The sequence below is a fragment of the Cavia porcellus genome, unplaced genomic scaffold (assembly GCF_034190915.1).
Source record: "Cavia porcellus strain 051 isolate PalLab524CR breed Dunkin Hartley unplaced genomic scaffold, mCavPor4.1 scaffold_3, whole genome shotgun sequence".
NCBI lineage: Eukaryota > Metazoa > Chordata > Mammalia > Rodentia > Caviidae > Cavia > Cavia porcellus.
The window spans coordinates 17,087,055-17,231,233 of NW_026947486.1; the positions used below are offsets into that span (position 1 = coordinate 17,087,055).

A 144,179-nucleotide genomic window follows, 5' to 3' on the forward strand; every position below is an offset into this window, starting at 1 on the left:
CTCACTATATACTGGTTAGGGGAAAACTTCAAGAGGAAGAGATAACAATCTTAAATATATATGTACAAAATTCCAGAGCACCCAGTTATATAAAACTAGTATTAACAGAAATGAAAAACCAAGTTATCATTAACACAATTATAACAGGAGTCCTTAACAAACCACTGACACCAAGAGACAGATCAACCAGACAGAAAATCAGCAAAGAAATAACACAAGTGAATCACACCTGTGAAAAAATGGACTTGATAAATATATACAGAGTGTTCCATCCAACAACATCAGAATACACATTCTTCTCAGGAGCACATGGGTCATTCGCTAAAACAGACCATATTTTAGCTCACAGAACATCTATACATAAATGCAAAAAAGTTGAAATTATCCCTTGCATATTATCAGATCATAGCACTATGAAATTAGAAGTTAATGATAAAAGATACTGCAAAAATCCCACAAACGCATGGAAACTGAGCAACACACTCTTGAGTAATCAGTGGGTCACACGAGATATTAAAGAAGAAATTAAAACAATACCTACAAGCAAATGAAAATACAAATACAGTTAACTGGAATCTGTGGGATGCAATGAAAGCCGTCCTCAGAGGAAAATTTATTGCACTGAGTTCCCACATCAGGAGAAAAGAAAGATAACAAATAAATAACATGATGTTACACCTCAAATATCTAGAAAAAAAGATCAAGTCAAGCCAAAAGCCAAAAGAAGAGAGGAAATTATAAAAATCAGAGCAGAAATCAATGCAATAGAAACTAAGAAAACAATCCAAAGAATCAATAAATCAAAGAGTTGGTTCTTTGAAAAAATAAATAAAATTGATAAGCCCCTAGCCAACCTTATTTTTAAAAGGGAAGAAAAAGCTCAAATTCATGCAATAAGAAATGAAAATGCGAAATTACTACAGACTCTATAGAAATACAGAAGTTCATCAGTACATATTTTGAAAACCTCTACTCTCATAGGCTTGATAACACAGAAGAAACAGACAGATTCTGAGAAACATATGAAGTTCCAAAGCTAGGTCAAGAGGATGTAAAACTGCTGACTAAACCCAATTTCTATTAATGAAATTGAAAATATACCTACGAAGAAGAGCCCAGGCCCAGATTTACTGCAGAATTCTACAAGAAAGACTTAATGTTGACGCTCAAACTCTTCAATGAAATTGAAAGGGAAGCAATACTTACTAAGTCATTTCTGGAAGCAAATATTACTCTAGCACCAAAACCTGAGAAAGACTCAACTAAAAAAACAGACTATAGACCAAACTCCCTAATGAACACATGCAGAAATCCTCAATAAAATGTTGGCAAATAGGATGCAGCAAATCATCAAGAAGATTATACACCATGACCAAGTGGGATTCATCCCAGGCATGCAGGGATGGTTCAACATATGTAAATCAATAAATGTAAACCACCATATCAATAAAGCCAAAAGTAAGAATCACATAATCATTTCTATAGATGCAGAAAAACCTTTTGATAAGTTCCAAAACTAATTCATGATAAGAACCTTACAGAAAATTGGAATTGATGGTCTTTACTTCTATATAATAAAGGCCATCTATGACAAACCAACAGCAAATACCACACTAAATGGTTAAAAATTTAAGACCTCTACTTTAAAATCAGGCACAAGACAAGGATGTCCCTTATCACTGCTCCTATTTAATATAGTACTGGAAATACTATCCAGAGCAATTAGAAAAGAGAGAGAAATAAAAGGGGTAAAGTTAGGAAAAGAAGATTTTAAATTATCATTATTTGCAGACGACTAGATACTCTACATAGAAGACTCCCAAAACTCCGTTGAAAGACTCTTAGATATAATAAATAAATTCAGTAATGTAGCTGGAAACAAAATCAATAATCAAAAATCAATAGTATTCCTATACACTAACAACAAAATCACTGACAGAGAAATAAAAAAAGCCACACCCTTCACACTAGCAACCAAAAAATGAAATATTTAGGAATTACCGTCAAGAAAGAAGTGAAAGACTATACAGGGAAAATTATAATAAATACACTGATAAAAGAAATTGAATACAATCTCAGAAAATGGAAAGACATCCCTTGCTCATTGATAGGAAGAATAAATATTGTGAAAATGGCCATTCTCCCAAAACTGTTTTAAAGATTCAGTGAAATCCCAATAAATATATCGTCAGCATACCTCATAGATCCAGAGAAATCACTCCTAAAATTCATTTGGAGCAAGAAAAGACTTAGAATAGCAAAGGCAATTCTAAGAAGCAAAGGCAAGGCAGGAAGCATTACAATCCCTGACTTGAAGTTATACTACAAAGCTACTGTAGTAAAATCAACATGGTATTGGAATAAAAACAGATCTGAAGATCAATGGAATAGACTAGAATATACAACCACAACTACAAACACACGCAACCACCTTATCTTTGATAAAAGGGCCAAACATGTTCACTGGAAGAACGACAGTCTCTTTAATAAATGGTGTTGGAAAAATTTAGTCTCCATATGCCGAAAACTAAAACTAGACCCATGCCTATCACTATGTACTAAACTAAAATCTAAATGGATCAAAGATCTGAATATTAAAACAGAAACACTAAATCTATTGGAAGACAAATTGGGTGAAAACCTTGAAGACATAGGAGTAGGTAGAGAATTCATGAATAGGACTCAAACCGCACGGGAAATACTTCCCAGAGTCAATAATTGTGATCACCTCTTATTAAAAAGTTTCTGCACATCAAAAGAAATCTCCAGCATAGTGAAAAGAATACCCACAAACTGGGAAAAAGTCTTAGTGAACTCTTGCTCAGACAAAGGACTTCTGTCTAAAACATATAAACAATTTTAAAAATCAGACCCTCAAAATTCAAAGATACATTCCAAAAATGGGCATCTGAGATGAATACACACTTCTCAGATGAAGAAATACAAATGGCAAATAAATACACGAAAAAATGTTCATCATCATTACTCATTAGAGAAACTCAAATTAAAACCACACTGAGATTGCATCTCCCCCCTGAAAGAATTGCTGGGTCTAGAAAACCACCAACAACAAATGCTGGAGAGGCTGTGGGGGAAAAGGAACTCTCCTGAACTGTTGGTGTGTATGTAGACTGGTGCAACCATTGTGGAGGTCAGTCTGGAGATTTCTCAAAAAGCTGCGATTGGAAGTCCCATTTGTTCCAGCTATTCTACTTCTAGGCATATTCCCAGAAGACCAGGAAACATCATATCACAGTGATATATGTGAACCCATGTTTATAGCAGCCGATCACAATTTGTAATCACGTGAACTTGGAAACAACCTAAGTGTCCATCAGCTGAGGAATGGATAAAAAAATCTGTGGTATTTTTATACAATGGAGTACTATTCAGCTATAAAAAGGATCACATTGAGATATTTATAAATAAATGGGTGCAGCTTGAGACCATACTCATAAGTGAAATAAATCAAACTCACATTTATGAATACCGAATAGTTTCCATAGTGTAAGAAATGATACAAATATATAAAAGTATATGATAGTCATGATTCTTCATTATGTGGCTTTGAAATCTTAGAAAGTTTTCACTTATTAATTGGAATGGTTTTATTCTGAGCTGTTTGATATTATTGTCTGTGCTGATATGAACAGCTTTTATGAAGAAAACAAGACATCATAATAGCTAGTGCTGATTTAATATCATCTTGTTTTGAAGTCCCATCAAAGTGTTATTCTTCGTCTCCATTGCTTTTATCATGTTGTATCTTATTGGATTTTATTATATGTGATAGTATAAACAAAATTGTTATAGGCAAAGAAATAATTTAGAAACCATTGTTTATTTTCTGTTAGCTGGTTCTAAATACCCTGCAACACATTCATCCTCTTGAATGGTTTCACAGTGTCTTGATATGTTTCATGGTATAGTATACAAAGTTATACTCAAATAGTTCAAGGAAAGAGACACTATAGTAATTACTATTAAGTCGGGTTATGTTGCGGTGAAACACTATGTTGCTTAAATTGTTTTGTTCTGATCTGTATTGTTACGTTGTTATGTCCTCTTTTCTCAATATCCCCCCTTTTTTAAATTTATTTTTATTATTATTTTAATTAAAGAAAAAATTTTTTAAATTAGTAGGATATATTATAGTAACTTTTTTGATTTCCTATTAACTTGATTTGAAGCCCTGTATTGCTCTCACCATCTTGTTTTGACTGATTTTACTTTATTCTGTTCTGTTTGATAGTATTAATTTTGAGGGTAGAGGCAACTATTTTGAAGCCAATAAGATTCTCTATGATGCCCATTCTCGTTTGACTCTTAAAGTTCAGTAATGTCTCCAAAGTTTCGGTTTTATTGGTTTTGTTCTGTATTATTTTGTTTAATTTTATTATACCTGATGATATAGGCAAATATTTTTAAGGTAGCAAGAGCCATTATAGTAACCATTGTTGATTGCCTTGTATTCTGTTTTTACATCATGTACTATGTCCATCCTTTGTTTTGACTGACTGCTTTGCTTTGTTTTGTCACATTTGGTTTTATTCTCTTCCAAAAAATGTAATAAGAACTGTGGGAGTAATAAGACCCAAAATGTGTAAATGTTATTGTAAAAAAAGTGAGGAAAAGAAAGTGCTCTAAAGGACACACTGCAAGTGTGTTTAGGTGTGTAAGATAGATGACCATGTTACCAAGTTTTTGTTGGATCATTGAACACAACTGTTTTCAGTCTCACTGTTTGAATGTCCACTTTGTATGCTTTGATCCTAAAGATGACAATGTGTAATCTATTAACTGGTGATTTCTTAGTGTTTTTGTAATTCTGTTGTTTTTTGTAATTCTGTTATTACTTGTACCCTTTTACTGTTTTGTTTTTTCTTTAAATAAAATTTTTAAAAAAGAATAGAGTTGATGGGCTTGAATTACCAAATTCAAGTCTATGATGAAGCCTCAGTGAACAAAACTATGTGATATTGATTTGAAAGTGGACTTACTTATCTACAGAATAGCATAGAAACAGACCCATGCACTTATCAATTGATTTTTTAACCAGTCAAGGCCTCATGCTTGCCAGGAAGGGACTTTTGCTAGTGAGCTAAACCTCAGCCTGGTCAATTGATTTTTAAAAAGAGGACAAGGTAATTGAGTTGGGCTTGTATGGTCTTTTCAGATAGCTTCATAAATTTGAAAATTCTACATGGAAATAAAAAGAACCTCAACTTTTACTTCAAAATCTTAATTAGAAATGGATCATAACACAAAAGCTGAAAATTATATGCCATAAGTAATTGCAAGAAAATATTACTTTTATACAACATAAACCACAGCATATTTCAATACTAGGTGGATAAAGAAAATACCACATATATAGGCAAAGAAATAGTACTCATCCTTTAAAGGGGATAAATCCTGTCAATATTCAACAAAAAACTTGGAGGACATTATGTTTAGTGACATAAGCTTGGCACAGGAAAACAAGTACTGCTTGATCTTACTCATACGATGAATCTAAAAAGTTGAACTAAAAGATGTAGAGAGTAGAATGATGGAGAAAGGAGTGATTTGATCAAAGTATACAATTTGTTATAGGAAATAAGCTTTAGTGATCTATTTTTTAGGATAGCTGTATAATAATTCTACATGTAATTCAAAATTATTCAAAGTAGCTTTTAAATGTGTTCACAATAAAAAGAGATAAGAATATGAGATGATGGATTTGATAATTAGTCTGATTTAATCATTCGCCATTATAAACAGAAAGTCATACATTACCTCATAATCTATAAATATGTACAATAACTTTTGTCAAAAACAAAACTTGAAAAATTCAAAGAACAGAAAGTAAGGAATTGGATGTCAAAATTTTAAATTTCCGTACTTTGAACATTACTGTTAACAAAAAGAAAAGGGATGCATAGACACTACTTAGTACAGATGCACTGACTATTTGTAAAACCACTTACCCAATGAAGAATTTGTTCAGAAAATGTGAAGAATATTTAAGACCGAATGATGAGAAGACAATCCAATTAGAAGTGGGCAAAAGACATTTAATCAAAAAAGATATATGAATGACAGTAGTCACATAAAAGAAAGTAAATACTGTTAGTCACTAGGGAAGTATAACTCAAAATCATAGTGAGATAGTGCACTCATTATTGGAGTGAAAATCAAAAAGAACTGCTAATGCTAAGGGTCAGCAAGAATGCAAAGCAAATGAATCGGTCATGAAGTGTAGGTGAGAATATAAAGTGATCTAATCACTTTGGAAAACAGTTTAGCAGTTTCTTATAAAATTAAAAATATACCTCCTTATGACTCATAGGTATTTTCCCCAAAGAAAAGGAAATATATGTCTATATGAAGTTTGAGTGTTCATGAAAGTTTTATTCTTAATAGTCAAAAACAGAAAGTACTTCGAATATCTACCAAAAGAGAAATGGTAACACAAATTGGGACAAACTCGTATAGTACAATATATATAGTAATAAGAATGAACTACTGACACACGCAACATGGACAAATCCAGCAAAACATTATGCTAAATGAAAGAGGCTTGACTCAAAAGGCACAAACTGGATAAGTATATTTTGCATCAAACAGGCAACTCAATCAATACTGATAGATAACAGATGAGGGAGAGCAAGGTAGGAATTAAGCTAAAAGATGCACAAGGAAGATTTCTAGGATATTAGAATACTTTCTATCTTGGTTGTGATGGTTGCTTATCAAAACTGTTCAAATTACATATGTATTTAACATGTAACTTATACTGCAATCAAGTTGATTTTTTAAAAAAATCTATGTAATTCCCACATCAACTAGAGGAAAAACAACAAGATGGTCATCTCAATAAGTGCAAAAAATATTTAGATAAAATTCACTATTCACTCATTATAAAAATTCTTAAACCTCAGAAGAGAGATAAACTGCATTAGAAAGGTAAACAGCATTTGTTTTATGAAGAACCCAAAGTAAACTTTATACTTATTGGTGAAATGTTGGACGCTTTCGCCTCAAGCCTGAGTATATGGCAAAGATTTTCTCAGTTCATTCTTGAACTTAACACTGTATTATACCACCTAGTTGGTACAATTAATAAATAAAAATGAATATGAAGATTAGAAAGGAAAAATGTTTTATGTATATATTAGTGTTCATTTAAAAGGTTCAAAAGAACCCATAATTAATCTTCAAATTAATAAGTGTGTTTAGCAAAGTTACTGGATACAGAGTTTTAAAAAAATGACCCTGAATTTGAATATACTGCAAAATTCATCACAAAGTGCAACTTTTAATTTTTTTTTTATTTTAAAGAGGATAAAACAAAACAAAACAGGTCAAAACAAAACAATACAATCAACACAGAATTTCAAAAAAAAAAAAGGCAACAGTGGCTACCAAAATGTCTGTTTTCTTTGAAATAGTTGTCTATATCTTCATACACAATGAATTCAAACAAAATAAAACAGTATAAAACTAATCGAAACAAAAGAATGAAAGCATTATAGTCCTTCAAAACCAGACAGTAGGAAAGTCAACAATGGCTACTGTAATGTCTCTTGTTCTCTTCAAATAGCTGTCTATATCTTCATATATATTGAAATTAAATAATACAAACAGACTAAAAACACTCTAAACAAAGAATAAAAGCATGACTGGACTTCACAACATGATGATAGGAAATCAGCAATGGCTGCCACAATGGCTCTTTTTCTTCAAAGTAGCTGTTCATATCATCATGCATAATCAATCAATTCTTGTAAACACTTTAGTAAGACTCTACATGTACATCTATCCTTTCTGTATTAGAGGGTAAAAAAATAGAATAAAACAAATTACTAGAAAAACAAAAAACAAATAAATAATAACAAAGTGTAATTTTAAGAAAATATCATTTATAGTAGCATCACAAAAAATCAGATACCTACAAAGTAAGTCTAACGAATGAGAAGCAAGAGCTTCAGGTAGAAAACTATGAAATAGTGAGAAATTGAAGATCTAAACAGATGAAAAGAACCCAACATTCACATATCAGAAGATTCAATAAAGTTCAAATATAAATTCGTCCAAAATCAATCAATTAAAATATCAAAATTTTCATGAAATTAACAATGGATTCTAATTGATCCAGGGCCTCACTGTGTAGTTCAGGCTGGCCTTTAACTTGCTATGTAGCACAGGCTGGCCCAAGGCTCGCAGCAATCCTCCTCCTTTAGCCTCCTGAGTACTGGGATTGCAGGTTCGTGCCACCATCCCTGACTTCTCTTTCTTCTTCTTTTTTTCTTCTTTTCTTCTCTTCTTTTCCCTCTTCTTGTTTTTCTTTTATTTTTGTGAATTCTAAAGATTAGCAGTCAATTCTATAACACAAATCCAAGTCCATATCAAAAATTAGTGACTCTAATGTCAAAACTTACATAATAAGGGTAATATAGTATTGGCATAAGAATTCTCAAATAGAACAACAAAGTAGAATACATATACCAGAAACAGATATAACATCTAAAAATGCTTGATTTAATATAAAAATTGCACTGCCAGAGCACTTAAGAAAGTATTTTCAACCAATGATGAAGTATAAATTATAAATTTCCTATATTAAAAATCAAATTTGATGTCTAAGTCATCCAACTTGAAAATTCAATTCCAATAAAACTGTAGCTTTAAATGTGAAATGCAAAACAAAAGTTCCAAACTAGAGAAAGATTTTAATAGGACACACAAAATGTCATTTGTTATCAAAGAAAATATTTATTGAAATGCATTGAAATTAAGAATATTTGACCACTGAAACCAAGGAAAAAGTGAAAGAGAAATTATAAAAGAAAATATATTTGTAGTAAAATAACAGGCTTACATCTAGAACACATGAAGTCTTCTTACTAGTCAATAAGGACCTTACCTCTACCCAGTATAAAAATGAGCAAGCAAGTTGAACAAGTGTTTTATAAAAGTATCTAAATGACCAATAAACACAGAAAAGCGCAACCACAGTAGCATGAAATTCATTGAACCAGGAGATACCACTATATATAATAGAATGGTTAAAATTAAAATATTTGCAGTAAGTGCTAATGAGGATGCAGAACAACAGGAACTGCTATACATAGTTAGCAGGAGAAGGGACTGGGGGTTTAGCTCAGTGGTGTAAGCATCTGCTTGGTAAGCACGAGGCCATGACTTCGATCACCCCGCACAAAAAGAAAGAAAAGGTATACTTAGCAGGAGAATAAAGTGTAATAGTCATCATGTAAAAGTGTTTGGCATTACCTATAAAAGCTAACTTTTCCATCATTTATGGTATACAATTCTATGTTTTTGGTATACACCCAACAAAAGACTGTACATATGTTATCAGGTTACTAGTAATTATAGTAAGATTACTCAAAAAAGCACACAACTAGGCGATGGGGATTTAGCTCAGTGGCATAAGTGTCTGCCTGGCAAGTGCAAGGTTGTGTGTTCAATCTCTGGTAACAAAAAAAAAAAAAAAAAAAGAAAGAAAGAAAGAAAAGGAAAAGCACACAACTGCAAACATGTTTACTAAAATTGGGCTGAGGATGTTGCTCAGTGATAGACCATTTGCTTAAAAAATGCCAGACCTTGACCTTGGTATCAGTAAAACAAATCTAATCAGTGCATTTGTCTATGTTGCATGCATTTCTCCATATACTTTGAAAAATTACAATGGGAAACAAAAGAGACATGAAAAGGAAAGTTACAGAAAACTCCAAAAACTCGGATCCAAAAGGATGCTAAAGGCTTTTGAGTTCCATTTCCAGTACAGGAGGAAGGAGAGGAAACATTCACTAACATGAATAAACACTTATATACCATATGAATAAATCTCACAAATAAGTTTGAGCAAATAAGTCAAGCATAAAAGATAATATAGCATGTGAAGACTTCATAATTTAGGATTCAAGATGAGAGTTACCTTTTGGGTGGGAGAAGGAATAATGACTAGGAGGATGCATAGGAACCAAATGTGAGAAACTGACAATATTCTATTTCTTGACATTGGTAGAAGTAAAACAAATCTATTCAGTGAGTTTATATATCCTACATGCATTTCTCCATATACTTTGAAAAAATCCAAAGGGAGAATAAAAAGAGACATGAACAGGAAAGTTACAGAAAACCACAAAAGGTCAAATGCAAAACGATGTCCATCATCATTAGTAACCAGATAAATGTAAACCAAAACATTGAGTTATCACTTTACATATTTTTGACTTTCAAAGAGTTCCATTATATCAGTTATTGATAGATGTGTCTACAAGAAAATTCAATTCACTGATGTTGGGAATATAGACTGCACAGGACATTTTGAGTGTGTGTATCTCCCACAACTCAACAATTTAATGCAAAGTTTTATTAAAGGTAAGAAAAAAAAGAGGCCTCTACTGGGCAAGTTAGGGCCAAGTAAAATTAGGTAAAGAAGCACACCCTACAGCATGAGGATGGATCACCATGCTAGAGAGAAAACAATGGCAAAAATTCAACATGGACTGTTCTTGTATCACCCACTCTTCAGGCTGACATCAAGTCTAAGTCGCCCTATTGAAAACTTGCTTGAGTTCTTGCAAGAAGTCTACATGCAAGGCTTTGGGGACTATTCTGGGCATGTGTTCCCAGATCTTGTCATGCCTCCTTTCCCAGCTAATTTTTAACCATGCCCAACATTCCTGTCTCACTTCTACCTCAGAGACATATATTCTCATAAGTCTGTATGGGTTATAGAGTGTTGTATCCAGGGGTTGTGTAGAGAACAATTAGAATCAGGACACAAGTCATATTATTATTTTATGACGGTCATGCATAGTGTAACACAAGAAAATGCAGGAAATCTGTTCATAACACTAAAGAACATTCGGCAAAGGGCCTGGATCCCACAGCAATGTGCTGCATGAGTCCAGATAAAAACCTAGAGCCCATGACAATGCCTCCCACAAGTCCAACTGGAGATCTAGAGCCCACAAGAAGGGCTCATGCCAGTCTGTTTTATGGATCCACACTGAGAAGGCCCAAAGGTCAGCGGTGGAAGCTAGAAAGTCTATGCCAGTGGAGTGAAGGAGCTGTGTTGGTATGTTGAGGGTTCTATACTGGAGTCGAGCAGTCATGCTCATAATAAAGACCAGGGTTGTCCTGAAAAGCACCACAGGCATCCTCAGTGAAACAGAGATCCTGAGCTCCTCTGGTTATATGAACAGACAAGTACATGCCAGAAAACAAGCATGAGATTAAATGGCACATGTCTTCCCCTATCCGCTCTGGAGCCAGGAAAGATGCTTGACCAAAGCTCCCCCAAAGTGAACGACAGCCACTCTCACCAACAAGGTTCTGGGTTCCTCTGTTGACAATGGTCGAACTCACACTGGGGAAGCTAGTCTTGAGCAGCTCCTCCAGTAGAACCCACGGCTGAAAACAGCAACACTTAGAGAAACTCACAATGCCTCACTCGTCTTTTTAACCTCTTTATGCTGGCAACTTTCCTCAGGTGGGCTATCTATGGTCAGCGAGCAGCATGCTGATTTAATTCAGCCTGTATTAAGCTGACCACCAGTTTTTAGTCCATAACTCTGAAGAAGTGAAGATCTTTTTCTTCTGTAGCATCTAGGTTGGAAGTGACTGTAGACCCAACTAGTTGGGATTACTTGCTCTCCAACTACCTTGGGGGTTTTGTGGTTGACTGGCCTGGTTAAAGAGAAAAAGTGTTAGAAGACAAGAGAAAAGAGATAGTGACCATTGAGATGTCTGTCTGATGGAAGAAAGAAAGTACCTATAAGTATGTTTGGGAATGCCAATCCAAATATTAGGAGTAGGTCAGATTTCCACATGTCTTACGGAGGACAAAGTATAGCAAAATGGGAGGCAAATAAGTTGAGAGCCTGAAAGTTAAATCTTAAGATCACCCACATAATGGATCTAATTAAAAATAGGCACCTCAATACAGGTGCCCACTTAAGCTGTGAATTAGTCATTAGTGACTCTACTTATCTGCATCTGGAGAAATACTGGGGTCTTACTTTCTGAAGAGGAGCCTCAGGTCTTCCACTGGTTCTCAGGAGTAGCTTTCTTCTTAGTCCTGTGAAAAGTGTAGTGACCATTTTCCATGTAGAATTTTTATAGCTTGTGACTGCATCCATTGAGGAAGGACCAGAATGGTTCCACAGGAACTGGGAATAAAGCTAGGATCTTGTCCATTTTGGACATTGACAGAATTTGAGAATTAACTCAAATTTTGCTAGTAAATCTCTTCTTTGCAAGAAAGTGGACATTGTGGGACATTTAGAATCTCGTTACTAAACATTTGGCCTTCAAAGTGACGTAACAAGGCAGGAGTAAAGAATCAACTCGGGTATCTCCTCAACTCCAACCATGGCTGTAGATCTAGAGGAAAGTTTTCCAGAGAAATAAGTGAAAATAGAATGAAGTAATTGAATTGGCTCATCAATAATGTACTATGATACTCAGGGTACCTCATAGAAGATGAAAACACCCATGGACAGAGACATTGAAGGCTCCCTTGCACCTCTTCAGATTAGGAATTGAGTATTTTAGCTAGCCTAGCCTATCTCTGAGAGCAGAGACAAACTTCCACTGCCATAAGTCAAGCACATTAGCTGCCTCACACTTGGAGCAGGGTCCAAGCAGTGGCTTGGTGTAAATGGGTGCCCAGTGTCCAGTTTTCTTGCTCTCAATCATTCTTAGACTTTCCCTTATACAATTTGGATGCGTGTAAAGCATTGACAATTGTAACAGCTACATTTTAGCCTTTTTCTTTTAGTCCCTTAATCTCTTTCTGGATCCCAGTTGTCGAATATATGTCAAGCAATTGGGGTCATAGGTGCCATGGGTCTCATCTGAAGTTTCTTCATTAAACAAGTGGGAGAAACCCATATCCCCCTGAGAGACAAGTGGGGGTTCCAAGGACAGGACCCATCAAGGATATCTCTCTCTTCCTCAGGGGCCACTCTAAATATCATAGTTTCTGGGATTTTCCTGAAGTAAAGATTTCATGGCATATTTTATGTTTTAAGCAGAAACAGTTTAACTGAAAAATAGTCTCATAATTTAAACAGCCATCACAGACCCATCACTAATCATTTCCTAGTTCACACTGAACTCAAACCTTATTACAATAGTAGATATGCTGTTTCCTTTTTTAAACTGGCAGGATCAAACCTTTCCCAATGATCAAGGATACAGCCTAGTGGCAAAGTTGGTGGAATCTGTAGGGTGCAGTTCAAGATGTTTCCTGTTGGTCATCCTGGGGCCTACAGAGAGAGAATGGAGGTCTAAGGTCCTTATGATGATATCCCATGCAGAAGTAGGTCACCAAATTTGAGCCTATAAAATGTCTCTTGTGTGACTCAAGCATTTACTAGATGGATGTCTCTGTCTGAAGCTAGGATGATGCCAGCATCTTTCATAGAAGCACAGAAGAAAGTGGGCTACTGAGGACTTTTGAAGGAGGAGAAAGCATTAACTCCTTAGGAAGAGCAGTGTTGTACACTTGATGGCTCTACCTAGCCCTTCAAAAACCCCATGAGATCAGGGTGGAGTCCCTCTCCACTGTGACTCCCTTAACCAAGAACCAAGAATGGCTCTACTCTCACAGAATGGAGCCATTTCAGAAACAACATCTTTTGCATTTACCTTCATAGCAAACACTTTGGTACTTTATTTAAGGTAATAGAGATAGAAACTTCTTTTTTAAAGAAGAAACCTTTCGGGATGAGGATTTAGCTCCGTGGTATAAGCACCTGCATGGCAAGCACGAGTTCATGAGTTCAATCCCTGCTACAAAACAGAAAACAAAACAAAAAAAACCAAAACTTTAAAATCATAAGAATGAGGATGGCTCTATCTTTGACTCAGTCACTTGAATTAAGCTCTACTAACTGTTCTTTTGTTCTTCTCGGGCTCTCAGGTATATTATCTGCATTTTGTTAGAAGAAAGAAGGAAACTACCCTCATTCAAAACAGGGAAAAAGTCCACATGTTCCTTATAATCAGAGGCTTAGCACCTAACTATGAGGTCAGTTGAAATGCATGTGGCTGACTCAAAATGAGCAGCCAGTTATATGACGAGATATGGTGACCCTAAGATAGCACACTAAGAAAGAAACAAACATTTAAGGAAAAGTATGGCTGAGACTTTAAGCTCAAAAATAGTAAACCTGGGTAGGCAGTGACTCAGGCAGACTAAGTTGCTAACAGGTATTTTCCCCCAATGAATAAGAAAGCTGAGCAAAGTATCATGGAGAACAGAAACATAAGGACAAAAACTCCAACTAAATTCTGGGTCACCAACATGGTACCTCAACAGTCTGTTCTCAACTGGGCTAATATTCTTTACAGACTTGTATCTTTAATTAGTGACCAAAAATGGGAAAAAGAAAGGGGGAGACAAGCTTCAAGTGGGCCTGTAGGTCTCCTATGGCTGGAAGAAAAACACGGAGGCCATGTATTTTCCTCTCCCCTGCCACATGACAGGCAAAGCAGAAAACAGTTCCTGGTGCCAGGGGAAAGAGTCCCCATTTCCCCAGCCTAGGAGACAGAGACAGGGAAAGAAAATGGAAAAAGGAAGATGGAAGCGGGAAGGGGGAGAAGAGAAAAAGAAACTTTTGTGGTATTTTAGAAACAACAAAAAGTGCCTAAAGGGCCTTACTTCCTCTCTTGGCTGGCTATGTCACCAGGTTTTAGGGTGCTAAAGTCTCCTTCTTGAGGTGGTTTCTGTTTTTTTCTTTTCTTCCAGAGCAAAGAACTGGTCCAGATAAGCACAAACAGCAGCAAAATATTCTTAAAGATAGGAAAAGAAACAGATTTTTCAGTGAGTTTGGGCCAAGTAAAAGTAGGAAAAGAAGTGCACCTTACAGTGTGAGTGATGGCCACCATACAAGAGAACATAGTGGCCTATGTACTTTAAATACTTTCTTACACAAATCCAGAAGGAGACGTGTTAGAATGTTTCCTTCAATGTTGATTGTGAGAACAAGGAATCTGTTCTTATTCACGGTCACTCACTGTAAATAGCACAGGTGAAATGTAGTTGCACTCTTTTAGAATGTGGTGTAGAATTAAAAGCAACATAGATGGACCTTAAAAGAAGTGCTTAGCAAAATAATAGATCATAGAAAACAGGGAAATCTTTTGCAGAAGATAAGGGATCAAAGACATTGAGGAGGCAGGATAAAAAATAAAACAAGATGTGCTGCGTACATGTACCAACTTCCAACAAGAAATGTAAACATATACTGCAAACACATATCAATAAAAAAGCACTTCTTACTTTTCAAAAGCTATAGAGGCTTGTGGCGTTTGCCTGAAATCCCAGCACTCTGACAGGTGTGGCATGGAAATTTCAAGTTTAAGGCCGCCTACTCAAGTTAGTGAGATTGTCTTGAAGTAAAAAAGAGCTGGAGATATAGTTGAATATGAAGGCTTTGCTATTGGAAAAAAGACTATGATGCATAATGGCACTAATATAAATTAAGCCAATATGTACACCAAAATGAGTTACATTTTTCAAGACCACATAGAAACTGATACATAGTAAAATATAATTGACTATATAGGAAAAGAGGGAAAATGGCGGAACAGAACTGTGATAAAAGGAAATATATATATATATATATATATATATATATATATATACAAGAAATGGAAGTATGAATAACCATGACCAGATGTCTACCTAAGCAAGTTGGCATCACCAGTAGTGGGACATACCAACAAAATGTGCACCCTAATACTATCGATTAAGGATACACGGCTTCTATGCTATTCGTGCCAAACATCTGTAACCCAAATCTTTTAAGCAGGAGAAACCATACTCATCCAAACTGAGGAGCATTCATCAAAATAAGTGTTCCCTTCTGAAGCATCACAGTCAGAATTAGTTGCTTCAGGGTGAAGAAGACTAGAGAAACGACAACTAAAAATGAGGCTTTACATTGGCTCCTAAACCAGAAATGGCCAATAGCAATACTAAGACACTACAAGTAGTGAAATCTCATTTTAAAAATGTGTGTAGGTATGTGTGTGTGTGTATATATATATATAATATAAATTTCTTGATTTTTATAATTAACATCGGGAATTCAGAGTATTGGACACTATGCATATTAACATTTTAAGATACAATTTACATTCCATATTCACCCACTTTAATTATACACTTTAGTATCTTTTTATATATTCACAAATGTGTGTAACCATCACAGAACATTAATTCCATATTTTCACAACCTTAAAGAGAAGTCCTGTATCACATCAATTCCCCCTTGCCAGGGCTGACGACCATTTATCTACTAGTTATATAGAGTTGTCTATTGTGGATATTTCATATAGATGAAACAGTATAACCTGACTTGTGTCTATATGTCCCCCCAAGCCTCATACAATCATAGGTGGGGCTTTTAGGAGTTGGCTAATCTAGGGAAAGTGATACTGAGATGAAGGATGTGAAGCTAGGATTAAGGGTAGAAGTGCTACCCACCCTAAGGTAGATAGCCTGGATAAAATAAAAGGGTGTCATTGCTTGTCATTTGTTGCTTTTTGTTGCTGCTGCTTGTCTTCTGCTCTGTGATGTCCTTCTGCCATATCACCATGCCTAACTGATTATGGACTGAAACCTCTACAAACTGTGAACTAAATAAACCTTTCCTCCTTTAACTGTGGGTGTTGTGTATTTTGACTCAACAATGAGAAAAGTAACTAAAACACAATAATGCGGTCTTTTGTATCTAGCTTCTGTCACTAAGCATATTGTTTTTGAGACCTATCCATACTGTAGCGCAAATCAATTTCATTCTTTATATGGCTGTGTAATATTTCATTGAATGTATAACCCATTTTATCATTCATCAATTAATCAACATTGGCTGTTGTAAATAAGAATAGTGTTGCTGTGAATACACATTGCATGTATGCTAGGTTTACAATACTTTTGGGTGTATACCTAGGAATCAAATTTCTCAGTGGTATGCTGCTTAACATTCTGAAGATTTGTCAAACTTTTCCAAAGCATCTACTCCATTTTAACTTTCCATCAGCAGTTTTTAAATTGTTTAAAAATACAAGTTCTTCCTACTTCCGATTATCTATACCCTATTTTGTGTTTTATTTTTCTCACACAAGGGAAGCAATGTGACATTTAATCTGGGTATCTGATTTATTTTACTTTACATTACGGTTTCTCAGTGTATAAACTTACCTAAAAATGCTCCACTTTTATCCTTGTTTATGGCCAAGAAATATTCCCAAGTTTTTGTAAATAGAAAGGGAAAGAATGTTGGAGGGAAGTGTACAACAAAAAGAATTAAGATGTGTTTTCATACATCCTCCACTAGTGAATGTAATCTTTATGTACTAATAAAATATAAGATAAGATAAAAGATAAGATTATAGGAAACAGAGAGGTAGACTGTGCAGACAGGGAGTGTTTCTGGGGATGGGGGAGATGGTACAGCAGGGAGGGGAAGGAGCAATAAAAATGATTAAGATGCATTGTGTATACATACCAGTTCCCCAAGATGACTAATTATCTTAAATGTATTGATTTTTTTAAAATGTAGAAGAAATTATTTCAAAATAAAAATTAAAACAGAATAGGTTGCTGTGCCTATCTCTTCTAGTAAGAGGACAAATGTCAATCCTTCCCTGGCTTCAGAATGAGATTTTTTAAAAAGCAGAGAAAAAAATGAGAAGTCAGCCCCTCCTCCCTAGTCAATTGCACTTTTCTGTCCTGCTTTCATGTACATCTCTTACATCAAATGTGTAGTGTTTTTATAATGCCAGTTGGGTGCCTACAACTGAACACATTCTGACACCAATTCCTTGGACCTGGTGTCAGATTGTACAAGTTAAAGGTTTATCTTGTAAGACTGCCCTACTTCAGATGCCAATTTCAAATTTGGTTTGTTTCATGTTTAATAAAATGCTAGAACAGCTCAAACAACTGTTAGTGGATTACTAGAAATACACAAGTTGGGAATGAGTAGGTGGGAAGAGGAACTGGGCTCCTAAGCCCTCTCCAACTCATGCCACCTTCCCAGGACATTTGCAAACCCACAGGCTATCTGAACCTCCTAGTGTGTTTGCCTGGAGGGTGGGCTACTGTATATACAACTTGTTAGTCACTGATAGGGTCTCAGTGTATCCCTCCAAATCTTTATGCTGAAACTTAAATCACAAATGTAAGAGTACTGAGATGGGGCCTTTTAGGCAGCGGCTATAAATTTAGATGAGATTCTGACCTTTTAAATTGCTAAACTCTCTGGCACTGTTGCAATGATATCAAAGTTTTTTCACATGTGAGGACATGAACGTGAGAATGTGGTAAAACGACATGGTCTAAGTATGTTCTCTGAGGCCTTACGGTGAAATTGGGTTGCCAACGTGTTAGCACTAAGGTAGAGCCCTTATAAAAGCACTTGAAACAAGGGGTTCTCTTCCATTTTTCAAATATGTGAGGAATACATGTGATCTGGGTTCCCTTTTGCAACTCTACCATGTGGGTTTGTACCCAAAAGGCTGCCATCAAATACTAAATGCTGGCACCTTGGTCTTGGATTTCCCAACCTCTAGAAATCGAAGAAATTAAAAAGTGTTATTTATAAATTACTCAGTGTCACATACTTTGTTAACAGCAACACAAATAGACCAAAATGATTAATGAGCTGCGTGGGCAATGGATGGCACACTGGCTCAGTGGTAGGGCACTTGCCTAGCACTTGAGAGGACCTGTGTTCCATTCTTAGCACTGGGTTTGTTAAAAAGATGTTATAACTCACACACTGTGGGTCATGGAGTGAGATTGAAAATGCCAACCTTCTAACCACATCTTGGTCTTTCTCTCATTCAGTACCCTTTTTGAAGCTAAAGTCACCAGTCATCTCATTATCATACACTAGACTCAGCAGTCTAGAGGTGCAAAGAGTTTAGGTGCTCTCGTGTCAGGAATTGGAGACTGAGACCACATATTAGAACAGAAGATGCTCCTAGAAACCCTATCACTCAGGAAAGTACAAGGATTTAAGTGCTCTGTGCCAGAGACCAATGGCAAAGCCTCTATATGTATTTCCTAGTATATTATAAACTTTGTCCTTGCTTTGGAAATCAGTATGATAAATCAGACTCCAGTAGGAAATTTAAACTTGACCATAGAACTAGGGGAACTCAGGAGTTCTTCTTTAAAACTGGAACTACCATCAACATGTTCTTATTTAATGACAAAGGGATTCGAAGAATTTCATAAGTATGGCAGTATAGATGGCAAAGGAAAACACTGTCATTTTCATGATTATGACTGTATGCTACAAAAACATCCATTTATCACACTTCAAAGATTGTCAAACACCTGAGGTACAGTGACTTCCCAGGATACAAAGACCAGTGGGCTCAGGTATAAAACATGACACAACTGATTAGCAGGCACGAGACCAAAAGACTCATACACAGAATAAAGGCTCATCATTATCTTTTATTTTTATTGAATTCAGAGTGGGGTGACAAAAACATATCATAACTATAATTATTACATGGAGACACTGGTCTTTATAATCATTTTCCACTTCAAATCTGTTACTACATATTAATTTAAAGTATCTGATTTCTTACTAAACATCTCCAGTTCATAAAACCGAAGGCTAATACATTCTCCTTTAAAAGTTTTATTCTTCATTATTAACAATTTCATCATCTAACTTGCTAGTTTCTACAAAATTTACAGGATTAAAATTTACCAAGATCAGGCAAACAAAACATTGTGAAATTTGTGTTGTCTAAAAGTTGTTTCATTTTCTTATTCTTTTTGTCCTGCAAACTTGATATTAGCTTTACATATTCCCTGTCATTTCATAGGAAAACAACTCTTTCAGTTTCATAAGAGCTAGTGAATGTGGTAAATAGTTCACTTTATCTAAATTCCAGACTTTACTTTCAAGAAACACATGATGGAGATGAGAAGACAAGGCAGACTAAAAAAATTCAGATTCTATTAAGACTGAGGCTCCTTCATAAAAGTTTTAAGGACAATGGTAAAGGAACTACAAAATGAACCTGTTTTTTCCAGGGGGGTGAGAAGGCAAAACGCAGGGAATAGTAGGTGACAGGGCAGTGTAATTAGGCCCATGGATACCACACTTTCTGATCCTAAGTACATAAACAGAAATGAAGTGATTCATAACAATCTTAGCCTTCTAGAGTTGAGGAGGGGGAGGGAAGAATAACATTTAGCTTGCTTCTGGTTTGGTTCACTAGGTTGGTGTGAGACCATTTTGAGTCAATTCACAATGAAACCATTATTTGCTGAAGTGATCAGTTTTCTGAGAGTCCCGTCCTTGTACTCTGTCCAACCATAAACCCTCCTGATTTGTGCTTTATGGAAAAGCTATTGAAAGGATGCAGCACTGATGACACAGTCAGTGAAGAACATGTTTCCAGGTAGCCTGAAACCCAGCAGACAATGTAGCTGTTGTTCAACAAACACAGAAATCTACATTGTATGCCAGGTTCATGCCCCAGACCTGGAGGTTCGGCCCCCAAGTCATCCCCCCAATACTATTTCAACATACTTGGCTACTGCATTAAAGATATCAAAATTAGTAGCTCTTCTGCCATGGAAAAAGGACAAGCTAAGGTCAGAATTGCTGAGACCTATGTTCTGCAAATGAAGTTTCCTCAAACCACTATATTATGGTGTTATTATTCAATAAATATGTTATTTTGCAGAGTCCACATATGTGTTGTCTATCTATGTATGGACAGAAGGATGGACTGATGGGTTAGGTGGGTAAATAGATGGATGCAATATCTAGATATAGGTAGATTGACTGGTATATACATATATACATACAGAGTGGCAAATGATTCCTTCCATGGCGGCAGATGAGTCCTTCCACAGGGAAAGGAGAGAATAGAGGGCAAAACAATCCAGATTTTATCTTTTGGTGTAATGAAAGCAAACAGACTTCTCATTATTCATAAAACCAAAGTTTCTAAAACCCAGCTAATAATGGAGTATATCACATCTCATACCTCAAAAACTCTCTCTGTATGACTTAAGGTGAAGCTTTCCTTATTGAAGATGGACCAATATTGTTCTTAGAATATTGTAATAGAAGTTAGAAGATGTAATCAGAGACCCAGTAGCCAGATGTAGCTGCTGATTACAAAAGACAGGATCTACACTGGCTACTGAGCCACTGAGGGCATCTATGCTTTTCAGTAGCTGGACGATCCATGGCCTTCTGGGGAGAGATTCTATGGAAAGAAAAAAAAAAAGATGTCAGTTCTGAAAACTAACATGGAAATAATTTCAAGAGATTTCAACTACATTTTTTCTTTTGCATTATAAATTAGTATTTTTGACAGTAATTCCATGTATGCAGTTTGAAACAACTACATTTACTTATTCAACAAATGCTGATTGAGTGGCATTCAGTGAATTGCTATATAGTGTTCTCAGGTGCTAGAAATCCAAAAACAAACAAAACAAGATGGCCCCATGGTGTACATGATTTCTTGTTTAAAAATCTGCAACTGATTATGTGAAATGTTTTACAGTAAAATATAAATATATACATAAGAAAAACAGAAAAGCAAGTAAACAAACCCAGTCATTTAATTGTGGCTTTGGATCATTGTTTTCCTGAACTTGGCTGGTCTAGCAACAGTTCACATACATAAATTGTAATGAAAATTGTTTCCTGCTGTAAGTGGAAAATAATACAGTTTAAGAATGTAATGTCTAAAATAGCCAAAATGATATCTTACAAAATACTCAAGGCAGTAGCTCATCAGTATGGCAGTTCCAACCTTTCCTCCCATGGTACAATGCAGATTTCAAATAAGTTCCAAGATAAGTGATCTTTCAATTAGTCCACTCTCACACTCATTTACTCAGAAAATACTGTGTCTTTCCCCCATATTTTATTCCAGAAACCAGGAATGCGATAACGTGAACTAAGTCCTCATACTCATGAAACTGAGAATCTAAAGGTTTAAAAAAAAAACAAACAGGAATAAGCACTAGCAGATATGTATAGAATAAAAAAGTTGAGAATGCTGATTTTTTTTAAAGGTAAGCAAAAAATGTCTCATTGAGGGCCTGATATTTGAGAAGCCCTGATGAAGAGGAGCAGACTCATACATATACGTATAAGGGAAAGGACACTTAAGAGAAGAGAACCAAGAGTGAGAACAAGGAACCAAAGCAGCAAAATAATGTCTTGGACTGGACAGTATTATATTAGCATATGACCAATGTGTCCAATTACTGTGTTCTACTTTTATAGTTATTCTTGAATGTAAGTGAATTACACACATCTTTGAATCCTACCTTCTTAGGAATTTAAAAATGCATCAGCAGTTGCTTAGAAAGATGTCAGAGTTATCCTTTGGAAGAAATTTCTCATAAGTTTAGAATGGTAGTTCAATCTGATTGGACATGCAACTGAATCACAGAATTATTCACAAATATCTATGCCAAGAAAGGTTTTTTTAAATGTGTTATTTTAAAAAAGGACATTAAGCATGAACATTACCTAGGAACTGGTTTAGCTATTTAATTCCAGATGTCTAATTTTAAGTGAATACCCATTTGCCAAGTTACAGTAATAGTGATGCTTTACCAGTGCAGTTAGGTCTTTGGGAAAAGATAAAGGTGGAATTTGGAAGGTGAAATAGCATCTTTCTTAATAATTTTTCCCTTTTTAAATAATTTAAAACCAATCTCATCTATGAAGTGTATTTTGGCATTACCTATATACTAGAGAAATACATACTGAAGTAGAGGAAAGGACTATTTGCATAAATTTGATTGAAACTCTCAATATAAAATAAACCATACAAATTTACTTTTCATGAATCATGATACCTAGTCACCATTTGACTTTTATGAGTAAGGTTAACAGTGAGACAAGGGTTTCATTTGGCTAGTTTAAATGGTCAAAATCCAGGACTATGGTATATAAACGTCACTGATGTTTCAATTAGAAAGAATTGCATCTTTAATTCTCAAAGTCTGCCTCCTTTATCCTCCAAATGTTACAACATTTAAAGAACTAAAGTTACAATGATCTTTTCCTTCTCTTACTTTTGTCTGGATCATACAACAGGAAATACTTTAAATAAAATATTACATGTTACTTTATTAGTGTGGACTCTAGTAATGTAGTGTATTGAACAGTTAAAGTGTACATTTGTAAATTTATCAAAACAGGACAGAATATATATATATATATATATATATATATATATATATATGGAATAATATACATTTTCAAAGTTTATAGAAGTCAAAGAAATAGGATTAAACTAGAAATGTATATAATCATAATTCTATTACATAATTGTGTTATCTAGTAACTAAAAAAAAAAATAAGCTTCAGCTACCACAAAAATGTAACTCCTATTCACAATGCAACACAGCAAGAACAATAATAGAAAATTTCAACCAACTAATGACTATTTGAAGGAAAAAATTTAGAGAGGAAAAAACTGATTAAAACTTAAGCCTGCCACCTGCTGTTGGAAAAGCCTGCTTTAAATTTCAATGAATTCCATTTGAAGAGCTTAAATTCCATAGTTAGAACATGGGAGGTGTATTGGCCAAACGAAGGAGCAAAGAAATACAGTGAGATGTTTAAAGGCAAGCTGCCAGAATGAAAATGACATTCGCATCAAAGCTTCTCCAGAAGTAGAACAAATGCTGCTTCATGGGTCATTCAACCAATGGGAGTTTAGATACTCAGTCTTTTTAAAGAAATTATCCAGGCAATTCTACTTCCCCTTCAGAAAACATCCTTAAATATACAAGCACAGCTCTGTGAAGAAATTTTGATTCCAAGGACTATAGTGGAATAAATGAGGATAAATGAACACTTTCATAACACTGCCAGAATGATAATTTTTGTTAAATGAACACTATCCAGGTGACTTTTTAAAATTCAAAAGTGAGGGAGCCAGAGATATTCATTGGCACAAGCACCTGCCTGGCAAGTACAAGGTCCTGAGTTCAATTCCCACCACAAAAAAGGAAAAGGATCTATTTCTCTCTCTCTTTTTTTTTAATAAGAAAACTTTAAAATGCTCTCCAGTTCCATGTCCTAGAATTCCATGAAGCTTAGTCATACATGTCACCCTCGTCCTGATCCATGCTATTTCACATATTTTAGTGCAGTAGCCTTCTGTTAAACTAAAGAGTATGGTCAACTTCTATCCAAAAATATCTTAATTTAGAAAGAGCAGAAGCCAGTCTACTATTCTAACAAAATCAGGGTTACTTTGCAAGTGACCAAAAACTGTTTCCCACTAGATAGGTTCCATGTTTGATGGTCTTATCATCACCAAAAAAACCATGAAAATAAAAACGACCAACTTCTAATAATATTCAGTACATATATAAACTTTATTGCAATAATAATTTTACAGCTGTTTTCATGTGTCAAAACTCAACATGTCCACATCAAACATGTGCCATTCTTTATCACTAATGCTTCAGTAACAATGTTTAAAAAATGTAATTGCCTCCCATGTGGATAAGAATAACAGGACTAATTTACTGCATACTAAGAAAGAAATGGCCCTATATACACACAGTGTGCCCTTAGAAGAAATTATGCTAGGAGAGAAACCAATCTTTTAAATACAGGTGTCTGGTTAAACTGCATTCTTCTTAACTTAGATTCCTTCTGTTAAATGAGAGCATTTCAGGCAGGGTATCACCGTAACTAGGCACGTGGTTGTAGTTCATCCAGCTCTTGCATACCTGAGATCCTGTGACCACACTGACCAGAAACATTTACACCAGCTGATGGTCACTTGATCCTCACATCTCTCTATTTAGTAAATTGCTCTGCAAGTGAACTTGAAGGTTGAGGGGAACATTTTCTGGGATGCTTCTGCTCAAGACATTTTTATAAATGACATTCTTTGCCCAGTAATTCCAGTCTGATCAGGCCTGGGAAAGGAGTTGGGTTGGCACAAGAGTCTAAAATAAGCTTCTGAGGACAAAAGTAAAGACAGACTTAGTGTAGTTTTTAAAAAAATAATATTTAACAATTAGGTATATGCTTTTAATGCTTTCCAATGGAAATTAATGTTTATAACCAATCACTGAATGAAAATATGAATCATCTTACTCATCAAAAATATTTAGGAAAAAAAGGGTAGTATTAACCCAAGTAACAAACAGCTTCTTTGTGGACAAGTTCTGGCAATTACTTTAAATCCATGTGCTTCTCTGTCTCTGTCTATGTCTCCATCTCTCCCTCCCTCCCTCCATCCCCCTGTGGAAGAAATACCTAAGGCATTCTCTTCATGCAGTGTTGGCAGTGTACAACACAGTGAAGTATTCTTGTCTTTTAGTGAAATAATTACATTGTCAATAGTTAATAAAAGTAAGGATATCAAATATCTTTCTTGAACTTGTAAGTAAAAGAGAAAAAACAGCTAGTTCCTTCAAGATTCATGACTTAGACTTCCCTTATATCATAACCCATTATTAGTCTATGCTAGTACTGGGGTCCTGTTATATTTGGTCTCACTTATAAACCTTGTGTTGTTTTTCTAGAATCTTCAACAAATGACTACAATTGCAAGGTACATTTTAAACCAAATCACCAAGCCTCTACTTTTATATCACTGGACAGAATTCCTTTTTTCATCCAGTATTTTCACAGTATGAAAACTCTAGTTTTCCGTGACTCTTATCATCAAATTCCCACCCAGCTCAGATGAATGAAGGAGTACAAATATTTGGCCTTTGCATGCTGCTTAGGTCCAAGACATTCTTCTAGGATGTTAAGGTCCTTCCCAGTCTCTTCTGGAAAGTTAACTGCAAGCTACACAGGTTCCCAGATCTCTCAGTCTGCAGCTTAGAGTGTGGTCTTAGAGTGAATGTTCATATATGACCACAGACTTAACAGGATTGAAGGAATCCTTAAGGCTCAAGAAACCTATCTTTAATGTCACACTGCCTGTAAGTAGGAAACAAGATCTAGATAACTGACAAGATAACTGAACAGGTAACTGGGGAGAAGAGAAAAATGAAATATTCATATATGTAAATTATTTTGCTTATGATGACTATAAAAAAAACTGTAATGTATTGTAGTTATACGAGGTCTTCTTCCATAAACCATGGAAGTCTACCAGAGGCTTACCAACAATGGGTGTCAGTTATTGTAAGTTTAATGGCAGTATGACAGTTTTTTAAATTAGGTGATCTATACAAACAACTCATACCACAGTGACAGTAAGTCAAGATAACAGATGAAATGTGAAGACTTGTAATAAGTAACAAAAATTACTTGAAAATGTCAAAGAGCTAAATGTATATACCTTACTTACAGACACTATCTAGTGACCAACTTGGCTACAACAAAGAGGAATGGAAGGAAAATGTAAATTCTACAAGGAGAAAATGAAATGGTTCACAGAAATTTTAAAGATAGATTATTCTAAAATGTGTTAAATGAAAGAAAAGTGGAGAATTGGATTATTTTTAAAATTCTACAACATGGGGAAAGATACCAGTATAAAAGTCCTAATCTACAAATGAAGTATCTGCTCCAAGAGTGGCAGCCACACAGCAAACGTGTGACTACTTCTTCAATTGCTTATAAGGAAATCCAAGGTATTTTGGTGAAAAGAGTGCAGTACAAACCAAGGGTTGTGCAACATCTTGGTGAGAGTAATCTTCCTCTTCTCTCCTTATTGGTAGCTGCTGTATCTGTGGCTGAGCGTGGAAGGTCTACCAACCCAATCAGAAATCACTCAAAACTGATGCTTTAAAGAATGATAAAGAAGAAAACATCAAAAGATCACATGCTCAGTATACAGGTGGAGTTAGTCTACAAGGGCAGAATCTAACATACGAAGAGAGATATTATAGAGGGAGAGCCACTGCAAATGACAAGGAACAAGGAGGAACCATGACAGTCAATGCAGCCAAAGCAGAAAGGAGTATAAGAAGAGTCCAATACCTACACAGAACGCCCTGTCACTTGTCAATGAAGCAACAATTTCATGTGTCCCCTCTATTACCTATATAGAAGTTTATCAAAGAAACCAAAAGATTGGGAGGGGAAGGATGTATAAGGAGCACAAGGGTTTTTTTTTGTTGTTGTTGTTGTTGTTTTTTTTTTTTTTTTTTTTTTTTAAACTAGAAAAGGTGTCTGTCCAGAGTCTACAAGTAAGGGACAACTATTCATAGGCCTGGAGGAAGGCAAAAGATGAAGGAAGGAAGTCTTTCTTCCTGCTCAAGGAGAAGGGAAGCACCAGTGGCCAAATTCATCACTAGGCTGAAAGGGGAAATAACAGAAACAAGATTGCTGTTCATATTGGTGATAAGCAACACGGGAAATCTGGTTCCTCTTTCTAAGAGTGGAGAAAGAGGTCAGAAGGTCCATCTAGAAAGCCTGGTTCAAAGGAGGAGGGTATGTGTGTGTAGGGATGGAAGATTCACTATAATTTCAAGGTAGAACATTTCTGTTCTCTCGGGTGCAGGGTCCTGGTTCCATACTCAGCAACTCCTTTGCCCCCAAGAATTGTAAAAGCCTCAAGTAGAGAAAATGGCAGGGCATAAAAATCTCCCAAAATAAAGAGTAACCTTCATTTTTAATAAGCACACTAGATGTAACTGGCAATGCTAGAAGAATAAGCCTCTGAGCCAGAAGACAGATTTCCTGGGACACCACTCTAAAAGCTATATACAAATATGACAAGCTAGAAATGGCTACACTCTACCTAGGTCTGCAACCAAGCACCTGATCTTCCTGACTCCAACTTCCAAACCCCATTCTTTTAATTAATTCCCATTCCTATCGGGTAGGTGACAGCATCAAGAGCCTTCAAATTTCTCACGAACTATGTATTCTGACATTGTCTCTCCTACAAATCTTACTATAATTATCAAACTTTTATCTGAGGAACAAACTGGAAAATAATTCCCGATATGACTATTATTTCCATACTTTAAATGCAATGCTCACCTGAGACCTCAAATAGTAAATGCAATTCCAACCTGACAGGAGACAGTAGTATGTATGTCACTACTTCCACAGATGTCCCTATAAAAGCCATGACACACTACAGAATTAGGGGGAGAATACATGGAGATACTTAAACGGGCCCAATTAGAAGATTTCATTAGAAACATAAAAGAGGGCTGGGATATAGCTTGGCATAACAAGTGCCTGCCTGGCAAGTGTGACATCGTGAGTTTGATTCACAGCACAAAAAGAAAAAGAAAGAAAGAAAGAAAGAAAGAAAGAAAGAAAGAAAGAAAGACAAAAGGAAAAATGGGGCTTCAGACCAAACTTTAAATTCTGTGATCTCCTAACATTTAGGGTTAAAATATGTACACCTGAATGAGTCTTTAAATCATTTTAAGTCCTAGAAACTGGGACTCAAGACCCAGTCAAGAAAACATGTACTGTTTAGTTTGAGATTTGCCAGTGGGGGCTATCTAGAAAGTTCTTATAAAAATAGTAATTTTACCAATATATCAAAGAACAAGTTACAAAATGGAATTTCCAAAATGTGTTCTTTGGAGCCTTTAAACAAGAGATGACCCACAGCAAGCTCTTTGGATTTATTAAATCTTACAAATGTGCAAATACCATATGACCCTCTTAAAATTTCATTACAAATATATGAGGTTCTTAGAAATTCTGCAGGACATAAACCAAGCTGATGGTGTTCAATTCAACTCTTGCAAAACAGCCCAGAGAGTACTAGAGAATGTAAACTGATCCTCATGCAGTTTATCACAAAAGCTAGGGACAATCTGGGTGACAGAAGATTCAGAAATTCTCTGTAATCTTAAGGGACACTGACCCCAAACCAAGAACATAAAAAGAAGAAGATCACTGAAACTGGTCTAAGTATGTAGAAGACAGATGTGAAGTCAAATTAACCAAGAAGAGGGGAGGGATGTCAGACATAGTAAACACAATGGCACCTGCTTTTAACTCTGTTTTGTGAGTCCCTGCAAAGAAAAAAATAATTATTTAGTATGTTTTAGATATTGACTTAAAGGGATCCAGTGCTATGAATTTCATTTATTGTGTAATTTTCCAGCTGTTTAATTCAGGCATCTGAGGGTGATCACTCAGTAAACATCAATATCCACTGGTCACACAGGGCTTTCCATGGCTCTTCTTTGACTTTTACAATGACTCTGGGAAGTCAGTAGTTGTTATTACCCATTTACAGATGAAGGAACTAAGGGTTAGAGGGGATTGCTGCTTTGAATACCTTTTGGTGATGGTGAACCTTTTAGAGATGGAGTCTCCAAACTGCAATCCAAAATGAACTTACTTATCACAAAGTGCTAACACTGCAGTTAAACTTGAATGTTAGGCTGCTGGGGTGACTTGGTTTGTGGGCCAACAAGGAGAGCTCTGCCTGCTCACTGCTGCTTGCATGCCACAGGCTCACCACCTTATATACAACTAGAAGGGACCCTATTAACGGCCTGACATCGATGAGCCAACAGCACTGGTCAAATATTTAGTGATGTATGTTTTGGATAGGAGGGAGAATAGTTCTCTTTCTCCCTAAATTAAGGGATGTGGGGCTCTGTGACTTAGGCAAGCAGCTTGTCTTCTTTGGGTCTCAGTTTGCTCCTCAAGCAAATGAGGTTATGTTAACAGGACCGTGGAGAGGATCACACACAATGAGGTTTGTAGTAGCAATTCTGTACTGTATACCTGAAATTTACTGCACTGAAAGTAGATTTTACCAAACTGATAATTATGTAAGTTAATGAATCCATTAATGAGCTGGAATGTGCTACTGACTCTATAATGCATACAAATAAGACATCACACACTACAAATATATAAAATACTTATTCATCAATTATACCTCAAAGCTTAAAAATTTAGTAAAGTTTTATGAGCTCTACAAAAGTAACAAGTTTATCCCCAACAATGGTAGAATTTGAAAGTAGGCATTTCTGTGTCTTCTCTTTACAACCTGAAACCAGCTTCTGCTGCTGCCACCTCATCAAACAATAGGAGCTACAACAGTGGCCTGTTAAGTGCAAATGCTTTAAAATCAGCCTGGCAGCTGGCTGCACCAAGCTAGAAAAGATACTTCCTGAACCACTTGCATAAAAGCCTTGTAAACTAAATAGGAGTTAAAGACATGCATTTATTGTGTTTACTGTTTAACTTTGATGAAAGCTGTATGTATATTTCTACCTCTCAAACTATTAAAACTCCATCAGGTTTTTCCTCTCAAAGATAGTAATTTTTGTTTTACTAAAAAAAGACAATGTTTAACCCCATATACTACTAACAATGATTGTCTTCAGCTTTTGTAAAGGAGTAGCATAAAACAATTGGTATTTAAAATGTATAATGTGATAAGGTTTGATACACATATATACACTTATGCAATCACTATTATCTCAGTAAAATTATTCACTAGCCCAAAGGTTTTTAGTGCCCTTTTATAAATCTCTTCTTCTTGCCACCCCAACCTACACCACCCAGGAAGCCACTGATTTACTTTGCGTCATTTTAGGTTTCTTTACATTTCTAAAATTTTATACAGAAGGATAAAACAGCATTATGCTCATAGGCCAGGGTCATCCACATTATTGGACATGACAACAGTTCATAACTTTTCATTATTGATTAATATTCATATAGTGGATAAACCATAATTTGTTTATCCATTTACCTGTTGATAGGGCATTTTGATTGCTTCTAGTTCCCAGCCAAAACTCATTGAAACCACTATCAATATTTAGGTACACATAATTTATTTTCTCTATGTGAGAAAGCTGAATCATATGGTTTTTAACATTTTTAAAAACTGTCAAATTGTTTTCTGCTTTGTGTCATTTTTCATTTCTACCTAAAGGTATCAAACTTCTAAGTCTTCACATTAGTCATCACTTGATATGGTTAGCCTTTTTACTACTAACCATTCAAAAAGATGTGCTACAGTAATACCTCATTTGCTGGTTTCCATTTCCTTACTAATGTTGAACACCTTTTCATGTGCTTATCTCACCTGTGCTTTCTTTGATGAAGTATATGTTCACATCATTTGCCCATTTTTAAATTTTGTTGCCTGTTTCATTTTTGAAAGTGGCATTAGTTTTACTGAGTGATTTGAGACTGAAAACTAGGAACTCAATCAAATTTTACATAATTCAAAATACTCAGGAGGATAAAAAAATTCACAAAGATTAACCGAGTCAGGCTTGGTGGCACACTCCTATAATCCCAGCATTTGGGAGGGTGAGGGAGGAGGACTGCTGAGAGTTCAAGATCAGCCTGGGCTACAAAGTGAGATTAAGGCCAACCTGGACTGCATAGCAAGAGCCTGTCTCAAAAAGAAAAAAATTCACAAAGATTATTCTCTAAGCCTTGCTGCACTAAAATATTCTCTAAATATTTTGAAAAACTTCAAAATCTTTTAAAGCTTGAAATGGATTTACTTAGATCAATATTGCTGCTAGTCTACCTAAGTTTGGACTTCATAAGCAAAATATTATGTCCATATACTTTAATGGTACCTAAACTACCTTAGATTATTCCAAAGAGCATTCACTAAATAGTTCACACCTCACACTAGTTACACTCTAATTCCACAGATCTCATTTCACAAAAATAATTTATGTCAAAATTTGGCCCATATTCAAAAGTGATGAAGGTCAAAACCTCTATGGCATTGTTTGTGGAAATGGTAGCAGGCAAAAAGAAACAGACATAAAGATGAACTCCCTTTAAGATCTATATAGAGACTAGATTGGAGGATGGTTTCAGGCTTTGAGAAAAAACGTCTATTCTGGAGCACAGAGCCATCTGTTATGCAGAGCCATCAGTTCGAAGCTCAATTGTTACAGTTGATGTGGGTTTCCTTTTAGATGCCTGGAAAATGACTCTACTGACCACATCCACATTCTGAAATACTTTTTGAGAACTTGTAACCAAACTGCAGGAACTGACTCATTTTGCAGTGCCCAGCCACCGCATAATCGTTTCAGAAGACACTCAAAGACAAAGACAGAAATATCAAGAGTTGAGAACATAGGCACAAATCGCATATATGTGGGGGCAAAGAGGGAAATTCCAGGGTGTAGGGGACAAAATAGCCCAAGTCCCAGGAGATCAAGACTGTGGCTTTGGAGGACCAAGACTGAGACCTTAATTGGTAGGACCAAACAGAACACACTACTTCATGTACAACACACACATGTTGCCCACAAGGCAAAGTCAGAAGCTGGTGGGAAAGAAACCTCAATGTCTCTATATTAGGTTTATATTACACCTATTGCTGCTAGGTATACATAGAGTTAAACTTAAGTAAACAAAATAATACATCTTTATACTTTAGCGGTAACTTTAGAGAAGATGTATGTAGGAGGATTTGTAGTAGATGGGATCTTGGAAGTCCAGTCTTGAAATTCCTTTGCTTGTGCTGTCTAGCTCCTCAGTTCACTCACAAATATGTCCCTTGTCTCAAAAGGCAAGACAAGGAATGGTCAGCATGCCAGGACACCAGGAAATACACAAGCTTTACACCTGGGCTTAGGACCAGAGGTTTGCCAGCTCCATTTAGGCTCCACTATATCTTTCCCTTGCCCATTTCTGTGTTTCTACACCTTCTCTCAGCTCCTGAGACAGCTTGTCCCAGGAGATTGATTTCCTCATAATGTTCCAACTCTCCCTCTCTCAACAAAGAGTTCCTACATTAAGGGAGGATGAAAATAAGGAAAATCAGCCCTCTTCCACACCACACTCTGTGTGCCTCAAGTATTTATTTCTCCTCCCCACAAGTGAAACTGATTCAATCAGTCATTTTCAGCTAGAGGCGTAAGGAAATCCGGCCCAGTTGAGCTAAACTGTAAATGACAAAACCAGTAACTCTTTCTTGCAGGTGGGTTCCTTGCTAAAAAGAATATGAAACCTAACGCAAATGTATCACCAGCTAGTAGAAAGCTAGGATAGATAAGAAGTAGATATAAAAACTCAAGCAGTGTGAAATAAGATAAACCTGGACATCATTCGCAACTAGTAGCTATCAGCCTGTGTGAAGCCAGTTAAGATTGTCAGGACTGTGGTGATTCAGTTGTCTATTCTTACCCATGGCATGTCTTTTAACATGTGAACTCCCAGAAGTAGAAAACTATATGTTCCTTGAACAAAAAGTAGGATTTTTAGCATCCTATCATGAAATAAAACAATGAAAAATGGCTAGAATCTCTTCAGCAATCAAATCTACTTTTAAAAAACAGCAAATATGTCTTAAAAACAACTTCAGAAGAGAACAGGTACATGAAATACCACCTTTATTCACTGGTCAAGCTCCCTTTCTGCTTCCAGCTGTAAAGTGTGTGCCGTGTAACACAGCTGCCTCACTTGCACAAACTGCTGAATTTTCATACAGATTAGACAGAACCTATCAATTGAACATAAAACCATAGATCACAAAAAAGAAAACCTTTTAAACAGTTACTTAAAATCTAAGCAGTTCAAAATTCCAAGCAACTGGGCAGGGGATATAGCTCAGGGGCAACAGCCTGGCAAGCACCAGGTGCTGAGTTCGATTCCCAATACTCCTCCACAAAAAAATCCGAGAAGCTTATTATTGAGTGCAAAATTACCAATGAAATAGCCTTTAAAGAGGAGTTTTGGGCCACTATAAGCCCAATCACTTACTATTCTGAGTAGATATATGAAAAATAATTACCACTTTGCATTGTACTATGCTTCAAATAGTTCAAGTTGGTAGTTGGTTTCTCTAAAGTTTTCTTATAATTTAAATTACAAAGCTGGCATTTTACCAAAAAGAAAACCTTACACAGCTTATATATGCTTATGATGCGAGAGGGGATTTAACTCACCAGGATCCTCACATGAATCACCTGCATCCATGGACTATCATTCTCACTCTTGCTAGTTATCATCTCCTACATTCTACAAGTTTCTCCCTATGGTCTATATGGTCTTACATGATCTGCCGTAGTTTCTTTGAGCATGTCAAGCCTGCTCTTAACTGCCATTACAGTTACCTTGTTTTCTCTGCTTAGAATCCCCTTTTTCCAGATACTCCTGTCTCTAGCTCCTCACTTCCTGTCGGCAAAATTCTATGAAAATGTTGACATTAGAAAGGCTTTACCATTGTATCCCTGGATACAGAAATCTGTATCAACCCTTTGGTTATACCTATCTGTTTCACCTGCTTTTATTTTGCTTTATAACAATTTCTAACACCTGGCATATATAGTAATTGTTTGATCACTACCAATCTTCCCCCTCCCATGTGAGCAAGGGCTTTGTTCACTACTGCATTCCCATACCCAGGGCACTATGTGGTTCATCATAGGTGTGCTATAGGTTTTTTATAATAAAAATTTCCCTGTGTGGTATCTTTGTCTACTGTTTTCCTATAAACTTGGAAAGTAAAGTTGGTGCCTGAGAAAATTTTTGCTTGCACCTAACTGAATACTGCATTTCAAAAGCAGGGTGGACAGAAGCCACTGGAAAGTGACCCACTTCCCCAGCATTAAGAAGTTTGTGAAACTGGCTTTTCTATAATCTCCCTGCTGTCCATGGACAGAAATTAAGGTAAGGTCTCTTGGAGTATGGATGTCAAATTGGATGGGGAGAAAAGTATGGATTCACTGACTTTGCCAAGCTAACTCATCCCAAGTAGTCCTATGTCTTCTTGCTCAGAAAATAGAGTCCTGAGATACTGAGAGCTTTTAAGCATAGGCGATTTTGTATGTTTTTCAATCTACATTAATATCTCCTTCCACTGGGCCATAATGCTTTCTAGTGATAGGGACTTAACATTTTGTGCTGTAAAGCATAAACATTTCCCTTGCTTTTATGGCTGTGATCAACCTGTCTCAGAAAACCTAGGTGGAAGTTTGTGGTACTAAAAAGAATTTGAGGCCACGTGTGGTGGTGCACACTTAGAATCCCAGTACTCTGGAGGTTGAGGTAGGAGGACCACTTAAAAGAGTTGAGACTAGCCTGAGCTAAATAGTAATTTCAAGATCAGACTGAACTATATAGCAAGACTCCATATCAAAAAACAAAAATAAACAGAACAAACACTGTAAAAACAATTTGAATGGTTATGTATTTTCCCAAAACTAAGGAAATAACATCAAATTCCCTACTAAATCACAAGCAAAGGTAACAATTATATCTTCAAAAAGAGTATTTCTAACTGCAGGATTGTGACAATGACACTTTTTGAAGTGTTACTAAGATAAATCTTCTTCCCTCTCTGTCTTTGTCTACCTCAAAATAGAAAAGTATTCTTTTTCACAGCTGTATTCACAGATATTTTCAAAAACTCAGTAAAATTTGATTCAGGTCACAATATGATTTACTTTTAAATTGGTTTAAATTCTACTTAAAATTATTTAAGATTTTTGAGGAGGTCCTAGTTTTTAAATATTCTTTAAGCAGGAAATTTCAAAACTCATCAATTCTTAGACCATATTCACTGCACATGATGCCTTCTTTCAGAAAAACAGGGAGGAAAAGAGGAGGAAGAGAGAAAAAAGGAGACAGGCAGACATAGAAAACCACCATTTCTCTTCATAGTTTTCCCCCCTCACAAGCCTTCCTTTCTCATTTTAAGATTGGTTTCCAAAAGGAATATGCTTAAGACTTTTGTGTCTGTGAAATGCATAGTCCCAAAAACAGCAAATGAACAAATAAAAGATAAAGCTATTGAGGGAAAAGGGAAATGATTACTTATAGATGCTCCTCTTCCCTACCCTGACAGACCATCACCCAGTCCTTTCTTTCGCCTGTGTTCAGGTTAACTGTTGAATGAATTATGTGATAATATGGACAAATGCACAAATGAAGACAGGCAATATTAATATATTCTCCAATGAGTAGGCTCAGTCCAAGCCCATAGATTTATTCCTTAGACATTCCCAAGCACTTTGAATGCACGAGGGCTGGGGTAGCCTGCCTTCATAACCTAATTCAACCTACATTTCAAATGCATTTTCAGTATGAATCTCCTATCCTATATTCTGAAAATTAATTTTTACCCAAACACAAGGTTTTATGCTCATTGCTTTCTCCTTACAATTTTTATGTAGTTTTGCCCCTGAAGACATACCCAAAACAAGACCAAAACAAAGAAAAGTTTAGTAAACACAGACTTACTTTTCTTTTCTATGAATTAATTCTATACCAGAGGGAAGAAAGACTCTCCACAAAGGTTAATAAAAATGCACTCCTAGGACCAAATGCTCACATACTTCTCCCTGCCACCCCACCTCCACCTCTACCTCCCACTTTCAAGTGAAAACATTAGAGGAAAAAATAGGGGAAGTTATATGAGTAAATTTGTTAGTGCATGAGATCAACCGAAAACAAGGAATTCCCCTCCTGGACTTCAGTGGCCTAATTAAAACTCATAAAATACAAATGACTAAGATCACTCCCCCATCGATCTGTGAAATAAAAAGCAGAAAGAGTCAATTTCATATTTCAATATGGAAAGGGCCAGGCTTTAAAGACTATGACAGTTTGCAGACTAGAATTGACAAGATCATTACTGAGACTTTCAGGTTCAATCAACTTTTGCTCTGTTTTCTGCCCAAGGTATTTACCACCTAAACTGATAACTGCCTCTTTGGATATAGATTCTCATCCTATAACAGATGAGTAGCCCTTGACCTCTCTGTCCACACCTATGGAATGGGCATTATAATTGCCTGCCCCAAAAGGTTGTCACAAGGATTAAAGGAGTTCTCACAGGTAGAGACAGGTAGAGTACTAACAACAGAAACCTAGACCACAGTGAGTGCACAATAAATGAAAGCCATCATTATTGTTGCTATTTCACTTAGCCTAATATGGAAACGGACATATAACTTAACATGTATCCACAGGCCCTGGAAGTAAACTGAAAAGATTTGAGAAGGGAACATGAATGTTAAGCACCATTGCTCCAGGTTCCTCAACATGTGCTTTACACAGCTGATCTTGCACAACTTCCCAGTGTACTAATTCTGAAGCTCCACATTCTGGGGTCTAGGGAAACAAATAGGGTCACTTATTTAGCTTGAAAAGGGGCAATGTGAGCTTAACACTCATGTCTAATTATTTTTCAAGGCTGGGCCTCTTTAAGGAGTAAACACTTCCATAGATGCAGTAAAATGGGCACTTTCATAGGACCATGGAAAACAAAATCACATAACTGATACTCACTGGAAAATGCCTATAGGTTTGGAGACTTTATCTTGGGTAATTAGAACTATGAGAGCTAGTTGAAAAGATTTATCATTCAAATTCATTCAATACCTCTTAATTTTAAGAACTCTGGTCTCATATATAAATAATATATACCATATATTTTATATATCTATCTCACCTGCATCCTAATTGAAAAAAATGATGGATTTTGATTTTCTAAATATTTTGAAGTCTCTTTTTAGCAAAGCTAGAGAAACTCAAATAGCACCATCAACAACACAATATCACAAGAGCATGTTCTTCTGGGAAAATAAAATTCCATAGCCAAAAGGGGAGATCCTTTAAAATGTAGTGAAACCTTGAAATGGTGTCCAGTCAGTGATTCTATCCTCTACATTAAAATAATTTTAAAAAGCAAGTAATCAATTTATTAACCATTTAAAAGAAAGCAACCAGAAACTAGTCTCGCATTTACTACTGCCGAAGAAAAACTGACTCCATATTATACCTGCTTACAAAGTCATACTAATTCAACTTTTAAATGCGTTTGATCTGTTCCTTAAAGACAGGAAATTAATTATAGTCATGTATTTACATAACTACGTTGTTTACAGTAAATAATGCATTTGTTTTAGATTACCTTAATATTTTGGTATGTGTAAATTAGAATATAGCATTGAAAGATAATAGGTTACAGTTGAGAATTTTATGAAATTGAGTCAGAAAATGTCTAAGACTAAATCACTTACATTCTTTAATACAATATATAGAACAATTGTTTTAATGATGATTTTTTATTTTTCAAAGAACAAACAGATGTAGACAGATTTAAGGTGTTTTGGCTAAAATGTTGTAATACAATTCCTTGGTCCTGTCTAAGTTGAGAGTAGTTCATAAAGTAGTACCTGTAATGTAAATTTTTAGTCTGCATGTTCTCCATCATAATTTAAAATCTTTCCGATGTCACTAAATGAAATACTAATTGTTTAATTTCTAAATTTTTTAAAAGTCCAATAATTATATATTCAAATTTGGCTCAATTTCCCTTCCTGAATGAAGACATCTATTTTCCATACTCTGTACTAATAAAACAATTTGTAAAAACAAGTTCTCATTGAATATAAAATTAATAGCTAAGAGTAAGAAAAGTCCCATGGACAAAAATATCATTATTAGTCTAAAATTTACAAGAAAGTGACTTGAAGGCAGCAAGCAAAGAAATACTTCTATATCCTTTAAATTTGCTCAAAATAACAATTGTGTTGGGCTAATGTGTTAAACAAAGTAAAATGTACAATATATCAGAAAGAGACAAGTACTAAGAAAAATTAAGCAGGAAAGACGTATAGGGAAACTGGGGGAGTAAGAAACAGGGAGGTTGCTATCAGTTTGGAATTAATAGTTTTAATTCTTAGAGATACATAGGGATTAGAAAGACACCTTATAGACTTTTTTTCGGAAGTATTATTAAAAGTATGCTTTCATGGAGTCAGAGGATTGTGTGATTCTGTTTCCACACACTGCCTGATTTCTCTCGAGGGCCCTTGCTGTGTCCAAAGAGTCATCCCCTCCAAGGTGATCCATTCCCACTTTCAATGCTACATCTCTTGCTGGGTAAAGAAAGAGCCCACACATAGTTTACAAAAAGCTTTTCTCCAACAATACAAAGAAAATTTCCTTGGAATTAAAGACAAGTGCTGTTTCTTATGCCTTTTTGAAGTCAGGTTGATTCACTGAGACACATCAAACCCCTAGAACACCTACACTCCCACTCAAGAAGACCTGCTACAAGCACTTTACACAGGACCCTCATAATGACCAGAGTGGTGAGATCATCACCCTCTGATGACAGCAGGGGCAAGGTGATCAGACATAAAGGAACCATCTCTGACTCAGTCAAGAGTTCCAGTGCCACATCTCAAAGCCTTGCTGGTAGATGACTCATTAAGAGTACAGCCAGACTTCAAAACTTGACTCTATTATTTCCTGTCTGTATCACTTTAGGCAATCTGCTTCACCTCTCTCTGCATCAGTTTCTCCAAGTAAAATGGGAGGGGGGTATCATATTTGCCACACACTGCTTTTAAGCTTAAATAGTTAAACATAAAGCTAAAATGTATCTGCTGAGTATCTATTATGTGCCAGAGGCAGTGTACTAGGTGACAATGCCTGGCAAGTAATACATGTATGTTAGTAATTGCAGGGCAAGAGGAAAGTATAAGTAGAGGTAAATCCAGTATTGTACAACAATAAAAAAAATCAATATTTCTATGACAAAACATACAAAAATTCAGTGAGAAAGACTACAGGTAGCCCCACAAGTTCAGGTAACAATCTGTTACTAATTTTTAATTTTAAATTTTTTCAGAACATTTTAGACTTCAGAAGAAATGGCAGACCTACATTTATTAAGAGAGGGACAACACCAATGAAATTTTTTCTTTGCTAAAATCTGAAGAAGCTGATGACAAAATAGTCAATACTATTTACAAGTAAAACTAGGAAACCCTTCAGGCATGGAAAATTCACCACTGCATAATGACTCCATGCTACATATTAGCCTAAACTATCTCTCCCCTTAAGCAGAGTATTCCATATATTCTCAGTCATGCAATTCATTTTCACAAACAGTTTCAAGGAATCTTTAAGATTTTTTAAATAAATTGTGAATATAGGATAAAATACTTAGCTTTTCATAGTACAGATTTGACTTTCCTATAGAAAAAAGACAAAAAAGTTATGAAATGACAAGTGAACAATTGGTTTCAGGTTATGTGTCTTGCAAAGAACACAGCAGTGCCCACTGTAGTCAGCTACAGGACAGGAATAAATGCGGTCCTGCTACCAAAGGAATTTCTCCACAATGCATTTGAAGGGTATTATTTGCAGTTTATAAAGAACTATACAATAACTATTTCAAGATGTTCTCAATGCTGGTCAGTACTGGATAAAGGATCTGCATAAACTCATGGCAGGTGACATCTCCCACCTCTTTATTACCCCCCCCACATGTTGTTATTTATCTTCCTCAACATTTCTGACCCCTTCTCATTGATTTTACATTGAAATTTTTCTTGTTCAAGACCTATGTTTACCACTCCCATGGCAATCCTCTACATAAACAGCAAACCAGGAAGACATGAAAAGAATGGAGATACTTATGTTGCTTCGTGGCTTTTCCCCTTCTCTTTATCCTCCTACTCAATGAGACTGTAGGTAGTGGGAGGTCTGAACGACATTTCCAAACCAAGAACTTAAAGCTACATTTCAACACCCAACTACTCAGTTGTCATGGGAACAACACTGTGAGGCTTATCTGGGTTCTAACAAACAGCCACTTGTTTTGTTAGCGATTAAAGCTCCCTCCCCTTCAAATCAAATACATGCATGCAGAAATATTCATATCTCAAAAGAATAATTTAATTGGGTACAATGGTTTACCACACCAAAAACTTAAGATAACAAGTCTAAAAGAAAGTGCTTCTATTCCTGAATATGCAAATAACAAACACTATTTGAAAGAAATTACTTTGAGGTCTGTTGCTTGACCCAATTCCCTTCAGTTTGTTGCTTAACATATCCATAATGATAAAGACATATGCATGTCATTAATGTCTTTTTGCAAAATATACAAAAATGCTAATATTTTTGGTGAACCCAAGAGAGAATTCAGGGCATTACTATGTCATTCATTTTAGATATATTTTTAAAACTTAATAGGTTGAGTCTAGCAGATAGAATTAATACCACAAAGCTCTCAAATTATTCTTCTGGGATATGCTTTCTAGCATTTCCTGTTTCAACCTACTTCTATCACATTTTTGTCATTCAAGATAATGCTTTCTAAATGGATAAGAAAAACCTAAAATTTATGTAGAGGCATTTTTTTTTCCATCAAGCATGGCAGTATTTAGACACATTATTAAATCATCATGTTTCACCAAGTATTTAACAAAAAATACAAAGCTTAAAATAATTGTGAGTCACCAAATACACACTTGTAATAAGATATAAATTATCTGAAAATACTTTCATGCTTTGTCACCATTTTTCTGTCCCCTAGCCTTTAAAACATGTAAATTCATGTGCTGTGGAAAACATGAAGTCCACATCTAAAGCCAAATGATTTATGATATTCACAAGGCTGCAACACCAGACTCCTTTTTTTTTTTATCTATTTCTTTGAAAATAAACACAAGTCTTGAATGGTATTAGTATGAGAAAAACGACATTTAAAATCCTCAGATGGACTAAAACAGAACAATTAATAGATATTATTACATTCATCTTCCTTTCCACTTTCATCTTATTTGCACTGTCAACAGAGAAACTGTAGGTCTGCAATTGTTTTATATACATTTTCCCTTTCAAGTTTCGAAAGTAACAGAATTGGAACTAAAATTCAAAAACACATATTCTACTTTGAATTTTATTTAAGATGCTTAAAAAGAAGTAAATTTGCCAGGGATTTAGCTCAGCAGCATAAGTGCCTGCCTGGCAAGCACTAGGTCGTGAGTTTGATCCCCAATACAAAAAAAAAAAAAATACATTTAATATCCTATATTATCTGAAGCAGTCTGTTAATTTTATTTGTGTATGTTCACATTCATAAATGGAAATCAATAAGAATTCATATATAACTACTAACAATTAAAGGAAATATTTCTCCATCTAATTCTATGTAAATAGACACCACACAATTTCTACTGACCAATAAGAAACTGGTAAAATCAAGTAGCCACACCACTTTTAACATTCTTTTCTTATTCTATTCATTCTTTTCAGCATAATCATTCTTATACCAAATGGAGAAATCAGACATTCATGCCTAATATAAAATTATGTTGCCTTACAGTTCACAAACAAGAACCTATTATACAAACACAAGTCCTCAAAGCTTTTATTGTATTTGTCTGGAAACCTTAAACACAGGAGCAGGTAAGATTCAAGATTAGAAAACCAAGAGAGATAGACATGCACATCATACCAATAAGGACTTCCAATTGTCTCTCAAAATGTAATGGATCATATAGAAATACCCACTTTTGCTGTACTAATGTATTTGAATAGAACCTTAAAATTCACATCATGAATTTTAAAAAAAATCTGTTGCCATTGTAACCCGCTCTTCACAATCAAGAGATGTTTCTAATGCACTGCTTCAACTTTCATTTTGTCAAGTTCTAACTAAAGAAATACATGACACCTGGAGTAGAGGGAGGTAAAGGAAGGCACGTTGACTAATTTTGAAAGTATCCCTTCAAATTTTGTGTATGCTGTTCAGACGAAGTGGAAATCTATATGTGGAAAATTAATGCCACAGCTCAACCAAACAGCCCATTTTGATTTTATTCCCCCTCCCACTAAAAGGAAAAACAATCATAAAAGCAAAATCTAGTTATATCTGTTTGGCTCAAGTGGTAATGCTCAGCTCAATTTTGTTAATTATCTACCATCTCAGCCTTCATGCTATACTGTTGGGTTACTCATTTTTAAAAGTCACTTTGTTTATGTGTTCTGTGTTCTACACAGTTGTTAGGGGTCTGTGAACAAATTTGCAATTCCCACACACACCATATGATATCTATTAAGGAGCAATGCCACTTTTCACTTACCAATTCTGGATAAAGCAGTGTTTCCTGGGGACAGAATGCTGCTGCTTCCGTTTGCTAAAACTCCCTCTTCGCAGCTTGACAAATCTGATTATAAAATGTCTTTGCTCCAGATCACACGAGGTACTTTTCCTACAAAAGTTTTCTAAAGAGTTATCTGCATTTCATTCCTGTGACGAAACAAATCAGAACAAGGGGAGGGGGAAACAGGGAGTAAGTCCACCCAAGTTCCTGGTGAAGATTTTCAGCTGCATTTTTCCGAGTTTAATCAGTAAGCTCTATTAAAGTGACCAGTTACCAGTTCAGGAAGCCCGAATTTCATCAACCAGCTCAGCCAAAACCAGTCTGAGTGTCTTCAACTGATGTGCGAACCCCTAGCAAGCAGTCACTTGGTCATCTATCACATGTGGCTGAATCACTGGACAGACCCCACCTCCTAGCCTGCCCTTGTTGAGCAGCAGCCCAGGCCAGAGAGCAGCCAGACAAGGACTCAGGGACCTCTTATAGGGACCCGCCAATTAGGTACTGACCAATCGCAGCCAACACCTAGCACCTAAGTCACATGACAGGGCAGTCCCTATGACTGCAGGATTTCTGAATTACTGGGGTTACACAAAGGACACTCATTCAGGAAAAGAGAAAAAAAAGCCATAAGTGAAACAGAAAACGCCCCGGCTGCGACAACTCCGGCTTTAAAACAAGGAACACCCTAGCCTCACACAGACAGAGAAAGAGGCCACAACCAAGCCAGAATGGAAATCAGAAGAATGTCTGGCATGTATTAAAAAATAACTCCTAAGCAAAGCCTTAAGTTCACAAACGCACTTTGGTTACAAATCTAGTCCTCCTTCTCCTTCCTCTATATTCTCCCCAACGATTTTTACATTCTAAACTTCAAAACAGCAGTGACCTTTCATTGGAGCACTGTAGGAAAACGTGCAACATAGTTGAGTCTCTCTGTTCTCATCTCCTCAAAGTACCCTGCCCCCACAAAGGAAACTAAACATTGTCATGAAAAGCTTTCTAAATCAAATAGTTTCTTCTAAAATAATTTTCTAGTTTAGGTAAAATTAAATATCATCTGGACACATTTTTATGACAACAGCCAAATCATACCTACTTACCTATCAGTTGCTCTCATAATCATTTTAGATTGTCTACATCAAAAACATTCTTGGTAAGTAAACAAGCCTACTTTGGGAACTAGCACACTATTATTATTTTAACATCTCCAATTTATCTAACTACCTCTAATGTCCTCGGAAAAAAACACTCAACAGTGAATACCCCTATTATTTCTCCAATATCCAAAAATGATACTTACAAATGCTCCTTGTTTGGATCTGTTGGTTTCTTCCCCTTCCCTGTTATGAGAAGTCAAACTATGAACTCAGCTTCGTACCTCAAATCTAGAGTCCCTATTTTGATCCTGCAAGGCTGTAACAGCTCCTTCTCAGAGGCAAGCAGAGAATACTGCACTGCTTGCCCTTCCCAATTTATGGAAGGAAGCGTATGTCAAACAAACCAGGTGATGACTCAGTCTGCCTCCCCCGGCCTCGTTTTCTCTAGAATGGGAGGATAGTGTAAGTGCAGCCCATTTGAAAGTGACTCAGTTTCATTAGACTGGTGGCTGTAGTTTATCTGACAAGCTCACATTTTTTCTTTTATAACTTGTACATTTAAGGATCAGAATGCACATTCTAATTATTTCAAAAAGTTAAACCATGTAAACAAAAACGTTGCAGAATTTTTTTAAGGTTCAATGAGGCTCTGGTTCCAGGCTCTAATACACAACTTTCAGAACTGTGATTGTAAACTTTACAAGTGGAACAACTAAACATCTGAATTCACACAATAGTGGTACACAACTTTTATACATCTCTGATATCTTTACCATGGTGGGTTCGGACTCTGTCTATCCTGGGAACCCAAGTTTAATTCTTATATCTGAAGACTATGTAGTGGGTTCTTTAGGAAATGATCAGGAACATGAGAACCATGCTTAAGCTTTCACTTTTGCACTTACTGCAATCACTAATGTGAGCAACTCACATGCAAACACACAACACAACCACATCACACATACTTTATCTGCTCAGTCTTTTAATCTCCAACCTGCCTAAAAGATGCAAGATAAACATTTGAGAATCATCAACCAGTGCCTGTGAAAATTCCGATTAAACAAACTGACATGGCCTGATAGTTTTCCTCTTGGGTAAAAATTTTACTACCAAGATGGGAGTGGCATTACTTGGAGTAAATTGTTCCCAGGTATTGCACAGACAGGAAGAATGCGGTAATAAGAAGTGAATTCCCCACACAAAAAAATCTGGAGGGCTCAGGCTGAGCGGTTTAACTACAGTTATCTCTTTTCAGCATACTTCCTTTAACCTTGAGCAAAGTCAGCAACTGCTCTGACCAAGGCTCAGCATTTATTGTTGATTACACCTTGATGAATAATTAGTTTACTTATAATGTGGAACATGCGTTCTATTTTTATGACATAGGAAACTTGTCAAATATCTAATTTTCAAATTCATAAATGAAGGCAAATAAAAGTATACATACTGAAACAGTGTAAAACAGCTAATTCTGGAATTGACTATTCACTTTACAAAAAGATTCCCTGAGGGTTTTACTAGAATAAACACCATATTAAGTTTACATATAGAGTTGGTTTTCTGAAATGAAATTCACACAGAACTATTTAGGAGTACATATCCAAATTACACTTTTCAGTCTTTATTTTAAAAGAACTCAGTACACATATTTTTCACTCAATTATTAAAACTTATTTGTATTTAAACAAGAATGTATTAATCTAGCCACTGTCTTTTTCTGAGTAAAGTTTTATTGGTTATAAGATAGTTACCTTCCTACAATACAGAGAATGTAAAATGTATGATTATGTGGCTTTTAATGGAAAACACAGGCTATGAAAACAGGATATTAATAAAATCAAACAACTCAAATTCTGTCATCTAAAAGGACCTATAATATCTTTTAAAAGTCTGACTTTTGGAGTCACACTTGCTGGAGTTTGTGTCCTGTTTCTATCATTCCCAACTACAGAATAAAAGGATACTTCTGTATATGCAAGTGCTGAGAACAGTGTAACAGTTGACAGGTAACTGTGGAGTTATATACAGCTTAGTCTTCCCTAAGTAACATTTCTGAATAAAATATAAACCACACAATTTTATTACTTTCTAAAAAAGTATCATTTTAAACTACTTATAATGTCAAACACTTGGTTAATCCACATTTCCTCCCAAAATTTCTTCTTTGAAGTTCTCATCCAGTTTTACATCTGCAGTCTGTTGAACCTTTCCTGTCAAACTTTCTAGAGTATCCCAAGACCAGTGAAGACGGAGCCAAGAAGGATATTCAAGAACAAGCCTTCTCTAGTTGGCCCACATAGGTCAATACACTGGAATTGTCATCAGCTAGGAAAGAAGATAAATGGATCAAGGACTGTTCAGAGCCCTGTTGGGGGCTCTTGAAATTTTAGGGGTCTACAATGAGAGGTATGAAAATGGGGAAACAGACCATAAAAAAGTACCCAACTGAGGTCCACTGTTTGTTCTTTCTGTGGAGTCATGACATAAAACTGCACCACACTTAACCTAAGGGAAATTCAGAGAGTTGAGTGGGGAACCTCAGAATATATTCTCTTCTACATTGTCTTATATTAATAAATTTTGCTTCCTAAAGAAACAAACAGCAAGGGTTTCCATCTGAAAGCTGTATGAAGCAGTTCAAGCATTTCACAAACCCTTTGGTCACAAAAGTTAATAGTTTCCAGTCAGCATCTAACATATTTGAAGAATGACAAAAAAGGACAGCAACCAGACATCTCTGCCGCCCAGGCAAGCTTTATAAATATGCAGTTCCTCAAATATGGTGTTCAGCACTGTTCTGGAGGAGAAGAGAAGTACTTCTGTGTTTCATTTGAGGGCGAGAAACTGCTCCAACTTGTCTTTATCTAGGCAGTGTTTCACAGACAGATGGTAGGTAACCATAATAGGGGGAAAGCCAACAAAATGGAGAAAGGGTGGCTGGGATTACAAATGAGTGTTGAGGGAAGAATCAATGTTTTTCCCTCTGTGTAGGGGCTTGATTCAAAGCCAAACACAGACCTAATTTAATAGTTCTGTTAAAGGCTGGTTTGAACCTCTAATTCGCTTCCTCCCTGCAAGTGATCTCTAAAACACAACTGTGTCAGGTTCCCAGAAGCCCACACTACCGGTCAACCTAAAGAGAAAGACCCCGGTTTCCAATACTGACTGTGAGATCTAACTGTGCAAACCTGAGAAAGCCACTTTCATTTCTTTTTGCTTCATCTGGAAGTGAGAAAATGCAAAGAAGAAACAGAAATCGCTGCCTCAATAATATCTTCTACAAAATCAGCTCACTAAAGTGAGCAGCCATCTCCACCACTCATCTTCCAACTCTGGTTTGAGGAGGGTGAAGAGTTCATGCCTCAAAGTTACATTGTTCATTTGAAGGCAAATAAAGTGAATGTATCACTTACATTTTATAATGATAAAAAAAAAACTTTAGAGAACTGCTATGTATTTACCTTTGGATTATAGCAAAGGACCTTACTTTGAAAACATATTTAAGATTACCAGTATTCAATTTTTTTCATTAAACTTGCCTTTGTGGTTATGTATAAACCTCTACAGGTGCACACACTAACTCTGTCTAGATTTGTGGAAGACACAGGGAGCATTTCTTTTTGAGAAATGACCTCTGTTCCAGGCTTTCCATGTTATATAAGGAGCCACTTTGCATGTCTTCCTGCAATTATTTCAAATCTAAGCCATACACTTCACTCAAAAAAGTTTTTATTAGTTGTCTTCTTTCCCCACCCATTTTAAAGAACAAACTGACTCAATTTTTTGATGGCGACACCACTGGGTGGGAGTGAATATGGGCGTGGGCAGGGTGGGAGAAAGGGAGGAGGAAAAGAGGAGGGGGTGGTTGTGTTGGGAGCCAAGAGCTGAATCACAGCCATGTGAGTAATCTTAGGCTTTTTTTTCTTCCTAAGAGTATGAATCAAATTAAGCTTGTTTTGCTATGGGCAAAGGAAGGGGAATATAATAATAGCATGAATCAGAGCAATTATCAAATATGCAGCACTCACTAAAAATTAATTGTAATCACTGCTTTTTCAAAAGGCTTCCAGAAGATGCCAGAGAGCTTTTGTTAATCAATATAATCCTTGACAAAAATTCCTAGAGTTTGAACTCAATTAGCACCTTCCTTCCTTTAAAAATTTCCTTTTACACATGAATTTCAGAAACAGGAATTATTTCAGAGCTTCTGTGAGATAATCTTTGGTTGGCCCTGGCACAGAGATATGAAAACAAGGAGGATAATATCATGTAGAAACAAAGTTACACACCATCTAGCCATGAGCAATGCAAGAAAAATACTGAATGTATGAAAACAAGTGCTCAGAAAAATCAGTCTGACCTCTCAAGAGCACTCCAATGGGAATGTTGCACAAAATGAACTCTCTGGAAAAAGTGGACATTCCTGTCCTAATAGTTTGTGTTGATGATAAAATTGTCTTACAAAACTTTTGAAAGGCTTTAAGCTGACAAGAGTGAATCCTCATCAATTTAAGAATTTCCTAAGAGGAAAAAAAGAATATACTAGGAGCAGTGTTATGAACAAAATGGACCAAAACAAAATTCACTTTTTGGAATTTAAATAGAAATATTTTACAAGCAAAGAATACTTGATTACTCCTGGGCACACTGCATTAGAAAGTCAAGAAAGGGAAGTAAGAAAGAAATTAGATGTGTTTGTACATGTACCAACTCCCCACAATGAATGCAATTTTGCATTATGTACTGCAAGAAGTCAATAGCCCAGGCACCAAGCTAGGGATAAAACCCTAGCATACCTCTCTCATGTTAAACTAAGTACTCTAACCACTGAGCTACACCTTGGTCTTTACACATATACTTTTGTCATTTAATCTAAGACACTTTTTATATGCAACCACTGGGACAGGAGGTGCTAGGAATGGCTTCATGGATGTTACTCTAAATAAGCATTCTACATCCTCAAGACTAAGGAAACCTACTTTGAACTCTACTGAGAGGCTAAGATTTTTTACTACAATACATTTTTCTTATGGTTACCTATCAATGATTTTTTTTTGTTTCAGCATAGGTATGGATATTTTGTAGACAAGTATTCTTTATGAATTTAGTGTTTACATACAATGGTCTACACACAGAAGCTCAACGAGAACAATGACATCATGTTGTCAGTTCTTCCAAAGTTCATTTCTACTTATAAGACAATAATTTTTCCAGTATTTTTATTGGGTGGCCAAATCATTATTCCAAGACAATTCTTAAAAGGCTTCTCTATTTCTCTGAATTTGGAAATTTCAATCTGTAATGATAAGATCTTTGGGGACTACAATTTATATGCCCAAGTTTCCATATCTCCAAATCTGCCTATATTACATTTTAACAGTTCAAAATCTTAGTCAACATACATTTATAAAATCCACAAAGATATGTCTACCTCCAGCCCTCAAATTTTCTCTAACGCTATTTTAGCCAAGTTAATATTCTGCAACAAATCAGCATTGCCTTAACTTAGAATCTCCAACTTCCTACATAATAAAAATATTCTGCAGCCCAATTTTTCACATCCCAATCAAATTTCCAGAAATACTCAATTCATATTTTAGTTCTCTTAAAAATGTTCTAAATGGTAACTGCAGGGGGAAGACAGTGGGGGAAAAACATTTCATCAATTCTTGAGCCCCCTGGAATTCCTGGGGCAATCTGAATTTTGTTAAGGATCCTTTAAATACCTAAGGTAAGGGCGATTCTTATGTTTTTAGTGTGGGGGATAGTTTCAAAGGTGAGGCAGAAATGAATTTAAGACTGATTATAACTGATCAGAAGACATCACCTGTCCTCACCTACAAGTAAGAAAAAAGAGTATAACACATAGGAAAGATAATTTGGAGACCAGGCACCTTAGCAAGAACAGAGGAGTGGTCTATCAGGGCCTCCCACATTGCAGATTATGCTCTGCAAGTTAGGCTTCCAGAGATGGAAAACAATACACTGGGTTATCCAAAAGTGCAAATGAAAAGGAAGAAATAACAGAAATGAAAAAGAGGGATAAGGGAAAAAAAGAATTTGATTTTAAACATGAACTTTATTTCCAATCTTGTCCCTACCAAGTCTTCAGTACCAATTTTCTTTTAGTATACCTCTCAACTTACCCCCCTAATTTACCTGATTCTTCATTATCCTCTCTCTAGGATGCAGCCAAGCTATTAATACACTGCAGCTTATTGTGAAGCAGCAAACAGCACTAAGGGATGGGCCCTATGTAGTGACAATTTATGAGTCCCTTTACAGTACCTTTGCTTCTGGACTTGCCTCTTATGATCAGGAACCCTACACTAAAATGCTGTGGCTGGTTGTATTATGATGAAACTACCTTTTCTCTGTATTCTAGATTATCTATTAAAAACTGCAGATGCAATATAGTTGTGTAGATGTCACCATAGAAAGAAACTGGGTGATGGGATGCTTGAGACGTCTGTTACTATTGTTTTAAATTCTTAGGAGTCTAGAACTATTTCAAAAGAAAAAAATTGAAAAAAGAAACTCACAGCTATCTTGAGAAAGTTATCCTCAAATTAATAACAAATAAAATTCGAATCTCACTATTGAATAATTAGCCCCAATGCAGCCAGTTATCTACTTAATATTGGAAAAACATATTCAGTAAGAATGCCAAAAAAGCCTAACACAAATGCTTGGCCAAGTTTCCCCTGTCCCTGTTTGATTCACATAAGAGAGCAGAATTTGTTATCTGAGAAACTAAAAAGCAAACTCATAACCAAATATGATGAAAATAAGATTTATGAAGTATTTTAATCATTTTAATTCTAAGATCTAGAAAAGAGACTCATCATCTTTCATCCATACTGAAATACTATGTGCAAGATACTCACATTATATTATTAAGTACCATTAGGAAAGTAACAAAGTTTAAAGTATGACACATGCCTTAAAGATAGTTTGGCTGACAATCAAACTAGTTTTTCATTATTTTGTTCTGGAGGATTTGGTAGTTTCATCTGCATTCAGCTGGATTCCTTACCATGTGATCAGCAGTGTTCCTGCATGTAATACAGTAACAAAACATGACATGGCTTCAGCTACTATCTCTTAGGTAGTGCTTTGAAGGAAAAAGTAGAATTTACTCCCTGCTGTTGCCATGCCTTTGTGCATTCCCCGTAATATCATTTCAAGTCAAATTAAATTTCAGTAAGAGTCAAGGCATATCAAATGGCAGTTATACTCAATATACGTAGAAGCAACAACACAAGCAACTGTTAGCCATGTGACCACTTATGACCAATTTTGTGAGTACAAGGGCAACAGCAATTGTATCATGACCACTACCCTGATGACCAGATGATGGCCCCATCCATTCCAGTATTTGCCTAATTTTAGAAATAGGACAGGAGCAGAAGAGATGTCTCATAATACATAAAACATCACAGGTGCTAATGTGCTGAAGATTCTCTTCAGTATGGGCAAATCGTCATCCCATTTCTGAATTTACCCAGGAAATTTAGTCAGTCATTCAAAAACTTCCTGAGTACTTACCACCTTCCAGGGACTGTGCTAAGTTCAGGGCTTACAGCAAGAAACAAGAGATAAAGCCCTTGCTCTAATGGAACTTCTAATCCAGAGGACAAAATACAATCAAATAAATTCAAAATCTCCCAGCTAGTGAAGGGTGCTTAGGCAGAATAGAAAAGTAATCCCAGTACCAATATAGGTGGGATGACTGTTATTTTCTTCACAGTAGCTGGTGAGATGACCTGACTGATCAAGTAGGCATGAAAGCAAGTTCCTTAAGTATATGGGCAACAAATGAGCAAGGAAAGACAGAGGGAAGAACTCAGGCAGGCACGACATCAGTTACAGAGACAGTCAATAAACTAGTGTTACCACAGCACAGAATGAATGTGCAAAGGAGAAACAGGAGGGAGATGAGACTGATTTAGGTTGGGAAGGCAGGGGAACCAGATCATGTATGGCTTCCTAATTGTTAACTTCACAGGGCTAGGGGTCTTTACTTTGAGAGACAAAAATCATGAGATTTCGGATCAAGACTCTTATCACAAGGATCCAAGGATCTTTGAAAGGTGTTAGACAGCTTGCCTTATTGTTAACAAAATATCTGACATAGTCACCTTTCAAAAAGAAAAAGTTCATTTTCAGCTCACACTTTTGCAAGTTTCAGTCCATGTCAGCTGGCTCCATCTTTTTGAACCTGTGGTAGCACATCATAATGAAAAAACATGGTAGAAGAAAATTTGCCCACCTCATGGCAAGGAAGTAAAAGAGAGACAAACAAGAAGGGGCCAAAATCCCCTTGGAGAGAAGGCTCTCCAAGACCTAAAAGATGTCCCAGCAGACCTCACTTCTTAAAGCTTCCTAAGACCTCCTGATTGTAGGATGAGCTAGGTACCAAGCCTTTCACATTTGGGGTTTGGGGGAACACTCCAGATATAAACTATAGAACAGAGTGACTCCTAAGGCTAGTGTAGAAGAGGAGCAATTAACCCTGGCAGGAAGTAACAGTGCCTTGTGATCTATGTGATAGAAGTAGAGATAAGTAACTGCTCAGTTTCTGGATGCATTTGAAAGGAAGAATAGATAGGATTTTCAGACTTTCTGGTGGTTGACCAACTTAAAAGAATGGAGCTGCCTTTACCAAGATGGTACATACTGGGAAGTATGTAGAAAGGAATAAAGAATGGGGTTTAGCCATATTAGCTTTGAGCCAATGAGGCATCCACACAGAGATACTGAAAAGGCAGTTGAAATTGGGAGGTGAGTTCCACGACGGAATCATCAGCGTCAGTGTTTAAGTGGCATTTAAAGTTGAGAGACTGGATAAATTAGAGAGTGAGGACAGTTAGAAAAATGGTAGGAGGACTGAGGCACTTGAATATGAAGAGAGTGAAACGATGCCAGGAAGATCAACAAAGACAGCTGGCAAGGAGGAGACAGATCATCAAGTGCAGCATCAGGAGACCAACTGACAAAAATGATTTCGAGAGGATCTGATTAGCTGGGTCAGGCTGGCTGAGTAAGACAAGAACTAGAGACAATACTGAACGTGATGTGGAAGTTCTGGGTGTTTTTGCTAGGTTCATCCTGAGGAGGAGGTACAAAACTAGAGTGGGTTTGCAGAGCATGGGAGGTGGGGAATGCAAGGCAGTCCACAGAAAACATTGTCTGATGCTTTTCAAAGCAAAAGAGCATAGTAGTTGGGGGGAGATTGGGTAAGAACAGATTAAGTCAGGGAGTATCTGGCCAGTTACAAGCGCCTCAATTAGCAAAAAAAACGACAGCACCTAGTGCACTGTGAATAGGATGGCCTTCAAGTGTGGGGCCACAGGAAAGTAACTCATGAGTATCCATGGAGGTATCCCAGTAGGTTCACAGATGGAAACAGGTGGAATTTTTCTTCCAGTTGTGTCTGATTACCATGTCATATGTCTGCTTAAAACCTTCTCTAGATATGTGCTACTTTGTTCTCCTTCATGACTTTTTATTGTTGTTCTTAGCAAATTGAATATGGTAAACTTACGGCCCCAATCCAAATTTTTATGACAAACCAAAGAAACATATCCTTTGCTGTTGTTGATGTTACTCAGAGTGATCTGTAGCTACATATCGAAATTATCTGGCAAACAGTAAACCACAAACATTTGACAAACTGGTGAGTAATAAATGGGGCTTGCTTTTTGTTTACAAAGCTAAGAAACACAATGAACTCTAAAGAAAAGGGCATCAATATTGGATGATACTGTACAAAGCCACCTAGCAACTACAGCAACTGTACCTTTTGTATCTTAGACACATTGTTTGACAACATCCAACTACATTGTTTATGTGGATCCATCTTCAGACTGAATGTGTGAGACAAACTTCAGATCATGACTCCTCTAATGATCCTGATCGCTTCAGTCAAGGTACCTCTCAGAAAGTGGCAAGTAGGCAGCCACTTGGCAGTCTCTCTGTAGCCACACAACAGAGGTTTATCTGAGTTCTTGGGAAGGGAGGACTTCTTGTGCTCTAGATAAAGTGTGTCCCCGCATATGACATTATTTTAAACACACCATCAAAAATCTTTGATTGTTAACAAAGACCAAAAGATGAAAAAAAATGGTGCCTGTAACCTACTTCCACCATTTATCTGCTGTATAGCTTCAGGTGATTTACTGAACCTCTTTGGTGCCTACACTTTCTGTCTCTACAGTGAAAGTAGCAACTAGTACCTATTTCATAGGATTATGAGGAAGGGTGAGTAAAATGTTTCATGCACTAATTATGCAGTCATAATTCTGCATCCATATGGAATTTAAAACTACCCACAAAATTATAATTATCTAGAAAGAGCAGAAAGACCTTATAGGAAATTCATGCAACTAAAGAATAAGAATGCTATATTATCTTAAGAGTATCAATTACATTACAAAACTGGAGGACAATAAATATATAATTTAAAAAACTATTTTTAACACATAATTTTAAAGTTGTTTTACTATGTAAACATAACTGTGGTGAAAATGAGGATACCACATTCACATTTTAGGATAAGTTGAACACTGAAAATTTTAAGCTTTCCTCAAGTTCTTTTGTTCTCATCTCCTGTGGGAGGGTAACGGTCTTGTACATAATTTCTGAGGGACACTGGTATAAAACACCATCTATTGAGTCACAGAGGATATACCAACTTATGAGGCAATTGCAATGGGACTTCTTTCACATGAGGAATCTCTAAAATAGAAGGAATAGTTATGAAAGCTCAGTGCCTTGCCTAAGGTTAAGCATCAAGGAGTCTGGGTTAGCAAGTAAACTCTGAAGACTTACTCCCTTACTCAGCTATCTTTGCCTTGCTGGTGGATTTGAGGTCTCTAAATGGTACTTACCTGACCAAAGAAAGGATGCCATTTGTAAGCATAAGTTTTGTTTTTCTCTCTCTCTTTTGCAGTATTAGGAATAGAACCCAGGGCTTTGCACACGCTAGGAAAAGATTCAACAACTGAGTTTTACCCCCATCCCTGTCTTAGTAGGAAAGTCCAGGAATATCCAGGCTGTTTGTGAGCATTCTGTGTCAAAGTACCCAGTTCTCCCTGTCTTCTTCCTATCAGGTGACTCAGAGTTCCTAGGGATGCTCCAGCCATGCCTGTTCCCACTTTCCCTACACTTTCAACCTCAGACATTAAAAAAAAAAGATGAAAGAAACTTGAACACATGAGCAAAACAAATGCAATATAATATGGATATTTCCCATTTTCAAAACCATACACGTTTTGAGGAGCAAGGAACAGATGCGCCCTCTCAGAAGTAAAGATTTCTGGGTATGAAAATATAAATTTGTATCACATATAAACTCCGTGCTTTGGAAAAAAATCAGTAAATGAAGTTTTAATCTCCTCCACAAAAATATTTATTTTTAGTCTTATAGTACACAGTGTCATGGCCGGACTCTGGGACAGTAGAGAAATACAGGCCAAGGACCTTAGCCTCTAGCATTCATTGTTATTTTATAGAACAAAAATTAGCAAATATTGGGCTGGGGATGTAGCACAGTGATGGAGCAGTCACTTAGCATGTGTGAGGACTTGGGTTCCTTCCCCAGCACTATGCCAAAGTGACGGGGGGGGGGGGGAGGAACTAGGAAAGATGATGCACAGTCTAAGCAAACATGTGGGTTCCAAATTAATGGTGCAGATAATACCTTAATTTTTACAATGATTTCTTTCTTCACATGAAATTTCTTAGAACCCTAACACTTAAAAAATATAAAGGTAAACATCCTGGTAGAAGCTGGAAGAGCTTCTATACTATAGTCAGTTCTGTTCTACACTCCCTGCCCCTGGCCTTGAACCCACATAGCATCCAGCCTTCAGAACATTCAAGAAGGGAGATGAGGTACACTTTCAAAAGTAAGCAACACTTCACTCAAAAGACAAAGGCCCACTCAGCAAGAAGGACCACCAAGATGTAGGAGCAAGGCAGGCACAATGCCACAGGTGGACCCGGCAAATAAGAAAGGAGAAAAACTGTCAGGGATGGAGAAGTCACAGATGGAAAAGTCAGGAATGAAAGGATTACAAGAAGCTAGTGCCATGAATGTCCCTATCTCACTGGAATTCTAAGCCTGAAGAGCACAAACCAGCTACAGTCAATTTGCAGTGCAGTGGTGGCCTGAAAAGAGCAAACTCTAAGCCAGTCTCTTTCACTTCTCCTCCATTACAGAAACTGTAGTTTAAAAGTGGGTGATGAAGTAGCAGGTCCTAACTACAGAGAAACTATGTACGAGTTGCCAAGTCCCTGTCCTTCACATGATAATTCTTCAAGCTCTCTAGCTGTATCATTATATTTATCCTACTCTAATCCTTTCTGTATCCTTTCCTCTTTTTACCTTGTGAAGACATTACCAGGATTTTACAAAAAAAAAAGTCAAAATCACAAGATCAAGACTAGAAATGTAACGCAGACAACATCTGCCTAGTGTGCATGAGGTCGTAGATTCCACCCCCAGCAGTACAAGAAACACAAAGCGGGTGTGAGTTATAAGGTCAATGGGCAGTGTATGTGTGTTTCCATATCAAGGTGACTTACTAAGACCTGGGTTCACTCCTTCCACTATGCTTCAGAATCCTGGTCCCTGCCAGAGAACTGCAAAAGCTGCCCATTCCTGGGATGGCTTGGAGCATATTTGGAGACCTTGTGTCAAAATACATTCTCTGAGGCTTTTTTTGTTTGTTTTTGTTTTGCAATACTGGGAATTAAATTTAGAGCCTAACACATGTTAGGTAACTGCTCTACTAGTCAGCTACATCCTCACTTAATTCCTCACATTTTTGAGAGGTGTCCCAAGTCTCTGCTCTTTGTCTCTCTAACTAAAGAGGTCAACAGTTCTGAGATGAACTAGGTGGCAATGGTATTGGAAGTGGGTCCTTTATATCAGAAAGTCACAAGGCTCCAAAGTTAGTGAGGGGATGACTCCAGGCACACAACCACTAAAGTGAGACACTTAGGGCTTCACCACAAAGACCAAAATACCCCACAAATAAGCATACTCAAGAATTGCCAGCACTAAAGAAATTCTTCACTGCCTTGCTGATAGCATGCTTTCACTGGCTAGAGCTGAGGGACTTCTCCATGCAGCGCTCCTCAAACACTCATTTCTACTCACTTCACCTTTCACTCACACCACACAGCTCCTGAGCTGGTCCTACATCCCACTGGCTACCCTAACTGGGAGCCAAATATATTCAGATCTTCCCTCACATCTTTCAGAGAGCAATCGTGGCAGTCCTAGTCCACTTTATTTATGCTGCCTCTCTTTTATAAATTTTCCCAAGCATGTATGAAAGTAAATCCTATGTGTGGCTTTAATTAACTTCAAAAATTACCCATATTTTGGCAATCATGTTGCATCCATTTTGCCCCTGGCTTTTCTCCCTCATTTTAGAAGTTAATGATATTTAAACAATAGTGCCTCATTCAAAGCTACCCTTTTAAAAGCAGTTATAAGATTATAACATGGGCTGTGGGCTGTGTTTTTGTTTGTTTGTTTGTTGATCAAACTCAAGATCACGGCACTTGCATGGCAGGTGCTTATGCTACTGAGCTAAATCCCCAGCCCTGGGCTAAGTTTTTTAAAAACTATGTTTAACAATGTATATGGCCAAGTGTGGTAACACACATATAACCCCAGTAATCAGGAGGCTGAGCCAGGAGAGTTGCCATGAGTTTGACTGAGGCCAGTCTGGGCTGTGAGTTCAAGGCCAACCTGAATTACATGGTGAGATGCTATATCACACACACACACACACACACACACACACACACACACACACACACACCTATTGTATATGTACTATAATTAACACTTACTATCCTGTAGAATGTGATGCAGCACATGTAGTTTTTTTAAAAATTCAACTAAAAGGAAACTACACCAAAAAAGGTTCAAGATAAAAATTAAAGAAAAAATACAACAGAATGACCTTGAAAATCTATTACTGCCTTCTGAAGTCTATTCTCTTAGCTCAGCAAATTAAAACCATTACATAAGAAACTAGATTAACAATTGAAAATATAAATACTGTTTAAGACAAAATATTTTTAAAACATTATTTAACATGTGTACTCGAGTTTGCTTTTTTCTGTAGAATTTAAATTGCTAATAGATAGATGAAAGGTTAAAGTTCAGTGAAGCATGACAACAAAAATCTGTATGTCTGTGTTCCAATTTTTTTAAAAAAAATAGGCATTATAGAAAAAACTATGTTTTTAAATATATACCCACACTACTGTTCTCATGGAAATAATGGTGGCATTTTGAAAATATGACTTTAAGAGGTCAGGATTTTAAATATAATTTTAAGAGAGCAGAAATCATTTCCTTTCCAGGTAATCAACATGTAAGTCACAGTTAAAACTGGGAAACAGACATCAATCATCCCCCAGGACTACAAAAAATGTTTTCTTTTATAAAACCAGGAGCCGACATTAAAGATTTTATGTTTCGTCCCACCTGCCCTTTGAGTCCCACCTAAATCCCACTCATTTTTTCAATTCAAATATAGTATCACCTTCCTTAAAGTTACTAACACAGCCCACTCCTGGTTTACCCTTCTACATCACAACTGTATCTTTTTCATTCACTTTCCACAATCAGTTATAGTGGCCCCTTAGTATTCAGGATCAGTTCCAGGACCTCCCTGTAGATATCTCTCCAAATATTCAAATGCTCAAGACTCTTGTTCAAAATGACACAGTATTTATTTGGAAACTATACACATTCTCAAAGCACCTTTAAATTATGATAAGTAATACAATATAAGTACCGTTAAAATAGATTCTATTGTATTACTTAGAGATAATGAGAAGGGAAAAGAGTCTAAATATGTTCACTACAGACATTTTTTGCCTTGGGGTGAGGGAATGCTGGGGACTGAGCCCAGGGCCTAGATCAATATGGTAAGTAAGCCTTCTAACACTATCTACAGCTCTACTCCTTTTTAATTCATTTTAAGAACAGGGCCTTGGTAAGTTGTCCAAGCTGTTCATAAAACTGTGATCTTCTAGGTTCATTCCCCTGAGAAAGCAGGATTATAGACATGCACCAAATCACCTGGTTCAGATGCAGTTTTTTCCAGGTACTTTTGATCTTTGGTGAGTTGAATTCTCAGATGTAGAACCCCTGAATTCAGATGGCCAACTGGACTCTGCTGAGATTTGTCATCTTGAACTAAGATCCATGAGTATAAGGCCCTTGTCTTTCCTGCTCTGGGCTGCCTCTTCAGTGCCTAATGTAGATCTACTTTGTAGGTGCTCAAAAGTACTTCTAGCAGAATTAAGTACTGTTGTATGTTGTCTGTTGTCTTTCCTTACTGTGCCATTCTTTACACACCTTACTCTTATTAGAGAAGACATATCTCTTCTGATATTTGAATAATGGTAAGCCATCTGATTATCTATGAATAATGTATTACATCAGATGCCAGTCAGACTACCTTTTACAAATCTCTAGCCACTTGAAATGCAGTAGAAAGGGACCTACTGGCATGACAGATAGGAACACAGAGCCTGTTCTAAGGTATTTGCAGCTCAAACTGAGTCTTGAGCACAAGTTAAACATTTAAATATAGAACAAGTGTTTTATTAACAAGAACCCTATAATGAATGTCATTTGATGTTAACAGAACAGCATCCTTATGGTACATTATATTCTGTCTTTGCCATCCCACTATGTTCTGTGCTTAGCAACAGTCTATATATTGCTGATAGGGTGTAATATTTCTCACTAATTGATATTATTCAAAACTCAGGGTCAACTTAATAGAGGCCTTTATACACCATGAGCAAAGTATCTATCATGTAGAATGACCAACAGGTTTACCGCCTATCATAGGTTACCTATTACCTCTCCTCTATTATAGGTTCACTGGAATAGGAAGAAGCTAAAATGATATTATGAAAAAAAGCCAAAATGATACTATGAAAAATTCAGGCTTGCCAGGGATAGTAGCACACACCTATAATCCCAGCACTGGGGAAACTGAGGATAGAGGATCATCAGTTTAAAACCAGCTTGGGAATTCTACCTCCGGAGCCAAAGATGGGCAACCAGCCAGCAAGACCCCACCCAGCATCCTAACTCACAAGAGGTCAAACAGGAGGTCCCCAGGGACCTAAATGGACCATGCCCCAAAACCTCCATTCTACCCCAGGAAGAACATGCATGAGGTGATTCCCAGCACCCGGGGGGAAGCTTTGGAACCTCCCTTCTAGCTGGTAAGACCCCACCTAGTGCTGCAAATCACCAGAGGACACACGGGAGATCCCTGCTGGCCTAACTGGGCCATGAAGTGATTCTCATTGCATAGGCAAGCTTTGGAGTATCACTCAAAACCCACAAACATATGAAAATGACAAAATGAAACAGCAAAATGTAATCTAAAACTTCCAGCCCATCCCAAGCAAGCCTGTCAGACACACAGATAGAAGAAAATTTAAGCCATACACCTGATATTCCTGAAATAACAACTGAAGGAAACAACCCTGGGAAGCTACAAAACAACTCAGATCAGAAATAATCTCCCAGGTAAAAGAAGAAATGATAAATGCAGTGAAAGAAATGTTGAACACATCTAAAGAATACATAGTAAAATTAGAAGAAAAATGCAGATAGATTGAAACCCTGAATGAACACTATAAGAAACAAACAGAATGCATGAAGCAGATTCAAACAAATATACAGGAAATCAAAAATTCCATTGAAAGCTGGCAAACCCACCTCAAGGAAAGTGAAGATAGACTTTCAGACCTTAAAGATAAGATTGCAGCTAGTGAACAGGAAAGGAAATATCTTTTGAAAACAATAAAGAATCGGGAAAATTCAACAGCTACAAGATGATGCAAAGAAAAAAATGTAAGATTCATAGGGATAAACGAAAAAGAAGGGAACAACACAAATGAGATCAAGAGGCTATTTACAGAAGTAATAGCTGAAAATTTCCCAAACATGAGAATGGACACTGACATACAGATCAGTGAAGCATATAGAACTCCAAATAGCCATAACCAAAATAAAACTACACCCAGACATATAATAATCACCATCCCAGAAATCCAACATAAGAATAGAATATTAAAAGCTGTTAGAGAGAAAAGACAGATCACCTATAAAGGAAAACCTATCAGAGTCACAGCAGACTTCTCATCACAAAGCATGAAGTCAAGAAGAACATGGAGTGAAGTATTTCAAATTCTAAAGAAAAACAGCTCCCAACTCACACTGATGAACCCTGCAAAACTGTCCTTCAAAATTGATAGAGAAATAAGATACTTCCTTGGCAAAGAACAGCTGAAGAGCTTCATGACCACCAAACCAACCCTGCAAAGAATACTGAAAAACATTCTAGAGAGACATAGGAAAAAAAACCACTAAGCAAGGCAGACAATCAAACAGAGTGAAAAAGTAAAGAAGCAACAGCAGAAACATAACATGTCAAAAATAAACCAATATATATCAGTAATAAACATTAATGTAAATGTCCTCAAGTCACCAATTAAAAGAAACAGACTGGCACAATGGTTCAAGAAACAACAACCAACCATATGCTCTACACAAGAAACCCATCTAACACAAAAGGGAACTCATAGACTGAAAGTCAAAGGGTAAAAAACAATACTTCATGCAACAGACCACTCCCCCCCCAAAAAAAGCAGGGGTAGCTATTCTGTTTGTAGACAATCTGAATTTCAAACCAAATATAATCAAGAGAGATAAGGAAGTCATTACTTACTAGTTAGGGGAAAACAGTCTTAAATATATGTGCACAAAATTCGGGAGTATCCGGCTATACAAAACAAATATTAACAGAAATGAAAACTCAAAAAAGCAGTAATATAATTATAACAAGAGACCTTAACATGCCATTGACACACAGGGACAGATCAACTAGACAGAAAATCAGCAAAGAAATAACAGAACAGAATCATAAATGCGAACAAATGTACTTGGTGGACATATATAGAGTGTTCCACCCAACAACATCAGAATATACATTATTCTCAGCAGCACATGGGATAGTCTTTAAAATAGACTATATACTAGCCCACAAAACATGCTTAAGTACATGCAAAAGAATTGAAATTATCCCATGCATGTTATCAGATCATAGCACAAAAAAACTAGAAATTAATGACCGAAGAAACTGCAAAAATCCCATAAACACATAGAAATTGAATAATACACTCCTCAGCAATCAGTGGGTTACAGAGGAAATTAAAGAAATTAAACAATATCGCAAACAAAACTACAAATAAAACTTACCGGAACCTGTGGGATACAAAGAAAGCAGTCTTCAGAGGAAAAATTATTCCAGTGAATTCCCACATCAGGAAAGCAGAACGAACACAAATAAACAACCTGATGCTACACCTCAAACATCTGGAAACAGAAGAGCAAGACAAACCCAAAGCCAAAAGAAGGGAAGGAAATAATAAAGGTGAGAACTGAAATAAATGCAAGAAAGACTAAGGAAACAAAACAAACAATCAGTGAATCAAATGGTTGGTTCTTTGAAAGAATAAATAAAATTGATAAGCCTCTAGCCAACATTATTTGAAAAAGGAAAGAAAAAACTCAAATTCATGCAATAAGGAATGAGTAGGGTGAAATCACTACAGACCCTGTGGAAATACAGAAGATCATCAATACATATTTTGAAAACCTCTACACTCATAGGCTCAATACCACAGAAGAAATGAACAGATTCTTAGAAACATATGAATTAGCAAAGCTGGGTCAAGAAGATGTAAAACAGCTGAATAACTCAATTTCAATTAACAAAATTGAAAAGGTAATTAAATCCTTACCAAAAAGAAAAGCCCAGATCTAGATGGATCCATTGCAGAATTCTACAAGAAATTCAGAGAAGCTTAATGTCCACACTACTCAAACTCTTCAATGAAATCAAAAGGGAAGCAATTCTTCCTAAGTCATCCCTTGAAGCAAATATTACTCTAGTACCAAAATCTGAGAAAGACCCAACCGAAAAGAGAACTACAGGCCAATCTCCCTAATGAACACAGATGCAAAAATTTTCAATATAATATTGGCAAACAGAATGCAGCAAATCATCAAGAAGATTATACAACACAACCAAGAGAGATTCATGCCATGAATGCAGGGATGGTTCAACATATGTAAATCAATAAATGTAATACACCATATCAATACAGCCAAAATATTAGAATCACATGATCATTTCTATAAAAGCAGAAAAAGCTTTTGATAAGGTCCAGCCCCTGTTTATAATAAGACACTTACAGAAAAATGAAATAGATGGTCTTCTCCTCAATATGATAACAGCCATCTATGACAAACCAACAGCCAGCATCATATTAAATGGTCAAAAACTGAAAGCCTTTACCCTAAAATCAGGCACAAGACAAGGATGTCCATTATCACCATTCTTAGTCAATAAACTGCTGGAAATACTAGCCAGAGCAATTAAACAAGAGAGAGAAATAAAAGCAGTAAGGACAAGAAAAGAAGAAGTTAAATTATTATTAATTGCAGATGACATGACACTCTACATAGAAGCCCCTCAAAACTCCATTGAAAGACTCCTATGTATAATAAATAAATTCAAGTAATGTTAGGGAATGGAAATTTAGCTCAGTGGTGGAAGCACCTGTCTGAAAAGCACAAGATCATGAGTTCGATCCCTGGTACCAAAAAAAAAATTTAAATTCATTAATATAGCTGGATACAAAGTCAATACTCAAAAATCAATAGCATTGCTATACATAGACAACAAACTCACTGAGAGAGAAATAACAGAAAACACACCCTTCATAACAGCATCCAAAAAAGTGAAATACTTAGGAATCATTCAAAGAAAGGAAGTAAAAGACCTATTCAAGGAAAATTATAATACCCTGAAAAAGAAATTGAAGAGGATCTCAGAAAATGTAAAGACATCCCTTGTTCGTGGATAGGAAGAACAACCATTGTGAAAATGGCCATTCTCCCAAAATTGTTATACATATTTAATGCAATTCCAATCAAAATACAATTACCATTCCTCATAAATGTAGAGAAATCATTCTTAAAATTCATCTTGAACCAGAAGAGACTTTGTATAGCAAAGACAATTCTGGGCAATAAAGGCAAGGCAGGAGGCATCACACACCGTGACTTGAAGTTATACTACAAAGCTACTGTAATAAAATCAACATGGTACTGGAATAAAAACAGAGCTGAAGATCAATGGAATAGATTAGAAGACACAACCACAACTACAAACACACTCAACCACCTTACCTTTGATAAAGGGACCAAATACATCCACTGGAAGAAAGATAGTGTCTTCCATAAATGGTGGTAGAATATTTGGCTCTCCATATGCTGAAAACTAAAACTAGACCCATGCCTATCACCATGTACTAAACTAAAGTCTAAATGGATCAAAGATCTAAATATTAAAAAGGAACACTAAGTCTGTTGGATGGTAAAGTAGGCAAAAATCTTGAAGACATAGGAGTAAGTAGAAAATTCATGGACAAGAATCAAACAACATGGGAAATACTTCCCAGAATCAATAACTGGGATAACATCTTATTAAAGAGTTTTGCATGTCAAAAGAAATCTCCAGCATAGTGAAAAGAAAACCCACAAATTGGGAAAAAAATCTTAGTGAACTGTCCCTCAGACAAAAAGACTTCTGTCTAGAACATATAAAGAATTAAAAAATCAGACCCCCAAAATTCAAAGACCCAGTCCAAAAATTGGCATCTGAGATGAATACACAGTTCTCAGATGAAGAAATACAAATGGCAAATAAATACATGAAAAAATGTCCATCATCATTAGTCATTAGAGAAATGCAAATTAAAGCCACACTGAGATTCCACCTCACTCAAGAAAGACTGGCCAGGATCAAGAAACTACCAACAACAAATGATGGAGACGCTGTGGGGAAGAGGAACTCTTCTGCACTGTTGGTGGGAGTGAAGACTGTGGAGATCATTCTAGAGGTTTCTCAAAAAGCTGAAATTGGAAGTCTCATTTGGGCCAGCTATTCCACTTCTGGGCATATGTCCAGAAGAACTGGAAACATATACAGTGATATATGTGCACCCATGTTTATAGCACCATAAATTGTAATAGCAAGATCTTGGAAACAACATAAATACCCATCAACTGAGGAACAGACAAAAAAGATGCTGTATTTTTATACAATGAAGTACTACTCAACTATAAAGAATGATCACATTGAGATATTTATAAATAAATGGATGCAACTTGAGAACATACTCATAAGTGAAATAAATTCAACTCACATGTGTGAATACTATATAGTCTCCCTAGTGTAAGAGATGGTAAGAGTACATAAAATACCAAATCCTCAATAAATATAGAAAAGGATAAGAATCTGCTCACAGGGGAAAAATAATGTCTCAGGGAAAAGGAGGAAAAAGAAAAAGAATGGGAAAAGAAAAAAATATCTAAAATTATATAAATATCCTTAGGATGGCTAAGATGATTGTTTTAAAAATTCCCTAAGTTCTTGGAGCAAAATAGCTAACATTCATAGGCTTGGAACAATTGTGCATATTATTGTACGGTGATGTGAGGAACTCTTAAAGATCATTATGTAAAACTACCTCAGTTATGCTCTTACCACCTTGGTTTGAAGGCCTATATCATCAGTGTTTTGGGCTCTTTGCTCTTGTTATTTGGCTTTTTTTTTCATGTTTGTCTAGTAATTTGTTTACTTTAGTTTAGTTTAGTTTTTTCCTGTAATACAGAAAGGATAGGTATACATTTAGAGACTTATACATGTGTAGAATGTCTCCTAAAGATTTTATGAGAATCGATTATATAATGCATGATGAATTGAACAGCTACTTTGAAGGAAAAGAAACACTAAGATACCCAGTGGTGATTCGTAGAGATCATGCGGTGAAATGCAGCAAAGCCATTATTCTTTGTTCAAAGAGATTTTTTATGTTGTTTAATTTCAACACACTTGCTGGTATAGACAGCTATTTTGAAGAGAAGGAGAGAGACGTTATGGCAGCCATTGTTCATTTCCCTGTCATCTGGTTTTGAAGCCCTATAATGCCTTCATAGGTCTGTTCTGATCAGTTTAATACTGTTTTGTATGAATTCATTGTGTGTGAATATAAGGACAACTATTTAGAAGAAAACAGGAGACAGTACAGTAGCCAGTGATGATCTCCTGTTGTTTTGCTTTGAATTGTTTCATTTACATTGTTTTCTTTTGATTAGCTTTGTTCTGTTTTGTTAAGTTTAGTTTACCCTCTTTAAAATAAAATGTTTAAAAAAGACCAGCTTGGGTTACGTACCGAGTGCCAGGCCAGTTTTGACTATAATATGAGTATATTCTAAAAATGAAAGTTTTTTTTTTTTTTTTCTTAAAAAGAAACCCCTGAAACCATGTGTGAAACCACTTTCTGTTAAATGATACAGGGATGGGTAAATCAGACTAAAGTTTCTTCAGTACATTTCAGTGAAGCAAGAAGGCCATTTGGATTTAATTTCTGTGTTTTGTTAACTCTACGTCACTCATTGTTCAATCGTGCCTGTGTTGCCATTTGGAACCAGAACATTTTTTTGTGTAGAAACCAAGTGTCCTGTGCCTTTTAAAATGTTTAGTGGAGTCCCTGGCTTCTACCTACTGATGTCAGAAGTGTATTACTCCTCATCACCCAAAACTTTCCTTTAAAGATGTCATGTGGTGGCAAATGTTTCCCCCAATTGAAAAATGCAGTTTTAAATCCACCAACATCTCTCTGGCACCCTTTACTCCTTTTATTGTCTTCCCCCACCCTACAAAAGCCTAAGTCACAAACTTTTGAACTCTCTTTCAAACCTATAAATTGACTTCAGTGAACAGTTGTTAAAATTACAAAAGAAAAACATTAAGCAGGATATAAGCAGGATAAACAACTTGCTTCTAGGAAGGCACATAAAAGACACTGAAGAAATGCCAGTTCCTGCTCTACTTTGTTAACTTTGTCCTGTCTAAGGACTTCATTTCTAAAGTAAGGTCACATATTTTTAATGTGACATTACCATTCAAAATAATATAACTAAAGATCATGATTCCTTCTTTGGCCTCTCTCCTCAGAAGGAATGCCCTTCTTAAATTTTGTGAAGAACAGCTGAACTAAATGAATACTTAACACACCCAAGGAAATGTTTTTGATATTTCAATGAATCCAGTAGCTACAATGATAGCTTATATACCTTATAGTGAGGCCTTACCACCCACCCCCCAAGTTTCTATGGTGATTCTCATCCTTCTTGTTCCTTAGAACATTTTTTACAATTTCTTGGAGGAAGAGAGGACAATGAGACTTCATAGTTTTTGATAATAAATTTTTCTTTCAACATTACAAAGTTAAAATACTGGCCAGAGACCTTATGAAATCCTAAATGGACAAAAAATAAGAATTCAACACCAAGTTTTGAAGAGCCTTTAAAAAGAAAACAATCAAGAAATAATAGAATTTGTTCAATCAAGTTGAGGCAGAGTTTAAGCACGCCATGTAACTAAAAAACGATCAGCAAAATATTAATCACAGCTGAAACCTGACATACACTCTTCTATTTTCCTTAGGTATAATACATTCCAGTTATTAAAAATACATTCCATTTCCTCAGAGTGCAAATTCAATCTGTCAAACTGTATGACACCACTGCTGAAATTCTGAAATCTAACCTGCTAAACATCCTGAAAGGCCCTTCTCCTAAGAAAGATTGAAAGAAATATAATGTATCCTTTTCAGATGTTGAAACATTTTAAAATTACATAAGAATTTCAAAATAACCCCTTATTTGTTGTACATGGTACCCAAATAAAAATTTCCTAAGAATGCCAAAATGATTAAGATCTACTGCAAGCAGACACTGGCATAAACCCCTGCAAACTGTGGGCTGTATCTTTAAAAGGTGTCAAAGGAAAAGCAGATGAAATGCTGTAATCTCCACCCACTGTCACTTAAGATTTACAGCCCACGCACAGAGCAGATCCAGCCAGCATCCTGCATCCACCCTTTCTTTCAAGCTCACTACATTAGACCATGGAAACTCAGGATGTGTAGCCACAGCGGCTTCTGCTCTGGATCCAGCTGGCCCACCACGTGGCGTGGCCATGACCTTAGTCACACTTCCCCCTGACATCCTGTGAGTGGGCTCAAGCTGGAGCCAGACCTTCCCACTGTGCAGCAGGCCCTGATCCTGGAAATTACAAACCCTCACTCACTGAAACATTCCATTCACAGCTTACACCAAGAGAGCTTCCTGCTCCCACCCCTCTGAACAACAGGTCTTTGAGTATCATTCACTGCCCTGGGAACACCTTTAACCATTTAGCAATTGGCTACTAAGGAAAGCATTTCCAACTTCAATTTCCATAGACATTTGTTCTCCAATTTCCACTAAACTATTTTAAAGATTATCACAATAATCACTTCTACATGAATTACAAGCACATTCAACATTCAGAATCCCAATCTTGGCACTGCAAAATTTGCACAACAAAGCTCTCTTCATTGAAATACCTCTTCATTTAGTAGAGAGTGGGCCTGTTGGGTTCAGAATGACATAAGCATTATGATCCTTTTTAAAGTTAGACTAAAAGGATTTCAGAATGCTTTGGCATATGTGTAACACTTGGCTTTTAAAAGGTATTTTCTGTTTGTTTGTTTGTTTGTTTTTTAATTTTTGTGGTACTGGAGATGGAACCCATGGCCTTGTGCATACTAAACAAGGGCACTACCATGAGCTACATACTCAGCCCCTTCAATTTATTAAATGTTAATAGGAAAGAAAGAAACCTTCCCAATTTATTAGCTGTGGAGTCAATAAAGGAGGAAGCTTTGTTTCACAGGCTGTCCTAACGTCATGTTCCTTCTAAACTATGTATGTGAGTCCTAAGGATAGTTTCTCAAGGGAATATATAAAACTGTGTAGAATATCCCTAAAAGAACAGTTACTATCGGGACAGCTAATGCACCAACTGTTAAGGCTCCTAGTACTCTCCATGTTCGCAATCAGATATGGATATTGTAGTTCCACCCAGGATGGAGACAGCACACTTCACTCTATCTTTCCAAGCCCACAACTATAAGATCCAGGGCGACTATGTGAGGTCTCTGCAAAGTAAACAGCAGGTGGATAGATGAACAAGGGTCAGAACTAGAAACACCAGCAAACTTACACCAAGTACTCCATTTCTTTCTCCAGGAAACCCTCCATTTTTTCCTCTTTTGTCCAATCCTTCAGGCCACAGCCCCAAAGTAATCCTGTGGCAGAGATGACCATCAGTAACAAGGGGAGACTGTAGGACCAGAATTCTGAGGAGAGAGAACTTTGTTTTGGAGGTTCAGCGGAGCTGTGTCACCAAGAAAGCAGGGAGGACTGAATCCCACTGTACTTAGTGTGTCAGTTATCCTAATGCTTGGCTCCAGGGATGCAGGCACAGTTGTACAAGTATATGAAAAAGTTGAACAGCTAAAATCCCAAACTTTCTGGCTAAATGAGTAAAAGGAAAAGTTTCCATGGAACTAGAAAATACTAGAAATATTATGGGTTGGATTATTATGAACTCCAGGATCATTACGCCCTCCTCAGGTTTGCATATATGGATCTCATTCCAAAGAGCCATTCAATGACTTTGAGAACTAAAATGTTAACGTCCAAGATTGGCCAGTGTGAGGCAGAAAACATTGCCAAATAGTAATAGTATTGCCAAAGGCTGACATTGGGACCACAGCTCATAGAAAGTGGGTTGGGCTTGTTTACAGAATCTAATCATGTCAACTGTCTACTAAAGAAAAAAATTAACATTCTCCATAGATTTAAACAAGAATCAGAGTCTCATAAGAATATTCAAAATATCCTACATAGAATCCAAAATTACTCAGCATAGGAAATGACAGTCAACAGATGTCATGGCTGAAATGACAGAAGCCTGAAGTATCTGACAAAGTCTTTAAAGTAGTGATTATAAAAAAGCTCCAGCAGCTAATCATAAGCAATCATTAAATCTATGAAAGAACACAAAGTCTGAGCAAGGAAACGAAGATATAAAGAACTATTGGACATTTTAGAACTGAATAAAATAGCCCAAATTTAGCAAGTCTTGAAGATTAGCTAATCTGAACAACAATGTTTAAAAATTTAGAATAAAGCTTTATGCAAAAGGTCTGTGAGGGAAGTAAGCCAAGAGATGGGGAAGAGAAAAAAGGCAGAGAAAAAAAAGGAGAGGGAAAGAGGTGAAAATGAATTAAGGCGTGTTGTGATGCCATCACTAGACAGTATCACCTTATGGAAGTCATTGTAGAAACACTACATGGAGCTTGGCTGTACTTCACCTCTGAAGCTCTCCACTGAAAGTAAAAATTATTGTCTATTGTCTATGAGGTAGTATGATTACATAACAAAATATTGCAAAAAATGAGCAAAACAAAAGGAACCTACATTTGGTGGTAAGTTTTCTATAGTTCACTTAAAGTGGTAAAATGTCAATTCTTAAGAGACTCTGAACCCATTGTGAGGTTAAATGTGAACCTTGTAATCCCTGCAATGGTGCTTAAGAAAATATGCAAAGATACACAGGAGACCAATTAAAATAAAACAATGGAAAATATGCAAATAACTCAAAAGGGGGCAGAATAGGAGAAACAGGAACAATAGTGAAATAAGCAGAAGGTACAAATCTCAATACATCAATAGTTAAATTCAAATATAAATACAGGAATTAAAGGAAGAGACTGAGGATGAGTAAAAAATATGAACCAATTACACACACTCAAATAAATAAAAACTAAATTGAAATATTATAGGCAGGTAAGTTAAAATTATAGACCTGATGGGGTAAACTCAGAATTCTGGGAGGCTGAAGCTGGAGGATCTCGATTTGAAGCTCACCTTAATTACCTTAGGAAGACTCTGTCTCAAGACTTACAAAACAAGTGGGCTGAGAAAGGCAGCACAGAGTGAAGGCCCTGCCACCACCACTGCCACAAAAAAAAAAAAAAAAAAAAAAAAGAAAGAAAGAAACCAATGGAAAGAAGCATATCATGCAAACATTACTGGAAAGTTTATATGTCTATATTTATACCAGGTAAATTGGATTTGTCAAAACAATTGTCAAGGAAAAAGAAAGATTTTACATAATACAAAGGTCAGTTTCCCAAAACATGGCAATCCCAAATGCCTATATTCTCAACAAAAGACCTTCAAAATACATGAAGCAAGAACTGAGAGAGTCAAAAGAAGAAATGAAATCAGTTATAGTTGGAGATTTTAACAGTCTTTGCAGTAAAATACAAAAACGGAAAACACCTAAGCAGGGCATGGTGGTGCATGCCTAAAATCCCAGCACTCAGGAGGCTGAGGCAGGAGGACTGCCTTGCATCTGAGGCCACTATGGGATACACCTTGAGTTCAAGGCCAGCCTGAACTACATAGCCAGATCCTGTGTCAAAAACCAAAACAAAGAGAAACAGAAAACACCATCAACTAACTGAATCTAGTATCTATAAAACATTCTAACCAACAAAAGCAGAATATGCATATCTTTAAAAGTATACATATAGCATTCATCAAGATAGAACTTAACCTGAAGTACAGGTATTAAATAAATTTAGAAAAACTGAAATAATGCAAAGTATGTCTTCTTGTCATGGTGGAATTAAACTTGCAAATCAACAAAGAGAAAAGAAAAAATGTCCAATTATTACAAATTATACATGTCTAAGTATTCAATGGGACAAAGAGAAAGTCTCAAGTACAAACATTTTGAATGAACAAAATAAAAACACAAAATATCAAAATGTGTATTTTGTAAAACAGTGTTTTTAGGGAAACTTGTAACATTAAATGTTTATATTCAAACTAAATGGACTCTAAGCAATGACCCACGGGTCCACCTAAAAGAAACTAAAAAACAAACAAAAAGAGCAGAGAGCAATAAAATGAAAAACAGAAAATAGGAGAAAAAAAAACAATGAACCCAAAAGCATTCCTTAAAAATATCAATTCAACTGTTAAAACGTCTAGCAACTCTATCTACACAAATCTGATAACTAATGCTGCTTGTTACACTCTTAAGTTTGTCAAAGATAATGATTTTTTTAGCATCACTGATACCAGGATGATGCTAATTTCATTAATTAGAATGTTTTCCCTTTTCTGGAAGATTATTTAAAATGTTCATTATTTTTCCTTACTTAGTGAAACAATCTAGGTCTGGAAATGCCTTTTTCGTGAGATTTTCAATTATAAATACAGTTTTATTCAGTGTTATAGGACTATTCAAGCTATGTACTTCATCTTAGTGGAGTTTTGGTTACTGGTGGTTTTATTAAGAATTAGAGCTGCAAGAAGTTACTGTTGAGTTCTCAAGTTTAATTCGGTTACTCAATTCTCCTAGCTGAAAAGAGATCCCATGATCCGGGGTCTTCCAGATTGTCAAGGAAATAGGTTTCAGATTTTCTTAGAAGCAACTGGGGAGGGGTTAACAGAAGGTTCAGGGAAGGGGCTCATAAGGTGTATTTCAGGCTCCCAGCCTCAAAGACTGAGTTGTCTCACATAGCAGTGATTATCACAACCATCTAAATCCTTATTACCTGGCCAAGACAGAGGAATCTAAAATGTTCTATGAAATGGTATAGGCAGTATGGAGCCAGAAATAGGGTCAAAGGAGGTGATGGGAGAAGAACAGGAAAGGTCCAAGACTGATCTCCACTTCCTTTCCAGTGTACTTCTGAGCACCTTGTGGGACAAAACTTTCTGGGATTCTTTCACCTTACATGCAGCAACCATCCTGGCATAGATTATACATGGGTGGATATGGCTTCTGCCCACACATAACAAGTTTGTTTTAATTCTTCATTCCTTTAAAGGGAATTCGGCTGCTACAGGAAAAAAAGTCTGAAAAACACAGTTCTCAGATGTCCCAAAGGAGGTGACTTGGGATTCTGGCGTGGACTCCTCAGGAAAGCAATAGGCCAGCCATTCCCAACCCAAGGCAAGGCAAAGGACACTTGTGTAGTCAGTGGAGGCTTGGCAACGAAGTTGTGGCATCTAACTGACTGGCTGCAATTCTTCCCCCCTTTAGTCAGACACAAACTGAGACTCATAAAAAGCTGAAAGCAGCTTCAGAAATCTCCCTGTCCGTGTCCTTATTTCACAGTTAAAGAGACAGTGGTCTAGATACAGGAAATGACTTGCTGAAGGTTGCATACCTTGTTGAAGGCAAAGTGGGATCAGGACCAAGTTCCAAGGTCCCCAAACAGTGGTCCTTACAATGTGCCAATAGTTCCTGTAATTATGGAATTTGAACTTTGATGAATACAGATATTAAACAATTACACAGATAGCTAAAATGAAAATAAGGGTGGTTACTGAGGAGCAGTGCCTCGGAATATAAACATATACATCACCTTAAATAAAATATCTTCAAGACACAACTTGTCACCACCATGTCCATATAGTTATGGGAATCCCAATGGGAGAAGTTTCACCTAAGAAAATCAGGGCCCCATTTTCTTTTGGTGATTAAGTGAAATTTCATGCTGACTTTTGCGGCTTGTATCTAGATGTCCCCAAAGCCTCGTGCAGTCATAGTGTGTGATGCTGGGATTATTAAAGATGATTACCAAATTAGTTCACTGATTGGTTTGGTACCAGCCCTAAGTCAGGTAGCTTAGATAGAAGATAAAAGAAGCTGTTATTGTCACTGGCAGCTTGGTACCTTCTGTTTTCTTGCCATGAACTGTTCCTCTACTCTGCCTCAAAACCAGTGACATATAGACTGAAACCCCTACAAATTGTGAGCCAAATAAACCTTTGCTTCTTTAATTTTCAGCGGGCGGTATTTTGTCTCAGCAACTAAGAGACCAAGCCCATACTCTAGTAAGTTTTTCTGTCCATCTGAAACACAGTCTCAGGCAGGTAGAGGATAATGTTACATATATTAAGAAACTCGACCAAACAGGAAAAAAAAAAAAAAAAAGAAGAGGGAGAGAGGGAAGAAAGGAGACAGAGACAGGGATTGAAACTGAGGGAGGAAGGGAGAGAGAGGCAGGCAGGCATTGAAAAGAAGTAATGACTCCAGACATGGCCACTTTTGTTAGACCAAAATGGAGGAACCACCACAAGGTAACTTCAGCCAAACACCACCCAAATATTGCCAGGGAAATAATCCTGAAACCAAGAAGGACCTGGAATTGGCCTGACACTCTAGAGAGCAGGAGCTCTGTAAATCAGGTAGGTCTACATAGCAGGAAATAGATGAATCTAGGATTCTACGTTTCAACATCATCATAGTAAAGAAACGACATGATGACATATATATATATATATATATATATATATATATATATATATGGCTTCAGGTTTTATATCAGACACTTCTATAAATAACACTTTTAATGTGAAAACTCTGTCAAGGTTTGCCAAGTTATTCTTTTAGGAAAGCTTTCTCCTGAACTCCCATTCTGATGATGAGAAACACTTAGTGTCTCCAATATTCCTCCATACTTTAAAGGAAGAAACACATCAAGGAGTCCAAAACTTGGGATGCAAGTGTCCACATTTTAGGTTTCACAGATGAGAAGTTAACTGTATGGGAGGATTTTTAAAAACACGTTTCCAGTCTGTGGTGGAAAAACCAATAATCCTGTTAAAATAGAAAGTCAGGCTCTGTTGACCATAATGATTAACATAAAAACAAGAACTTGGTATAAGATTTGTAGAAAAAAAAAAGCAAAGCCAAGTCACCTACAAGATGGCTGGATAACTGAAGTACTAGACCAGGAATTCCCAGATGCTACTAAATCACACTCCCAAACTGGTGTCAACTAGAGTAAAATGGGGGTAAACTGACCTATCAGGTTAGGGCGAAAAAGCAGGAAAAATTGTCAAGCACTGCTACCACAGCAGGTAAGATTCAAGAATTTCGAACAAGTTTGTGAACTGTGCTTGTTATTTGCCATTTCTTAACCTTTCAAGGTGCTTATTTTGGTTAAAAGCATAGAATTTAAGATTTTTAAGTGTTTTTTGTTTGCTTGCTTTCTTGTATAGAGCCTTCAAAATCACATTTACTTTGACCAACTCTGACAGGGTAGAATTTATCATCATCACAACAGGCTGTAAGAGCCTAAAATAGTGGCTACCACAAAGGCTTAATGGACATGCCTCCCCTCACCAAAGTACTTATAATGGGATGGTTTAGGTTGACATTTTCCCCAGGCCGTGAGATCTGGCTATTCTCAGAAGTGCCCTGCTTACTTCAGTAGTTCAAGTGAGTTGGGAAAATGACAACAATTAGTCTTGGACTATTTCAATGCCAGGCTAGTGAAGAAAGGACAAGATGAAGTATCCACACATAGAGCTGTTAGTTTTATCTCAGAACTTGATTTAAAAAAACACTAATCCTTATATACGTTCACTGCTATATCCCCAATATGTAAAATAGCATCTGGGATAGAATGAGACCTCAAAAAATGTTCTCTTAAATCCATATGCAAGCTCATTATTTACAAAAAATCCACAAAACTAAAACTATTTGTCCTTCTAAGTGGAGTGGCATGTACCTCCATAGCCCCAGCTATTTGGGAGGCTGAACCAGAAGGATCATTTAAGTCTAGGAGTTGAAGGCCAACTTGCGCAACATAGTGAGACCCTTAAAAATTAAAATATATGACTTACAAGTTTTAAGGGCCTGGATTACACCTCATCAGCATGGTACCTGCCTGGCAGGTGCAAGGTCCTGATTTCGATTTCCAGCTCAAAAAAAAAAAATCTTTTTAAAATTTATATTGTAGGCCGACATGGTAGAGCCATGTCCCATTATGGTGCGCCCATAATCCCAGCACACTAGGAGGCTGAGGCAGGAGAATCACCAAGTTCTAGCCCAACCTAGGAAGCAGAAGATACTGTCTATTTTTTTTTTAAGTCTTAAAAGGCTAAGGATGTAGCTCAGTGCAAATGTCCTACCTAGATTCAATCCTCATTATCATAAAACTAGATGCAAATACATAAAAAATAGTAAAGGAAAACTCAAGAACCATTTCAAGATATTTGTTTTCTTGACATGAGTCAGGGAATACAGCAATTGAGGGTACTGCATATCTCACACTGTTTACTGGCTATGCAACCTCAAGCAAATGACTTGAATATCTTTCTGTTCCTCAGTGTCACAGTATGAACGAAATGTGTTAATACTGTTTCAGAGCCCAACATACAACAAATGCTCAACCAGCAAAAGTGCATATGGAGAGATACGTGAAAGCCTTTTATTCTCCTTTGGTCCCATATTGGGTAGAGACTTGTATCATTCTTGTTGCTGACTTTATCCCCAAAGAAAAGAGTCCTGTGCTCATTACAGAAGTAATTTTCCACCTTGGCTGTGAGCAGTGTCCCCAGAGGAGTTTTCCGTCAAGTGATCTACTACTATACATCAAGTGACTCTCGTGGGACTAGTACGAACAGAAGGGCTGTCTGGTCTTGAACATTGGGACCTTGACCCTGGTCTCTCCAGGAGCTCAGGTACTTGCAGACAAAAAAGGACCCAAAAGAAAGCAGTGGACAAGGACAGCAGAGAGGCAGCCCCAGCACAGGGAACACAAGCAAAAGATTAGTCATCTCTAATTGGAGAGGATATGAGCTTGGCCTCACAGACACATGCTTCATTTAAGAAATGAAAAGCAGTTTGGCAATGTCTTCTCTAAGCTACAATTTGACAAAGTTCAAGTAAATCTGTATCTAAGGTCCTCTCAAAACACACATTATTTTGGACAAATTTGTAACATGGCAGATCAAAGTGCTATTGAGAGGCTAAATTTTAAAACCCAGCATATGTATTGCTCTCCCTATCCTGTTCTGTCTGATTATACTATATTCTATTTTGTTTGATAGTATCAAGTTTGAGGGTATAGGCAACCACTTTGAAGGCAATAAGATATACTATGATGCCCATTATGGTTTGACTATCATCTTTTTTTGAAGTTCTGTAAGGTCTCCAGTGTAGGTTTTATTGGTCTTGTTCTGTACTGTTTTGATCAATTCTATTATACCTGATGATATAGAAAACTCAATTTAAAAATAGCAAGAGGCACAATGGTAATCACTTTTCATCACCTGGTATTCTATTTTTGCATCATGTACTATGCCCATCTTTCTGTTCTAACTGACTCTGTTTTGCTTAGTCACGTTTGGTTTTATTCTCTTCAAAAAAAAAGTAATCAGAACTGTGGGAGTAATAAAACCCAAAGTGTAATTGTTATTGTAAAAAAGAGAGGAAAGGAAGGTGGACTAAGGGATATAACCGCAGGTATGTTTGAGTGTGTAGGATGGAAAACCATATTACTGAGCTTTTGTTGGATCACTGAACTGAACTATCTCCAATATCACTGTATGAATGTCCACTTTATATGCTTTAATTTTATAATTTGGACAACTGTTTCTAAGAAGATAATATGTAACCTATTAACTAGTGATTTCTTACTGTATATTTTTCTTGAAATTCTGTATTACTTGTACCCTTTTACTGCTTTGTTTTTTTTATGTCCTTTCTTTTTTCTCTTTAAATAAAAAAAAAAGATATACTATGGTACCTATTACTGTTAAAAAAAAAAACAGCATATGTATGACTGAGTTTCTCCATCTGTTTAAAACAAGCAGGGAGGGATGGACTCATCTAGGTTTAAGCATATGAAGGAAAGGATTTAAAAACTAACAAGAATTAATACAAGTTTAAAGGAATGTTTTCCAGACACTGCTTCACCCTAAAATGGGACAGCCTACCATGATAATCCCCTTTCTTTTCAATTAAATTTCCTTAACTCCATCACCCACATACCACAAATCTGTTTGTCGAAGCTCATCTGAAGATATAATAAATCTGCTTACATGATGGAACACACTTGCTAAATATGCAGCTGTAATAATCACAAAAGATAAACAGTACTGAGTCAATAGTTGCACACTGTGGATGGTGGGAAAATCACCCTGGGCCCAGTGCTGCAAACTAATCAACAGCCCTGTTCAGCCCAGGCAGAGGAGTGTAAGCGGCAAACAATCTGAGGCTTAACAGAATGCTTTGATTTAGTGTCGATAATGGGTGAATTGCAAACTTTTTGTTATATGCAAATTATAATCAAGTTAACATACCATCACACATCCCACTCTGTAACATTCTCAGGTAACAGTGAGAGAAAGGGCAAGAAAACTAAGTGGAGCTCAACACTTACCTACTTTAAAAGCATGGGATAAATCTAGAATGCATTTAAAAATACTTTTCAGTAACCATAATCCAGAGAAAATCTTACTATTTACTAAATACTGTAAAAAGTCTTCCCATAGGTCTTAAACTTAATATTACATTCTTTGGAAACCTAACATAACTGTAGAATATCTACCTCTTTTTAAGTACTATGAACTGTAACTTACCTAAGTGAAGGGACTCATTCACTTACATTACGTACAGGTTCTAAAGCACAGGAAATGACCAATGTAAGAAACACAGTGTAGGTTGTTAAAGTAGCCTTATTCTGTAACCACTTGTACTTTTCTTGTTTTATAGTGGTTAAAGACCATTTTTAAAGACTGGAGAGTTATTACTATAGCCAAATGTTGAAAAAGTCCCTCAACTGAGTTAATAAAAAGAAACCTAATTAGAAATCAGAGTTTGTAAATGAAATTACATCTCTCAGCATTTTTAGAGAACCACGAACTTCTCTTTTCTCAGTTCAACTCATCTTAGGCCTGTAACACTGTGTAGAACATGTCTAACTTACATCATTTTAAAGAATTGTCCTAAAAGGCATGAAACAATTTTTAATTAATAAAACATTTTCTGCTTACTGTAAGAGAGGAGAAATACAAAGGAAGCCAAAATGTTACTGAAATTGCTGGTGATGAATTTAAGTTCTCAAGGCAAAAGGGAAGTTCATGCAAAATAATCATAGTCCCACTAAATAATAATGTAAAAATGACTTAAGAATTCAATCTCGGGGCTGGGATTTAGCTCTGCTGCATAAGCACCTGCCTTGTAAGCAGGTGGTCATGAGTTCGATCCCTGGTACCAATTACCTTAGGAATGTGTTCACATAGCTCTTACCACTCAGTTCCAGAGATGTAATATGTCCTACTACATTGTGTAAGTCGCTTCATTTGGAAAGCCACCTTTCATTCATAGGCCTGAAAAATGCTTACTTCCTATGTTCTAGAGGAGGTCATATTTATAGTTAATAGTTCTGTAAGATGAACTCTGTATAGTTCTCATGTATCATGTAATCAAGCCAGTGGCAGGATCACTCTTGGTGTGAGAATTAAGAGCAAAATGCTCACTTGTGAAGCAATTTACAAGGATCAGTCATTGCCCTTCAGTTATCCCCGTGCCCAATGCTTCAGTTAAGTTTCAGAAATCTTACCAGGAAAAAATAATAGTTAGCAATCACAAATGAATGACTGAATGCTACCTGTGAATTTAGTTCTCTCAGAAATGAGCGAGTATGGAATAGGAAGAAAGGTAAAACCCCTGTGGCCCAGATGAGTTGCTGGGGCAGCAAGGAAATAGAAGGAATGAGGGAGAAGAATGTTCTTAATAGGTGATGAACTGGAAACACTAATTTCTCTACTTCCCTAAGTTACTTGCAAAGTAAATAACAACTATTTTATGTTTGTTTTCACTTTCAAATAATTTCATCTATGGATAGAGGTAAAAACAAATTAAAATGGACTAAGAAAAGAAAGGAGAATGCCAAATTACACAATACACAGAAAAGCAACATATGCATATCTCCAAGTTAAAAAAAAAAGCATTCTAGGGAAGCAGGCATGATAGCTTCCAAAAGTAATCCATGTCTGCAGCTTGGATACTTCATGGACTAACCATAGCTCAAAGGCCTGTTGGTATCTTGAAGTCAGGCCACATCCATCCTTTCCTCATAGGAACATCAACCTGATGGTGAGCACTCTGAAGAGGCTGTGTCTACAGATCACAGCCATTTCTGAGCCACCCTTACTGAGGGGTGGTTGCATTTCATATTCATATGAATTGGAACTGATCTGGGGATGATAGATGTGAAGCAATAAAAGAAATCCAGGTTGTTTTACTGCTTTCAGGTACACCATAGTTCATTATGCTTATTATATTCAATAGACTTCACACAGTGGCGAAGGCAACTCTGGAGAATAAATCCATTAAACTAGTAAAATAAGCCTCAGTCTGTGTTTCCCTGATTTTGCTATAATCTTTAAAATACAGCCTATATCTGAGGGCAATAAAACCAAAAAATTCTTTAAGAACCAAAATTCCTTGTATTTTTAAAATAACTTGTTAATAAAAGTAATTATTTCAATACTCAAGGCAGCAAAACATTTAGAATTCATAAAATGGATGGCCGGAACTATTACTCAAAAACTAGATATATAGGGATATATAGGATGTTTAAGTGCAGCAAACATTTTCAGAGCTTTGAAGGCATTCATTGGTATTAAACAAAGATCAATTTCCAAAAAAATGGTTAAGTAGTGCAATTTTGAGAAATCTTGTCTTTAAAATTTCAGTAACTGTCAGAATAAAAAATGTTGGCAAAACGGCGTTTTCTTTTCAATTGCTTTATAATTTGTAGGCCTTTTCTTTCTACCTGCCAATGTCTGAAAGGCAAAACAAAAAGCTCCCCTATGGTTCAATTTCCTTTTAAGTAACACAAGAAAATTGTCAAAGATTAGTTCCTGCTTCGCAACTTTTCAGAACAAGCAAAACTTATGCAGCGTTCTGCAAATATTTTTTAAAAAGGTGATTTTAAATGGTTACAGAAGCTGTGCCAACAGGATAAATATTTCTGGATAAAAATTTTTGTTTCATAGTTATCTTTTAATTTTCTAAGTCTCCTGTATTTTCGAGTATACTTCATAACATCCAAGTCCCTAAAGAAACATTTTTAGGAAGCACTCTGAACAGAGGAAAAACTATCTCAGATTTGGAGTCTAAAGAGACACGACTAAAAACACTGGATCACATACTGGACAAGAAAAAGGAATTGTAACTGGAAAAATTGGTGAAGTCTGTATAAAGTCTGGAGATTGGTTAGTAATTTCATACCAAAGTTAATTTCCTGATGACCAGTACATATACACTGTTGATGCAGGAAGCTGAGCAAATGGAATACAGGACCTCTGCTATTTTCTAACACTTCTGCAAAAGTAAAATCAATTGAAAGTGAAAAGTTTTAAAATATAAACACTTATTATATGTCATACTTTGTATTGAGAATCAAAGTGTTCGCTGCAGTACTCTTCAGAGAAATGATTCCACTAGATGGCACTGTTTTCTTCAGTGACCAGGATACCTAAAACACCCATCATTCATCACTTTAATAGAAACTTGTTCTTGAGATTTTTAGAGCTCCAAAGAGTATCATTTCTTTGTATGATACATCCTATGATTTCATTCTCAATATGTAAAACAGTTCTTGCCTTACTTTCCCAGAATTTCTGCTCTCAGGATTTAAGCTTCACTTATAATTCCAGAATGTTAAGATTTATGAATGCAATCACTCAACACATTTACTAAACCCTTACCTTGTGTCACTTAGTAGTGAAATAAAGTCTCTACAAGGAACCCATTCTCCTTAGTGTTGATCAAGAGAAAACATTTCCATTTTCCTACACACTTGAAAGTTATACATGATCCAGAGTAACCTTGTGAGTAAGGAACATTCAAAAGGCTGTTGTTTTCCTGACTCTGACGATTCTAGAAATCCATTCATCTTCACTGCTAAAATAAAAAGAGTGAGCTGTTCAATAATAGTGTCTAGATTATTTTTTCCTGTCAAATTTAAAAGCCTAAGTTCTTTTCAAAATTAAAACCAAATAGCTAAGAATCCACCAGTCCTTCAGTTCCCACACTGTAAGTGTATTCATCTAGAACATTTCTTGATCATTCATTCAATGATCTACTTAAAAAACCTTTCTTCACTCCATACCCCTTGGGTCATTATTGCTGTCTGCTAATAAACTGTAATAAATCCACAACATTTCATTCAATACTCAAATATAATTTTAGGAAACATTTCAAACACTGCTAATGAATTTAAAACAGTAACCAAAAAACTTCAAAAAAAAAAAAACCATTCAGAGTGTTTATGTGTCAAAACAAAAATAGAGTCATACTGTTTATTAACCTATTTTCAAAGTTCTAAACTTAAATGAGATTAGAAAACATTCAAGCCCTGAATGTTACAGAATAAGCATTTATAGTACACTCTAGGATGAACTGGAAACAGTGATTCTGCATAAGAGATATTCAAAATATCTGCCCCTACCCAAAATCAAAACACATAAAAACAGGAGGCATCTTCAACTTGGATATAATGTCACATTTAAAGGCCTGAGGCAATTCTTAAACCAAATTCCCATAAAAATCTCTCTTGGCATTCATTTTTCATCTTCCTATACCAACAAAACCTCTAAAGAGTAGAATTCAATCACAAAATTAATTTTGAAAAGTATTTTCTTTTTAGAACAAATTTTTTATCAAAAGCAAAATTCTTAGATGAAACTTTCCCAGAATGCAACATCAAGTTCTATAGTATAGTTCCTCTGGAGCTCTAAGGTTCACTTTAAGTTATCATCGATTGTAAAGGAATGGTGCCAAGTAGATTTGTTCTAAGCACGTCTATCTCTAAATAGATCTGTTAAATCAAAGACAAAATTACTGACATTATTGCAACCTTAAAATAAATATATACTTTCACATAGTGAAACTGAAATTAAGGGAAATTCATAATACATGCTTTAATAAGAATTTTAATTCATTATTTCTATCTATTCCATTTTTTGATACCCAAACTGTTTATCAACTTGCCTAGGAGTGCAGACTTATTTACATAATATTCAGTCCAATTGTTCCAAGACCTTCAGATAATAGATATCTTCACCAAGAAAACCAATTTGGCTTCTTTATTCACACCATTCAAACTTATATACTTGGAGATTATTTTACTTACTTACACCCAAAAGAGAAATTATTTATCCAAATAAGATGAAACCACTTCCCAATTATATATGTATAAATAGTTGTATATAAAATTTTAAGATGGACTCAAGTCCTTGAAAATACTAATAATTAGGGGAAAACAAAACTGAAGAAAAGGAACAATGAAAAAATTAGTTCAACTGACAATTTTAGCTAAAAATTAAATATCTGGTCATGTCCTAGGTTTAACTGGACTTTTGAAGAAAAATCGTAAATGATATTATAACTTTAAGACACACATAAAACTATCAATGTATGATTCATGATTTTTCAAACAAAATTTTATATACCTGCTATGAGCCATTCACTGGGTTAGGTGGATGTTCTTAGAAGTCCAAGTCTAGTGGGAATGAGAGGAGTTGAGTCTTGGTATCAATAAAAATTAAATATTATACTAGATAAAGAGAGCAAATCCCTTTAAACTGACCTGGGATCAAGTGGAGTCATTAAAAAGGAGTTTCAGGGAAATTAATTAATGCTCAAAAATATTTTCAACAAAGATGAAAATAAACACTCAGTTAAGTGAAAATTCCACTAGAGATTATTTTGTCTTTGTGTATTTGGTCAGTTATATGATTATTTGTAGGCTATAATCCCTCATTTAAAAGATGTAGCACATCTGAATTGTTGGGCAGTTCTTATACTTTAATGTAAGAAAAAATACTCTTAAAAAGAAAATTTAAACAAACCTTTGGTGTTTTCCAGGTCACAGACATCACTACTACTACCTTGCTTTAATCAATTATACATATAGTACTTCAATGCAAAACCACAAGCAAGCTCATCTTCCAAGAATTCCTCTCAGAAAGCAAGTACAAAAGGAGCCACATTAGCAAAGAATTGTAAAGACAAAACTTTGGGAGTTATGGTGGAGTCAGAATTACTTCTAAATCTCCCAAAGGGGAACTTTACTGATGACCAACCCTTGGGCTGCCTTTATTACTAAAGCAACCTTTAAATAGCACCCCTGCTACTTATATATCCCTTCTAAATTCACTATTGTTACTCATTATGAGTTCACTGATATTAGTCAGCACAAGTTGGTTAGTCACCCTGTTTTTTAAACCAGTAACCACCCACCCCTTTCTAGTTTTCCTTTCCCTCTTGGTATTTTGCAACATTCGAGATGAGTAACTATACCCAAGAAATGCTGCTGGGCTTTTCTTGTTTGTGGTTTAAACAGCAACCATACTCCCATTAATAAAAGGAGTGCAAATTTACATGATCACATTGCTTCTCATTAGCAGGGAACACCTGAAATTTAGAGTGTTACCCTTTGGCTTAAAAATTTGTTTTGCATTTGCTGCTTAAACATTATTTCTCTTACTTAGATACAGCTCACATAGTCAAATTTTTCTTTTATTTCTTTACCAAAATAATAAATGGGCACCAGTCTCTCTTTTGATTAAAAAAAAAAAAAAAACTAGTAGAGGATTTCTGTCAATCACAGGTAAGGAATGGAAACTGATCCAAGACATGGACTTACTGACCTTTGAAATCATCTGTCCAATTACATTCCTACAAAATCAGCTCTAAATTGTCTTTTCTGTCATGACTTCATCAAAATCTACCAACCCTAGAACCTACTTGATGGACTGAAAGAAAAGGCTTGCTTGTTAGGGACCTTGAAAACTCTCCTTTTCCTCTGTCCATATACCTCCAACCACCTTTAAGCATATGATTCACAGAAAGAAAAGTGAAAATGAAAAATTCCCCTCACCACTCTGGCTGCCAGCAACTTCCCCTGCTTTCTAGACCCACAATGCATTTAAATCATTATCCTTCCAGACCCGCCACATTGTTTCTTCCCAAGAAAATCACGTGTACTGCTGGAGAGTTAATACTTATGGTCAGATGTGGTACTCAAAGCACATGGCATTTGGATACACACACTATTTACATGCAAAGCCAAATCTGCTCCCCCCCCCCCAAGGCAGGCCATCACTATACCCACAGCAAATTCTTCTATCTGGTAGCCTGATACAGAGGTGGTAGAACAATTAAAAAATTCAAAACATGCAGTAACACTTATTATTAAACAAATTTACTGTTCAAAGAAAAAAACTCGAGTAAGGACTCCCCTGTGAATCCCTAATAAATTCAAAAATCAATAGCTACATCTCATTTTCCTACAGATCATGACAAATGTATTCTCTGTAATACTAAGTCAATCTGCCACCTCACTGAGACATTTTAATTCTATATGAACAAATGCCAACATGAATTGGTGTTAAATTGTCTATCTGGGTTTACACAATAGCTATATTGAATTAAGGGAAAGTTTTGGCTTACTATGAAATACTGCATTACTGGACTGTTTCTCGTTTCTTAAGGAAAAGTGGAAGAAGTTGGCAAGATGTGAGAAGCACAACCCTGGCAGTCCCTTTCAGCTAGCCCTTCACAAGTGGACCCTGGAAAAATGTCAGCCAATTAGTTGCCAGACTTTCATGAAATGTGGGGAGACCGAGGGCTAGGAGCACGAAAATGAACCTCATGTTAACAATTTTTCCAATACTCTAGTAATAGTCTGTCATTCCCAACTACCTTAACAACCTGCGCTTCTGAAATATATGTGCAAAAAGGAAAAAAGGTTTGGCTTTGTAAATTCTACCAGAATAATAAAAACACACAGCATTTCAAAGACAGAGAATGTTCATTCAGACTTGTACACACCGTTGTACATCAATTTGATTTCAAAAGAAAAATTCAGCAATACCTACTAACTGATAGTGCAAAGCATTTAGAAGAAAGTAATTGTGTATATATTTTTGGTGCTGGAGACTAAAGCTATAGTCTTACTGAGCTATATATCTCTAGGCTAGTAAAGTGTTTTTCAATGCATTAGAAATAAGACCAGTTAATGAATAGTTAGGTGGACAAAGAGACATTTGATTTTTAAAAAAGTATATTAAAATGCTAGCCACTTAGGTGGTGAGCATTTTTATTTTCATTTCAAGATCCTTTCAATTTTTCCTCAGACTTCAAGATTTTAATAAATGGGGAGAAGAACAACAGGGTAAACTTATTTTTAAAGCCACACATACACAAAAAAATTTTTTGAAGTATTTTTTTGTCCTCCTAAGTGGCATCATCAAACAGGGAGCTCTTGGCTTCCTGTAATTTTGGAGGAGATCTGTCTTGGCTGTCACCTGACTCACACCTGAGAATCAGCTGACTATCTTGCCAATTGGCAGGGCTTAAGTGTGCATATCTTCCCCACTGCTCTGTTAAGTAACACAGATTCAAACCAGCTGCCACTGCCTCAGAATGGTATATGTACCTGGTTTGCCTGAATCCCATTCTGAGCTCGATGACCATGAATGAAGTGTTCAAGGAGCCACATTCTACAACATGCAAATATTTCCCTGGGATTCTATCAGTCCTGGACTCTTCTCAAACTTTTTTTCTCCCCTCACCTTCTCAATGGAACCTTGTCTTGTTTTTCCAGGAGGACATCAAAGAACAAGCAGAGAAATGCAAAGATATTCCCCTATTCCCAAACTCAGGCACAGAGAACCAATTCTCAAGCCTGACACGGAGGCCACAGGACATGCAAATTCAGTTCAACAATCTTCAAAGCACAGAAAAATAAGAACTCCCACCCTCTGTTGCTCCTCATACTTATTCCTAAATTATAAAGGAGACAGGAGGGAAAGGCTTATTACAGGTTGGACCTGCAAAACAGGCAGTCACTCACACTGAGGTACCTTGTAAGGATAGGGACTCCAACTGCTAAACAAACCCAGCTTCTGTCTGCCTCATAATTTTGCACCCACAAAATAATAAAAATCACAAAACAGTGAAAGTAACACTAGGTGGTTTTGATTCTTCCTCAACACACATTTTTTTCTAGGCAAACCTTTTGTCTTTGGATGCTCTGGCAACACTTCTTAAACTAGACTTAAGCCACAGAGCACACTACTGGGATGGATTTCCTTGAGGCAGTGCTGCTTCAGGTATGGACTGAGACTGGCATCCATACAGAAGCCGATCACTGAGAAAAAAAAGCCCTCAGAGTCCAATGGGAAAACCCACTACTAACCCTAATGATCTCATAGGTCATCTTTTCTTCAAGCCTGCAAGAGCCCCTCCCTCCCTGCCGCCTTTCCCCTTATCTCGCTTCTCTTAGACGTTCTGGGGAAGCCCAGACAACTTCAGGAGAAAATACGATGCTCTCCCCTAAGCATTTGAGCAAACCCTTGTCTGTAACCCAAGGTACAGCACAAGGAAGTATAATTTTAAGAGGGCATCTGATGGGGTGAGAAGGGGGACACTGGGGCAGAGTGAACTGAAACCACTCATACTAAAATTTCAGTTGAGGAAATTCCGGGTTTTGAAAGTATGAAAGTGATATTAAGTATCACCAAAACTCCATTTCTTAGCATATGTGTCTCAGATTTGATTTGTCTGTGTTCTCTGTGGTTTGTTTGCTTTACTTCCTAAGAAAAGATTCCATGAAAACACTTGAGAAAAAGACATTATCTTCATAAATTAATGGATAAATGAAACAGGACATATACACACTGCAGAATAGTATTTAGCTTACTTAAAAAATAAATCTTGTCATTTATAACAAGATGGATGAATGTGGAGGATATGATCAAGTGAAATAAGCCAAATGGAAAAAGGACAAATAGTTCATGACTCTACTTATGAGATATCTGAAGTAGTCAAACCCACAGAAAGAAGAACAGTGGTTACTGAGGACTAAGGAAAGGCGGAAGGGGGAGTTTTTCAGTTCTGCAAGAAAAAATAGCTCTGGAAACCTGTAGCATGACAATTGTGAATACAGTTAACATCCTCATACTGTCCTTAAAAATGAGTAAGATGACAAATTTTATGCTGTGTGTTTTTTACCATAATTTTAAAAAGTACTACCTTCATTCTATATTTTGGATATTCCAAATCTCCAACTCAATATTTTGACATTTTAAAACAAAACAAATATTTCAGGGATTTTTTGTTTTTTAAAAAGGAAAGCCCAAAAAAACTACTTTGAAGACTACCAAAAAAAAAAAAAAAAAAAAAAAAAAACATGATTATAAAGCACTTGAAACTATTACTTGGGACAAACTTTGTCATTTTAAGTATGCATGACATTTTCGTAGCAGGAAGGATTCTGACATTCTTCTTAAATGGTATGCATGGTATGCTGAATTGGCCTCTAAATCAAATGAGCCTGCTGATATGTAACCTTTTAGCAAAAGAAGGATATATCACAAGACAGTCTTGGAGACTGAACACTGTGGCTATTATAACAAAGGCAGCAAAATGAATCATTCATGCATAGAGGGTGGGAGTATACAAACATTACAAGCTACTGTCCGACTTTTTCAATGGTTCTCCTTCCACCAAACCTGTCATTACTTTCTCACTCTAAACACTGATCTATCATCAGTTCCTCTGAAAAGTCAAACTTACTCTAAGAAGACAACATTTGTAAGAACAATAAACTTAAGCTGACAGAGCAAAAAGGCAGAGCAAACATGTTCACTAAGCCTTCCTTTCAGAAAACACTGTATTTAAAGGAAACTGCACATTTTCTAAAAGCTCATGAATTCAACTTTTCACTGTAAAAATGATTATATGAATGAATGAATTTGAATGCCCAAAACTATTTCTTCTATAATAGAAATGTGATGAACATTTTTACATTTTGGCTTTGGAGATTAAGAAACAAGAACAATGTAACTGAATTTCCCAAGAGCTCAATGGCTCCTTGACTTTTTGGAATCTGTAATTCAGAAAAATAGTTCTATTTGCATTCTATCAGACACATTGTTCTGATACGTAAAATCATAAACAAGATGGAAAACATATTTGCTTAGTTTCTAGGTGATTTGCATTCTCCTCCTTCATAAACTATTGAGAAAGCAAAGCAAAACAATGAAAGCTTCTGAAACTCACCTACAGTCAGACTATAGTTTTTCTTGCTTCTAAGTCACCTCAATGAATTCAGACCTAGTGCCATAATCACAGCTTAAGAGTCACTGCTCCAGAGGCACAGTGGGTGGAATCTAGAGAAACAAGCCTTTGGGGCTTTGTCCTGGGGAATCCTCAGTGAGCACACTGCCTAGGAATGGTTACACAAGGTACATGATGTTGGGACTTACTGGCAGGAGTCTCAAGAATAAAGTGAAACAAAGCAAGCAGTGCAAAAGGTTATAGGCCCAAGCAGGAACCAGCAGTTCTCTGCACTGACATGCTGCAAAGCAGAGCAGTGACTTCAGCTACGAAGCATGCAAGGACTAGCCCTGCCCGTCTCATCTCTCCTCAAACACCTTCACCTTACATACCTACCTACTTGCTACCAATACCTACATGGCCCTTTCCTAGTTATTTCTTCAGGAGATTTCAACTTCTGTTCCTTTACAGATGTCATTGTATTAATAGGAAGCATCAAAGAGCTTCTGTCAAAAAGAAAGTGCCAGACTGTAGAGTATATCTCAGTGGTAGAGCAAATGCTTAGCATATACAAAAGCCCTGGATTCCATCCCAGCACAACAGAAGCAACAACAGAAAGAAGAGGCGGAGTGTAGAGAAAGAGAGGTACCAAAAGTAGCAAGGTATTCTCCTGGGGACCAGAGAGGACTTCCCCCAGTGGCCAAAGCCTGTCTCTCCTAGCTCATGGGCAGTCCCAGCTTCCTATCTGTAGCCCTGATGTACCAGTGCTGTGATCTATACACTAATGCACAGAGTGCTCCTTCATCCTCTTCCCCATCACATCAGGCAAGGTAGGCCAGAGGTTGACCTGACAGAGCATCTGGGGTCCTCAACTCAGGAAAAAAGCAGACAGCAGGGCCTTCTCAAACCAGCCATCTCTTATCTCTGCTCCTGTCTAAATAAAGAAACATAAGGAGTGTATTTAACTAACTCAGAATGATCTGGCCCTGCTGGCTTTCTAGTGACCTGACACCAATACAGAGCTTTACAATAAACAGTTCCAGAATTAGAATCAGGATCTGTACCTACAAGCTGCAAAGAGAGAAAAGACGCTTTTGACTGTATATCCTTTGGGATATTATTTAGATCTAAGTGGTCTGGAACCAGCACACTGCGCACATAAAACTAACTGGAAGAATTAGGGACAATTCCTACTATTCATAGCCAGCACTCCTTATATGAGGAAAAAAGTCTTGTGTAAAAGGAGAGGGATGCTAACAATTCCCTATTATTGTGTAAGTTCACACAAGTCACTTCAGGTCTCCTCACTTTCAACTTGGAAAAATTCTCAGGTTAGCTGGGAGGGAGGGAGAAGACTTACATTTTTTTATGAAAAATTTTTAAGTATTAAAAACTAATAGATAAAATTGTATTTATCATGTATAATATGTTTTGACACATACCATAGAACAGTTAAATCTAGCTAATTAAGAAATGTATTACTTCATGTAATAATCATTTTTGTGGTGAGAACATAACACCCAATCTTAGCGTTTTTCAAGAACACAATGTATCATCATTTAAATCTACAATCATATTGTATGACAGATTTGTTTAACTGTGATTACACATCCTTCGACCAGTGTCTCCCCAAATTCCCTTCATTTTAGTCTCTACTCCAATGAGGTCAACATTTTGTGATGGGTTGGTCATTTGAGGCTTGGGGAAGTACCAGGAAGGGTCATGTAGGTATTGGTAACATGTAGGTGGGTATGAAAGGTGAAGGTGTTTGAGGAGAGATGAGACGGGCAGGGCTAGTCCTTGCATGCTTCGTAGCTGAAGTCCCTGCTCTGCTTTGCAGCATGTCAGTGTAGAGAATTGCTGGTTTCTGCTTGGGCCTATAACCTTTTGCACCGCTTGTTTTGTTTCACTTTATTCTTGAGACTCCTGCCAGTAAGTCCCAACATTATGTACCTTGTGTAACCTTTCCCAGGCAGTGGGCTCACTGAGGATTCCCCCAGGACAAAGCCTCAAACCTAATTCTGAACCACAATAACCTATGTCAACTATGCTCTTTTATCTCCTCACCTGCCCAAGAGAAGCAAATTCCATCATGCAACATAGAAAGCTGCAGCAATGACAAGAGAAGAACAGAGTATCATGGTCAAGTTTAAAATCACAGGATAAGGCCAGGGATATGGCTCAGTGGCACAGCACCTGCCTAGAAAACACAAAGTCCTGAGTTTGATTTCCAGTACCAAAAAAATAAAAAATAAAATAAAATCACAGTATGATACAAACAAAGAAAACAGTTACTTCAGAAAGACAAGTAAACAAGAGGGGACATGGCACATACCTCTAACCCCAGCAATCAAGAGGCTGAGACAAGAGGAGTGCCTGGAGTTCAAGGTTAGCCTGGGCTACAGCCTAGAATGCATATAGTGGGGGCAAGTAGAGGAAGGAGAGCAGAGTAGAGATAATATGAGGGTCAGGGCATAAACATTACCATACCAGAGACCTTCTTTTATTATGAAGAAAAGTAAAGGTTGACAGTTAATGGGCAATCTTCCTTACTACCTGCGCTTTCTCTCTTTCACATGCAAAGTACTTCTAAAACTTTAAAACCACAATTGGACACTGTAGGGCCACCTTAAAAAATAAGGTTGAGTGTAAATTAAATCTAAAAGCAGACTCCAGATGTGGTAGAGCATGGCCTATAGTTCCAGTTACTCAGTAGGCTGAGGCAGGAGGCTCACTTAAGCCTGAATTCAAGCTCAATTATTTCAAGAATAAAATCCTGAAAGTATATGCTGAGTAACCACTCTTTTGCATTTATCTTCAAGTGAGCCTTTGAGAGACACTTTTTCAATAAATTTCTACATCATTCACAGCAATGAGGAAAATAACTTTTCAAGATTTATACAGATGATCCAGTGCTATAACACAGAAACAATGCAGGTCACTCCATTATATAACCCCACCTGACCATAAAAGTCCAGAAAGAACAGTCCTACACCTTGTGTCCCAAAGGTGGAGCACTAAATATTTGGTGCTAATGACTTCCAAACAGCCACATACTCTACCTTCTCATTTATGAATATAAAAAATCCTGTAAATATATGATATGACACTTCTACTAAAGCCTTATCTGCCTGTACTAGATTCTTCTTGCCTCCTCAAAGACATCAGTCTACAACTGTCCCATCCCCTGATCTTTTTTTTTTTTTTTTTTCGTACCAAGGATCTAACTCATGACCTTGTGCATGCCAGGCAGGTGCTTACAACCACTGAGCTAAACCCCCAGCCCCTGACTTCTAAATCTTTCTTCACTGGACCACTTATTACATACACACCATGACAATTTCCCCAACCTTCAAAACAAAACTAAAACTTGATCCTTATTATGGCTTGTGTCTAGATGTCCACCCAAAGCCTCATGCAGTCATAGGTAAGACTTTTTCAGAAGCGGCTGGTTCTGGAGTGTGCAACACCTGCATTAAGGATGTGTGAATACTAAATCAGTCCACTGATTGGTTTGGCACCACTCAAACCCTAATCTCCAGCAGCCTAGACAGACTATAAAAGAGGCAAAAGAGCTGTTAAGTTCCCTTGTCGCTTTTGCTACCACCTTGTGGACACCATGAACTGTTCTCTGTAACACCTTCTGCCATGTGTCACTCTGCTTTGGAGCCAGTCAGCTATGAACTGAAACCTCTACAACTGAGCTAAATAAATTTTTGCTCCTTCCATTTTGAGTGTCTGTGTGTTTTGCCTCAGCAATGAGAAAAAATTGACTAAGACAATCTTTATTCCCCCTCTTTTTGACTACAGTCCCATTTCTGTTTCTATCATAAATCTTCAATAGCATTGCTACACTTGCTGAAATTCACCTCCCACACATTCTTTTGAACTCACTGTAATAAAGTTTGTCCCTCTGCCGTCTCTTCACCAACACTGTATAATGGGCTTATATGATATGACTTTTACTTTCTTACAATACTATACATCCAGACTTCATTTTACCCCAGCTATCAGCTAGTTCCTTCTTGAAATATTTCTCAAATTTGATTTTTGAGACACTAATTTTCCTTGATTTGCCTATCTTTCTGAACACAAGTGTTTGGTAATTACTCATATCTTTAGTACTCCTTTACTTTCAACATCAGTGTCCAACTGCTCAGACCTACATCTTCTTCACCTGCACTCCCTCTATTGGTGACTTCATCTGAGCTCATGATTTTGAATGGCATCCCTGCTCTAATGGCTCCTAAAGATCTACCCTCAGACTCAATAGCCACACTGATAAAAGCTCAGCTAGTCAATCAAATATGTATGCATCATTATCACTTGAGTATGTGTAACGTAAGAATTTTGTTGTACAATTGATTGACTCAACTTGAAAAGCCATCAGGTCCAAGCCCTGACTTCAGAAGTGAAGAAACAATGGCTCCTAGAAATAGACTCAATTCTCAAAATAAGAAAGGATTGAGAAAAGCTAGGCATCATAGGCATGCTTTTCCACAGTCTCAGCCCTTAGGGTGCTGAGGCAGGAGAGCTGTGAGTTTGAGGCCAACCTCATCTACATCCCAACTTTTCCCCAAACCCAAGAAGAATGAAGTACTAAATGTTTTCAATTCCCTATCTACCCTTCACTAAAGAACATAATACTGTAGGGTATTTTAAACATTAAAATAAAGGGGGGGGGAATATAACAGCAAATTAAAACAGTAACAAACTTATTTTAACAAAGTTAAAATGGAAAACCATTGGAGTAAGAAGCAACCCATGAAACCCTAGCAGACAAGGGACTGGAGATTTAGCTCAGCGGCATAAGCGCCTGCCTTGCAAGCAGGCAGTCCTGAGTTCGATCCCCGGTACCGATAAAAAGGAAAAAAGACAAAAAAAAAAAAAATCTGTAACGAAACCCTAGCAGACAAATAGGAGATGACAACTGTATCTCATAGTTTACTGAATTTTCAGGTCACTCTAGGATGAAGCGAACTACATCCTCAAGACACAGGAAGCATCTCTGACTAGCATTATCAGAAGGGGATTCTCACAGAGTCAAGTGCTTGGGTCTCTGGAGTGCTAAGTTAGTGAACAGGCTTCAAAGATCTGCAGCATTCCTCAGAGTAGGTACTATTACTGGTTTAATCCACTAATTGGTTTATCATAGTACTGTGTGTGGGCTAATTCAAGATCCTATCATAGGTGGGCTGGCACCATCCAAAAAGGTTTGTAACCTGAATGAGATAAAAGACACAAAGAAAGGTTTGCTGGTTTGCTGCCTCTTGCCTGTTCTGTCATGAAATGTTTCCAATTCTGGGATGTCCTCTGCCATAGCACCTTGGACTGAAACTTCCACAAACTGTGGCCCAAAATAAATCTTTCCTCCTTTAAATGATAGATGTCAGGTATTTTGTCTCAGTCATGAGAAAAGTAATTAAGACACCAATGCAATGTAATTGTTACATAACTAATTGCTATACTATATTGTTTAGGGAATAGTGACCAGAAAAATATATATAGTCAGTATAGACATGATTTTTTGCAAATGCTTTCAATCCACTGTCAGTTGAACTTGCAGATTTGGAGTACATGGATCACAGGACTGATTGTATGCAAAAAATGCCCATCAGTACTAAAAATTATACCAAATTTTACTTTCAGTAATGATGGAGCAGCTAAATGGGGCCATCATTCCCACTGAAGATTACAGAAGAGACTAACAAAGTAAAAGAAAAACATTGTAATAACTAACCCAGAGCAACTGAAATGGTGAAAATAACCACGTACCAAGTCTAAAAGTAGGCAAGGAACTACATAGGGGCTGTTTATTTTGTTGTTGTTGTTGTTTTGGGTTTTACTGTATTTTATTTTATTTTTGTTTTGCTAAGGCAATGTTTGCTGATACTCTAAAGGAGCTGAAAAAATAGACTATCTTTTAACGGATGACCTATAAAGGAAAAAAATCAGAGGCCTATCAAAAGTAAATCACCTAATTTGAAGATAAAAAAAAGTAAAAAAAAAATATACAACCTTCAAATCATCTGGGTAGCTTAGATGCTATGATTAAGGTGGTACACAAAGCTAGCACCTTCAGGCATTTGACAGAAGAAAACAGAACATTATCTAGAGGCCTAGGACACCATAACTTTTCAGATACAATATTCATACATAGAGATAATCATGTACACAAAAAACTATCAAACGAGAAAAAACAGAAATAAGACACAATGAGGTAAAAGAAAATGACTACACAATATTAGAACTGTCAGAATTACAATGTAATTTTCAGTGGATAAACAGAAAGTATAAAATCTTCCTCTACATAGATTTTTAAGAAAGAAACAATATCAAGCAAAGATCTGAAAATAAAATTTTCAAAGAATCAGAAACTCAATGGATGAAGAAAGAACAAGTGAATTATAAGATAAACTAGGACAAAAAAGTATTCAGAATGAATTACAGAGCGATAAAAGCACATAGAAAAGAGGTTAAAGCAACAGTCTGCAAATACAGACCATAATAAAAATGCTTCTTTGTATTCATGTAGTTGAGCAGCTCTCTTGTCCACATTAAATTTAACTAAAATCCTTGACAACTTTTGAAGGAATGGAGCAAAAGAGACACTGTGCCTGTCCTGTGCAAATGACTTAAGAAAAGTTGACAATTCTACATTTCTAGAATCCTTTTTTGAGAATTTTGCAGGAGAGGTCACATGGGAAAACTACAACAGCCCATATAGAAAAGAGGTGTCTCTGAGACTGATGTCCTGTTACCACGATTGAGACCAGCCTTCTACAAGACAAGTAAATGAAAGTATCTTTCCTGTTTAAGCTTCAGATGCCTTCCTGAGTGACTAGAGACAGACCCCAAGCAAGAGCTGCTGAAGAAGCATCCAGCTGAGCGATAGTCTATCTACAGAAACATGAGAAATAATGAAATGGTTCTTGTCTTAAATTACTAAGTTTTGGTTCATATGCACTAATTACAACAGGAGGAGACACAAAGGATATGGTAACAATGTTTAACATGCATTTGATTGGAACCACTGACAGGAATAAGAAAACAGGCTACATATAATAAGGAAAGAAATAGAGAGGGGAAGATAGGTTGAAGGGAGGAAAGGGAATTGGGAAAAATAGAAAAATCACAATCATGTACATGTACAAATTCCCTATGATAAATATGATCTTGATGTGTATCTAAAATGTACCAATAAACTTAATATTAAAAAATTTGAAAACAGAAAAACAATATGGAAAAGAAATAGCTATATAATTTTCAAAATTCATTAGACACATTTTCCATTTGACAAATTCTAGTAATTCAAAAACTGGAAAAAAATCAAAAAATCTATCTTGAATCCATAATAGTAAAAGTTAAAAAAATTAAAGATGCAGATAAAACTTTTAAAGTAGCCAGAAAAAAAGGCAAATTACACTCAGAGGAGCAACAATTAGACTGACAGCTGACTTTCCAAAAACAAAATTACTCAAGTTAGAAGGCAGTAATATCTTCAAAACACTGAAAGAAACTACCTGGCAACCTTAAATTTTATAGCCAGTTACCAAATCTAGCCCAAAAAGGAAGGTGAGAACGATCCTTTTCAACTAACAACATCTAGAAATATCACTAGCAGAATCACACTAGAGGAAATGGTGAACCATATTTGTCAAGCAGAATCAAAACTTCGCCAATGTAGTCAATATTTGATTAACATACCTAAGTAATCAAGAGGTTAAAAAAAAGTCAATGAAATTTAAAAGTAAACAATAAATTTACTACATACTGAACTTGTGAGATGGAACCAACACTGCACGGGTAACATATAAATGTGTTATAAAATGAGAAAGGCTAAAAAGTAAAGCTCAAAACATATCTCAGGAAATTAAAAGAAACATAAACCCAAAGAAAGTACAAAAGAAGGGAATACTAGTAAACAGAGAAGAAACAGAAAACAAGCATAAAATACAGATGACCAACTTGCAGTGATGGCGAACTTTTAGAGCTTTCAGTGATACACACAGGTGAGTGCATGCTGTAGGTTCACCACCACTGAACAAGAGCAAAAGTATACTTGGACATTTGAGAAGATTAAAACATGCTAAATCTTTGAGATAAAAAGCATGTTTCAGTCAACTTTTATCAGCAAGCCAAAATTTTGAAAAATTAGAAAAATTTTCAAGAAAGTATAACTTACCAAAAATTGTTGTAAGAAATATAAAAATGAAACAAGTTCTATAATAAATGGAATCGGTAACTGACAATGTGTCTTCCCACAGTAAAATTTCACTGCTTGCCCAGATGTCTTTGCTAACAAGTTCGACCAAAAATGTGAGGAAATAGAACATTTCACACAAAGATTTAAGAATAAATTACACAAATGCTGCTAGAGAACAGGAGCAAAGAGGGCATTTTGGAGTTTAGAATGATCCACATTAAAAAAAAAAAAAAAAAAAAAAAAAAAAAAACATAACTAGATGGGCACAGTGGCACACATTACAATACAACCCGGACTTCTCAGGAGTCTAAGGCAGAAGGACTGCAAATTCAAGAATAGACCGAGCAACTTCAGAAAGATCTTTCTCAAAAATAAAAAAGAAAAAGAAAAAGGAAAGGAGTGAGGATATAGCTCAGTGATAAAATTATCTCTGGGTTCAATCCCCAATGCCAGGAAACTAAAAACTGGAACTGCGTAAGAACTGGAAACTATTGGTGAATTTCATTTGTGATCACTGATGCAGAAATCTTAAATATTTACACATCAAATTCTCGTTATTTAAAAGAGGTAACAGATCCTGATTAAACCGGATTTAAAACAGGATTCCACGCATACTTTAAGTCCCATCAATTTAACTTGCCACACTAATAAACTAAATGAGGAAAATCATATTCGCCTCACAATAGATATATAAGTAACATCAATTGGTAATTTTTAAAAAATATAAACAATGAAAAGAAAACATCATATTCTAAAAAGGTTGCTTATCAAAAACCTGTAAAAAACACCATAGTTAACAGCAAAACATTAACAGCAAGCACTCTCTTAGAAAAAAGAAGGTGCCTACCTCTTACTGGAGATCCTGATCCCTGACGCGACGCAAGAAAGAGACAAGAATTTAAAAAGAAGGAAAAAACCTGTAGATAAAATTATGTTCATAGAAAAATCACAGAAATCATTACAGTTTAAAGGATTTAAAGCAAGATCGTTTAACAGAATATTGAAGCACAAAATTAAAATATTTTTACATATATTGACAATTGCTAGACTCAAAATTTTGAAAAATACGTAATTTTGAAAAACGAAAAGCTAACAAAATAGGTACCAGACATTCCTGAACACATATGTTGAACATATATGTGGCCTTTTTAAAAGGAGAAAGAAAACTCAGGTGAAGGGCAACCCAAGAGATTCAAGCTGTTGTTTAAAGAATTTTATGCTCACGAATATTTGATAAAATGTAATTTAAAAATACATTCAATTAACTTCTATAGATCACTGTATTTCATCTGAAGAGTGTATTAGGGAATTTCCATGCTAGAAAAAGAAATAGAATTGCATTACTTTCTCTTAGGGCTTTGCAGTTTTCTTGCAACTTTATACAAAGTCAATGATGCACCAAAAAGCCACTCAAAAACTAACATTTAAAAATTACTCCATCTTTTTCTAGTAGCTTGACGTTCAGCATTACATTGTTTATTTGAGCTCATTTTTTTTTCCTGATGTGAGAATTCACCACTATAAATTTCCCTCATAGGACTGCTTTCATTGTATCCTGTAAGTTCCATTATGTTGTACTAGCAGTACCATTTGATTGCAGAAACTGTCTAATTTCTTCTTTTAAATTCATCTGTGGCCCACTGATTGTTCAGCAGGGTGTTAATTTCCATGTGTTCATGTAATTTTTGTGGGTTTTCTGCCATTGATTTCTAATTTCATTGCACTATGGTTTGATAATACACATGGGATAATTTCAAATCTTTTCCTTTTACTTAACCATATTCTATAAGCTAGTATGTGGCCTTTTTGGAAAAGATCCCATCTGCAGCTGAGAAGAATGTGTACTCTGATGTTGTTGGGTAGTACATTCTGTAGACATCTACTAAGTCCATTTGTTCATAGATTTTGTTCAGTTCTGATTATTTATTTGTCGATTTTTTTGTCTAGTTGATCTATTTGTGACAGTGGGGTAGTGAGGTCTTATTAAGTAATCCTCAATAAAAAGCTGTACCGCAAGTGTGACTTTTTTTGGGCATTTTCTTCAAAATTTCTATGCAAGTTCTAGGGCTTCCTTTATTTTCCAAAATTTTCCTGATTTTATTTCCCACTCATTTATTCTAAGAGTTTTTGCACATAGCAACCACACAAATCTGTTGCAAACTGCTCACAGCAATACTACCCTTGGTACAATATCCAGGGGAGAATATGTCTTAAACCTACGGGAACATTTAGTTGAAAACCGCAGTTTCAAACATCTCTGAAGTGCTATTTGTGCTGTATGTATTCCAGATGTGTCAATTCCTTTAAGTAATACACTTTTATTTATCCTCAATTCAGGGAGACTAGTGAAAGTTTTATAGCACAGTAAGATGGATCGTAAGTTGGCTTCTTACTACTGTATTTTGAAGCTAAAGACATTAATTCCCTGCATGGATAGCAAAACTGATTATTTAGTATTTCTGCACATTAATTTTAGTACTTGTGAAAATAGTTGCAAACAAATGATATAAACCTTCAGACTGTGAGAATGTTATAATCTTCAGGTAGGAACTTAGCTATTAACCATCATAGTTACTTGAATGTGTGGAATGTTGGTAGGGCCAAAGGCTTTATCAAATATTTCTTCCAGAAATAACTTAGCTGAAAAATAAGACACTGGATGTAATTCATTGCATAAAGAGCCTCCTGTTAGCTTATTTGTGAGTGATGGATTAATATCTGCCAAAGAAAACTGGTCATAGTTAAATGGGAGATTCAGACACAGAAAGGATCTATAAAGATACAATAGTAGTTCCTTTTGTTATACTCCTTCAGTAATGATGCTCACCAGAAATGAAAATAAAAATACAGACAACAGGAAAAAAAGAGAAAAAATTAAGTACTTAAAATTTTGCCTTGACTGAGTATAATTGTCTTACATGTTTTCTTAGTCTGGTAGATAAATGAATCTGATGCCGGCAAAATAAAATAAAATGATAAGAAAAAAAAAAAACACAAGAATAAACAACCCTGAAGAGCCTTTTTTGGGGATTTAGTCTGCTGTTATATATTTAATTATTCAATATAAGAGAAACCATGTGATAAGCTTCTGCATCTGATTTACTTCACTTAACATTATGGTCTCAGGGTACATTCACTTTCCCACAGTATTCTCCTTTTAATGATTTCTTTTACACTACAGATAGTGAGGGGGTACTTTGAAAATTAGTAGAATAAGGGATTTTTTCCACGTTCTATCCACCAACAAGTTGACCCAGATTATGATGTCTTAAGTACACTATAGGGTTTCTTACTATGGGTGGCATTGGCTATGTGTCACTAAGATTCACTTTCCTCCATGACAGAGCTGGCTGTGTGGTCATACATGAAAGACTCCAGTCACCACCAGGAGGCACCCCAAGGTAGGAAGATCCTAAGGTTGCAGAGTTCCCAGGGAACATACTAGGAGTTATCCGAAGGAAGTAGCATGCGGCCATGAGATATACAGTTATACAGGGACTAGGTGAAGCTCCATGGGAGAGTGTGCTGAATATTCACATACATAAAAGGCCCTGGGTTCACTCTTCATTATCAAAAAAAAAAAAAAAAAAAACAAGCAATTCACTGATGAAATACTGTACTTTTATAGTAAGTTCAACATTACCTTTAGAACACAGAAAAGGATTGCTACATGGCTTAAAAATCGGTCCATAGGGGCTGGGGATTTAGCTCAGCGGCATAAGCTCCTGCCTTGCAAACAGGCAGTTGTGAGTTCAATCCCCGGTACCAATAAAAAGGAAAAAGACAGAAAAAAAAAAAAAATTGGTCCATAACCTGGCATAGGAACACAAACCTGAATTCCCAGGTACTCAGGAGGCAGAGGCAAGAAGATCTCAAATTCAAGGCCAGCCTAGGCAACCTAAATAGACCCTGTTCTCCAAAAGGAGCAGTGCTTGGTACTCTGCACCTATAATCCCAGCACTCTGAGAAACTGAGGCAGAAGGATTACAAATTCAAGCCCAGCCTGGACAAGTCAACAACTTTTATGTTGAGACTGTCTCAAAAAAAATTTTTATATAACACATTTAAAAAGGATATAGCTCAGTGAGATAGTCTTAAATTCAGTTCCCCATAACTGCAAATGTAATGTGCACATATGCAGAGACACAGACACACACACACACACACACACACACACACACACACACACACACAGGCTATAGGTGTTGCTCAGTGCTCCTGGTTTCAATTCCCAGTACCCAAAAAACAAAAAGTTTCTCACCATGACAAAGATCATTTTAACCTATGGCCAAGATCCTAACAAGTATGTAATTTGCCAAAAGAAAATTTGAAAACCATTAACTATTACTTGGACGTATTTTTTCTCTTTACTGAAAAATCACTTCAAAATTCATCGGTTCCCTTTCTCAATTACACACAATCACACACACACACAATCACACACACACACACACACACACACACAATCACACACACAGACACAGCTACGTACTCTTTATTGTTGATACCAAGCATACTCTACCAATGTATCATGGAAGCAGCCATGAACTATGTAAACTTTTACTTACAAAAGCAAAGATTTAGCTCCACAAACCACAGAAATATCTCACATTGATTGGGCAAGTGAAAGTGTATTAAGGACTTTCAAACAATCATTCTGTACCCACACTGTTCTTCCAGTGAATTAGATCCTCAGACATACGTAGGAAAAAATTTCAAGAATAAGCTTATAATCAAAGAACAAGTAAAAGAGACAAAAGGAAGTTTCTTCTGCTCAAGACTTATCATTTTGTTGTAAAGACTCTAAACATTCTCTGTTGGGTCATTTTTAATAATACTGTTCCATTTTAATCTTGTAAAATGGATGTATTCAAATAATCCAAACAAGATGTCATGGACCAACAGTGTATAATCCAGATTCAACCTGGAATTAATCTAGAAATTAGTGCCCTTATAAAATGGCTCAAGGGAGCCTACTTGGCCCTTTCTGGCCTTCTGTCAGGTGAGGATACAACAATAAAACACCACCCACAGAACAGAGAACAAGCACTGATAACACAAATTATCTGTTGATGTCTTGAACTTGAACTTCTTAGCCTGCAGAACAGTGAGAAATATACTTTCATTATTTATAAATAAACAATTTCAGTATTTTCTTAAAGCACCATTTTCAATGTAAGGCCAGGAATTTTAAATTAGGTCCTCAGTAATGACTATGCATTTTTTAAAAAAGGATTTGAGCTGGGAGTATACATAGCTAAATGGTCCAGGGCTTATCCCCAAAACCACAAAAAGATTTTCATAAAATGGATTTAAGGAGTACAATCTACGGACTTGTCCATCTTTTCTTTACTGGCTGGAATATATAGTGTTGTGAACATTTTGGTTAAAAATCTAAAGGGGATGAGTTCCATCCACAGTGTTAACACCAAAAAGGCACATTTGGTCCATGGCAAAATTTCATCTTTAGAGGAAACTAGCATTTGCTGGCAGCCTATTTATGACATGCCAGGCAATATGTATCAGGGGAGGGGAGAGGGGAGGAGGAAAGGGAAGGGAAGGGGAGGGGAGGAAAGGGAAGGGAAGTGAAAATGAAAGGGGAGATGGAAGATTCTTGCCTATATGAAGTGCTCCTTACTTCCATAGATAAGTATTTCCCCTCATTTATTCAACATGTTAAGCAGGATAATGTAGAATTTGGGCTACAAACAAAGTTCTGGGGAGCTGCAACCAAGGTTGCTGGTGAAGGCTTCCATGAAGAAGATGTTTGGCCTGAATGTTTATGGAAGGGAAGACACATGGTAGGCTAAAAGTGCCAAGCTCAACAGAATTCAAAGTTGTGAGCAAACAGTCCACCATGCTGGCTAACACAAAAGGGAGCAGAATCGGGAGGGGACTGCCAGTTGCTGTTGAATTCCACTGAAGAAATGTCATTTAAAAACTATAAAGGTTCAGGAAGGGAACCAGCCTAGGTCCTGAGAGATTATACAAGCTAAAAAAAAAAAAAAAAAAAAAAAAAAAAAAAAAAAAAAAAAAAAAAAAAGAAGAAGAAAGTGGCCAGAAATTGGGCAGAAGTAAAAAGACAGATTAATGCCACTGAAGACTGGCCATAAGAGCTCACAATTAGGTCACTTATGGACAAGATCATTTTGTATTGTGTCCCTTAAAAAGGCCAGAATACAAAATGACAACACAGGGTAAGGGACCAGGGGACAAAATAGGAAAGGAACAAACAAGAGGGAACGAGATGGATGGAACAAGAAAGGGTCAAGAGGGAGGTGGAGTACATGAAGGAGGTAAATGAAAAAGGCAGGGCAAGGTTGGAAGGAGGAAACTTCTTTGAGCTAACACCAAGCACCAATCTGTGCTTGTACAGTACCATGAAAGGAATAAATAGAAGTTAAATCTGCAAGGGGGATCAGCTTTGGGCGGCTGGCAGGAGGACACTCTTCTCTGAAGGGGCAGCAGTATCACCACTGGAGCATGAGTGGAGCTGTGAAGAATGTCAAGGAGGTTAGGGAGAAAAGAAGTAGAGAATTCTCATGCTTAAAAGCCAAAGAAAAATCTCCTTCATTTCACTTGGTCTTTGATCCAAACTAAGGAACTGCACAAAATGGTGTTTAACCCCCCAAGAAAACAAAAAGCAATTAACTGGGCTTAGTTGTGGTTTGTCTTTGAAATACAACTGTTACCTTAGACTAGGTCAGTTAAACTTCCTAAGCTTCATCTTTACAAATGGGAGATATGATAAGATGAACTGTCCTATCTGGCTGTACATTCTGACAGTCTTCAACGTGACAGCTCATATCTTAAATAAATTGTCAACTTTCCTGCTTAAAACACAAAACAAAACAAAAAAACCACAAAAACATATTTGAGCTGTGAAAACAAAAGGTGTACATAGTTTTAATACCCTTGAGCCATTTTCACATCTTGGTTTTGATAGTGACAGCCGTAACAAACAGATGGTTACTGACAGGAGCTGTGTCACTAGCTCTAATGAAATTGATGTATTTACAGCTCTTCATTGCTAGAAAGAATCTTCACACATGAAGCAGTTTTGCTTGATTCCTACAATAGCATATGAGACAAACAGTACACTGTTCTATTTTCCTGGGGAAACTACGGCTCATAGAGGTTGGGATTCCAAGATCCCAAAGCACATAACTGACAAACCTGAGACTTGAATCCAGGTTAAGTGAGGATTTAAAATTACTGTTTGAGTTTTTCATGTTTTTTCTTAGACACAGGCACACAGCACCTTGTTTTTCCATTAGGCCTCACAAACACAAAATTTAAATGAATCCAAAGAAATTTGCATACTTTTATACTTATAATTGATCTTGGCAATGGAATATAAATACAACCTTAATTTCTAAGTGATGAATGATTCACTGGAATCCAAAGGACAGACTGGTAAAGGATGAGGATTCAACTACAGTCATTCACAGTGTTAAGGATGTTTTGGTCAATAATTTAAGCTAAAACACCCATATCAGTGTTAACCAGAACACAGTGAATTTGTCAGCATCAGCTGGTATACACAAAAGTATAGCATGTACCATTATGTACAGTACATAACACTTGGCTGTATCACCTAGGCTTGTTTAAATGGGCCTTGATTTTTGCACAACAGCATTGCCAGCCTAATGACAATTTTACAAAATTTAACCTATTTTATTAAGTGACAAATAATTGTATCCATGTCTTCATTTCAGGATGAAGAAATAAGAGGCTCCTCCTGGGACAAATGGTTTGTGGAAAGCAAACTGAACCCTGGAATTCAGGATCTCCTCAAGGCCTGAGGTTCGTAATGTGGCCAAATCTTACACAAGCTTCAAATGAAATTTAACAGAATGATTCTTTAATCGTGAAATGGTTCAACTTTAAGTGGGAGGAATTTACCCTCTTGTTTTTACATGTGCAAACCATATGGACGCTGGCTGCTAGTGGTACTACAATTTTCTGGAGCAAATCTCTTCTCAAATAAGAGGGCTTCTAATGACACTTATGCCTTTTACTACAAAAGCAAAGTAAATATGACCAATAAGGAATCCATCTGAGGATAAACCAAATGAAACTACCTCCCTTACCATCTTCTACCTACAAAGTATTTTCTAAACAAATTAAAATTAAAAACTAAAAAAGTGCAATGAAAGTATTTTGAAGAGAACCATATCATCTAAACACTCTATTCCCATTTTCCTCCTTGGAAATACTGTAATGAGTCAGCAGGTGCTTACTACCCAAATTACTTTTGTACCACCAAGCTGAAAATGTTTAATATTTAAACAGAAAACTGCAAAAGTGAATAGATGAGGACATGCAAATGATGCATATTAGGAAACCGAAAATCTCATCTGACCCAATTTATGCAGAAAAATAACATGAGGTTTCCATTAGACTAGAAGGGACAAAGACAAGAATGGGACAAAGGCAAGAATGTCAGAGGAAGGGAGTCCTGCTGATTTGTCCAAATAAGGAACAAAGAGATTCAGCAAAGCTTTATGGTAGACACTCAAAGGCTAAAGTGACAGGTAGGAAATACTCTCATTTGCTCATTTCTGGGGCTGGGAAAGAGAGTCAGATATTAGGCTGAGGATTTCTAGAAAGCAGAGGAAGGTCTTCTGTAGTTCTTCAGTGTTTTACTAGACCAAGAGTTCTTTAGTACATTGCACTTACATGGCAAGTTGCAAGAATTTCAATTTAAGGGGGCAGGAGGCGAAACACAAACCTCCATGACTAGCATCAAATCTCCCAGTGTTTGAGGACTAAGAAAACAAAGAAAGATCTCCTAGATTTTCAACCAAAAGCAGAATAGCTATGCCTGATGAACCCAAACAATCAAAGCTAAACTGAGCCTTTCTACAACTGTAACCAGGCTTTGATTTTATTCAGTTCTCAAAATGATCAGCCCTTCATTCTATCTACCTAACAGGAGAAAGGAAGGAAATCTTCTCTGGAGGAAGAAATAATTTAGAACAAGGGAGGTTTTTCTGGATATAACGAACAGTAAAAAAAAAAAAATATATACTATTAAAGTCTGGTATAGTGCTGCACACCTGTAATCCCAGGACTCAGGAGGCTAAGACAGGAGGACCACTGCAAGTTCGGGAGGCCAGTCTGAGCTATGTAATGAATTCAAGGCCATCCTGAACTACAAAGCAAGACCCTGTCTCAAACACACACACACACACACACACACACACACACACACACACTCTCTCTCTCTCTCTCTCTCTCTCTCTCTCTCTCTCTCTCATTATTAGAAGAACTGTAAAAAATGTTAACTAATATTTAAGAGAAAAAAATTTAGGCACAGACCCACAGAATCTAGATACTGGATTTAGCAGGCAAGATCCTTAAAATAACCATGATCAACTGATTAAAGAACGTAAGAGGAAAAAAAAAGCAGAAATACACAAAAAGTAGTAACTTCAGTAGTAAACTAGAATATGCCTTGCCATCAAACAGACATCTTACAAAAACAAAATACCCCAAATTAAGGAAAACACAGGGATGGGGATGCAGCTCAGTATCAGTATCAGCTCAGTATTTCCGAGCACTACAGGAAAAAACAAAAGTAGTATCTGAAATTAACTCACTGAACAGATTTATTAACAAACTGGAGATAGCAAAAGATAAAATTAAAGCCAAGTGTGGTGGTAACACACCTGTGATCCCAGCACTCTGTGAAGCTGAGGCAGGAAGATCACAATTTCAAGCCCAGTCAGGGCAACTTAATAACACCTATCTCAAAAATGAGGAGGAAGACTTCTAGGGATGTAGCTTAATGTCAAGGCCAGGGTTCAGTGCCCAGTCCCCCATACTGTAGGGAAAAAAAAGAACAGATTTAGTAAACAAGAAAACAAAAGTTAAAGGAAAATACCTACATGTATTGAAACTCAAACATAAAAAAGGGGCTGATTTCTAGACCAGCTTGAGCTACAAAATGAACCCAAGGCCAACTGCATAGCAAGACCCAGTGGTTTTACTCTCTTCAAAAAAAAGTAATAAGAACTGTGGGAGTAATAAAGCCCAAAATGTGTAATTGTCATTATACAAAAGAAAATAAAGTGCTCTAACTTTCATATATGCAGTTATAAAGGTTATAAAGGTTATAACTGCATATATGTTTAAGTGTATAAGATAGATAACCATATTACTAAGTTTGGTTGGATCATTGAACAAAACTGTTCGCCGTTTCACTGTTTGAAAGTCCACTTTATATGCTTTAATTTTGTAACTTGAACAACTATTTCTAAGATGAGAATATGTAATCTATTAACTAGTGATTTCTTACTGTTTATTTTTAAATTTTGTATTACTTGTACCCTTTTTCTTTTTTTTTTCTTTTTCTCCTTAAATAAAATTTTAAAAAAAGACAAAAAAAAGGTGGGGGAGATAAAAAGCTAATCATAAAAAAACAAAGGGTTCTTTTTCCCTGGAAATCCAGGAGGTAATAAGGCAGAAGATATAATAGCTGTGACAGAAAAATTCTAAAAGTGTGCAGTACACACACTCATACACAAAATGGAGTATTATTCAATCACAAAGAATGAAATTAAGTCATTTGGAAGAAAATGGATGGAATCTGAGATCACGTTAAATGAAATAAGCCAACTCAAGAAGTATCACATTTTCCCTAATAGCATGTAGGATCTGTGAAAGGTGACATAAAGGTAAAATGGAGACTATTACTAGATAGGAAGAAAATAAGGAGGAAAAGGTGTAAGATCGAATAATAAGATGGATATGATTAAAATATATTGCATACATGTAAAAGAGACAATAGTAAAATGTATTTTAGAAAATTCCAAAAGACAATAGCTGAGAATTTTCCAATACTAATGAAAGACATCAACCTTCATGCTCAAAGAGCTCAACAGCCAAAAGTGGGATGAACAGATAAGGAAAGACACACCCAGGCAGGGAATGTCAAAGGCTTACAAAAACATGACAAGCAGAAATGGAGTGAGCCATACAGTAAGCCCCCATCACATCCAATACATAAGGGTGATGCTGGGAGACATGGGGAATCCTCACAGTAACTCAACAAGCTACATTACTGTGTCTGGTAGTAGAGTTGTAGTCACTCCACTTTTTTGGGAGGGTTGGATTTTTGGGGGTATTGGGAATCAAACTCAGGACCTCTCACCAGCCAGGCAGGTGCTATGTCCCTGAGCTAAATCTCTGGCCCCACTCTGCTCTTCATCAAGTAAAGAAAAGCCCAACAATAAAAATTTTACATATTCTGTAATAGACAATTGCCTCCTGTTTCCACAAGGCCATTGGTATCATTCTTTTATTAACATAACAATTCATTTCCACATTTTATACAATTGAATATTTTTAGCACAGTAAGTTTTATGGTAGCATTTACTGAAAAGGAAGTCAAACCAACACTGTAGTCTTAAAGACTGGCATAACAGTCTTAAGCATAAGATGGAATTTCAAAGATCAATATCTGAATTTTCATGTTAGAGATGATAATACTGAAGGCAGAGCCATAAAAATGATGTGCTCAGTCATCACAGCTAGTTAGGAACCGACTGGGAGCTAGAACAAGTCTGTTGATCACTAACCCCACCTTCTTAGCTCAACACAAGGCCAGAGCAAAGTCGTATTCAACCCAAGGTTAAAGCTTTTGGGGAAACATCTCTACTCTTATGAATATGTTATTAATTTTTCACTGCTAATGATGCAAATAGCATATGAGGTACTTCTTCATGTCAACTATGCAGTTATATAACTGCATATGCTGCTATTACTGAGCAAAGTCACACGCGCACACACACATGCAAGTACATCTTATATACACAAGCAGAGAAAGAACATGCATCACAAAGGTAGGGAAAGAGGCAAGAGAAGTGACATACTGCCACAGTACATGGGAGGCTGAGGCAGGAGGATCTCAAATTCAAGGCCAATCTGAACTACTTGGTTAAGTTCAAGGCCAGCACAGGCTACATAGTGATAACCTGTCTCAAAAATTCCAAAACAAATAAATAAAAAGAGTAGGGAAAGGTACAGGCAAGGACTGTCATTTAAGACCCAACAATTAGAATATTTGAGTTGTGGAACCTCGCTCCATAATCTGAGAATAAACATTCGTTAATATCAACACATTTGATAGATATTAGAGAAGGTAACCCCATTCTTTCCATCCCTGGAGTAAAGAAAGGCCAATAGCTGATTCTCTGTATGGATTCTTTGTCACCAGGGCACAAACTATTCCATCAAATAGCAGTTCATCTGTTCTTTCAGTCCTGCATAAATCTGAGGCACCAGAATGAAGAAAAACCAACGTATTCCTTCATCTTGAGGAAAAGTCATTAGAATTCCACTGTCTTCCTGTACTGTACTGTACTGTCTTTTCCTTGTCATATACTTGTCCACCTTATATGTGTGCACTTTGAAATTTGTAAAAGTCAACAGTATGTCTATTAGCACTATTCAGTATGGCACCCCAGGTTCCTTTTAAAACTACTACCTTGAATTCATTAGTCATTTCTGTATGATATTCTTCCCAGTATAATAAAAAAGGAATCCCTAATAAAATCTTTTCACTCTCTTACTTGAGTGTTTCAACAAATATTGGCTCTATATTTATTCATGATTGGGGTTGGGGATTTAGCTCAGCGGCATATATTTATTCACGATTTTCACATAGCTTCTACTAGTATGTCAGCCTTATACAGGATGTATGGATTTCCTCTATCTATCTATCTATCTATCTATCTATCTATCTATCTATCACATGCACACACACATGATACTATGTATTTACACATCAATAAATATAGCCTATGAAGAATTCCTGTAATATATGTTGATAATAGCTCTTTTGGTGAAAGGGGGCCTTGAGGTAGGGTCTCACTATGTAGTTCATGCTGACCTCCACCTCATGGCATTCCTCCTGTCTTAGCTTCTGCTGGGATTACTTCAACAATACACCCAGAGAAACATGGGTGTCCATAAATACTGTCTCAATTAGTATCCTATTACAGTCTGTTAAAATCCCTCATTTGACAAATTATTAATAGATAATATTGATTGCAAACTCAAATTGTTGTGGTCTCTAAAAATATCAAACTATGGCCATCTGAGTTCGTGTCATTTTTAATGAAAAATGAAGATTATGCAGAGATCCAAAGAGAAACTAGTCTAAAAATGTTATAGTAAGATAAGAACCAAATTTCTCACTCTCTGAAAAATAAAAATGAAAAACAGTTCTAAAGAAAAAAAATTAAGACTTTTTAACAAATTAAAATTCTATTTTCATCCACAAATAGCACAGCTTATTACACTGGCAGAATCCTTCCAAGTGTGTACTTTTTCATGCCTCTAGCAGTTCCAGGATTCAATCTGAGAATATTAGGAGGTAGTGAGAGGTCACTGTGTGGTCATATAGAATCTTAGGGCCTTTAAGCGCTTCCCATTTCTTTATGCATTTGGGTCACTTCATAGTTCATCTACATCTCTAGAGTTATTAGAAATGGGCATGAATGAGGCGATCATTTCTCTCTAACGCTGGAGATAAAACCCAGGCCCTTGCACATGCTAGGCAATCACTCTGCCAATAAGCCACTCTTCCAGCCCTGTATCTGCTTTCTTTTTACTATTTCTAACAACTCTACTAAAATATAGAGGTATATTAAAGCCAAATCCTAGCTCAAACTATCCAATAATGTATACTATCTCTGGAAACCTGAAGTTACTTCATATATGTTTCAGCATATTTTGATTAAATTTCTACAAGTATAAATTACCTAGACTTCCTAAATTTCTTTAATCTTCAAGAAAGTATTTTTAGCTGGAAGGGGTAGCAACTATCTTTAATCTCAGTATTCTGGTAGGCTGAGGTAGGAAAATCAGTTAAATTCAATTTGGGCAACTTGATGAGAACCTGTATGTCAGGATAAAAAGTTTTTAAAAGTTCTGGGATTGCAGATCAGTGCAAACACCCTGAGTTTAATCCCCAGTATCACAAAATAACAAGGACTCTTGAATGAGAGCAAATCAACATTTAAATTCATGTTTCTACTTTGAATAGGTTATAACCACTGGAAAAGCATACAAACATTGATGACCAGGTACTATTAGGCTATTTCTCAGTAGAAGGGTATCTCAAATTTCTCATATGGTCAGGGAGAAGGCAGATGAACAATCCCAATCATTCAGATCTTTTTACAGGCTCCCAGAAAATGCTTTTTAAATAAATTTGTAAAACAAACCAGTGGCAAACACTTGAGGGTGCCACACAATCTGAAAGTCCCCTATGCCCATGGCTATCCATCAAAGCTTCCAGAAATAAAAAAGCAAGAAAGACACCTCTCTTTTACCCAGTAGTGCTGAGTTCCTTCCTCATCCCACAGTATAATGGTACTTCCACTTAGCCAGACCAAAACATCAAACAAGACCAAAAGGACAGTGAGAATGTCTGGAATAAAAGGGGAAGGGTTAAGGATCCAAGAAGAGGCAAACAGAGAATGTCCGAGACCATGAAGCAATCTCGGGCTTATCTTAGGTGCAATTAGACCCACAAGTCAGGTAAGAACTGCCCACCACGTGGGTGACCTAGTGGAATCAACCTCTGGAGTAGCTGGCCTATGTCCTGTCTCCCAGGCTGCCTGCAAATATTTCAGAGATTGTACTTCTCTTCTGTCTTCTTGTTTCTTGCAATATGAATGCAGTCCCTCACATTAAGGGATGGAATCTATTTCTTCATCTTCTGAATCAGGGCTGGCTTTGTGACTTGCTTTAATAGAATTCATTCATAGGAAGTAACTTTATACCAGTTATAAACCTAGGGCTCATGTGCAAGAGGCCTTCTATACCTCTGCACTTTCTTTGAAACCTTCCAGCCAAATAGTTAACAAGCCTCGCTTACACAGATTCCAAATTAGAGACCACATGGAGCAGAGAGGAGCTGAGGTCATCCTGCAAAAGCCAGCTCCCAATGAACTTGATCCCATGAATGAACTTGATCCCAGGCAAGAGACCAGGCAGATTTAAAGAACCACCCAGCTGGGTGCCCAAACTGCCAACCTACAAAATCAAGAGCTACATAAATGTTGGCTTAAAATAGCTAACTAAACCTGGTAGTGTGGTGGTTTGTTAAGCAGCCAAACTTAACTGATATAGTAAGGGATGGATTCCTCATGAATTCACTTCATAAATATTTATTAAATACCTTCTATATTTCAATTACTGTCCCAGTAGTTACTGAGCATATAAAGATCAACACACAGAGATTCCTGCAATTATAGTTACTTCTAACCACACTAAAAAATTCAGTAACAAAATCTACTTAGATAGGAAGGCTCAAAGATACTGCATTTGAGCTACCTTTTAAAAGCAAAACAGCAACTTGCCAGATAGCCCTGGACATCAGAAGTGGAAGAAACGGCATGTGCAAAAGCATAGATGCGGGGAAGAACTCAAGGAATGTTCTAGGAATGGAAAATAGCTCAGGACAGATGGAGTGTAGGGAGGACATGACAGATGATGGAGCAGGAAAAACAGATGGAGGCAAGTAACCAAGGGTCTCATATTGTAAATCATGCTATGGGATGTGAATGCCTTGTGTAGGCAGTGGAGAGCTACAAACTGTCTTTAAGGAGGAAATGGCATGATTAAAACTGATGACAAGTGGAAGATGGATTAGAGGCTAGAGTACAAATCAGGGAGACTGATCGGGAGGCTATTACTATATCCCAAACGAGGATTAAATAACTTGAACCACAAAACAGTGAATAAGAGAGAAGACATCTTTGAAAGATGCTTCAGATAGGAGAAAGGCTCAGCAGCCTTGACAACCAACTAAATATGGGCTGTGAGGGTGATGAAAGTTGTGTAGGAGGACTGGGGACAGTGCCAAGTCTTTTACTTCAGAATTCTAAATTCATGATAAATACATTGAGGTAGAAAAGCAGCAGAGCACGCTAGAGAAGAACCACCCATGCTTCCTATAACGGTACTTGCAAGACATCCAAATGTCCAGGAAGCAGTTAAGGATATAGAGATTAAGACCTTAAAATAGTGGACAGGCAGTATAAGCAAGAGATAAAGACCTGAGGAGTTGTCTAAAAACAACAGAGGGAGGGAGACAGCACAAGATATTAAAGTGAAAGTCAATGTGATCTGCAAGACATTCAGGAAAAAGCTATAGAATGGATGGAGAAAAGTTAATAAATGGCAGCATCCTGAGGGACATTAAAATTTCAGGGGCTAAAGGATAGAAATGGCTCCAGTCAACAGCATTGGGTCTTGGAGATGCAACAGGGGCAAGGAGAAAATCCTAAGCACGGATTACATACAAGTAGAAGAGGTGTGGATACTCAACCCATTATTTTGCCACTGTCCTAATGCTAAGTAAGCTATCATCACATTCTTTTCTGTGGTTCTTCCCACTCTAGAGAGGCCCTGGGTACTAATTAGTGACAAGGGTGGCAATAATGGAGATCACATGAATCACAGCATCTGCCTCCATGGATATTATTGAAAATTCTTATTTCTTTCAAACCCCTTTTATATTACCTAGTATGGCAAAATCCAAAATCTGAAAATTCCACACCTGACTTCATGTGACAGGTCAAAATCAAAAAAGGAAGACCAAATATATTGTTTAAAATAATTTCAAACTGTATGTATAAAGTACTAATGAAACCTACATGAATTCTTTGTCTATACATGGATAGATTTCCAAACAAACTGTATCCATATGTTTCAGTAACTAAAAAGGACATTTCTAAAAAATAACAACATCTGGCACAGTGGCACATGAAAAGCCTGTATCCCAGGTATTTAGAAGGCTGAAGCAGGAAGATTACAGCTTTGAAGACACATCAATCAATTTCAGGAGATAGTATCTCCAAACAAAATTTTTAAAAAGGGATTGGAATGCATCTCAGTGGTAGAGAATTTGCCTAACATATAGGAAGCCTGGGGCTCAAGCCTTACTACTACATATATACATATACACACACATAATGCTGGGAGCTCTAGGACTGGCAACTGCTCCCCGCCCAGCAATGGGTGGTGCCACAGGATAAGGAAGTATAGCCTCTGATTAGCAAGAGGTAGTGTTGGAGATAGGCTGTGCTTGGGCATGCTCCACATCTTTAAGAAATGCCTCTTGCACAAGAATTAGCTCCATCTCATGCCGTTCATGTAGAGCAACCTCAACACTCAAAAACCTGATCTCTGCATGGCAGGTTACAAGGCAGAAAGAACCCCAAAGAAAGCAAAGATCTCCTAAACAGAGCAAAAAAGCAGTGTGAGAGAAACATTGATAGCTGGTTTCATTAAGACCATAAAAAGTGCTGGAGAATGGTATCACATGCTTATAACCCCAGCTACTCAGGAGACTGAGGCAAGAGGACTGTTGACAAGTTTAAGGCCAACCTAGACAATTTTGAGAACACATTTGGAAATAAAATTTTAAAAGGGCTAAAGAATATGAGCTTAGCACTCGCAGTACTGGGAAAAAGCATCAAAAGATACCAATAAAATAGTGAAAAGGCAAACTACACACTAGGAAAAAATATTCGTCATATAAAAAATTTCTTACAAACAATAAAAAGAAACCAAATAAAAGAGGGCAAAAGGCTTCAATAAGCACTTCTCAAAAGCATACACAACTGCCAGTAAGTATATAAAACTGCATGCAACATCAATTCTCACCAAGAAATGTATACTAAAACTACAGGGATTGTACTCACCCTCTAGAATGTCTACTATCATAAAATAGAAATTAACAAACTTTGGTGAGGATGTGGAGAAATCAGAACCATTGTACACAGCTATTAAGAACATAAAATGGGATATGCTATGGAAACAATATGTCAATCCCTTAAAAATTAAAAGTAGAATTATCCTTGCAATTCTGCTTTAGATATATACCTGAAAATTTGCAAGCAGGGTCTCAAAGAGATACTTACACACCCGTGTTCATAGTAGTATTATTCACAAATAGACAAAAGATGGAAGCAACTCAAGTGTCCACAGACTGATGAATAAATAAGCAAAAGGCACATATACACAGCCAAATAGTATACAATGTTCAACATGGATAAACCTTGAGGACAGAGAGTAGAATGGTGGTTGCTGGAGACTGAGAAATGCAGGGAAGGGGAATAGGATATTGTTGTTTAATAGGTAAAGATTTAGTTATGTGAGATGATAAGTGCTCTAAAGATAGACAGTGATGATTACACAGGAATGCAAATGTATATAAAGCCACTATCTGTATACTTTAAAATAGCTAAAATGATAAATTTTGTATCATGTGCGTTCTACCATAATTTTTAATCTTTTTTTTGCAGTGCTAGTATAGAATCTATCAGTCTGTACATACCTAGGCAAGTGTTCTACCACAGAGCTACATCCTCATCTTTGAAAAAAAAGCTATTTAAAATCCCATGTAAATATACCACTATCCCCACCAAAACACCAGAAATTCAAAGACTCATAAGCTGTGTCTACACTCCCACCTACTCAGGAAGAGAGGATGGCTGGAGCCCAGGAATTCTCTACTAGTCTGGGTAATATAGCAAGACCTTGTCTCAAAAAAAAAAAAAAAAAAAGACATCAAAACCAAGTGTCAGTAAAAACATAGAGGAAATCCTGTGCACTACTGGTGTTCTATTTTGTTGTTGTTGTCTGTTTGTTTGGTTTTTGCTTGTGGTACTCAGGATTGAACCCAGGGCCATGACACTGGTCTTAATTTCTGGCCCTTTATATTGAGACAGGGTCTTTCTGAATTGCCCTCACTGGGCTTAAACATGTTACTTCCTACCTCAGCCTCCTAAAGTGCAGGCTTCACAGGAATATTTCACCAGTCCAGCTCTGGTGGAATTTAAATTGATACTGTATAACAACCACTTACGAAAACTATTTGATGTCATTTAGTAAATCTAAATGCTATGACCCTACAATCCTTCCCCCCCAAAGCTGTAAGAAAAATGTTCACAGCTGTTTATTCACAGTAGCCAAAAACTGGCAACAACCCAAAGATATAATTGGGAAACAGATAAACAAAGTGCAGCATAACCATGTAATTACTACTCAACAAGTTTGAAAAAAATTTCTGATCCACATGACCACACAGACATTTTGTTACATAAAAGACAATATGCATAGTTTCTATTATACTATCAATTGGTGATTAAACGTGATGAAATCAGTTGTTGTTTTAAAAAAAATAATAATGTGGTTACCTTCCTTTGGAGGCAGACGAATGATGAGCAGAAAAGGCAGGAAGAAATCTTCTGGCCTACCAGAAATGTTCTACAGCTTGACCTGTCATGGAGTGTATATACATGTCAACATGTCAAATTAACTGATCAGCACCCTTTAAAGCAACACATTTTATACACTATGTCACATGGTTCACCTCCAAGTAAAATACCTCTATAATACCTCATGTCTCTACAATGAGTGTGCTATGATTAAAAAAAAAGATTACATCTTAGCCTTGTTCTTTTCCTTTATGAATTAGAAGATTAGATCCTATTGCACCTCCCAGACATGGTAGGGGAGTTACTTCCCAGTTTCCTCTGTCAGATAATGAATCTAAGTCTCAGGCAGAGCAAACTTAACACATTTTTAAATGTCCAAGCCTTACTGAAGCCATTCCTTACCCATAAGGTCCTAATAGTGATACCAGTTTTTAGTACAATCTTTGAGTTTGAGCTTCTAATTTGCTTTCTACTGGTTAAATGTCTAATTTGAATTTTTTTGATCTTCAAGAACAGTATCCCTTTGTTTTATGCATTTATTACTATGAACTAAAAGAATTCTTCCTCAGCTATAAAAACGAATGTCGAAAAATCACAATGTAAAGTATCATCACCTCCTGGCATTGCAAATATGTACATCCCCTATAGAACAGAAACCTTCCTTCCCTTTAACAGCCATCTTGATGTTCAAACCCTTATAAAGCCCCCTTACACAACTCAACACAGTAACTAGCTTCCCTGTGGAAATGCCAGCAGCTATGTTATTGCCATTCTCAGGAAAGAAAGAAAATTGAAAAACACAAAAAGATCAACTCTATACCCCATCAGGCGTGTTCTGCCATTCATAATAATGTGCACATTGAGAACCTTAATGTGCAAAACCCTACACTGTAAAGATAATCACAACCAAATCTTTTGATGTCTTTTACAACCTTGTTTTCTGATCTACATATAACGCATTCTTATTTCGGCAAAATGGGCAAGTTAGTGGGCTAGAAAAGCAGCCAAGTAGGAGAAATATGACAGGCAGATTAAAAACAGAAAGACTAAGGCTGGTAATATATCTCAGTGTTGCAGAGGGGTCCTGAGTTCAATTCCCAGTACAAAAAAAAATCCAGATGAGGTTAAAAGAAGCCTTCCAATGCTATCTGTATTCTAATCAAGGGGTGTAAGTCAACAACGTGACACAAATTTTATTAAAGGCAGATACAGTTACACTGCTGGACAGTGTGACTCTTTAATAGCACCCCAAATAAAATTGTTCAGGACAATTAGCAGTTTTAGTTTCCGGTAAAATGTTTTTAAAAGCAAGTACCAAAAATAACAATTGGTTAAATACAAAGCCTTACAGTCACAGAGAGAAAATAATGGTTTTCTTTTAGAACAGTAGAGTCAGATAACACAATAATATGCAGTGTTTTTATTTAGGTAAATTGTCTGACATAGGTTAGAGTTGTTTTCTTCTGAGACTACCTCAAAATACATTTCATTCCGTAAGTCTATAAAATTTCAACATATTGACCATAAGAGCAGAAGGGTTAGTACTACTGGAATGCATTAATTATAAAGCTGGATAGATGGATTGTCCTTACATACCTGTGGTTTTTCAGATTCCTGTGCTTGCATACTCATGTACATTCAACTCTTTATTTTTTAGAAACCACTGCTAGAAGCTCCCGATTTGGCTTCTACACTGCCACCTGTAGACAAAAAGGAGAATTAAACCATAAATTATGCATCAACAATGCATCTTTTTTAGGTATCTAACAGGAGCAACTGGGGAAAAAGTGGCAAAATATTTGCTCCAAAACACAAAAACTTTGTATTCTTTCTCATCTTGTGCAAAATTCCTACAACATTTCTCTCTCCCAATGATTTGAGAAGTTATTTAATTAGAAATTAAAATATATCTGCATCCCAGGTCATCAAGTGTATTATTCTCGCATCAGTTCCTTAGAGAGGCAGTTCCTTAGAGATGCAGTCACAGACCAATTTAACAGCCATTTCAAGACCTGCTGTTTAAAATCAGAAGATAATCTGTCCACTTTGTTAATTAGGTAATTAAGAATTCAGTGAAATACCGCAATGAAAAAAAGAGTGAGGAGAGATTCACATTAGGGTTACTGTATATCTCAAGGTCTAAAACACCTTTTAAAAATAATTCTAATCTAAAATAGAGCTTTGTCCAATCTAAACACTTGGATAGGAGTATTTTCATCCTATGTCTGAGCTGAATGTTCTGACTGCTGAAAGGTCTTCCTATTTTACCCTATGAATTTTAGCTCTTTTCCCCCCTTAAAAAAAAGGAAGAAATAAAACTAAATCAGGAAAGGAACACAGGAACAAAAATACATGACCAACTAACAGCGAGTCCAAGCAGCCAGGAGATGGAAGGATTAAAGGTGTCGGAGAGAAAAACAGACAAATACTGAAATTCTGGAGTTAACTGAGAAAAACAGACCCCGCCACACAGCTTTTTACCGCTTCTAATTCCACAATTTATCCAGCACAAGCGCCCCAGCTCCAACACTTTTAACTGAAGACACAAGCACCACCCCTCGCCCCACCACCTTGGTGAGGCAGCGCCAAAAGCCACCAAGCGAGCGCGCCAGCCCGACCCCACGACCCCGCAAATCCCAAGGCTTTTTAAACCCATCTAGAGATCCGCCTTACCCGTAATTTACTTCAATGCCCCGAAAGCCAGTTTTGGTTTACAGAATTGCAACAAATCCAAGAAAATCAAGTCTCCTTTAGAAACTCTTCTTCTGACGGAGGTTTACACACAACTCTCTCTTCTCCCTTGCCTCCCAAATCCGAATGCGCGCTGGGCTATCCCAAGAGGGTCTCCTGGGAACCCGAGAATGACCAAAACTACTCACTCCCACGAGACTGCGTTAAACGTTCGTCCACACGCTCAGAAGCGGCTAGGGTCTGTGCAGGGCCAGCCCTCGGATATAAGTTCAGCACACCCACTCTGCACCCACAAACCTCCACCCTGGCGCCGAAAGCGCGAGGGAGCTCCCGGGCGCACGCACCGGCGCCAGCACACAATAACTCGAACAACTCCAGGCTTTCTGCACACGCCGGGCCGGTCCTGCCACCAGCCTCTCCTCCCACGATTCCCACGGTCCCGCGTGGCTAGAGCAGGAAGCGTACGGTCGCTGCGTGTGAGTTATGGAAAAGAGGCGACCTGCACGTTGCGAAAAGGAAGGGGGTGGAAGTCTTCCAAAGCCACATGGGTGGTCGCTCCCTTAGAAGGGGACTAGGTGGGGGTGGGGACAGTGAGACCAAGGAGTGAGTCTTAAGGGAGCAGCTTTCCCCGTCTCTTTCCCACCTAGAACAGCGTCCGCACACACCGCGGGGCCGTGGACCTTTCTCCCACCTCCGGGCATGCCCGCCCTGACCCCAGAGCGCAGCGGCCTGGAAGGAGGGAGGGCATCCAGTCTGCAGCAGCTGAGTTCGAGGGTGCCCACCTGTGCGCAGGGTCGCCGGTGCGCTCCCGAGTCTACCGTCTTGTGCTGCTGAAGGTGGCGATGGCCAGAGTGCCGGACTCCAAGGTCCTCCTCGCTCCACTGGAGTGGTCGTCCTCGTGTTCGTTGGTCCAGGTGGGAGACTTACCCACCTAGCTCGCACGTTGTGCCACCGTTGCTCGGTCCGCCCAAACCCAAACTGTTCACCCCACCCCTTTCCCCCTCCCCACGCTGCTCTGTGCTCCGCCCACCCATTCCTGCAGGGGCCCAGCTGGGGGCTCGGGGCCAGCGCCTCGCCCAAAGATATCGGGCTTGGGGGAGGGCAGGGAGAGGCATCCGGATCCGCCCGGACCCCCAGGCTCCTAACCCACTTCCCACTATAGGCAGCCGGTGGCTTCCGCGCTTATCCCGAGGCCAAGAGTGTAGGCGCCAAGCGCTCTGCCCCCATTCTTCCGGCGTCTCTTCTTTCCCCGCAAGGCACCTTTCCTGGCACCATGGGTGCCGCGTGTCTTGAGGGGGAGGGGGTTTGAAGCAGGGTGGAGAAAGCCAAAGAGTGGAGGCGAAGAAATTACCATGTCAACTGCCAGGGGATGCAAGTTGCTGCCTGTGTCTTATTTCTGTTACATTAACTACCTGGATGTGCTGCTGTCCTTGTTATAACCGCGTTAATCCTCACAGGCATGAATATAAGATTTTCAAGCTAAGTGGTGTAGTATTGTTGGGGTTTTTTGTAATTTAATGATGACAAAAGACAACACATTTATATTTTTTTAAACTCGCTTTGTAGATAGGTATTTTATATGTATGTAAAGCCACATCTCTAATTTTTAAAAAAAGCACAATATGAATAACAGAACAGCCGTGTTTTACAGAAACTGATCCGGTGCGTATGTGATATTTATCAATAAAATCGCACCGCAATTATATTAACTGGTTCGTTTTAAATTTTATTTTAGATATTTCCCAAACAGGTTCACAATTTAGGAATTAAGACCTCTTGAGTTTTAATGTGGCTTTTTGACGCAGTTCTAAAATGTCAAGTTCATGGAAATCACTAAATGTAGTTATTTAGAAAATGGATCCTTTTTCTTCCAGGTTGGAAGCATTTTTACAGTTGGCAAAGGATATTTTTTTTTTCTTAAGCCAAGAAATAATAAAATTCTCATAATTTTTTGGTTTATCTGGATTTGGACTTGGTTTATTTGGATTATCTGGTCTTGTAGCTTTTTCTTTAGTGCTTTCCTCTTTGAGGCAAACTTCATTTCTGGTTCTTAAATTTTTCTTCAAAATTTTTTTCCTAAGTCAAATTACAGGTATCATGATTTTGAGCCTTTGTTTTCTTAAAAGGGATAGGAAAATTAATTATAATTCATTGTCAAAACCCACCCCAGGCCCATAATACTAAATTTCACAGTGATTAATCCTGTTTTTCAAATTTACTGTTAGTAATTCCACCTAACACTTGAGAACCAAGACTTTTTAAGTGTCCTCCTGGTAAGAATAAAATGTACACTTTTTAATTAACATTTTGAACTGAAATTAAATTCATTAAATTGACTAATGAAAAGTGTATTAGTAAGGTGCGTGCTGCTGGGTAAATGAGGACAATGCGATTCATAAACAGTTCTGAAGAAGAGACTCTGAAGGAAAGAAAATAATCTTTAGAAAAACTGAGGATCTCCTTTTCAAGGAAAGGATGACAAATGCCAGTAATTATGCAAAGAATGACTGCTGCCTCTTTTCTCTTGGCTTAGGTTTTGTGGCTAGGCCTTCATTTATCTCTTTTGATCATCACAATAAAAACAAAGTAATTCAGCATTTTGGTGACATTACTTAGTAAATTAACAATTTGAAAATGCTTTTATTAGCTAATTAATCCAAGTAAATGCCTCCAATAAATCTAGTTTTACTTTTGTACTTCTTTTGTGCCTCCAGAGAAACACTTGGAAAAAATAAAAACAGCTGAGGCAAGCTCAGCAACAATTGCAGGCTAGATTCTTTGGGTGTATATGTGTTGCAATATAGTTAATATTAAGTGACCTTTGGGTCTTAAATTATGTATCAGATATTAGTTATGAATTACTCATGGGCTGCTGCTTTAATGAGTTCTTGTTGTGTTTGCTTTGCCCCATTTATCTCCCATTTCTTTCTGTCTGCCTTATTTAACCTACCTTTGCCTAAACTGTTTTCATTGAATTTCCAAGAATCAGACCCTAATCCACAGCTCACTTGACAATCATTTTTGTTCTTCAAGTTGAGTCTCCCTTGAGGTTTTCTTGTTAAGAACCCAACATGATTAAACTTCCAAAATTTGAAAGAGTACTTCATCAGGCATGGTTCTAACTAAGAGATAACAATCAGATTTCTCAAAACCAGGAGGGTGTGACCCATCTGAATAAATAGAAGAACCAAAAATAACAAATCTATTTTGTTAAGATCAAAACTAACACAACAAAATCACAATCAAAATTGTTTCTAAGCCTACATTGTGCTACAAGATGCATAAAATGTACAATTTAAATAATTTTATATGTAGTTTTTTTTGCCACTACAAATCCTTTGCTTCACTGGCCAAACATCATTTACATTTCACATTTCCCTTTTAGTTCCTGTGCTATTGAGAATTTTCCACTCATCCTTAAATAAAGTGCAGTGGACATTCCCACTCACTGTCCCCAAGGAATTCTATGTCACCCTCCATTTGATTTCAGACTTTCTCTTGACTTGTCTATGATACTGATGACAAATTGAAACATTCCATGTAAACTGTTGGACAAGTAGTGCTAGTGATTAGTCCATCTTCAAAACAGTAGGATTAAAATAAAACCTAAATTTTTCTTTCAACATCTTAATCCTATCAGCATCTCTTTTGATTCTCAATCAAAAAATTTCATTACCTGTTAGCTTTTCCTTTTGAGAAATTTTCTCCTGGTAGTTATCTAATAGTTTTCCTTGAGGTTTTTTGTTTGTTTTGTTTTGTTTTGTTTTGCTCTTCTATTTTCACTTTGGGCTGTGAGGCTGAACATACCAGTCTTCTTTATTTCCTATGAAAACTGAGATGGTCTTACAGGGAAATGATTGGACAGTTATTTTGCCACATTCTTTTCCTAGCTATAAGTAAATCATGAATTAAATGTCTTCAGTTTGGTTGATTAGGATTAGTGAACAACATCATTTCAAATTTGCAGAATATCATTTACTTTAATTCTTTCTTGTGTTAGAAAAATATATCACCAGTTATCTAGCAAGACAATGAGGATAGACCATGCACCTAGTGTTCAGATTAAATTGCTGATGCTCTTAATTACATAAAAGTGTGTGTGTACGTGTGCATATATATAATTCAAAGCCAAATATAAACCTAAATACTTGCGATATATACTTCATCTACAAAACCTTTGATAAGCTCTCTCATGGTTTTTGGATATGTGATAAACTGAAAAATAACTCATTACTTACCTTACTCATTGGAAAGTACCTATTGGAAGATCACGATCTTCCCATAAATTCCCAACACCAATTATTTAACTATATTATTCCATGATGAAAAAAAAAAGAAAGAAAAGCAAGTAGGAACAAGCAAAAATATCATACAATGGTTAAATATATGACTGGTTAGCACAACTGATAAACATGTTAGCTTAGTAAAATTCTGATTTCCTCCCACTGTCGGCAATTTTGATTGTGCTGTTTCATCACTGATAAAGCCCTACTCCTAGACACAGATAAATGTATAGTTAGTCATTAGATGTTGTAGTTGCAATCATACTCCTTAAAATAATATGAAATCCTACTGTGTGGTACATATAAATGTGACCTGATGGGAAAAGAATGTCTTTGTAGGTGTAATTAAGATGCAGGTTAAGATGAAGTCTTAGTGGAGTAGGATGGTCCCTTAGTCCAATATAAATGATACCTTTACAAGAAGAGAAGACTGAGGCATAGAGGAAAGTTGACCATGTGAAGGCAAAGGGAGATTGCAGTTATGTGACAGAAGCCAAGAAACATCTGGGGCTACCAAAAGTCAACAAGACAAAAAAGATTTTCTTCTAGAGGCTTTGGAGGGGGCCTATTTCTGCCAACATCTTGATCTGCAGCCCTAGGAAGCTAACACACCAGGGAATCATCACAAACTCTTGGTGATGCCAGCCAATTATCTTCTATACCCTGCACAGAGTAACTGTTCAAGTGTAGAGTATACAAGAATGATAGGCAGACTCTTTGTGCATGAAAAACAAAAGCAAGGTAAAATTATCGAAGAACCAGATGAAATGTTGGGAAGTTACTTAATCTAATGACACCCCCCCCCCAAATGGGACACTGTAGAGTCACAGAGTAATAGAATTTCATCCGGTTCAAAGAATCTTGGATATTTTTCTCTTTTAAAAGTGTGTTATACCGCAATGGCATGATTTTAAAACTACAAGATGGGCTCTTCTATCCATATTGTTCCTCCTAACACTCAATGTACTTGACTGATTTAATTCTATGTCTAAGTGTTGAGTTGTAGTAGCTTCCTTCTTTTAAGTACTGAAGCTTTTGGTCTTTCGTAGTTCCAAATTAGATATATATAATATAAAATATTACACAAATACAAATGAATCTGGAAAATTTCCCTACCTGAATTCACATCAGTTCTAAATTTAAATGCTTTCCAATACATTGTTATATCCCCTGACTGCTTGGTGGAATGCTAAGTGTGGACAGTAATTTCCATAAGTACCTGCTAAATTAACTGAAAAGCTAATGTCATAGTTTATGGTGGCCCCCAGGCCTCATGCATTTGCATTATGCATTTGTGATTGTTTCATTGTCTAGAGTTGGGATTGATGGTGTCAGTGCTACACCCACATGGGGTGGAGGCGGATACAATGTAATTGTAGGAAGAAGGTGTGTCTCGCTCTCTTGCTGGTTTGCAGCCACCATGATCTGTGGCTCCAGCATGCCACCCTGCCTTGGAGCCAATTGAGCATGGACTGAAACCTCAAAAAACTGTAAGAAATAAACCTTTCCTTTCCCAACTTTGGGCATCAGGTATTTTGTCTCAGCAACAAGTAAAAAGTAACTAAGACAGCTAAGATTTGTAAGAACTAGATTAAGGATTGAGTAACATAGTATGTTAGTCTGTTTGTGCAGGTATAACAAAATATCTGAGACTAAGTAAATTATAAACACAGAAACTTATTTTCATAGATTAGGAACCTGGGGGTTTTTTTGGACAAGATTATGCAGTTCAGGCTGCCCTCAAACTCACTATGCAGCCCAGGCTGGCCTCAAACTGTGGCAATGCTCTTATCTCAGCCTCCTCACTGCTGGGATTACAAGCATGCGCCACCATACCCAGTTTAGTTTAGAAAGCTAGGAAGTTCAAGATCAAGGCATTGGAAAATTTAATGTATGGTACACTGTTCCTCATACAGTGTCTTTTCCCTGTGACTTCACAAGGTAAGAGGACTTGACTAGTTCCATCCAGCCTTTTATAAAGCATTAATTCAGCCAATGAAGGCAGAACTCTCATGGTTTAATCACCTTCTAAAAGTTTCATTTCTTAATACTATTGCATCAGGGATTAAGTTTCAACATGAATTTTGGAGGGGTCACAAACATTCAGATCATAGCAGGTGGGTAGAGGAGAGACAAAGTGGAAAAAAAAGATGAGCCCAAGATAAATGTATTCTTGGAGCTTTATGTGGGAGAAGTCTACATACAGTTAAGTCCCTATTTCAATGGTAAAACAGGGCCAAAAGAGTCTTCTAATCCACTTGGCATTTGTGGCATTAAGGAGTAGTGCAGGGGCTAAGGGATAGGGCTGCTTGCCCCTTCTGATAACTATTAACCCTTCTCCAGCCATCCTCCTAAAATATTTAAGAAGAATAAATAAGTGTTTATATACAAATACAGTTGTCTGAAAGCCCCAACCAGCATGCTCCCAGTGCCCTGGCTTAATAGAAACGTGGAAGCTATTGCTGCTAGTAGAGAACTCATTTTAAATTATGTGCCTGGAATAGACCCCAGTGTAAACCCACAGGCAATATCACAACTCTACCCTTTTTGTATACTATCCATAAAAAACAACTAAATGTTTTTGAGAAATGTCTGCACAACAATGTCTGAAGATGAATAGAGTAGCTCTGTAGTTCAAAATGCCAGGAGAAATAGAAAGTGTCAATTCTCTGAAGAAACAAAAGCTAGCACAAATTTTTTGTGTGTCTAATGTTAGATGTTGATATCTGGACTCTAAAAACTTTTAAAAATGTATGAAAAGTCAGGAGTTGCTTTGGGATTCACTGGCACTATTCCCTTATAAAAATGTCCAAAAGTAGTCTAGTCATAGCCTGCAAATTGAATTAAAGTGTTAAAAGAAAATGAAAACCAATTTTACATTAGATTATTTTAAAAAATCAAGTCCATAGAGAACATCAATAATTCAATTTTTAATGATCTGTTTATGGCATTTTTGTTATGATAAAACCTTCTTCTTTGTAACACACATATGAATTCTACCAACCATTAAATCTACTGATGTTGGTAGCTGACCCCACTTCTGGAGATACTGCCCACTGATTAAGTAACAAAGGACCAAACCTTCCCTGAGTCTCTGGGGTATCAGTAGCTAACCCCAGCCAAGAAAGAAAAATAATACTTTTTCAGCACCCAAAGCCAAAGTGTTTATTCAGATATTCCCTGAAGTTGAACCCTCAAGTACACTGATCTCCAAACTCCCACAACTGTTTGTACTGCTTATATTTTTTGCAACATCTATTCCCACTAAGCACTTTATATTTTATCATTTGTGTTGTTCACTGCTCCCCATTAGAATATACATTCTTTGTGAGGAGGAGGTTTTGTGTATTTTGTTTACTGCTGTGGCCCTAGCACACAGAATGCTATCTGGTACATTGTAGTTGCTTGATAAGTAATTGTTGAAAGAATGATTGATGCAAACTTTATAGCATCATAGATTATATTGGATAGACCTAGAGAATGTTCAAACAATTTATTACTTAATGATGGGAAAGCCAATTCAATTTTGACTTATTTTATTGATAAAACAAACAATTGATAATAATGAAAGATACACACCATGAAAACATCCACGATGAGCACTTCTATTCTCTTTCTGTTCATCATCTTAAATTTTATTTGGAATATATTAACGTGGATCCACCTAGTCACTTCCTTTTTTTTTTATCCTGGGGTCAAAATCAGGACCTCACACTTGCCAAGCCGGCACTATGCTGCTGAGTTATATCCCTGGCCCCACATAAGCATTTCTGAATAACAAGATTTGCCCACTTTCTTTTACATAATTTGGGCTCTGTTCTTGGTTTCTGTGCAATAACTTACTTTCAATGCCAAAGATGGGGAAGGAGTCATTGACTCAAAGAATAGAAGGTGCAGTAGATGTCACTGGAGAGGCAAGAGGGGGATGACAAACACTCAAACCATTCCTCTGGGTTTCCAGATGAAAGGAAAACCTAACAGTGCCTCCTCATTCTTCACCTATATTGAAGGCACAAAGCAAACTACCCCCTCATCCTGTTTATTTAAAGATCACTGGACCAGGGAAAGGCCAGTGTCCATCTCTGTTTCTGTGGCCCTGGGTCCTAGGCTGGATGTTGCAGATGTGGTGGTTGACACTTCCTATAGCAAGGATCCCGTTGTGGAGGGCCCCCTGGCAGGTCTCTACTGAGTCAGGACCAGTGAGTAGAACACAAGATCATCTGGGAATGTAGGGCCCAGCAACCCTGGAGTGGAGCAACATCTAGTCCTTTTAGAGGCTCCAAGTTCTTTCATATGCACACAAGGTTCACAGATTCCTGGCAGGCTTATCCAAAGCCTCCTCATTAGTGCACTTGATTCAAAGTTCCTTGCACTAAAGCCACCTGAGAAGCTTTTAAAAAGTAATGTCCAGACCCAAAATTTGCTACATAATTTGCAGGTTCTTGTAAAAAATGAAAATGCACTTGTTCAAAAACTACTAAGGACTTAAAAACGCTGGAGCCTTAAACCAAATTCAGGATACCTTTATAAGTATGCCCCCTATACAACTGCACAGACTGCTTGCCCACAAAGCCACTCCTGCCTGCCCCTAGAAATTCAGATTTTATTGGTCTCAAGTGAGGTCCAGGCATCGCAGTTATTTTAAAGCTTGCTAAATACGTTGCATATGTGGTTAGGTATCCTACTAAGGGAAAAATGAAACACAAAAGATTCTTACAATTATAATTGACATATGCATACAAATTTATCTCTAATGCAATAACTCAAAACCCTCACTTGGAAACATTTTCAGCTTACCTCAGGTGAAATCATCATGAAAACATTCTTTAGAAAATGTTTCAACCCATGCATAACTTATACACTGTAGTCATGAATCACCCTTTGATTCTCTTTTTAAAAAACAAAAGTGTCATGAAAATGGCATATTTTCTTATATAGAAAATTGATATAATTTGAAGTATTACTCATCATTCACATAAAACTTGAAATAAAGCTAAACAAGAATATTGCTAAGTGGAAATTTATTATCACATCAGTAGAAATCACAATGGCACATAAAAATAATTCAAACTACTGTCAATCGGCTTCCCCCTCCTTTTGTAACAGGAGAATAAGAAGTAAGTATGCACTACTCAGAAAATTTCATGTGAGAAGAAGATCCTAAAAAATATTCATTTAGTGTGGCTGACCCTGAGCCAGTTTGACTAGTAGAGTTCCTCTAGAGAATCGTTTTTTTTTTTTTTTTTTTTTTTGTCTTTTTCATTTTTATTGGTACCAGGGATCGAACTCATGACCGCCTGCTTGCAAGGCAGGTGCTTACGCCGCTGAGCTAAATCCCCAGCCCTTTTTTATTTCTTTTTTTTTGTTTTTCTCTCTAGAGAATCTTCACACCTTCTCCCATCGCTAAGATCCAAGATCTTCTTTAGAAGCACATCTTGAAAAGTGTACTCCCTGTGTCCCTAGATTATGAATACTGTGGCTGTGCCTGAAGGACACTCTAAAGTTGAAGTCCTCTGCCATCCTCTTCTATAGTCCTTAAATGCTGTATGGCTTTGAGTTCTTCCCAAATAGGACTTCTGCTCTTATTGCAGCTCCAGAACAACTCTGATACTACATCAAGGAGGGTTTGTGACCTTAATACATGCACAACTGGTGCTGCTTGACTTAAGTCTTCTGTGAGATGACCTTGATATTTCAGATACAGGAAGAGTGGTAATCAACTTTCCTGGGTCATCTAGGACCATCACGGTTTTAGTAATGAAAATACTAAAGAAATACTAGTGAAAATACTAAATCCTAGAATATCATTGGCTGCCTTAGACACACAATGTCACAGTCACTTCAGGTTTTTTTTTTTTTTTCTCCTAGGAATTTGTTTAACTGTGCATTAACTAGTTGCAGATGTGTTTCTGGAGGGCTCTGCAGCAGCTGCTGGTGCTGGTGCTCTGGCCAAATCTCTCAAACTCTCCTTTATGGATTCTATGGTCCCACCGCCTGGCTCTGCATACTTTGCACCTAACATTTCACACCTGCAGTTTTCTAAAGAGCACTGCCCCTAGGCTACTGAATCTACTTCACTGGACCTCCTGAAAGCATGCTGTGTTTATGTCCCTAACCTTGTACCTCCCATCCTGGGAAGTTCATAAGCAGTAACTAGATGGTGCTGAATTATGCAAGTTCCTGCTCCCTTGTCAAAAAGGAAAGAACTCTGAGGTGCAATTTATATTTCAAAATTAATGGTGTGATCAGCTCAGATGGAGACCCAGACATCACCTGAACTGATATCCTTGGCTTTTTCCCTTTTCTTGTCTAGATTTCTCCACTCCTTTATTAGTTTCTCTTGCAAGCACTTCCTTCATAAATATCTGAATCCTCAAACCAGTCTGTGCTCTTGGGATTCTAGTTTGATTCAGGAAGAGCTTATGTGATAAAAGCACAACAAATTCTAAGAAGGATGGGTCTTTGCCCCCATATCTTCCAGGGAGGAAAGGAGATGCCTGCAGGAGATGTCAAAGAATCACAATGAATCATCAACCCATCAATGATTCCTTCCTGACAGTGCCAAAAGAAAAGATCCCTGAAAACCTCAAGTAAACTTGAATGATCATAAGCTCTAGCAATTTTTTTCAAAGTGTTACAGTATTTTGTGTCCTTGGTCTTATCATGTTTGCCAATTATAAGCTACTAAAAGGCAGGAACAAAGTATTCTGTCCCCGAATTACAAGTCTTATAGAATAGGTGACTTACTGCACAAAATATCAGAATATATGTGCTTATATAGTAAGTTGCAACACTATTCAAGAATGTTTAGAGCTTTTAAAAACTCTAGGAATTATCCATTTAATTGATTATCAGGTAGGAGTTCCAGCCACAGGAAACAAAAGGCATACCCTAAGGGAACTCTGACAAAAATTTTGTAAGGGAATATTTACAAAGGTGAAGGCAGGGAAACAAGAACCAGCAATGGACGCTGAAGTGCCGTGTAATAGTAAGTGTGGAAAGCTGCTATTTTCCTTAGGCCTAAAGGGGCAGCTGGGAGGGAGAAACTGTAGGAACCCACTGATATCATTAGCTATTGGAAAGAGCTATTAGCGAGGAGAAAAGGATACTAGCAGAGCACAATCACTGCCAGTCTGCAACAGGCAGCGTGGGAGTCTCTACAAATAAATACTATGATCTCTCCTCCTGTTCTCACATTTCTTTCTGGTAACTTCTCATTGACCAAGCTCAACTGGAAGCCAAACTGCAAGAGAACCTGAATGATGTAGTCTAAATCAGGATGGAGAAGTCTGGAGAATAATCTGGAATGGTAAATGAGGAATATTCTGAACAGTGAACACTACTCCAAAACCCATGATATGCCTAGCACTTGAAAACACATAAAAGCAAACTATGAGTGATAGCTCTTGTTCTAAATTTTTGCCCCAGCAAACTATATTTACTATTTCCCATCAACTGCTATTCCTTCTTATTCACTGTTTGTTAGGTTCCTGGTCTTGTAACTTATTTCTGCTTCTAGCTCTGACATTCATGGCATCCTTTGCATTTTCTTGATTTCTTGGTCTTTAGCTTTCTGGTAGATTCTTAGCTTTCCAGTAATGACACATTTTTGTATCTGCTGAAGTTTCCAGGGAGAAACTTTCCACTCCTACTTCAACCCTGTGGAATTCCTGGACATGGCCTGACAAGTTGGAAATCTTGTGTCTAAAGTTTATAGTCATCGATACGCCAACATAAGATGGTGACTTTGACACAGGGCATATGCACACATTATGAAGACTCTTGGCTTTGAAAGGGTCATTTATCAGAAAGAATTTAGCCTAAAAGAATTCTGTCATTCTTGTGATTTTGCTGGACACAATATTGATGTATAAAATCTTTCCATACTGTTAAGAAATGGCATAATTTTTCCAAAGTGCAAATTAATGTATAGCCACACATTTTAAGTTTCTGTTTTTGAATATATCCTTCCAGTAGCAAGTGGAAATAGCTGTAAAACCATTGTGGTGAAAGTTCTTAACTCTAAGTACTAACAGATAGAGAACAGAAATTCTCTGCAATGCACTATCAAGTTCTGATAAGAAAAAAATAATAATGCAGTATGGCTCAGTGTAGGTAAAGACAGGAATTTATCACCATGGTCAATCAGTGAAAGGAAGGTGAAGACACAATCAGAATTATCCAGACCTGGTCAAGAATTTCAGTGGGATGCAAAAGGCAATAAATGTGAAAACTATATGGTAATTGGCTAAGATATTTAAATGTTTCTTTTTGGGGGGGGATCCTTTTATATGTAGCAAGTTTTAGCATTTATGATACACAAGCAAAAACAGTATTACTTCAGAGGGAAATCAGTGACAGATTATAACCAGTTGTCTATAAATCTTTCATTTAATTGTCAGCATTCACAAATACCATCCAGCAACTTCACTAACCGAATGACTGTGCTCAGAAAGCAAACACTCTATCCAGAAAACAAGTTAGAGATTATTTGTGGCATAAAGATATCTGAACAAGAGAAAATTCATACCAAATATTTTTTTGGTAATACACATATTCAATTCACTCAACACACATTAATTGAAATTTACTCTATGCTAGGCATAAGGCTGAAGGGGCTGGAAAGGCTAACTGTTCTAGAATTTTGCTGTGAAGAATTAGGAATTCAAAAGCCAGGAAACTTTCACAAACCCAGCAATTAGAATTTATACCAAGCTACTCCACAGTCAAGACTAAGTTGATAGTCATGAGATGGATGATAATATTATAGCTTGTAATAAGAATTTCAGGAGCTAAGAGACACAAGTGTTACATGTAGTTTCTTTAAGCTTGGCTAGCAAATCTTAGCACTCTTAAATGAGTACACAGTATCCATATAATTCTAAAGCTAAGTGATCCATGGGCCATAATGATAGAATAACCACCCTAAAGATGTGCACATTCTAATTCCAAGAACCTGGAAACATATTGCTTTCATAGCATGGCATAGCATAGCAAAATGAATTTTGCAAATATGAATAAATTAAGATAGGGAGATTTTTTTTTCCTGAATTGCCCAGGTAGGCCCAGTGTAATCACAAGGCTTTTATAATGGGGGTTAGAATGTCAGAATTAGGAAGGGATGTCATGACAGAAGTAGAGATGGGGGGAGCTTGAAGATGAAATTTTGCAGATGTTGAAGATGCCGGGAGTCAAGAGCCAAGTAAAATAGCTGGCCACTACACGCTGCAAAGGCAGGGCAATTGAGACTCCCCTTTAGAAGATAATAGCAGGTTTCTGTCACTTACTAGCTTAGAGGATTTTAACCAGTCATTGGTTTTGCTTATTTATATTTCTTCACTTCATCCTCTTACTAAATTTTGTCCCTTTTGGGGAGCCATCTGCCAAAGGCAAGCAACTCTGATGATGCTTTGATGCTAGCTCTATGAAACCCATATCAGACATCTGATCTCCAGAACTCTAACACAATAAATTCATGTTGTTTCAAGACACTAGGTTTGAAACTAATACAGTGATTAATTGAGAGAAAGTTCATGGAAAATGACAATGAAGTTGTACGAATCTAATGAGAGTTTGCTGTAACCATAGCAGGCCCAAGAATCAATCACGTAAAGTGTGGCAATTTAAAAGAAACAGCCACCTACTAGGTATGGTGTCAACACACCTGTAATTTAGCACTCGGGCTGAGGCAGGAGTATCCCGTGTTTCAGCTCAATCAAGGTAACTTAGGAAGACCCTGTCTCAAAATACAAAATGACACAAAGGGCTGGAATACAGCTCAATGTGAAGATTCCCAGTACTGGGGCAGGGAGGGGGGAAGGTCACGAATTCTTTCCTAGACTTCCTTATAAGAGATAGGGCCTGGGTCACCTATCCCTGAATCTATATTTCCCCTGGACTGCTGTGGCCCATACAATGGAAAGTACTCATATAGGATATTTGAAACCAGGTCACAGAAAGCTACTCAGCTTCCAGTGAAAAACATGACAGTTTTGTTTTTTCTTTCCCTCTATAGAACTATAATTTGATAAATGATTATACTTTTTAAAGAAAGCACCAGAAAGAACAAACACTTTTCATCAAAGAGAAGGAAATTAATCTGCACTGAGTTTAAGATTTCAGTTCAAACAAATTATGGGCAATTTTCATCGGCTTTTTTTTTTAAGACATTCTACTTGTCTTTGGGCTCATTTTCTCAACAGGCTAAGGCATATTCTTTTCTTTCACCATGCATTTTCCCTTTCTTATGTTTTGAGAATTACTTTGAGTGCCACTTCCTTCACTGCCTATGTCAAAGGAAGGAGTAATTTCCACTTTCTGATCTGAAAACTAAGATTCATGGCTGGCCCTACCAATGATGATTTTTTTTAAAAAAAAATTCTAAATGTTCTCATAGTCCAACTTTTACTATAATCTGTTCTTAGACTTTTTAACTTTCTACTTAACACCCTCCAAATATTTATAAAATTCAAGATTCATCTTCTAGCAACACTTATTTATAAAAAAAAATTTCTTCTCTGTACAGTCTCTTCATTGGTTTTCCGCTTACAGAAGCAATCAATTTTAGTGGGGCCATTTGGACATATCGATGAGCAATTCCAAAATTCTTTCTCATAAAATGTTTGCTCAATATTTCTTAGGGGTTGGGGATTTAGCTCAGCGGCATAAGCGCCTGCCTTGTAAGCAGGCAGTCATGAATTCGATCCCTGGTACTGATAAAAATGAAAAAGACAAAAAAAATATATTTCTTAATTGAAGAGATGAACTTTGCTTGGAGCTTCAGTAAGAATAATGGGTTCTTTGTGAAGACTAACAGGTATAGGACAAATTACCTGAAATCTTCCCTGTAGAGCCTCATTTCAGGTTTAAATATCTCTAAAATGTGATTCCCACAGGTACCATGCAACAGTGCTATGAAAGATTCATGATTCAGACAATTTTTGAAAGTTTTAAATTTTTATTTATTTTTGTATAATTACAAACTTATAGATCTTTTAGTCAGATTCACTAGTGGTTTATACTTTGCCCCATTTGCTTTATCATCCTCCCTGTTTCTCTTTCTCTCTACTATTAGGCCATAGAGAAGGATAAATGAGTCATTTGTAGGAAAATGGATGCCCTTTGAGACAGATTCTTAAGTGAAGTAAACCAGACACACAGGCTTAAAACATAGTTCCCATTATATGAGAAACCGATTATAAAAATAAAGTGTCAAGTAGAAGACAGACAATAGGAAAAAGAGAGAGAGAAAAAACATTGTAATGTTGCACGAACCGTATATTTAAACATGTACCTTGATTTGGTACAATAGTCTTTTTTTTGTACCCAGGATTGAACTCACAACCTCACACTTGTGGAACAGGCACTTGGGCCACTGAGCTAAACACCCAGCCCTTAGTACAATAGTCTTATGTGTTTTATATGGATTTTGGCCTGTTACTCTGGCTGTTTATCTGTATTTATGATACTTACCTTAATAAGGACATATAAAGTAAGCAAATGAATCTGATGTTGGAAAAAATTTTAATGAGATGGAGAGGAAGGGGAAAAAATTGAGATGTGTTATGACCATTTTCCAATTGCCCACAATGAATGTAATCATTGTATACTGCAAGCATGTAGCAATAAAAGCTAAAAAAAATTAAAATGGAAAAAATTTACGTGTCTGTGTGCTCATGCATTTGTTGTTACTCCTGTTTTCTGAGCCATTTTACAGTAAGTTGATAATATTGTGTCCTTTCACTCCTAAATATTTTAGCCTGTTTTCAAAATAAGGTCATTTTCTTACCTAGCTACAAAATAATTGCCTATGCTTTAGCTAGACTTTTAATATCTGACTCTTTTTTTTGCTCTTTTTTTTTAACTTTTTATCGGTACTGGGGATCGAACTCATGACCGCCTGCTTACAAGGCAGTTGCTTATGCCACTGAGCTAAATGCCCAGCCCCTAATATCTGACTCTTAAGAAAATTTTGAGATTGTCTGTTATATTTTGTTTACTTGGTTTTACAGACTGGAGATTGAATCCAGGGTCTCACACATGATATACAGGTGTTCTGCCATTGAATTACATTCTCAGTAAACTGCATTTATTTTATTTTAATATTTTTGACCTACTAGAAATTGAATCCAGGGGTGTTCTATCACTGAATACACCCCCAGTACTAAGTTTTATTTTGAAGCAGGTCTTGCTGAGTTGTTCAAACTGGCCTGAACGTGCAATCCTTGTGGCTTGACCTCCTGAGTAGCTTGGTTTAAAATCATGTGACTGCAAAAGTACTTCAGGAAGCACGCAATAGATAGGAATCACTGTGTTGGAGCAGCTAGTCTATGAATGACACTATTGAAATTCATAACATACTAAATTGAAAGGTACCATAAAAATCCATTTTCTTTTTTGTGTTTTTTGAGACAGGGTCTTGCTATGCAGTTCAGGCTGGCCTTGAGATCACTTTGTAAGTCAGGCTGGTCTTAAACTTGCAAGGACCCTCTTGCCTCAGCCTTGTGAGTGCTGGGATTACAGGCATGTGCCATCATGCCCAGCAAGAATCCATATTTTAAAAAATGAATCTATATTTAGGATTTATTCCTAGGTACATAAAAGTATATGAAGCTATGTTGCTAAATTCATTTATTGTATTAGATTTTTGTTAGAGTCTTTAGTGGTTTCTACATAAACAGTCATGTCATCTATAAAGTTTTATTTTTTATACCTTTATTTCTTTTTCTTGCCTCATTTCACTGGTTAGAATGCTTTCTTTTTTATGATACTTGGGACTGAACCTAAGAGCACACTGTCACTGAACTACATCCATCCTTAGCCATTTTATTTTGAAACAAGGTCTTGCTAAGTTGTCTAGGCTGGCCTCTAACTTGAAAATCCTCCTGTCTCTGCTACCTGAATAATTGGAATGACAGACCTGCACCACCAGCAAGAAATTTTTTAAGTTGAATTAAAGTGGCAAGAATGAGCATCATTCCTTTGTTCTTAATCTTAGGGGAGAAGTGCGCAGTATTTCACCACTGAGTGTGATATTAAACAAATTTTTCATAGAGGCCGTATCAGGTTGCAGAAGATTCCTTCTATTCTTGGTTTGTCTTTTACCTCTTACCTTTGAGTGTGAGGCAAAACCAAAACTGTGAGCTTTTTTTCTTTTTGCCACTCATCTTGGCACCCTCAGCCCTTTCAAACTAGAGGTACCTCCTAAGCAGAAGGTAATACTCACTTCTAAACATCCTCTAGTGCAAAAAGTCACTACATGCTGTGTTAAATCCCCCCGAAATAACATTCAAGGCCAAAAGCCCTTCCAGTCTTATGATTCACTTAGTCTTTCTACCAAAAAAAATCCTAACCTCAATCTGGTGAAGGAAAAAACATGGAAAAAGCAAAGAGGGAAGGTTTTCCAGCTCTTCTGCCTGTAGGTGCCTCTTTTATGGAGGTGTGAAGGGCACTGAATGGGTGTGTCAGTGAACAGTGAGGATACTATAGTGTAGTGCAGTACAGAAAGCGTGGACAGACAGCAAGGAGATTCAGCTTTTGTTTTATACTCCATCTCTAATCATTTGACCTTGGAGGAGTGTTGCTGATTACCTTCCTGGCCTCAGTGTCCTCGTCTGTACAATGCATGGATTTCATCAAGGTATGAACTCCATGGGCTATCTCATATTTTGGACATACTGATTTTAAGTTCAAATAACTAAGCACAGGAAAAGAGTGATGATTACAAAATGATGAATCTGCTTGGTAACAAAGGCAAGTCCTCTGTGCAACTGTTTACTCTATAAACAGAGTCACATTCACCACAAGGTTATCAACCTAGGTTGTGACATTACATATTGATTACTACTCTGACCCAAGAAATGTCTCCTTATTTGTCTGTTCAGCTGAAACAGAGCTTCCCAGCCAGTAAGAAATTCATGGGGTAAGCCTTATTAATTTCTTATATAGGAAACAATAAATGTTCACCTTTAGCTTTTTTTTTCTCATACTGGAGATTGAACCCAGGGCATTCCCACTGAACTACATTGCCAGCTCCTTTTATTTTGAGAGAGGGTATCATTAAGCTGCCTAGGCTGGGCTCAAACTTTTGATCATTCTGCCTCAGCCTTGCAGAGTTCTAGGATTACAAGTGTGTGCCACCATGCCCATTTTCCATTTAAGTTTTCACAGAGAAGAAATGAATAGAAATCCTAGGTTATGTCTCTGCCCAGGAAGTGGTAAGGAAACAAAGTAGGGGAAACTGGTATCTGAAAGGCCACCTCATTTTAATGAGAACGAAGAAAAGACAATTCACTTGCAATAATAAAAGTGCTTGATTCAGAAAATCCTCTGGAGATCTCCTACGAATACAGAATAAAGTCAACTGGGTCCTAGAGTATTGCAGTTTACAGATCCACATCAAGTTTCAAGTTCCATCCTTGTTCTACTAAAGCCCACAAGGTCCTAGCTTTCTGGGGCAGATTTTATGTAATTCAGTGAAAACATAATTACGGCAGTTTTAAAATACGGTTACAACTTCTTTGACACTCTCATTGCCAGGTATCTATGTCCCTTTCTTTTCACATGATTAACTTCGCCAGTAGTATCCAGAAGCAGTGATGCTGTTTGAATTCCAAAACTAGACCAAAAAAGGTGAGACATGTTCCACCTTGTCTCTGGAACAGTCTCCTGGGGCCCTAGGCCACCACATAATATGTCAGATTATTTTGTGATATAATGCTCTGAGGATGCCCAGGTCACATGGAGGAGCCATATGTAAACATTCCAGTAATTGGTCATACCTGATCTCAGACTGAATGCCAGATATAGCAGCAAAGAGGCCTGTTGACTAAAATTCCAGTTCTTAGTACATTCAACCAACTTCTAGACATTAGAGCATTCATAACTGAGGTCTCAGACATTGTACAAGCCACACCTTCTGTCCCCTGCTTGATTTATTGACCTAGGAAAAATTAAAATGTGATGGGATTGAGGGCAGAATTGTGATTTCCTTTGTTGGGGTATTCCCCAGGAGAGGAAAGAGAGAAAGGCTTTTGGAAGTATTGGAAATGTTCTAAACCTTGATCTGGATCATAATATGAGTGTGTGTGTGTCTAAAAACTATAGCATGCTGTAGCTAGCTTTACTGCTTGTATGCCGGGTCTCATTAAAAATGTCCCAGGAAGGTGCTGCCATTACAGCTTTCCTTTAATTTGCCAGTAGTGAAGATGAGGAAGGGCTCTTACATATGTCTGGTTGTAGACCAAAGCTTTCATTCTGGTAATTACTTTTAATTTAGCAGAAAATGCTTGATGTGGCAACAACAGTGTGATTCAGCTCCCTGCCTTCCCACAGCACTCCTAGAAATGAAGGCACAGCAGGGGGGATATACGTAATTCTTTTCTTCATATATAAAGGGCTTAAAAATAGTAATACCAACCTCAATGCTAGCCATTTCCTGGGGAATTAATAGCCAGCTGGGGTTAACGGTCCTTGGTTTGACCATAGGCCATCAACTCTTTTTGCTGCTCATTAATTCCCTGAAAGAGCCTTGTGCCTTGATGGTTATTGCTTAAATACATTAAAATCAAGTTAAGGGGCTGACTTAATGTGTAACTGTAATAATATAAAACACAAGGAAGTACTCCCAGCAGACATATTCACTGTTGAGTGTTTTTATTTAACCAATTTTCTTCTACATTTTTGAGCAGAGCAATGCAATGATGCACATGAACATTTTTACAGATGTTGTAGCTAATGTGTCATGTGTATTCAATACTCATACCTCATCAAACACCTGCACTGAAAATTCACTAAAAAAAAAAAAAAAACTCTACAGTGGGTTCACCATTTTACAGAAAATTTTCTATTTGTGTCCAAGAAAAAATATGTTTAGATCCAAGATAAAATAGTTTGGGAAAGTATGAGTTAAGTAAAATAATCTGTTCTTTATGAATTTAGTACAAAGACATTTACAAATTCAAGAGCTTGTGGTTGGGAAAGGCTCAAGAGAAGTCTGGCATATGAGGAGCCCTTTAAAGAAACATTTTGCTGTTGCCTCTTTGGAGGATATAAAGAACTGTTCGTACTGCTTTCTGCTTATTCTTATCCAGTGGAGGAAAATCATCTTAAGGCAATTCAAAGCAGTTGTTACAATGGGAAAGCATACACACATACATCTTTGTTTTTTTAAACCACTTAATTTAATTCAATAAAATGGGCACTTGTTAAAAACACCTTATGTATAAGGCTGAGTAGGGGACAGACAGTGCACTGTGAAGCCTTTGCCCTGCATAGCTCATGATCAAGTTCAAGAGATAGACAAACAGGCCCAGATAACAGAGCACAAAATGTTCATCTCTGTAATGAAGGCAAATAATCTCATACTTCAAGAAAACAGATGGAAAGTAGGTATAGTGGCTCCCACCTGTTTTCCCAGCTATTTAGGAGGCTCAGGAAGGGGAATTGAATGTTCAGCTTGAACAATTGAAGATTCACTGTTCCAAAATTTAAAAACTGAAAAAGCAAAGGTTGTAGCTCAGTGCTCTCAGGAGCCAATCTCTAATAGACAAAATAAGCAAGTAAAAAGCAATGAAAACAAAGACAGATAGATGGAGGGCTGGAGAAGTTCTTGTCTAGTACAAGTGAGGTTCATTCCCCCCCAAAAATAAAGAGAAATGTTCATTATGACAGAGAAGGATTCAGAGGTCACCTGAATTATGAGTACTTGAAGCTTTTGGACTAATTTTTAATTTTATTTATAAATCAGTTTCCAAGAAATGTATGACTAGATGTTCAAGGCCTACAAGGAAAGGCTACTTTACTGGAGAACATATTGAGAGCTATTTGAGTCTCTCAAACTAATTTATTTGAATGCCTGTAGTTACGTAGATGGAAAGTTGTTGAAAAAGTCAAACCCATTGACCTTACCTGAGAAATTAGATCAAAATATTTTAGTGTAGAGCCCAAGTATTTCATTTTAACCAAGTTTCCTTCATGATTTTTAGTGTGGTAAAGTTTGAAATTTCAGAGTTAAAACCTTTCAAATAATTTTTTTTTGGTCCTATACCAGTTGAGGATTAAAAAACACAAACCAACCACCACCACAACTAGCAACATGATGACAAAAAACACCTTGTCTTGAGAAGAGCTAACTTCTTAGCATTCAAACTGACCAAAAATGCTTTTTAACTGGTTTTATGGTTCGTGAATTTTGTTAGCTTCTTGTAGTCCGAGAACATTTCTGATTCACTCTCAATCGCTTTGTCCAGATAATTTGTCGCACACTAGTGATATCCTCAATACATGCTTGATGAATTTAGAAATGGATGAATTAGCACTGATAGGTTCATACTTGCATTTCAAAAGCCACCAGTCTTCTTTTAAAGTGTTCCTGTGATCAAAGCATTTGTCCAAAAACAGATAATAACTTGGAAATGGCCTGATTTTCTAAGATTGACAATCACTGGGGCATGTGCACATGTATCAAGTCACTGGTTTGGATGTTCTCACTCAGTAGAGATGAAATCTGGTTACTTAATATAGAAAATGCAAGGGAATAATGCACAACACCTGTGTCAGCAGAACTGAGAAAAGTTGTACATAGCAATTAGAAAGAATGCAAGTGAGATTTGTGTTAAACTGAGATTTAAATGTCAATCTACACAGTTACAAATAAAATTCTATTACTTGTTGATAATATCTTCTCTGAGATGATTGATATTAGAAGTGGTTTGATACTGATGTATTTTGGAATATATGAATACAAATAATGAGGTATTTTGGGGATGGGACCTAAGCCTAAACAGGAATTGCATTTGTGTTTCTTAAGAACCTTATATACATGACCTGAAGATAATTATATACAATAGTTTAAATAATTTTGTGCATGAATAAAGTTTCATAGCATGAGACATTTCACTTACGGTATCATGTTGGCCCTCAAAAGTGTTAGATTTTGGAGCATTTTATATTTTACATTTTTAGATTAGGGATACTCAGCCTCTCTTCTTTCTGTGTATCCATCCATAAACTATGGATAATAAATATATATTTCCTATACCCTAGGAATGAGGAACACATAATATATGTGGCATGGTGTTATATAAATGCCACTTCTTATTATAATCTCTAATTCTCATATGTGTTATAGATAAATATTTCTGTGTAAATATTTCACTTAATGTGACTCTTTCCCCTCACTGCACACTCCAAGAATTCTGCACCTTTCAACACCAGACTAATGTGTGCCTCTAGCATAAAGTAAAATGTGTGTTTAACAGTAATTGAAGAAAAATATACCAGGAAGATGATATATACTAAGTGAAGCAGTTTTATTTCTTAAAAGAATCTTGTTTTGGACCATCCATTTCCTTAGGTAATCAGGAATTAACTAGTAACACACAATGTTGTGTTTCTCATGATAATTTAGATCATTACTAGAAGGAAAATTATCATTTAACTGATACATGTGACTCTCCCTCATTTCCCAGGTGGGTTTCTTTCTCAGCTAGGCAAGTTATTTTCATCATATTCCGTTTTATCTTAAGTTCACATAACCCCGACAACCTGAATCAAGGGCAAAAGAGGAGAGATTAGATCTAACACTATCGATTCATTGATGTGGGCTCTGTTGGTTTTGATTTTAGAAGGTCAGTGCCCCACAGGCCAAATTTGTTCAAAGGACAAACACACAATAATGATATAGTACTTCCTGCCTTCAAAAATCTACCACCACTGTTTAAATACAGTGAAATATCAGTAGGAAAAATGTAATATATGTTTTAAAAAGTAAGCCTCTGTGTGGTTTAGTGTCTATAATTATGTTTTAAATAAATGATGACCTTTTAAAATATATAATAATGTTGTTGATACTACAGATAAATGGTTCCTGGTTGATTTTTAATATGTCACTAATTTACCATAACGAAAAATTTAACCATGATTTAAGAAAGTCCCAGATGAACATAAGATTATGCTAGTAATTTACAATAGAGTAATACATTTCTGTTATGCTTATTTAATAGCACATTTATATCATTGTTATCTAGTTTTACTGAATGGTGTGTAGGAAATGGAAAAAAATCCAAATCAGATATTTGGGAAAATATGCTACATATGCAAAGGTGAGTTCCTTCCTGTTGATAAGATGGTACCTTGTGGGTGAGATTTAAAAATGTATTTTATAAGAAGGTGTTCTAAAGGAAGTGTGTGAGTCGTGTTGTGTTGTATTTAAAAATAATTGCTAAGAACTAAAATAATACTATTCCTCAATGTCCATAATATTCACTTAAAAATCACTCAGAATAATACATTTATGAAGTCAATGTCCCTCCTTACAATTATACAATGCTTCTGAACTTTATAGTATACAGCCAATAGTAGCTACAGCTACAATCAGTGCTAGTTGTACACATGAGAGATCATGGAGATGAGATTTGCCTATTTTTAGCATGGGCTAACATACTTAGTATGTGGACATCTAAAACTGCTCTGAGTCATATATATGCTTCTTGATTGTTGGATGATCTAGTGTTTAACATTCATGTCAATTATCTACTTCTCAAGTTCAGCTGAAGCTGTTTTTGGCTCTCTAAAGCAGTTCCTTGAAATCACTTTATCATTTGATTTATGAAAAGTAGTAGACCATAAACTCACTTATCTCAGATACTCTTTTTTTCCTTCCTTCTCCTTCTTCCCTTCCTGCTTTTCTTCCTTTTTTCCTTTTGCCCTTCCTTCCTTCTGTATATGTCTGTGCTTTTGAGATGAAGTTTTACTATGTAGTCCGGGCTGGGCTTGAACTCATGGCAATACTCCTACCTTAGGCTTAGGCTCTAAAGTTCTGGAATTACAGGTGTGTCCACCATAGCCCTTTATTCTTTGAAACAAAGTCTTGTTATGTAGTCTAGGTTAAATTTGAATTCCTTATTGGTGGCCTAGGACTGATGATCCTCCTACTTCAACTGCCCAAGTTCTGGGATTACAGGTGTGCACCACCCCAACCTGCTTTATCACAGAAGTTCTTAACCTGAAAAGCTTTGGCACCTCCAACTCTAGGAAAATTTACACATTTGTGCTATATTCTGGAGAGAAGGTTCCTCAATTGTTGAGGAATCTCAGAGTTGTTAAGGAATCTCAATTCTTCAATTGTTGAGGAATCTCTGAGTTGTTGAGGAATCTCAATTACTCAGAGTTGAAGAGATTAAAAACAAGTGTTTCAGTCCCACTGAAAGATGCATACAAAGACAGGCCCAAAGGCACAATGATGAAAAAGGACACAGTGTAGAGGCAAAGTGAGGAGGATGAGAGACACACGGGGAAAAGGAAATGTAGAAGAAAGAAGGAACAAAGCAGGTGTAGTGGTGCATGCCTAAAGTCCCAGCACTCAGGAGGCTGAGGCAGGAGGATCATTAGGAGTTCAAGACCAGTCTACGGGCCATACCACCCTGAACACACCTCATCTTGTCTGATCTCGGAAGCTAAGCAGGATCGGGCCTGGTTAGTACTTGGATGGGAGGAGTTCGAGACCAGCCTGGGTTACAAAGTGAGCTCAGCCTGAACTGCATAGTGAGACTGTCTCAAAAAGACTAAATAAACAAACAAATAAATAACAAATAAGAAAAGGAAGAAAGAAGTAACAAGGGAGGGGCAAGAAGAAGAGAGAGCAATAAGCAATAAGATGGGAACAAAAAAAAAAAAATAGAGATGAGCAAGAGCCAGGAAAAGGAAAGGGAAGAGGCAGAGAAAGAAAACGACAAGAAGTCTCATTCCACAGCGTTCCCAGAGGTTCTGGGGCACCAGGAAACTTCCTTTCCTGCAGCCAAGTGTTTCCTACAGG

General features: G+C 36.8%; 2 long non-coding RNA genes across 2 annotated transcripts; both read right to left on the reverse strand.

The window, feature by feature from the left end:
* Positions 1-7,298: 7,298 nt before the first annotated feature.
* Positions 7,299-15,471, reverse strand: LOC134475419 (uncharacterized). The gene is made up of 2 exons (XR_010046520.1): positions 12,036-15,471; positions 7,299-11,703 (listed from the first exon to the last, which is right to left on the reverse strand). It is a non-coding gene; the product is annotated as an uncharacterized LOC134475419 (long non-coding RNA).
* A 4,007-nt stretch (positions 15,472-19,478) lies between these two features.
* LOC134475420 (uncharacterized) lies at positions 19,479-120,054 on the reverse strand. The gene is made up of 5 exons (XR_010046521.1): positions 119,864-120,054; positions 117,987-118,090; positions 116,370-116,451; positions 42,836-43,002; positions 19,479-21,279 (listed from the first exon to the last, which is right to left on the reverse strand). It is a non-coding gene; the product is annotated as an uncharacterized LOC134475420 (long non-coding RNA).
* Between the last annotated feature and the right edge of the window lie 24,125 nt (positions 120,055-144,179).